Source organism: Taurulus bubalis, assembly GCF_910589615.1.
Source record: "Taurulus bubalis genome assembly, chromosome: 21".
Classification (NCBI taxonomy): Eukaryota; Metazoa; Chordata; class Actinopteri; order Perciformes; family Cottidae; genus Taurulus; species Taurulus bubalis.
The window spans coordinates 11,269,353-11,383,175 of record NC_136609.1 but is presented as its reverse complement, the minus strand read 5'-3'; the positions used below and the strand labels follow the sequence as shown (position 1 = coordinate 11,383,175).

The 113,823-nt window shown below is 42.6% G+C and overlaps 5 protein-coding genes across 5 annotated transcripts; 3 read left to right on the top strand and 2 right to left on the bottom strand.

Moving 5' to 3' along the window:
- Positions 1–4,580: 4,580 nt before the first annotated feature.
- Positions 4,581–35,689, bottom strand: fam184aa (family with sequence similarity 184 member Aa; the record flags this gene model as incomplete). The annotated part of the gene is made up of 24 exons (XM_079236492.1): positions 4,581–4,695; positions 5,979–6,103; positions 7,342–7,446; positions 7,720–7,837; positions 7,935–8,081; positions 8,671–8,855; positions 8,948–9,075; positions 9,932–10,085; positions 11,368–11,465; positions 11,627–11,741; positions 15,253–15,403; positions 15,659–15,780; positions 17,496–17,657; positions 18,625–18,747; positions 22,645–22,830; positions 22,924–23,105; positions 23,588–23,723; positions 24,137–24,298; positions 24,396–24,569; positions 24,965–25,171; positions 26,317–26,415; positions 26,672–26,806; positions 28,728–28,805; positions 35,519–35,689. The coding sequence occupies 24 exons, from the start codon at positions 35,687–35,689 to the stop codon at positions 4,581–4,583; spliced, it is 3,378 nt and encodes a 1,125-aa protein (XP_079092618.1).
- Positions 35,690–39,101: 3,412 nt separating this feature from the next.
- On the top strand, positions 39,102–61,966 carry LOC306753084 (voltage-gated delayed rectifier potassium channel KCNH8-like; the record flags this gene model as incomplete). Its single annotated transcript, XM_079236921.1, has 15 exons — positions 39,102–39,324; positions 46,915–47,148; positions 47,232–47,363; positions 47,672–47,817; positions 48,505–48,763; positions 49,579–49,736; positions 50,874–51,081; positions 51,891–52,268; positions 52,371–52,570; positions 53,366–53,615; positions 56,153–56,367; positions 59,716–59,990; positions 60,869–60,972; positions 61,141–61,193; positions 61,286–61,966. Exons 1-15 carry the CDS (start codon positions 39,249–39,251, stop codon positions 61,964–61,966), a joined length of 3,369 nt encoding a protein of 1,122 aa, XP_079093047.1. The 5' UTR covers positions 39,102–39,248.
- A 416-nt stretch (positions 61,967–62,382) lies between these two features.
- Positions 62,383–63,256, bottom strand: crygs1 (crystallin, gamma S1; the record flags this gene model as incomplete). Its single annotated transcript, XM_079236887.1, has 3 exons — positions 62,383–62,655; positions 62,903–63,145; positions 63,248–63,256. 3 exons carry the CDS (start codon positions 63,254–63,256, stop codon positions 62,383–62,385), a joined length of 525 nt encoding a protein of 174 aa, XP_079093013.1.
- An 8,285-nt stretch (positions 63,257–71,541) lies between these two features.
- On the top strand, positions 71,542–86,190 carry LOC306752804 (DNA-binding protein SATB2-like). Its single transcript, XM_079236610.1, has 11 exons — positions 71,542–71,767; positions 73,584–73,769; positions 76,612–76,738; positions 77,355–77,478; positions 78,169–78,271; positions 79,551–79,601; positions 79,786–80,306; positions 80,400–80,612; positions 81,081–81,233; positions 82,545–82,736; positions 84,101–86,190. The coding sequence occupies exons 1-11, from the start codon at positions 71,578–71,580 to the stop codon at positions 84,722–84,724; spliced, it is 2,484 nt and encodes an 827-aa protein (XP_079092736.1). The 5' UTR covers positions 71,542–71,577; the 3' UTR covers positions 84,725–86,190.
- Positions 86,191–99,508: 13,318 nt separating this feature from the next.
- LOC306753055 (protein boule-like) lies at positions 99,509–104,165 on the top strand (the record flags this gene model as incomplete). The annotated part of the gene is made up of 11 exons (XM_079236886.1): positions 99,509–99,532; positions 100,746–100,919; positions 101,793–101,884; positions 101,986–102,040; positions 102,151–102,226; positions 102,517–102,665; positions 102,862–102,933; positions 103,049–103,084; positions 103,173–103,289; positions 103,862–103,942; positions 104,031–104,165. 11 exons carry the CDS (start codon positions 99,509–99,511, stop codon positions 104,163–104,165), a joined length of 1,011 nt encoding a protein of 336 aa, XP_079093012.1.
- Positions 104,166–113,823: the final 9,658 nt, after the last annotated feature.

Sequence of the window (113,823 nt, the reverse complement as noted above, 5' to 3'; positions counted from 1 at the left end):
AACAAAGAAATTGCATGTCAATCAAATTAAAGTGGTTCTGCTGCTGCAAGTGTGGAAACGTGATTTCTTCATTGAACATCGTGATTTATTAAATTTGGGAAATATGCATTTAGATGCAAATCTTTGCAAACATCATCCTGGATTCTGATTGGTTATTTCTATTCATACCTGTGCTGTTTTATTCATGATGTATTTATTTATTATTAGAATTTTATTTCATAATGTCACATCTATTTATTTTGGGGGACTTTTATACAAAAATGTGGCATTATGAAATAATTCAATGTCTATTTATGTTTACATTTATTTATTCATCACTTATTCACATTATGCATTTGTAATTATACATCCATGTATTTATTTAATCGGCATATGCATTTAGTTTAAAGGCATACTCAATTGTTTATTTATTATAGTACGGAATGCCAAATCTTGACATTATACATTTTGTGGTAAATATTTTTGTCTAAAATATAAAATACCAGGTTTAATCTTTGCAATTAGATTTCAAGTCAGAAAGTGGGCCCTTTGTATTTGAGACCACTCAACTAATGAAATGCATTTACATGATTAAACTCGCTCATAATATTATGAAAAAGCTTTATATATATTTTGTCTTACATTATTGCTCAACCTTGTCTTAAACTCTTTGACTTGATTTTTCACCAAATACAATAACTTCTACATTCTGGAACGCATATGTGAGACTCATTTGGTCATTATATATGAATAAAGGTTATCTCTCTGCAGTTAGAAATGCTAAGAAATCTTAATACCAGCATAATTTGCATAAATGAACGTGCATGAATTAATTTCTTTCTGCAAAAAACGCGGCATACAAGAAGAGAGGGAGTTCCTCACACGACACTAAAGGAGCACAAGAGAAGGCTTTGTCTCACAATCATAAGTTTACTGTTCCATAACATACAACAGAAATGATAGAAATATAAATAAATATTGTTGCTATAATTGTTATATATTTCACTTTAAAAATGGCAAGACAGACATCATAAAATGATAAGTCACATGGGTGACGTCAAATCACTTTCACATAAAAGAAAAACTAAACCGACAATTTGAAGAAGCTGCAGTTTCAGTGTTTCGTTGATGGTCAGCGATGCCAATGTTAAGAAAACAAAGGATATAAGTTTTCATCCTCCAGGTGTTGAGAAACAGTTCATCTTGAAAAGTTGCAATATTTCAAAAAGACCTTCGTGAACCTCAGGGTCAAAGGTCGTGTGATAGCAATGCCTGCAGGTCTGCTAACGACCACAAGAAATGACTTTAACTTTAAAACAGTCCAGTCAGGTTAACGGATAACAAATGCATCAAATCAACCACTGGGCTCTGAGAGAATACACACAGTACAAACCAAACAGCACAGACATGTGAATGGGAACAATTACAGACAAAAACACATCTTTTCTTTCTATTTCCTGACAGTGTTTATTCCTTCATAATACACAATCTCCCCACAAAGTCCATTGAGGAGCTGTACCCGAGCTTATCGACGTATCAGATGTAGATCATGTGATTAGAAAGCTCCAGAACAGCTGCTAAAAGGACCTTATAATCTACGACTACGACCATTTCTCTAGAATATCAGCAGCCGATGTGTCGATGAGTCCGTGGCGCTGTCCGTGGTGCTGGAGCTGCAGACGGATTTGTAATTGCCCTTCTGTCACATTTCTTTTTGGATCTATAGTATTCTCTTGATTATATAACATCACATCTCTGTAAGTGCATTTTTTTAGCACGTTAAATTACTGTAACGCTCTTTCACTGTCAGGACACAGACGTGGAAGAATGTGCTTCTTGGTTTAGCTTTCACGTATAAAGACAAGTATATGAAATTATCATCAGCAGGGAAATAAAACGAGTGGAAGTAAAAAGTGATGCGATTGTGAGAAAATGCATTGATAAGAAAGAACTGAGAAGAAAATAAAGACTTCTGAATCGTCTGATGCAGATGTCGAAGCGTAAATGTCCATATATTCGCATCGCTATTTGAATAAATATAATCTTCACAGTGTGCATGGAGGAATGAACCGACCGCGGTCGTCTGTGTGAATTACAGGTCAATATTTACATGTCAAACATTTAATATGCTGCATCAGCTATGATGACACTCAAATGAAAGCTTCAATGTCATCATGCTGCGTTCATGGCAGAAGGGGAGAGTTGGGTATTAGGATACTTTCCCATGTGCGTGATTTAATGTCTCAAACTGGTTTCAGGAAGTGTTACTTTGACCGTTCATTTGGAGAAATATGATGACATATTATCTTACACGCAGCCAGATGAGAAGATTGATATATAAACCGGTATTTCTCATGTGGCTCTGGGTAAGATATAAATATATATACACTCTTTTAGTATTTATTGTGAATGTATTAAATTCTTTGTGGTTGGATAGCATCTGATATCCTGCGTGATCCATGAACTCAAACAATGAAAGTACAAACACTTCCTGAACCATTACCACTTGACTGGTATGGAAGACGATCATTGGTTTGTGTAGTTGAACGCAGCCCGCTGGCGTCCGCCTGAGACGCTCCTTGAGAAGCACTAAACACAGCCTCTCAGGCTGGGGACGACCATGCAGTTTGGAAACTGTACATTGTTACTGGATGGAAAATTACGCAGCGCAAGAACGATGTAAACTTTCAAGTCAAGTAAAAATGAAATAAAAACGTAGATGTGAGGATTTCAAGTGAGTGACAGCAGCGTGATGACGGTGTTTCTGTTTTCACATGCTCTATGGCCTCCCCACAGGCAGAGGCACACAGAGAGACTCCTCGCTTGTGATGAGAATAAAGCGTTGGACTGAACTCTCAAAAGTCCTCGGTGTCGCTGGCAGGACTCTCCCTCCGTGTGCCTCGTGTCCACAAACAGGCCGTAGAAAAACAGTAGCTTGTTACATTATAAATACTGGAGTAATAAAAACGCCGCGGGGCGCTCGACCCGCTTCCCCTCGATGTTCCCCCTCCTGAGTCCGCTGAGGTGTCTGCGAACGCGAATCAAGCGCCCCTCGGCCCGTTCAGAGCCTTGAAGGTGACCTTCAAACATGACTGTATGTACACGGCCAACGCGCTGGGACAGCCAGCTAAAGTCAGTCTTCTTTTTGTTTTGTTTTGTTGCTGGCGTCGTTACTGTGGTGTACTGTAGTTCATCAGAAAACAACCAGGATCAACAGCTGGGTCTGTCCTTCCTCCTCACAGACATGTTTGAACACGCGTGTGTATTTACACATGGAGACACAGCATGAGCGACTGAAGGCGAGTATCAAGGCAGAAATCACTTCTTCCTCCTGGCTAAACTTTCAAAGCACTTCCAGTTACAGCTTGTAAGACACATGTTGATGTAATAAAAGAAATAAAAAGAAGGAAACGCATCTTATGTGGAGCTGAAAACATTTCCTCCCAATATACAGTTGCTTGTGTCACTCTTTACTCTCTGCACACTGTCTTCGTATGAGCTTAAGAAGCCGGAGAGGAGAGGGGGAATTATTTCATGGAGGTCTGAGAATGTTTCTGAAAGTCTTAAAGGATAATTCGGATCAGCTACACTTTTCTAAAACATGTTTACAACAAAGTAAAAGCTGAGATCTGACAGTTCAGCCAACGCACCGCTTTATTTGGAGGTGTGTATCTTTGTATTTTCCACTGCTCTCACAGAAATATTAATAATAATGGTAATAATTGTACTTTTATTTAACTATTAACTTTATTTTCTCTTCCAGTCTGATCAGCTGCTTGTGTTTATTCCGTTTAGAAATGTCCCCATGTTCCCATATTTCAACAAGTACTTGTTATTCTCAAAGAAAAATACTGTCACACCCAGGTAGCAACATATCATAATTATCCTTCAACACTGACATATTACTACTGTCTCTTGTCAAGATTAATAATACAGCCTTCGTCTTTAATGTGTGTCTTTAAAGGTTTCAGAATTAAGTTTATATCAGTGAATAACAGTGTAATCAGTCCTGATAAATATACGGCTAATATTTCCTCTCAATTTTGGGGAAAAATTACATATATTTTTCTTCCACCTCCTTATTATGCGATATAATCCCTGTTAAACTTCAGAGTGAAATTCAAACGCGTCTCTTAAAGAGCTGCAAGTGAACCTCTTCATACCTCCACACTTCTACTCAACATTTAGTGTTTAACTTTTTGGGTCTGAGGTTATCAAAATGACAAATTCACGGGCGAAGAAGTCCTTTAAACGTTTAAGATCAAATGAAAACCCCTCGCCGCTTCAGAGCTCATACAAATGTCACGTTTTGCACAAAAGCATGTGGTATAAAAGCGTTTGTACATCCTGCTACCATGCACACGTTCACGGTGAGGCACCGACAAGCTGCACCGCTCGCCATGCTCACCGTGTATGGAAGCCCTAAGGTTGCACTCACACTGGAGTGATTGATGGAGCGCTGTGATTAGCAGTGGACGTTTGATATTAATGTCGCCCCGAAATGACGTTCAAAACCGACAGAGTGCTCGCTGCCCAACTTTAGCTCTCTGTCCCATTACCTCCTTCTTTTTGACAGATTGTTGTTGTTGTTTTTTTGCCGGTCAGAAAGTGAAGTACTGGGCGTACAGCTCTTCTTCTTTCACCACGAGGTCTTTGCTTTTTCCCGCCTCCACGACTCTCAGGTCTGATGGCGTCGTGGCGTTGGCCTCAGGAAGGCTGAGGGAGGAGAAACGTGTTGAAATGAGGACGACGACGAGACGGAGAGAAACTGAACATACATATTTTTTTGGTGTGTGTGCAAGCTTACAAGCATGGGCAGCTTGTTAGGCAGCATCAGAAAACAGAAGAGTGAGAACAATGTGTGTAGAGGATTGTGGGCAGAACCAGCGCATAATAGATCCTGTGAGTGCTTGTAATAAATATAATAGAAAACAAGTGAAGGCTGGTGTGATGTCCACAATACTTAGAGAGTTCTTCCTCCACATGCAAGGACACTTTGACACACGCAGGAGCAACGAGTGCACTTTCATCCGTCCAGTTTCTAAACCCGGATTACTTTCGGCTCTGCTTCTGAGATTGAAACAGACAAAAAAAAAAAACAGAAAGGATGAAGACTTATGGAAAGTTATAGAACGCCTTTTCCTCCTCTCAATTCAAAACAACACTATTGCTGTATTGCTGTTTTTCTCCTCTTTGAAATCGCTTTTGAAATCATCGAAAAACGTTTTTTTTATGCTTTATATTCAATGCAGCCAACCTTTAAAGCCTCCTTTATCTCCTGTGTGTCCACTGCCTTTGTATGGCAGAACCAAAGCGTTATCTGAAATGGTTTCACATTTGCACGTCTAAGTTTCTGCAGTGCTTTAAAATCCCTCATTCTTTCTCTGCATCAGAGCTGGAAGTGGAGACTGATTTGTACGTACAAAGTTTCAGGGTTGGCTCCTCTTTCTATGAGAGTATATTTCAAAGAAGATTCTGTCTGCGAAGTGTGTGTGTGATAGCTCAATGATACAAAAAGGGAAAATGTGATTATACGGCATAATGGATCAAAAAGAGATTATATCTTCGTTACATGTCTCTGTTGACCCTGAGCTGCAGCGTTCTGTGAAATAAAGAGATTCCTATGAAACCCTATGCACATGTTGGTAAAATACAGTCTGCACCAAACTGTGGTGGCATGCCTCTGGTGAGGAAAAGATGATAAAAGAAAGTGTCTAATTTAACTGTTAACGCTATGTCTGCAGCTAGTTTGAATGCAGGTTTGTATAGGTTTTCACTAAAGAGCAGAAGGAGGTCATACACATTTGTTTTTGGTCTTCTAAGAGAGCCCTCCTTCAGGTTTGGGTTAAAGGGGTGAGGATAGAGGGAGGGTGACTGAGGAGTGAGGGCAGGTATACAGACGGTGGAGGCAGCAAACATCTGGTAATTCCCTCCCTCACTCCCGGTGAAGTGAAGGTGAACGGAGGGCAGCAGTGGCAGCAAGACAGATTAGTTCTCACCTCCTAAAGCTTTGCAGGCCCTGATGCTGCACCAGGGCTTCCTGAGGATGAGGAGCATGAGGAAGAGCAAGGCTTGTCATGGGATGATGTGGAGGATGAGGAGAAGAAGGAAGAGGAGGAGGATGCTGAGGAGAAAGAGGAAGAGGGCTGAACAGCTGAAGGGCTTTCCTGAGTCTGGGGAGGGACCTGTGGAGGGAGGATGGAGGAAGGCTGGGTCTACCTCCTCCACCTCCCGTCCCTCCTCTTCCTCTCCCTCATGACTCATGGGCTGACGAATCAGAGAGCTGACTGGATAGGAAAGCGGTGATCTGATTGGCTGAGGCTGTTGTCAACCACAGATACACCTAGAGAGGCGGGGTTTGGGGAAGGTGATGCAAATGTGATCCAATGAGGAGCCGGACAGAGTCGCTGACGTTAGCTGAAATTCTGGTAAAGAATCCAGGGCCGGCTTCCACACTTTGACCTTTAACCCTTGGCCTTGACGTAAGCTAGTTAGCTGGTCATGCTAACGACTGCAGCTTGGATGCAGATAAACTCCGCTTTGCCCGGTTCTTACACTTTTGGAAAGGCTAAAAAAGAGAAACCGCCATCCAAAGTATCGCTGTCGCTACAGCCCCGTGCACACCGCCTCAACATGGAGACAAACCCAAAGCTGGACACACCTGTAAGCTAGTTACAGCAACCTGTGTACAGTACATGTGTGTGTTCCCTAACAGGAACAAACTCGCTGAGAGCAACAACAGCATGAGGAAGAGGAAAGGAAAGAAGGAGAGGACTGATGTTGGTATGAGGCTGACATCAAGCATCCTTGTTTCTGAATGACTCCCGGGACAAAACAGAAGGTACGACACCCGTGTGCACAGAGATCCGTCTTTAAGGTGAACTTGAAGTGGAATGGGGAGATGTTTTGCTTTGGTGACTCATAGCGCTAACAAAATAGGATACATTTAAGAATAAGATAATGAAAAAAAAAAATCAAATCAAGCACAAGGATGCTTTCTACTTATAGTGTGTAGCAGACCCTTGTTGGAGCTGATTAAGGTGCAATAACAAAACAGTCTTTGTCCCTCACTGCATGGCTTTGCTGCGGATCAATTTCAATATGAGGCAGACAAATGTACAATGTAGATAAATGATCATGACAGCGACCTTTATTACCTTGAATAATGATCAATGATGTTATTTGTCAACTGTGTACAGAAGGTGGATAACTGCCAAGCCTTTTGGCTTTTAGACCCTTTGTGGATTTACTTTTTTAATTTATGTTATATTGTGATTGATCTCCAAATGCGTGTGTGAGCTAGCACGTTGCAGACCAGCATTGACATGGAGAATGTCTGTGTCCCAGTGTGGGATCGCTCACCTTGATAAGAGGGTTGATCACGCCAACGTTGGCGCTGGAATTGAAGACCTTGTTGAACCCCGTCTCTCTGTTGACCAACTCCAGCTGGTAGAACTTCTTGTCGTCCTGTGAAAAAGACGTCATTTTAAGGCGTTACTCCACCCATCGAGTATCAAACTCAGCCGGACGGACCTTTGAAGGTCGGCCTCTTGTTTGCACGATCCTGTCGCAATGGATCTAAAAATGAAATCCATGATAGCGAGAGCATTTGTTATTTCTGCAGCAGAAAGCTGAGGCTTCTGTCTTCCGTGATGACATCATTATATATAGATTTTAAGGACATGACAAAACAAATACAGGTGCACGTTCACAGTTCAGGAATCCGCCCGGTCCACTCACCACCAGCTTCTTCACCAGAGCTTCTCTTTCGGTGACCATCTCTCTGAGCTCTGTGATAACGTGCAGGTCTTCTGGGCGGCTTTCTCTGTTTCTGAGCTTCTCCTCCGTCCCCTGCAGCCTGAAATGCACAGACGTGACGTAGAAAAGCCGGCAGACGGCGTCAGCACAAGGAGAAACCAGCAGACACACAACAGACTCAATTGTCTGTGACTCACAGTATTTGTAGCGCATTGATCTTGTCTTTGAGGACCTCCTGGGCCTTGTTGAAGTCCGCCAGCATGATTTGTGTTTCTCTGTGGTGGACCATACTCATCTCCCCCAGATCCCTCTCATGTCTCTTGGAGAGGTCTTGCTCGTGGGCCCTGCAGCAGAAAAAGTAAAAAAAAAAAAAAAAGCAGAAAACTCATGAATAAACCACAACGTGTCATGAGGTCATGCACACACACTCATAGTACGGGCATCGTGTTGGCCACCTCTGTCCTGGAGGGTCCTAGAGAATCAGAATAATAACATCAGGCCTAATGGGTCCATGACCTTTAAGGTGCATCATGTTTTCGTAGAGGAGCATAAAAACATCAGTCAACTAATCGATCAGTTTGGTCTCTTTCATCAATTTGTCATTATTTTTAAAGATTTAAAGTCGAGTTTCTGTGAAAATATGATCTCCATCATACAGCAGCGATGCTCCTAGTAATCACTCGTGTGCGTATTTTCCTCACAAACTTGATCTCTTGGTACAGAACGTTCTATGAAATTACAGAGGAAGACGACAAGATGTGCAGCTGCAAGCTGAAGAGCAGAGCTGGGACAGGAAACGCAAACAAAGTAGTAAAGCTGCAGTCGGTAACTTTAGTAAAAATAAACTTTTTGCCTCATTTGCTCAAACGTGTATAAGACAGATGTCAGGTGCTCCTGATGACATCACACCCATTATAACGGGCCGCTCTGTACCTTATCTGATGGTTAGCTTCACTGCGAACCCGCAGCACCTCCTTGCCCTTTATCTCCAGCTCTCTGGTCAGAGTGTCGATGGTCTCGTTCAGAGAGTGGATCTCATGGTCCAGGTCGGTGATGCGGTTGCTACGGGAACACAGCTCCGCTTGCAGGTCGGAGATACGAACAAGGAGCTCCTGCTCCTGGAAGAAATGCATGAAACGCAGTGAGTCAGAAGGTGTTCACCAGCTCATGTGCAGGAATAAAAAGAAGAAAAGAAGGAAGCAAGACATACCTGCTGGTGGCTGTGCTCCATCGCCTTCTGGAGGTCTCGTTTGGCGGACGTGTTGTCCTTGTGGTGGTGCTGCTTCAGGTGCTCTACGGAGGCAGCATGGAGGTGGTTCAGTTCTGCACGAAGAGATGCTGCCGGACAGAGAGTGGAAACATCAACCATCATGGGAGGGAACTGTGACATCATTGAAAGAAGAATTATGATAAAAAAACAAATGACTGCGAGTACAAATGAATCATCGTTGTTCCTTGGGAATCCTTTTCCACCAATAGGGGATCTTTTCATCATCTGAGTTTAAACTTCTTCATTTCGAGGGATTTAATCTCAAATCGTTTTAAAATCAAAAGCAATTATTTTCTATTGCATTCTGTCTCTTTATATCCGATATTTAATAATAATAATAATAATAATAATAATAATAATAATAATAATAATAATACTTCAATCTAATATAGAGCTTCTCTAAATACCCAAAGATGCTTTACATGGGCAGAGACAAAAAAAAGACAAAAAAGGAAGACAAAGGAGCAAAAGAATAAAAAAATAATACTAAATGTAAACATTAAGTTCAGTTCTACTACCTGTTTACAGATCACAGACAAAATAATCTGTCGCTTCTTGGATAATGAGTGGAAATAGATCAAACTTGACTTTATCTCCCTCAGAAAGACTTTGTTCTGCAGAACAATGTCGTCATCCTGATGCCAATTATTCTTCTCCAATGCAATCTGCTGATTTAATCCCATTATAGCTTCTCAATGAGCCTTTTCCAAACAGAGGTTTGCATCACCTCCGGGTTCAAGGCTGGTTGTGCTTCCTTCCAGTCCTCTAAAGATCCCAACAAGCATCAGCGCAGCAGGTAGAGACATAAGCACCCCGGGTAGGAGCATCTTCTCCGAAGGCAGAAAAGTTATAGCTGTAGTTGAAAAACCACGCTGTGTGCCTGTTTAAACTACAGCAATTACATTTAAGTGTATCATCACTTACCCAGCTTTGCTTTCCCCTCGTCCTCCAGCTCAAATCTCAGCGTCTGCAGCTCCTGGTCCGACTGCTGCCTCAGGATGTCGAAGGTCCTCCTGTGGGCCTCCTTCAGAGCGTGGACCTCCTCCCTCTGCTCCTGCTTCAGGCGCTCCTCCAGGGCCTGCATTTGTAATTAGAATATTTGAGGAAGTTGGCTGAAGGAGATAATTGCATTTGTGAAGCCGTGTTGTCGGAGAATTAAACCGAGAAGACAAACAATGAGCAGGAATTAACGCCGTCGCTGTGTCCCAATTCTGTACGAGTTCTCATCCGGTCACTCAGTGAAAATGAATGAATGACAATTAATTACAGTCAAAACTAATCAGAATTAATCTGCTTCTATTTTGAGCGTGCTGTTGCACACTATATATATATATATATATATATATATATATATATATATAAAGGAAACATTTTGGTTTTTGGTTCAGCTCCACCGAGGTGCTAATGAAACCAACAATTGAGTATCAAATCATTGGAACAATTTTCTTGCAGAAAAATGGCGATGAAGAATTGTAATCATGAAAAACATTTGTTTGGCGGAGAATGATCATAACTTATGTAACTATATGCTAAACAAATTATAGAAGCATCCTTAATGTACCAGACAAACAGTGATATAATGTAAGGGAAAGGTCAACTAGGACTTCCAGTTTCAGATTTCTAAAAAGGCTGTACAAGTGTATTTTCCCCCCAGAAAAGCATTAATAATGATTTTCTATTGAAACAGCAAAGAAATATCCAAAAAGCTGCCTTATTTAGTTTAGCGGTCATGAAATCCCACTCACACACACACAGCCTCATTTCCATAAAGCGGCATTATGTGATCCATGACATCATTAACATTAAATGGTACACATCACCTCGTGCTTTAATCATTTTGTTCAATGAGGCAGGAAGAAAAATCATCAAACCTGCCGTGTAATTATATCTGCGCTTCAACCGTAAAGTCAACAATAAGCTACTACCACGACGGCTCCTTTTCAATGTCATTTCACGAGGAAATGGGGTAAATTTAAGGAGATGAAGCTAATGAATAAAAGAATTATTAGAAAATCCCCGTAGTCTATTTGTGTCTAGTGTTGGTAGTTTTGCAGAAAATCCCTCAGACTCACAAGTAAAACTTCTACACATGAAGAAATAATTAGTGTGCTGCAGACTGAGTTGGAAAACTATTGCACTTTCCAAACTGTATAACTTGTGTTTATGCCAGAAACACTATTTTAAGGTCATCACAGCTGCACATTTTTGTACTGAAAAGCACATTTTCACAGGTGAACAGCATCATGTACATTCATATATCAGTGCATTTTTACATTTGCTTCATGTGTGTGTGTGGAATGTCATCTATGCAGAGGTACATGAGCGCCTTAAGATTCATGTGTTCATTTGTGGACCCATACCCTTATCTGGTGCTGCCTGGCCTCCTCCATGGTGCTCAGGGCACAGCAGTGCGCCTCCTGCAGCCGGTGCTCTCGCCTCTGATGTTCTCGCTGCATCTCTGCGAACACACACACACACATGAACACACACATGAACACACACACACGCTGTTCAACGAGACGGATGACAGGAGACACGCGTTTCATGAAAAGCTCCTGGAATGCACCTTCATGGTCAGATTGCATGTTTTGCTGCCCGCTTGTAGCCGCAGTAGCTTACCTTTCAGCTGTTGGCTCAGCAGCTCCCTCTCCTGGTTGAACTGAGACTGCAGCTGCTGCAGGGCTGACTGGGACTGGGACAACTGCAGCTCCAGAGACTGTTTCAACAGAGAGATCTGGACAGAGAAGAGAAGCAGATGATGTTCATACTGAAGGGAAAAACATCTGAGTATGTAACGAGATGGAGAGACGGATAGATAAAATAAGCAAATATGGACAATGTGCTCGCACTCTCAACATAAAAACTGTCATTTTGTTTCAGTGCAAAGGCACATTCAATTTCTTCTTTAGAGCAAATATGCACCACATTTAATTAGGTCAACATTAAAAACATATTTTTGTTTCCTCCTGCGTCTTTCATCCTTCAATCCTCATGAAAATATGTTTTTCCCGACAGTTTGCTTTGACTTCTTCAGGACACCGGTGGGGGTATCGGCTCTTGGATATGAGCCAAACGACGAGAGCTGCAGCTGGAGATTTGCGCCGACAGCTCCACAGACGACGAGCGACAGCTCACAGAACCGAGTCACGTAAACGGCGCCGAGCGTGAGCCCCATCACGTCACAAAGGCGGTTTTGTTTTGGGGAGATGTTGAGACTATTAGGGCCCAGGCTGACGGCTCCGGTCCTCCACACGCCACTCTTCCTCAAGCTGCCGCAGCTAAATCCCCACAGGGTTTAGTGCTGTAGGAGTACCACATTAGGGCCGCAAGGTAAGATGGATTTAAAATGAGAGGATGAGGAGCAGCTCTGAGATGAAGCGCGTGGGGTTCAACACCGGATATGGATTTAAAAAGACGGAGGGATGACCTGTGCAGAGTGTCCTCCCTTCCTTATTTTTACATTTAGAGAAGAATAAAAAGACATGTAAGATGACGAAGGTGGAAAAACAACCTGCACACACACTCTCTCTCTCTCTCTCACACACACACACCTCTCACACACACACACACACACACACACACACACACACACACACACACACACACACACACACACACACACACACACACAGCCGGGGGCTCAAACCATTTAATGAAAATATCAAAATGAAAAAGAAGTCATTATAGATAAGGGTGGCCTGTCCACCCACACACACAAAACAACACTTTACTACGTTAATATATCCATTAAATATTTCCTCCTCCACTTAAACTGAAGGTGTGGACGCCATGTTATGTCAATCAAATGCTCGAGGCTAGAGATGGAAGAGGGAACGACCTGAGAGTCCTAATCTTCAATGGGTCACACAAGATTTTAGATGAGATATTCCTTCAAGAAGACATCAAAATGCATCTACAAATTCATCTGAAACCGTTGAGAAGTCATCCATCATACGAGAGGCTTTGTGTTGTCACTTTGACAGCTGTTAGCTTCTTCCTGTGTGAAGTGGCGTGTGACGGTCTGAGCCCCCAGAGCTGCTGGAAGTAGGTCGTTACAGTGCAGATCGGCCCAGTTGTACCTGTGCGTCTGCACAGTCTCATCTATATGAATATATGTGTTGTGTAGAGGTGCAAAATGTGTGTGTGCATGATGTGTATGCTTTGAAAAGAGCATTATTATGCCTTGGCCTGCAGCTGAGGATTATTTGTGCTATTGCTTTTTTGATTACGGGATTATTGTTTGATCCACAAAATGTCTGAAAACTGTGAAAAATGCTGAATGCTTGTTTTGTCCAACGACATTTAATCTACAGTTAGGCAAAAGGAAAAATCCATCGCTGAATGGAAAAATGGTTAAAGTTAGGTTTATTGTTTTATAATTGTTACGTATTACTTATATATTTACTTAAATACTGTCTTTGGATCATATTCTGTATGCGTATTTACTCATTTGAAAACAGAGGCAGGACGTTTCCTTTTACATTTTCGACTGATTTTATCATTGCACCCTTCAGTTATGTATTTCATGTGTAAAAGGTTTGTGTTGCGTAACGAATCGCTTCGAGCTTTTATGGACAAACCTATGCTCTGTGTGGGAAGCACACTCCCTCTGCAAATTAAATATGAGAAGAACAGCTGATTGCAGGTGAAGTAAAGCGGCTCGGCTCTCATAAACTGCATCTGACCCACGGCGTCACAGCGGGGCTCTGAACATACGTACACATGTTTTCACAGCTAACGTGTTCTTTTCCTTCAAAATAAAAACGATGTGTGTATTTTATGACGCTAGCATTAGCATACACACTCATGTACACACACCTCAGAGGGATGTGCCTTTGTGTAGCCAAAATAAAATAAAAAAGCACAATTCACCAAAAGCCCTTTGATGAGACGAAACACACACACACACACACACACACACACACACACACACACACACACACACAGACACACACTCAAACACAAAGCGTGTGTAAGCTCCTTAGGTATTTGGTCTATGACATTGTTTGATGTTTATTTTCAGCCACTCTGCATGATCACTTTAAAATGCAGCGTTTTGTAATGTGATTCACATTTACACAGAAGATAAGAGTCAGATATCCTCACTATATTATATTTTATATATATTATGGGCCGACCTTCTCCCTGCTCAGTATTCAAAATGTTATTATCATAGCTGGAGCGGAAATAACCTTCTGAATTTTCTCTGCTTTATGTGATAGTGAATCTAGGATTTGGGGGTTTTGAACTTTTGGCACTGGAGAGAATTATTTATGGGCTAAATTATTATCATTTAATTAAGAAAATAACCCAGACTCACACGGGGCTTTGCCTCCAAACCAAGGATGCATCCACATTTAAGTATCTCCTCATGATACGTTTGAATCAGACGGACAAGTCGGAGCGTTTCTTCCTTCCTCCTCTTCGCCGCGAGCTTCTTCGGTCACGTATCGGGGCGTCGAGGGCGTCTGAAGAGTCGCCAAGCGAGGATCCTGCTTGTCACAAAAAGTTTATCTGAGGCCACCGGCGTCTTGGCAAAAAAAAATCAGGACGAGCCTCTTTCTGGTTTCAGTTGTGACTCAGCTGAGCTCTGAATTACCCAGAGGCAGGATGCTCAGCACGGACGGGTCCACGAGGATCAGCAGACAAGAGCTTTAAAACCAGCCGCACATGAATCTCTGTTGCTACAGAGCTTTCATTCTGAAATGAGCAGCCTCCGCTAATTTCCACTTCCACTCCCATTAGAGAGCAACTGTAGCTGTGAGAACTTGACTTTTCATCATCTGTGTGTGTAAAGTGTCTATGCATGTGTATGTACAGCTTACATATACGTATGAGGAGAGATATGGGCCTTGGGGGGGAAACTAATTAAAAAACAGAAGCTGGTTGTTGTGTGTGAACAGAGAAACTGGACAAAAATAGCTCAGAAGAGAAGTGAAATCCTTTGTGGGAATGATGTGACTCGTAAAGCGGGTGAAGGGGTTTGTTTACGGCGCCAGGCGGAGGATGCAGATCCCGACGGGCCCTTTTTCTGCTCCGGTCAATCAAAGTGATCCCCAAAGCGGGTCGGGGGGTTAAAGGTCAGGGTTCTTGTGTCGAGAATAGATGGTTGGATTGATTTATATGGACCGCTTGGTGTCTTCTGTGCTCAATAAAATAGAGAAATCCTAAAGTGAACGTTAAATGGAGACCACTACTACCAAAAAGTATCTGCAAGCATGTACCTTATGTTTATGTGTTTTTACCTGTTCCAGCAGGTCTTCCACCTTCCTCTGCCATCCCTCTCTTGCCGCCATGATCTCCAGTTCTTTCTGCTGTGAGATCTGAGTCTGCGCCGCCTGCTTGTCTGACTCGTACTCCTCCGTCAGCTCCTCCTTCAGCAGACGCACCTCCTCCCTGCAGAGAAGCGATGACATTTATTTTATTCATGCTCATTCTGCCTCGTTTTCTCCAGCTGAAGGATATCTGTAAGCTTCCGATTGTGTTGATTTCCACGATCCCTGACGCTAATAACAAGTGTGATCGTGAGGCTGAGTGGGCGAGACACGACAGAGATGAATGAGAGAACAAATGGGGCGAGCAGAACCAGAGGAAGTGAGACTGACAGGCCGACAGAGAGGGAAACACATATGAGTTAGTTTTGTTTTTCACCGCAGTGCATCTCTCCATTTCTGGTCCAAGTCGTCCGCCATCTTGTCCGTCTTCTGTTTCTCTTCTGTTCTGATGGACATCACTCTGGCGTCATGCTGCTGCCTCTGGGTCTCGATCTCCTCCTGCAGACACAAACAGGTGCACACATTTTGTTCTAATGCTCTTTTTGCGTTGTTACCCAGCATGCCCCTCTTCCTTTGAGGGACTTCTCGAAGATAATAGTAGAAAATAACCTGCGCTACAAACGGCAAGGTTTTTTAATCTTCAGGCAAGTTTATTACCTTCTAACTTTTCTTCAGATCATAAATTGTGCTTTTTTAACATAGTTCATCCCTATGTTATCTCAAAATATCCCACATACGGTTGTTTGTGATCAGGACTTAAATGTGTCTCTGAATAAACTTTCATAATTTATTTTTCAAGTCAAAGGCTGAAAATAAATGAGTTTATTCTTTTATAATGTTTGTACTTAAATAATTATAACCCCATGTCCAATGAAGAGTTTCCCACTCGGTGAACATGAACAACAACAATGTGAAGCTCCTGAAAATAAGCAAATCTTCTCATTGTTATCTCTGACCCGATGCAGCATTTCAACAGCTGAGCGTTGCATGACTCATAATGCCCACCTCCACATCTATTTATAATGCCACCGCTCCAGGGCATTTAAAATGTGCTGGTTCCCAGGCAGAAACCAACTTCACCAGGTCAGCCGTTTCCACTGCGGGGTTTATCTGCTGAAGACCCAAAAGCTCGTCTGTTCAGCTTCGGGGGTAAAGTGTTTATAACCCAGAAATCATCTTCAATGAGCCTAAATGTGTTCTCTGTGATATACACGTTTCTAATTTGCACTAATGAAGACACAATGTTTCCATGTGGAAAGTCATTTATTAGTTTTGACCATTTCCATTACGATGAATTGACAAAAGTGTCGCTGACAACTTTCTGGGTTCTTTTTTTCTGTCGTTTTTTATTAAAATACTAAGCGAGCCCATGTTTCTGGCTCAACAATAGCTGGTCTGCATCAGCGTGACGCATCTGGCTCAGTCTCCTGCAACGAGACACCAGATACAATCCTGTGCTCTTCTTACCGCCCAAATCCTCTCCTTTTATAGAACCATGCGAGCTCCGGCTGTAATTATCGCTCCTCCTTCAGCCCCTCCGTCCTCCTCTGTCTCTTTTATTCCCCTCTCTCTGTCGCTCACTGGGCATTTTGTATTCACTGATTTCATGTGTGAATTTCCACCAGCTGTGGCCTTTTTTTGTGCCAAATATTTTAACTTCATCTTTGTGCACGTTGGTGTTGTTGACTTTGTTACGTTCAACTGCCAACATCATCCTTAATTATTAATAATAATAATAATATGAATAAACAACGACCGGCTCTCTCTAACACTCGCACACATAATCTTCCCGTCTCTCGTCTCTCTTTTCAAACACAGGACCGCTCAACTCAAAATAGCCTCATCATCATTATCTCACAGCTGGCCTTCAGTGCTGCACTCACGTCTCAGTTAAATCCCATTTCCTGGGTGTAAAATGATCTTCCTCTCTCCCATCTCTCCATCCGTCCTTTTTCTTTCTTTCTCACTCCCTCTTTGTTTCATTCAAACCTCGGAGCATCGAGTGACACTTTGCCTGCAAAACCGTCAGCAAACGCCAAGCACTTTTGTTTTGGCTGATCAGCTGACATCACTGTCACAATGTGACTGACTTAAGATTGATTTCCTCGGGGTAAAAGGACATTCATATTGCCCCTATAATCAATGACGAATGATGTAGTTATTTCTAGGCGTGCATGGAGCTGTATTCCTGTGTTCCCCTGTGTTTCCCTCACCTGGAGGTCAGTCAGCAGGTTGCTGGTCTCTCGGACGCGACCTCTAGTGGCGTCCAGTTCGACCTTGAGCTTCTCCTGCGTTTCCCTCAGGCAGCTGATCTGTGTCTGAGCTGAGCCCATGTTCTGCTCGCCTTCCCTCACCAGCTCCTGGAGGTGGGACACCTGACGAGACCAGCAGAGAGGTTATCGCCATCAGAAGACTGGTTTTAGGACTTAGAGTTGACTTAATACAGGGTTCATACACGTTCTGATCATGCATTTCATGACTTTTCCATGACTTTTAACCAAATGTCCATGACAAACGTTTAGTGAAGTCTGGGTGTAAACAGTAAAAAGTGAGTAAATGTAGTATTTAAACTAACAATGAGAATACAAAGCATACAGTAAACCTTAAATGACACAAATGAATGAGACAATAGTTTGATTAAAAGAATAAACATTGATATAGATGCCTGTATGTATGCCTGCTTATATTTTGAGCGTCTTTCTTTTAAAAGCATATTAATTATTTCAAACTCAGCGTAAATGAACGACATGAACACATGAATATAACACATTTACATGACTTTTACTAAACCTTTGTGGATTTTATTTTGGGTTATTTTCCAGGCCTGGAAATAACCATTTTAAAAGTCCATGACTTTTCCAGGTTTTCCATGAGCGTATGAACCCTGATAAAGGGGTATCAGCCTAAGAGAGAGATGTTAACCTACAGAATGTGAGTTTCTGGCCTGCCGCTGCCTCCAGTAGCTCATTAGTTTGTGTTATCGTGTGACTTAGATACATTCAAACTAAAACTTAGTTTTTACTTTGGATTCAAACAAAAAAATATGTTTTTCAACTTTCTTACCTCAACTTAACTTACAGAGGAAGTCGTATGTGTACAGATGGTGAAGCCCTCTGAGGCAAATTTGTAATTCTGGGCTAAAAAAAATTAATTTAATTTAATTGAATTGAAATCACCAAAGTCCCACAATAGCAACCAAACGGACCGATGGAGGCAGTGACAGAGTCTTGAGTCTCTTTCTCCAAACTCCATCTACTGGAGTCAAACCCTGACTATGGAGCAGTTCCTCACACGGCCCCACTTTCTAACATCTGAAGGACATATTCCTTCACTGCTCCGCACCTCCTGACTGGACATGTTGAGCTTAGCCGAGAGCTCCTCCTTCAAGTTGTCGAGTTGCTGCTGCAGGCGATCCCGCTGCTCCTCCAGTGACATGCGCTTGATCTCAAACTCCTGACTCATTTTCTGGAGAGGAGAAGGAAGAGAAAGACAAAAATAAAGAGGATGAGAAGAAGAGGAAACGCTATCTTCAAATCTCACAGACAAAAACACTTTAAAACACTTTAAAAGATGCATTATTAGTGCTTATGTTTACGATGAAGGCCTCGCCGCTCTTCCTCTTCATCCCTCTCAAAGTCTAATCTCTAAAAGAGGACGGGAGTTAAGAAGCCACTGTAAATCCCATTGGGTCCGTAATATGGAGTTGTTGAGTGTGAAGCATGGCGGCTGAATGAAGACACGTGAGTTTTCATTTGAAACTTAAAAGGCCTCTCATCCAACCGGCTTCTATAATCCTTCAAACCACAGCACCAAATCCTCGCCGGGCCTCTGAGTGCCTCTTATGAAATGCTCTTTTTTCTTCTCCTTCTTGGTTTGCCTTTGCTATTAATTCATCATTCAGTGCATATGTTTTATTTTGAGTGTATTGTAGTTCTTTAGACATTATACTGTGCTGCTGGATAAACAGCACCTTAATATCCCCAGAGACAGATTGCTGGTGAAGTTGAGTTCAAGCGCTAATAATTTTACAGGGATTTCAAATGTTTCCCTAACATCTGCTGAAGTAATGTTATTCAGTGAATGCACAACTCATCTAAACTCTGATTATCATGCAACCGCAGATCAATGCCAGCAGATGGGCTAAATATCACGATGTATACAGAGTGTGACTTATTATGGATTTACTTTTTTACAGAACGTTTTGCAATCAATATCACACAGACTTAACATAATTACATTATTTTTCTTTCTTTTCTTTCTTTCTTTTGTTGTCTATCTTATGCATATTTCAATTTATGTTTGTAATTTTGTAACATTTTAAATATTATATAGATGGAGTCTTCAAATAAGCACAGTTGGCTTTTTGTCTCTTTCTGCACTGTGATATTAATTTTCTGCTATGATTTTTTCTTATTGTTTGAATTGTGCAAAATAAATAAAATTATATAAAATGCATATATTTAATTAATATTGCCAGCTTCTTCTAAATAAGCATTGGTGCATTGTGTAAATTACAATCATGGGTGAAACATGCACGCTGTAACGTGGGGAATCGACCCAAGCTCTACTGTCCTTCCCTTCCGATGTGAAGGAACTATAAAGCTCCGTCCGGCTCATCTCATCCACGCGGGAGCCAGCCAGTGATCCACGTCCTCTTTCTCTCACCCAATTACAGCCGGAGGTATCGAGTCGCTTTCAGCCTCCACGAGGTTCAAGGTGCAGTTTAATCATCCATGAAAACATGGAGAATAAATACTCAGGACAAACACAGATAGAAACTAGGTTAAACTATGCTCTGTAATTAAAACAAGGATTTGAATGATATTAAAAAAAAAGTGCCGCCATGTTCCTTGTGAGGAAATAGAGGGAATATTGTTTTGATGTTTTTTAACTGAAGCTGCACCAATAAGTTGATTAATCAGCAGCAATTCTGATGATCGATTAATTGTTTTAAGAGCAGATATTTGGTGGCTCCAGCTTTTACTTCTGCACATTATAGTAAATTGAATATATTTGTGTTTTAGACCTTCGATGGCGTTGCCTCCAGTTCTAGGAATTCTGATGTTTTATACATGACACAATTAAAATCTGATTAAACGATCATGAAAGTAATTGTTCATAGCAGCCACATATCGGCTCTTTTGCTCTACTCAATACTACTTGGACTACAAACTGAAACTAGAAGCAAAATCTCACCCAACGACCAGCGGAGGCCAGACAACAGTTTACTGTGTCGTAGTTACCTCCATCAGATGATTTAATTAATTCATTAACGTCCACAGAAGAACGATCAGCAGCCTGGAGATTAGAGATATGACTGCAGAGCCTCGATTCTGCTGCCGTCTCAAATTGCTTTAAGTAGATTGTGGTGAATTATGAATTAATACAGAACAAGCAATTTGGAGAATTAGTCATTTTATTGCCTCGGCTCGGAAACTCGTTAATAAACCTGCTGACAGACATAAAAGTAAAAAAAAGAAAAGATGAAGATAAAAACCGTTGTTATAAAAATGACATTCTTTGTCTTCTCTTTCCATCTCAGTGTCTCCCTCTTCCTCTTCCTGCATCCTCCCTCATTTTTCTTTATATAAAAACAGTCAGACATTAATCTAAAGATGACGAGGCGTAGTTACATAATATTGCCCCTCTCTCCTCCCGTTCTCTCCATCGCTCCTTAATTTCAGGGAATCTATAACAACCCACACACTCACACACCACTCTTGTGGGCTTGGAGGCAGAATTTAATGTCAATGAAAATCAACCAATTAGCAGTAAGCTTCAAACAGCATTGGACGTATGAGCTCAAGAAGAAGGAAAAAAGAGAAAGAAATGTTATGAAAGAGGAGCGATATAGGAAGAGACAGGGGGAGAACATTGAGCTACACATTATTTTAAACTGTGTAATCATATGAGAGGCGGAAAATAAGCTGTAATGTTGAAGGAATAGTCTTTTTGAGACACAATGCTCCGCATCGTGATGCCTTCATGCCTCTGAGCCAATTCACTTCCACTGGCCGTCAACACGCTCCAGTATGAATGGGATTCTTAATGGTCGCTGAATGCAGGTGGAGCCATGCGAGCGTGAATACATCGGGTGTAATGTGCTGTAAGGGCTGCAAGCAGGAGAAAAACGAGCGCCCCTCCTCTACAAATTCTGCTGACCAATCAGAAAACGAGAAACACAATCTGTCGTCAGACGACCTCGTGGACCCACGTGGGGTTTATTCATTATCATTATGAACTCTGTGTGTAAAACCACACATTTCCCACCGCTAATCACTGTGTTTGGTCCATGTCGATGTGTCAACACAGAGGAGCTGCACCAGAGATCTTTTCAGGTCTCGCGTCCGGCAAACACGTCTCTCAGTCTGCAGATTTAGTCTGCAGCAACCGAACCAGAGTGACAGCACAGCAGAGTTAAAAAGCCTCTGAGGAAGCAATCAGCTGATCACAATAACGGCCAGAATGCTCACAGAGAGCTCGGTGTATTGAATTAAGCCGCACTCAGCCTGGATTAACATTACAGTGGCATATTCTGCTCCTCTGTATTACACATGACAGGATGTGGACATATTGTAGGACGAGCCAGAGGCTTCCATCACATCAGCACATGAAACACATTCCTGCTTAAAGCATGTTGCTGGTAACGTAATGCGGTTTCGGTGAATGAATCAGGGTGAATTAATTAAAACAGTGTAATTTGATCTGTGTTTGTTAGCAAGAAGGTCATTTGTATGGAGAGCAGACAGCAGAGGGAAAAAGACATGACAGGATGGAAACACGCGGGGAGAGAGCGATGCTGTTTTCACGTCTTAGTCGTAATGTCAACCTAATTAAATGTGCGCAGTCAGTTGAGCGAGCTGCTCATTTCTCAGGGATACATATTCCTTAATGGACTGAGACCAATTGCACTGAGGAGGAAACGTAATTGCTGATGGTGCTGCACCGACGAGAGAGATGCAAAACTCTGAGAGCGACGCTCAAGAGCTGGATGTAATTACTGTTTTCATATAAAAACTGTGGCCTTTTCAGGGTTTTTCCGATATATAAGCTTAACCAAGACGTCTGCTTTCATACGAAGGGTAAACAAACTATAAATAGTCAAGACAAACAAGCTCTGAAACCTTTCCTTGGTCTGTTTTTCCACATATCTTAAAATGTGTCAAACCTGACAGCAGTTCTGACAGCAGTGTGTAAATATCAGCCGTGTGGTTACGAAGACAAAACATTTCATTCTTTAGGAATAAATAACTTTCACCACTGTCCCTGTACCAGTGTGTAGATACTGTATATGAATGTGATTGAAATCTAATTATTGGGTGCAATAATGAACCATAAGCTCAAAGAAAAGGGATTCCTAACCGCCATGAGGAGTCTCTTCTCGTCCTCCTTCTCCTGCTGGGCCTCCTCCCTCATGGACTGGTGCTTCCCCTCCAGCTCCTCCAGCGCTCTGACCTGCGCCTCCTTGAAGCGGTGCATCTCCTCCTCGTAGTGCGCTCTCAGCCTGCAGAGCTCCTTCTCGTAGCCCTGGTGCTCCTCACGCAGAGACTGAGGAGCAAAGGCGGATGAAACACGTTGAAGTTAATAATGACCGGATTTCCTCCCCAGACTGGACTGGGATTAAGGGAAAGATAACATCACCTGTTCTAGTTTCAGCACTTGCTGTTTGTGCTGTTCGTTGGAGGCCTGGCTCTGGTTGAGCAGAGCCTCCCTCTCCTCGTCCAGCCGGCTGAGCTTGTCCTTCAGCCGGCTCTGCTCCTGGTCCAGGTTCCTGATGGTCGCCTCATGGGACATCTGGGTTGCCTGCAAGGAGCCGATCTGACCTGGGAACAGTCGAATCAAAGTGTGTCAAAGAGGCAATCAGAACCGTCTCCATCACAGGCAGGTGTGGTGCGTTTTTGACTGAAATCAATTTGACAAAAAAATGAGCGCAGATGTTCCCGAAAAGAGAAAGTAGTCACAACAGTGGTCTCTCTTTGAATGGATTATAAAAACTTTAATCCCGAGCTTTATTGTTGTTTTTGAAGGGACTCCAAATCTGATCATTTACGGCAATTCATCATTTAGTGGTGAATTTAAGTTGGTAGTTATTCCTTTCTTGGAGCTTCTCTTTGGAGGACATCTGCAAACTGTGTGCATTTCGGTAACTTAAAAAATTTTGGACACCTTCTCTAGAGAGCTAAATGGAAAAGGAGCGACAACCACATGCTTAGATAAACAAAGCAGGAGAGTCAGAAGAGGATCTTCTCTGCTAAAGTATCTGTAAAGCATCTGTGCGCGCGGTAAAGTTAGAGGAGCCTCTTACTGCCTTTATGGAGGATTTCAGTCGCCTGCTGTTGAACTCGCTCCCTGCTGCCGTCCAGCTCATACTCGGTGTCCTTCAGCTGCATCACCCAGATCTCTCCGTCCTGGATGGCCTCTTCCAGCTGCTTGTGCAGGTTCTGCAGCGCACACAGAAACACGCAGATGTTCGCACAATCGCGCCGCGGCAATGCAACGTGCAGGAGTTTAAAACCCACTCGTATTATCTCCCCCACTGCAGCCTGGAGTCACATAAAGCTTCCCAGCTATTCAGACTCTGCAGATTTGCCTGCAGGACCATCAGCACACACCACATTAGATTTCACTTCACACGGAGAGATTCTTGAAAACCGTCTTCGCCCAGAGGCTTTCACTTTGGTCTTTGTTTCCTGCAACTGTTTTCATCCAATTTAGCCCACTTTCCATCCCGCATTTAACCACACACAAAAAATACTTTATTATCTGTGCTTTTTTTTTTAGGAATACTCTAAATACAATGAGCGGCAAACGCCTTGCAAGGGCCAATCCAGTGAGTGCATCAACACACACACACCTTGATGGTTCCCTCGGCGTTGGCCAGCGACGTCTGCAGCCTGTTGGTCTTGTCTCGGTTCTCTCGGGCCTCCTCGTACGCTTTCTGGAGCTCACTCCTCAGCTTGGACAGCGAGCGCTGCAGCGCTGCTTCCTGAGCCTGGAACTCCTTACGAAGCTCAACCTTCACATGAGCAGAGAATGACATCCATCATCACCAATCGTCGATAGCGGGGCATTAACTGTCGATGAGACTCGGATCCATCGGGTGGAGACAATACCTCGGTCCTCTTCCAGGCCAGCAGGTTCTCCGTGGTGAGCTGGTGGGTTCTCCTCATGGCCTCCAGCTCCCTCTCGTAGTACTCCTGAGCCTTGCCCAGCTTGGCCTCGTACTCCTCCACCAGACGGACCTTGTCCTTCGTTATCTCCTCCACCCTCTCCATCAATGCCTCCACCTACACGGAGACGGGTTCATTAGACGACATGTCTTTGTGTTGTGACTCAGAGCTGCCACCGTACGTTCAGGAAGCTTTGGGATGAAACCACACAAGATACTGAGAACATTTAACCTCATGACTGTTCTGTTAAAAGATCAATATTTATTTAATCTGTCATATTGGATATTTAACAGTTGAGAGGAAAGGAAAAATGGGATTAAAACAAGGGAATGACATGCGACATCGACCTTATATTTATCAACAAAACAACCCTTTTTGTATTTATTTTAAAGCCAAAAACACTTAATAAGCCTCAAAAACAGCAATTACTCCATCAAGTAACTTTCTGTACGAACTCTCCACAAAAGAGAGCCTAGCCTGCTTCCGTCCTTCCTCTCTCACTCTCAGCCCACCTCTTGTCTATGGAGCTCGGCCAGTTTCTCCTGGTCTTCGGTGGAGGTGGCGCTCTGGTTCTGCTGGTTGTTGAGGAGCTCCTCCACCTCCTGGCGGTAGGTGGACCTCAGCTCCTCCAGCGCTCGCCGTTTATCCGCCTCAAACTGGGCCTGAGTTTGGCTGAACGCCCGCAGCTTCTCCTCAAAATCCCGACGCATCTCCTCCACCTATTGAAACCACCAAACATAAACTATTCCGTTTGAATCGCTCGTGTTGTTGTTGCCAACTCCGGCTCAACCTGTGCCAAGCTAAGTGCTCGCAGCATCTCTTGAAAATCCCTCTGTAATAATTGGAATAGTGCAGAATATTTAATTCCATTACCTTGTGCTGTCAGTGAACTTATTTGTAATTTCCCTCGGGGCCAAAAACAAATGCTTGCAGCTTCTCCAACGTGTGGAAACGACGGTTACAAAGAAACTGTTGCATCGAAAAGATCTGACGGACATGAGGTGGGAAAAATATACAAAAATGTAACATGGGATGTGATGTCATGTGATGTGATGGCAGCAGAGGTTTGGTAAAGAGGAGTGGGGACAAGTGTGAAGGTTAACTAATCCCAACATAATGAACTGATGATGAGCTCATTCAGCCACCAGCTCATCTCAGCACACTTCAGGAGTTCATGCCCACGGCCGTCAGACTCTACAAGAGCAGGCGTAGATGATGTACGATGCATGACATGAGATATGTAATCATATGGATTTACCCGACATCTTTTGACATTCTACATGGTTTTATTGTAACTTTGTAGAATTCCCGCTGAATGCTAATTGGATATATTTTACATCCAAAAGATGCTGATGCTTAACAGAGGAGATGCAACGCCCACAAGGTCAAACTTTTTTAATATTATGTCAAAATATCTATAAACTTTTGATTCTTTCAAATTAAAAAAAGTGTTAAATAATGGCAGACAGCACAGATATGGTGTGTATTAGTCATAAAGAAGATGGAAATAAGTGGCATGCTTGCACATTCGTGCTTCGTCTCACTTTAAGGAGCTATATGTGAGATATTGAACATTAATACAACAGCAAAGAACAGTTTGCCAAGACATTGTGGGAAAATGGCGTCCTGAGCAGAGAATGAAGCCGATTGTTCGCGTTGTCCTAAGCATGCAATTGAAACCATCAACCTTTTGCTGCCTAAAGTATATTTTACTGGATCTCTCAGGTAAGGCCGGAGTTAGCAGCACAGCTAGAAAGATAATAATGACTTTTTGTGGATTTAAAGTTACTCGGCAGATTGAAGACAAAGCTTCTTACCACGATGACTGTTACTAAACAGTGTGTGTGTGTGTGTAAAGCCTTACCTCTCTGCTCATAGAAACCACTCTCTGCGTGTGCTGGGCCTCAGTGCAGAGCTGTGAATCCTCCATTCTCTGTCTGTACATCTCAAACTCTGCTAAAGCCTGACAGTCACAAAACAGCTGCGTTACATTACTTTGACATTAAACGACAACGACTGCGATGCATCACGCGGCTGTGATTTCATGCAACCGCCGCGGCAGTCAATCAAGATTAATGCAGATTTAATTAAACTGTGCCATGACGTGAAGATAATGACATAAGACGTAAATTGTCTCTATAATTTATGCATCTGTGAAGCTGGACCAACAGAAACAAACTCAACACAACCGAACGTGTTGCCCGGCAGCAGTCAATGACCTGTCTCTTCATGTGTTCGTGGAGTTCGACAGATTCTTCCAGACTGGCCAGCCGCCGCCTCAGGTCCACCTCGTCCACCATCTTGCTCTTGTACTGCATGATCTTGTCTCTGGTTTCGATCACAATGTGTTGGACCTGAGTAGCAGCAGGAGGGGAGGAAAGAAAAGCTGTTAACCTCTTAGCATTCCTGTAAAATTTGCAAGCTATACTTGAACTATGTGGAGTAAATGCATGGTCTTGGTCTCTTTTGAAAGGTAACACTCTGAAGCTTTTTCCCCTCAATAGTCAGAATCACTTTAAGTGCTGCTGACACTGAGTTATATGAGTTTGAACACACTAAAGTATAAGGTTTTTATTTCCGCCTGAACATTTCTTTGTAAATAGATGCCTGTAGATGACTATAAATGGGACTTATGGGCTGGAAAACACAATGGGACCATAGCCTGAAGCCTTTTCTAGTCTAAGTAAAAAGAAGATAACAATATCACAGAAAATGAATATTTTACACATGTTTTTTGAATGAAATGTCTCGGCGTTTTTCCATTTTGAGACTGAAAATATTCATGATATATATACTATATATATACATATTAAAAAGGCTTATCTTGAAAGCTGCAGAAATAAGTTAAATAGAAGAATTCACAAACATTGAAATGTCTCGTTCCATTGCACCGTGCGGAGGAGTTTAAAATCCCACATACGAAGTGAAGTGGGTGGAAAACAGAAGTAGAAATAAATAAAACTAAGAGGCAGCACAACAACTGCTGTCTCCAAATGTTTTCTTGGCAGGGGAGAAAAGACCCACTTTGAAAATGTAACACTTGAAAGCAACACAAATTAAAGACCATGGGGCTCCAAAGCAAAACGAATGAAACACACATTTAAAACACTTTCATATTGTCTTTTTCTGGAGATCAGGGTTTTTGATCTCCAGCCACTATTTCTGTGAAACCAGTCCAGAAAATAAACTGAGCATTTAATCAAGAGCACAACTGTTGTTGTTTTTTGCAGCTGGAGGTAGTTAAATAAGATTATATTCAAGGTAAAAAGCAGCAATGTGACATAATAATCAATCTTTGGTTATGTGCATCACTCAAATTATAGACTGCAGATGGAGCAGATACATCAAATTAAAGCTGAATGAATGATCGGAGCGAAAGATGATGAATACAGATGCCTCTGAAGAGAGCATCAAAATGATATGAATCATATCACGTTTCCAGTCATTCAACCAATCTGAACACATAAGGGAGATTTTGGAGCAACGTGTAAAACACCAACCCCGCTAGTCGATGACCTAGAGCTGAAAATGAGCAAAGAAAAGGAGAAAAACGGAAGATTTGGTTGCAAAAAGGAAATGAAGTCTGATTAAATTAAATATGTTTGGCTCCGGATAGAATGATCTCGACCAGAAACAGGTACTGAGTCATCATTCTGTGACATTTTTTATTCAAATCGCAATATATACAGCAGGAAAAAGAACATTTCGTGCAGCCCTCACACACTGTGTTGTTTTTTCCTTTCATTTGGCAGCCATCTGCACACGCAGCATCAAAGTGAGTTAATCAGCCGAAAGCGCCGGGCTTCAAACCTGTAAACTGTTGAAGATAACAGATGCTGGAAGGACATGAATCAATCTTTACTCTATCTTAATTAAAAAAGACACTATATTCTCTCCGCGCAATTAAGATGCACACAGTCGTAAAATGAAGGTGACACAGAAACGCCTGAATAAATAATGTTTTTGTGCGACTTTGGAGGAGTCTATGTGGGATTATCTTCCCTCAAAATATGACGCGAGGGCGCCGTGCAGTGCAGCATTGATCCGCTCCCTGCAGACAGATTAAATATGGTCAGTGTTGACTCCAACATTGCAGTGTGACAGGATGCCTCCTGCTCCTCTCCTCCCACTGCAGCATCACCAAAACACAGAGCATGTCTCTTCACCTAAATTCTTCCAATGAAACGAACGCCATTTAAACACATATTTATACTCTATGTCTCTTATTTGCTGGAGTGGTGCGAGTGTGTATGTAATGAAAGGTGTTTTTCATACCTCGTCCTCGTGGGCTTCTTTCAGAGACTCAATTTCTTCCTCGTGTTCGTCGTTCTTGGTGTTGAGAGCATAAATTACCTGGAGACAGAAAGGGAATTAGACGTCAGAATGAGGCCGTGATATAAAGCTTTTGTTAACCGTTTAATATCAGATCAATAGTCACAGCCAAGAGAAAAAGCTCAGCTTGGCATTCAGAGTGCAACAAGATCTATACCAATGCCATCAGGAAGGGAGAGAAATAGGTTTTGCACACTGATTAAATTGTGTTTTCCACAGCAGTTGCTGTAAAATACACGCAAAGTGTTTTGTGTCTCAACGTTCCTATAGAAAGCCAAGAAAAGCTAGGTGCTTTTTGTTTGTTTTCCCACACAAAACAAGCCAGAACAAAGAGGATGGAGCTCCGATAACAAAGTTGGTGCAGAGGAGATAAGCGTGCAGATCTTTCCATCTTCAAGATGAACCAGAGCCTCATGTGGCTCTGGGATACGGTCACCAGAACGTCTGCTAGCTGCTGCGCTCAAACACGCCTAAGTGAATAACATCTTGTCAGTCACGCTCAATCTCCCTCCCCACCGATAGATAAGTAGGTAATGTGTGCTGCAGGTAAATTATATGCAGGAGCTTTAAAAAAAAAAAAAGCTTAAGCTTCAGCAAATTGAAGCCCCCTGTGAGCAGCGAATATTCAGTCATGGTCAGCGGAATTACAGCCCTGCAGAACTAGAAGCTCCACATTTTGTTCCACTTAAAGAATGAGGTGAGAAGCTACACGCGTGTGTAATGGACACATACATGGTCATTATCCTCCATAAGGTATCATGACACTGCATGTAAGTAGTACTTTCTTATGTTTAAAAAACACTTAATAATACCAGCTGGGTATTCTTTCTATTTTATTGAAAGCTCCAGGAAAACCATCTGCACCTCAACCCCTGATATCAATTATGTAGCAAATTACACTTATTAATAGTGACAATGTTTCAGGTGACATGGCTTCATGTGACACCCTACACCATGGTGAACTTCCTTCAGGGAGTTTTATATGTGTTACCACATTGTGAAGTGCTTTATAAATACTGGAAAATATCTTTATCCATATTGGGGGAAAACCTGAAGTGACAGGCCTGAGGTGCAGTGCATTATGGGAGGGCAATCTCACAAAACTAAAGCAAACTAAAAGGTCCCAGTGTGCTTCAAACATGCAGGTTTGTCTCAAGTGTTCAGGCGTGTCTCCTCACTCGGTCGAGACAGAATGAGAAGATTAAACTCTGCCTCGACACACCTGGCCAAGTGGGAGGGGAATTCCCCGCCAGCCCTCCATAACCAGGACCCTGCTCCTCCTCCTCCTCCTCCTCCTCCTCCTTCTCCTCCTCCTCATCCTCATCCTCCTCCTCTTCCCCCCTCCGTCTACAACCTGCTCCCCAAACACAAATCCAAGCCTGCACCACATTCAAATCCCACAACAAATGTTTTATACAATTGTTATGATAATTTTTTACGATGCAAAGTGTCTCTGATTCCATTCAAAGTGCTCTATAAATAACATGTATTATGATTGTTATTATCATGGAATCAAACGCCTGCAGCCTGTCATTTCAAGACACGGTCAGGAAAGAGCGTCCACATAATTGATTTCGCCTCATGTTGATGTTATTTGCCTCCTGACGGTCTCTCGGGATGTTTGTATTTACCTCCACGCCGTGAAGAATTCAGAGAAAGTAGATGTTGGCCTCCTTGTTCTCCAGCGTGAGCCTTCTGATTCCCAGCAGTAAGTCAGCCGCGGAAACGTTCCCTCAATTATACATGATTATTTTAATGACGCTGCTGTGCCTGCTGCTTTCATCTCCCCGTTGCTTTCATCTCTCCTCCTTTTTGTTCTGTATCTTCCTCCCTCTCTCTCTCCCAGGAATAAGGATACTTCACATTACTATCTGTGTCTGCAGTCAAATACTACAGAGTGCTTCCATAAATAAATGCCAATTATTTTTGTTCTCAGTGTCTTTAAGTGATTCTGTTGCAAAAGAAATTCAGCAAATTACCAGGGATGGAACATAAATGTGGTGATTGAAAAATGTATCCTTGAACAGATACATTACATACACATGATTTTATAGAAGAATCAATATGAACATAATCCTTGGTTGCAGTCCAAGCTGCGGTGCCTTTAGCCAATGCTGGTGTGCCATATCTCAGCTGGAGACTGTGGTGGAAAGGAGCCAGAAAGAAGACAGAGAATCTATTTTTCTCTGAGTAAAAATCTCTCTTTGTGGGAATATCAAGGCATGTGCATGGAAATGATGTTATGGTTAAGGTTTAGTAGCTCATGCTTGTTGGTGCATCTCTACATTTCTTCATACTGAAGCATTAAAGTCCATTAAAGCCGTCAGTTCCAAACATACAGTATAGATGGAGCATGTTTCAATACAACTTCTTAGTTTCAACAACTGAGTGAAAAACTTTCTTGCATGAAATTTGGTAAACACAGAATAAGACTGCTAACTGATTGATTATATTGCATATTTATTATGCAATCGATGAACTAGAAAGCCCTCCAGCTCAGCTGAGTCTGATTTTAATGGGGAGTTTTAATGTCCTGTGGTTTTTCAGAAGCTTCTCCACTCCAACATTCCAACACGTGCAATTCTGTGGATTTCTCTTGACATTGAAACTCAAATATGTAACTTCATGCACATTGTTGTTACATTGCAAAAAGTTTCCAGCAAAAGATGGAGCACCTGATTCCAATGTGCACAAACTGCAAATGTGTTTCTTCCACTGCGCCGGACTGGATGGGTTTTAACTGATGTAATTGAAATCTGTCGGCCAGACTGGTGAGACCTGACAAGCTGTAACAAGCTGAGCAACATCCATACAGCGGAGAGGCAGCAGCCATCATTAATGTGGCAGTTCTCATGCAGTACTCGCCCACATCAATGGAAGATTTCTATCAATCATGTAAGCGAGCACGCGAGAGAAGCAGAGCACGCACACGTCCATCCTGGATATCACAACTCTGACAATAAAGGAAGATGAAGAGAGCGACAGCAAGCAGCTTCTCTCTGTAACCGAGGCTCCAATCAAAGCAGCTGCACTTACAGCCAGTGATTCAAGACGTGTATTGTGAATCCCCTTTGTGCGCCACAGTGCTGACCTCTCTCTCGGCTTGAGGAATACAGTGGGAGCTTCCTCCGAATCGTTTGATTTCCCCCGAGCTGCTTCTTCTCCTGAAGGAGCTTCACCGGGAGCAGAACACATGCAGAGCTTTCATGCAGCTATACGACCAATGCGCTTTCCTTTTAAAATATGCTCCTATTGGATAGTCATGCGTCAAAGTCTTTAAAATAATTGTTCTTTTACCTAGAGTATAAAATTTAAAAAAAAGATAACATGTATTGACTTTCTTCCTGTCAGAATAAAGGAGATGTAAACCATTACAGCGCACTATAATCTCATTCTAATGTGTCATTAGAGTCGATGCAGCATTGATCAACAGGTGTGATCAATCAAACTGCACTGTGTCTGACAGATGACCGGCCAGCAGCCGGGTTTCATCAAGACAGCAGAGTGAGTGAGGAGTGATGAAGACAACGGAGGTTTTCACTGTTTATTGAACTTCAGAATAAAGATCATTGACGTCTGCAGGAGAACAACTGCAGCATTCGGCTCCGACCAAACCCTGTTGCTCCGCTCTCCTCGTTTCCGGAGGATTACCGTCATATTCGGTAATTAAAGGATTAATGGAAGTCTTGATCTCAGAGGTGCTGTAGTCTTAACGGGATCCCCAGGCGTTTGAGCTTTTAGTCCACTGTCTCCCTTCATCAGACACTCCATGAAGTGGCAACGCGGTCTCTGTTACCAATTAGCTGAAGCGCTCGGCGCATTTACTTTGTCCACCCGCTCGTGGCGTGAAGGCACTTCGCATCTGTTTCCTTCTTTCGCTGTCGTGCTGCTCCGATGCTCCAAGGACCCTCAGCCCTGACTTACCCTCCTCCTCCTCCTCCTCTTCCTCCTCCTCCTCCTCCTCCCCCAGAGCATCACCACATCACAACCTCATTCGCAAACACAGCAGGCGAGAAAACAAGGGCACGCTGAGTCTCTCTGATAGACGAGAGAGTTTTCTGTGATATGCATGACTCAGACACGGGGAAGTAAACATCTTCTGATCCAATAAGCTCTGTAGAAACAGGATACGACAACTGAGATTCTCAAAAACCTTCTCCCTATCGACTGCTTTTGATTAAATCATCTTCCTGCTCTTTATCATCAACGATGAAGCCAAACGATAAGAGCATCTATGAAACGAGACGAATGCTTTGATGGCTTAACAGTCATCTGGGTTCACGTGTGAACTTGGGGAACCCTCGAGGGACCGCTGCGACCTCCCAGCATGCAGTTAGAGCTTGCAGACGCACAACTTGTTATTAGCTGCCAATCAAAGTGACCTGGAACACGTTGGATGACTTTGGAGTTCAGCACTTCCTGCAAAGTTAGTTAAAGCTATTCAAGACGTCGATTGGGGGCTCTGACACCAGGAGTTTTGATATTACTTTTAAGCATTGATGTGGCTCCGTGCCAACTCTTCAACATGATGTAACGGTATGAAAGACAAAATCCCGGATGTGTTGTTGAAATCTTTGCAGCATGCAATCAAAGTCTCAGTCAGAACTGTGACGATAACGGTCTGATTCTGTGTTCTCCTTATCGGAAATAGGCCTTGAGTTTAATTCATCTCCATCACAAGGTGAGGTGGGCTGCTTCCTTTAAAAAAGTCAAACACAAGGGAGATAGATGCTCATGGGTTCTACAACTATGTCCTACTTTCTCTACCTGCAGTAGCTCAAAGCACTGCTGCATGATGGGAGGAAACAACTCAGCGCCTGCAGTCACACACACTTTAACATATAGTTAAAGCCATCAGCAACACTGAGAGGGAAGAGATCAAGGATGCAGTTTATGCACGAATTACCAGGCACTAAGTAGAACAACACATGAAACACATGAGCAGCAATGCAGAGACATCAGAGGACCAGTGAGCCTGCAGACACACACACACACACACACACACACACACACACACACACACACACACACACACACACCTGCCATCACACCTTCAATTTTCTAAAAAGCAAACACACATCTGGAAACACCGCACGGAGAAGTGCTCGTTATTTTGAAACATTCTCTCGACCAGGGATTTCTTGGACTTCTTCAGCGGCTGCAGCCGATCATACAAATGATTATTCGCCTTATCGATTGATCTGCAATTATTTAGACAGTAAAGTATCCAGTTTGCAACTAAGTAACAGAGAAGCGGCTCACATTAGGGAAGCTTGTACCAAAGAAAACCCATTTATTGATTGTATCACAACATTATTATGACAACACCACTTATTCTAATCGTATTACGTAGCAATATAATGCAATATTAATGCAGAAACTTTAGCAGGAAAATAGCTGCTCTGTCTCTGAGTTCGGCGCCATGTTTTCATTGAATTACCTCAATGAACTGAGCTGCATGCAGGAGACAGACAGCTAGAGTAGATTCCCAGTCGGTTACTTTTCGACAACAAAAACAAACGTGTGATCATGAGTTTGACTAGTTATCCCGTGTAGTGAAAGGTTGGTTGATAGCAGGCCCCACATGCCCTGGACAGGTTGTCAGGTCTCTCTCTGTCATCTTGGAGTTCACAAGCTGCATCTCTTTGGTTTGAGGAGCAGGAAATCAATGTAAACACAAGAGGGAACACGGCATCTAAACGCAGAGGAGTCCCAGTGAGCCCAGCGTGTCCAAACACATTCTCTGACTGTTAAATCTGCTGTTTGTGGCCAATCTCTCCACCACCACAAACAATTTTAATCAACTGCAGCCTCATAATCCTCCTTGATAGCTACAATTTTAATCTATTTGTATTGCTGTGTGCATTCACAGCTCATCCTGCTGTACACAGTGCCTAATTCTGTGCTGTGATGGGATCACCGTCCCTGTTATGTAAAATCTTTCTGTCCTCTACTCTCTGCCTTTGTCTCCCCCTACACAGCACGACCACAGAATCTGTTTTTATTGAGATTTTATCCACCAATAAGAGCCTGTCCATGCTGCGAGCTGTGTCTTTCTCCCACAGAGCGACACACGCAGCGCCCCGCGTTTCCTCCACTGGTTTCAGGTGGAGTACAAAGAAGCAGCTCTGCCAAACCTCTGCGTCCCTCCAAGATTACATAACTTCCCCGGCCCCTTGAGCAGCGATGGAGAGCGTGCATAGGTGAAACAGCGGCGAGGTGAAGGGTAAAATCAGGGTAAACTCTCAGCTGCATCACTGTAATAACCCTCATGAAATACAGTCTGGTCAGTTTTTGTTTTTTTTGCAGGCAGAGTAAAAGCAGAGTACAGAATACTACCAGCCTGCACGCCGTAGTAAGTAATCACAGGAAAACTCTCTCTGTGTGTGCATCGAATTCACTTCAACACTATGCATCAAAACAATGCCTAGAAACATCAAAAGCAAAACCTTGCATGAGTATTTAGTGACCTATGAACCCTGCAGGGTGCAGATCAGTGAAACATCCTTAAACCTGCTCCAAAATACAAAAAAACACATAAGCGTCACACCTCCTGACCTGCACCAAACATATCTAAATAATACAACATTAAAAAGCATGAATCACCACCACATTCCTCCTCATCAGCATGTTTACAATTGCCATCCCAGCACGAGCCTCCACACACAGTACTACTCCATCTGCATCCCAAGCTGCAGGACGCAAGCCCGCAGCGCGCATGCACCCTCACGGACCTTGGTCAGCTGCGCTATCTTCTTGCTCATCTTCAGATGCAGGTCTTGGCTGTAATCCAGCGTCAAGCTCCCGTCGTAAAACATGCTAGACGCTGGCGAGGGGGAGATGTTGTATTTGGTGGTGCTGCTCGCGGTGTTGTACGGAGGCTGCCAGCCTGCCCCGGTCGCCATTTTTCACGGTGGGGGCAATAAAACGCCAAACGCGATGCTTTTGAGTTTTTAAAATGAAACGGAGCAGCTATACGCGGTAGATCCTCCCATTGTCGGGCTGTTGTGGTTTAATCTCCCCTGTTTCCGCGACGGAGAAGGATGGAGAGCAGGGGGGACATGCGGGGCGCGAGACCGTCCCGTCGCACGCATCCGCCGCGGGAGCGAGCGATCGGGATGATGAGAGAGGCGGGGACGCGCGCCAGATGTTCAGCCAATGGACTGTAATGCAGCTTTCTGTGGCTTCTTCTTCTGTGGGGATATTTTTCAATAAAGAACACATAATACTGTAAAATATGGTCGTTTAATTAAATAGCATTTTTGGCTGTTGTATATGTTGATAAAAAAAATGACCTTTTCTTATTCCAGAATGTTCTATATTTTTTGTTATTATTGATTGAATACTTATTCCATTTTATTTGTAATTTTTTAAAATCTTTAATAGTCCGGAAATGTTTGAATTCAGCGAATACGATTATTATTCTTATTCTCTTTATTAAAAGGAAGAAGATAAAGTTTGAACCGGGAAAAAAGTTGAAATATTTGGTGAAAGTATACATAACTTCAAAAGACAATATGCAAAAAAAAGACTAGAGACTCGTCATTAAACAATTCACAACACTTTGCTCTCCATGTAGACTGCATTGCATTGCATCACTCTAGAGATGCTGAAGCTGCCACTAATCCTGCACTGACATCTGCTGGCGTTATGCATGGACTGCAAAATATGTTTTATCAATACTATTTGTGTGAACGATCGACTGCGCATGTGTTCATCTGTAATAGTAAACTAAACATCTCCCACAAATAAAACTACATACATTTTCAAATACATTTTCCAGACACTATTTGCAAATACAGGAACAAGCTTTAAAACAAATAAAAACAACATACATACATTACATTAATTCACAAATAAATTAAAAGCATTTTGAGCAGGTATTTGTGAAATTTGTTTTAAATGTGTGAATCGAAAAGGCATTTGCAGATCTCAATTCTACGCTTGAAGGTTTGTTTTGGAGGAGTTTTGTTTTGTAATTTGTTTTGCTCTCTTTGCAGGAGAGAAAACATTTCACACAAACCAGACCTATTCAACATGAAGCTCATCTATCAACTCATCTTGATGAGTCAATCCAGCCAGTCAGAGTCAGTCAAAGGATTATAATAAGTAACATTTTAGATGATTTCCCTTTCAATTACTTTAAACGTCTCTTCACTTGAGCTTCATGTCCTGTAGGTGGCACTATCCCCTTACTAATACTTCACATGTTTCTATTCCATTTCTCAGTGATCAAGACCAACTTAACATCGCATTGTGCTCATCATTTATCTGTTGAAAACTGTGGAGCTCATATGGGGTCTATGGCAGCTATTGCTATAAAAACTGTTGTGTCATCTTCATTTAATCATAACCAGTAACATATAGACTGATATTTACACATCTGAACACACAACTCACATTATACTCTTTTATTATAACACCAAAAGTATTCAAATAGCCATAGTGGTTGCAGAGATACACCTGTTTTAGTTTGGGTATGACATTTTCGAACAGAGGCCTAAACATAGGTGGGTTTCAAAAGGTTTAGCATCATCACCAACGTGCAATAATACATTTTTAGTACGGCCCCGATTTGATCGACGGCGTTCTGCTGCAATGGTTTCGTGAAGAGCTCACCATTTCCCAGGCATTGCCGTTGGAAATGACAGGGATGGCTTCATTTAGCTTAGCTTCATCTGCAGACAGTAGCTGGTGCTTCCTACATTGAGCCTGCAGTGTTTCACTTTACACACGCTATAACTGCTTCAGTTTCTTACTTAATAACTGAGAAATAAGATAAACCGCCAGCTTTATCTGCAAAGTATATGGACCAAGAAGTATAAAGTTTCCCTTTGAATTGTAGTGAAGAAGAGGACCATTGGGAATGAACCCTGAGGCAGCCATAGTGAGAACATGTCTCCACCTTCAGGAGAAGTGTCTAAAGATTTGTGTTTGGAGACAGATTTAGTGTTTTCTAATCAATTGTTGTGCTTGAATGACTCCTGAAGGTCTGAAGCACAAGAGAGTTCTGCCTGTGTGAGTTTATAGTGTTAACATTTCACTATTTTCATATATTTTAATGCATTTAATTTATAAGAGTGAATTAACACGTCCAACTGCCAAGTGCACATGGAGATTTTAAAGGTTACAGAAGGCTAACACAGCTTGTGTTAAATGTATTGACAGTGGGAAACAGGAGCAGAGCCGCAAAACAGATTACCTGCAACAAACAGAACTGCAGGGACGCTTTGAGATTAGATAACATGAGATGCTTCATTGTCCCCATGGGGAAACTTATGGGCTCAGCATCACCGCATCATTTGTCTCCAGCAGCCTCCTGGCAGTCATTTACACTAAGATGTCTTTTTACGAATGGTTTTACTGGTTTTCTATTTACATGTGCAGGACATTAATATGTTCAGGAATAGTAAACAAATAGCTGTGAAATAGACATTATAAAGTATGCAGGATGCCACAGACAGGGGCAATTAAACAGCAAACAACTATTGATTGGTGGGGGTGCAACATCTTTATTTACGTCCATGCATGCATCAACGCACCCATCAATGCATCCATCAATGCATCCATCAATGCATCCATCAATGCACCCATCAATGCATCCATCAATGCATCCATCAATGCATCCATCAATGCATCCATCAATGCATCCGTCTGTCCATCCATAGGTATCAAGTCTTACTGTGGAAGGGCTGTTCTAAAAAAAACACATGTGAATTCCTCCTATGAAGAACACATTTCACATGTAGATGGCATGTGCAATATTCACATACATGCATGAATATGTGGTTTTGGAATAATTCACCCGTGGAATATGCTATGAATTAATCTCAATCTTGATCACAATAATTAGAGAAACGTTTTAATCTTGTGTCCAACCTGATAGAATGTTGGTTCTTGGGTGACACAGTGAGAGACATGTCAGACAGAGTGGAGATGTTAATTTGTAAGAAAAACAAACAAATAAAGACAATATTACACTTTAATTTAAAACAGGCATCCATCCCAACATCTATGCTGTGAGGTGAAGAGAGGCTGGTATATTTTCAAAAGATAAGAGAGAGAGGCTGGGTGCACATTGGAAATAGAAAAAAAAGGAAAGAGAGAGAGAGAGAAAGCGAGGACGAGCGAAAGAGAGAGGAGAGGGGAGGTAGAGAGGGGAATTGCTTTGCAGCACACCCGTGCGTAAATGTGACCATCCTCGCCGTGGTTCCTCCATCCCTCCATCCCTCCGTCCTCTCCCCTCCAGCCTCCAGCTCTCTCCTGGTCGCCGGGATCACCTGCGCGGTGGTCCGTGGTCAGCGTTGGACCGTGGAGTCCCGGGTGACTCGGCTCGGCGCCCTCCTCCAGGGGTTAGGAGGAGCGCCGGGGACCTCGTCCAGGTTCCTGCCGGGCTTTGTGACCCCCGCCGCCGAGAGCCAAGGCTCCGAGCGGCGAGAGAGACGCGGCTCGACCCGCTCTCGGATGCCGGTGATGAGGGGTCTGAACGCGCCACAGAACACCTTCTTGGATACCATCGCCACGCGTTTCGACGGGACCCGTGAGTACATCTGAGTTGTCGCTAATCCCGTCATGTCATCGTGCGCAATGGATCTCGCAAGCTGTTTATTTAATCTGATTTGTCTCACTCTGAAAATACAAAGTCCCCCAAAGACCTGCAAAGTGCTGAAAGAAGATTGAGGCCACTTGAAGACATAAGCATGCTGATACTGAATGAATTATGATGAATGAAAGCAGCCCAGACTAATGTTTAACACATTAATAATTCATGAAACGCCACCTTATCACCGAGTTTCAAGATGGATTCACCTTATAGTCTATGGTCCTTTAAGAGGATATAGAAATATGATACACTTTTTATTTGTGTGCACAGAAAGCATGGTGGAAGTCAACCGAGGCATTTCATTGATTTTATTTTCTTTTACATTGAATTCATTGTTTTTCTTTTCTTTTACATTGAATTTACGTTCAATATTTGAACCTGCCTCAATGCCAGTGAACCGAGCAAAGACTGCATTGTGTTAATCAATGTGACTCAGTGGATCAATACAATTCGAAGGCATTGATTTGAGCATCTGAGAACTGTCAATCAATCATTTGAAGATGTTAAATCAATTCAAATGATGACTATCTTACACTCTCAACGCCTTTCAAGAGACTGCTGTCTTTTCTATTTAAATCTGGCTCTATATGAATCAAAGATTTCAAACCATTACATCAGCGACCAAAGAAAACAGGCACCTGAAGGCACCTGAACTCCTTTAACTCTGGTGTTCATTTTCTTAAACAACCATTATATAATCCTGCATAATTGTCTGTGACAGGTGAATAGAATTGTATCCAACCTATTACTTACCAAATGTTCAGACACAATTCACGACAGAATCCTACATATCAGCCCAAACCCATAAATCACTGTCAATCAATATGCAGCTGCAGCTTTTACAGCTTACCACTGTTGCATAACACGGTCCTAAAAGACGCGAACTAACAGCACTCGACAGCAGCCAGAATCTGTGGATCATGAAGCTGATATACAAGGAATCAGAGCGGGATCTGTCTATTTTCTGAAACAGAGATGTAAGTCTTTTTTGTGGAGATTACAGAAGCGTTCCTGCTGTGGGAAAATCTGTCGTATACGAGGGGATTCATATTTGATGTGTCCTGCGTGTCCCCTGAAGGCAACGTTTCATGAGTTAACATTAATTCAATTAGAATGTGTCATTTGGTGTCAGCAGTGACGAGCTCTACTCTAATCGGAGTGCAACAGTGTGCAGGGCGGCTGCAGCAGAGTCATTATGAGGAGGGGCCACTGCGGACGGCCCCCAGCAGTTTACAGTTAAAGAAGGATCTTGATGACGTTATAGGGATGTTAGGGATGGCTGGTTGTCTATATCAATCAGAGGCTGAACCATCTATGCAGTGAAGGCATGGATGCCACTGAATGGACAAAATGGGCCCCAGGTGTCTGACCCCCCCCTGACCTTTGCCTCCAAAATGTCACTCAAAGAGACACAACCTATTCAGGGAGAGACTCAAAATGACCACAAATAAATTAAAAAACGACAACATAGAGACACAAAAAACCCTTACAAAAAGATGCAAAATGATGCAAAACAAATACAAAAGGTCAACACCAAAACAACAACGTGACACAATATGACCACAAAGACACACAAAACAACTACAAAAAGACACAAAACAACCACAAAAGCATGAAACAACTATAGAGTCTAGTGTATGACTCGTGTAGCTGGTGGGGCCTTTTACATGTCTGTGCCCAGGGGTCCATTGTTTCATAATAAAGGGTGAAGTCTGGCTCAATGTTGAGTTCTTCATTCATGATCACATTGTTGCTCCTAACCTCTGGCAGTGGTAAAAAAAGAACACAGTGGGGGGATTTTAATGAGGAGCTTCACCAAGCTAAATATCTCTCCAACTGTGCATAGCGGTCTGTGGGGCGGTGAAAGGCCAATAAAGCGGGTAGAGTGGGTGCAAAGGAAGCACATGCACAAGCACAGCAAGCAAAATTGACTAAGAAAGATGTGTGGTGCCATATTAATTCAAAGCAATAGCAAGGAAACAGGTTGAGAGAAGTCTGAAGCATCACTTGGAGTCTCACCTGGACCAAACCTTTGTTGTGTTTGTCACTCTGCACACTTAATGACAGAATACCCAACATGCCCATTGTGACTGATGGGGAATTCTCAAGTGCTAAAAGCCAGCTGAGCAGAATAGTGTTTTCAGGGCAGAAGCCGGGATCTTCCATCTCCGCCATACAACTTTAATGCCGCATGATAACCACGGGAACTCCAGGGAAATCTCTCTACATTTTACTTCTTACTAGCAGTAGAACGCCTCAGCCAGAGGCAGATTTTAACCCTGAGATATCTCAATACACTGCATACATATTTATAAAGGACAAAGGTCCCAAATTATAATGAATCACTTAGGGACGGCACTGTTAGTGGGTCAATGTTGTCCAGACTGAACTTCTGTTGGAAGGATTGCTATGAAACGTTGTACAGAGGATAAAGACAAGCTATGGCTGCCACTCAGGGTTATTTATCCTCAATAATTGATAGCCTTTTTAACAATTTATTGCAGGGCATGTAACATGTCATACAATAATGTCAGATACCATTACAAATGTTACGCCTTCACGCTCTAGTAAGGATTAGTTCACCGAAGTGAGCCAATGAGACAGAAGAGTGACTTCATTGGGACAGATTTTGGTGTTTTTGTTCTGGCACAAAGCTGTGGGCTGTAAAGATATGAAGATGATGCAGAAAGAAACACACCAGAGAAGCAGCTTCACAAACAACCCTGCTGGCAGAAATCATCTCACGTCAGTGTTCATCTCCTTATGATTTCCCAGATTTATTATGTTTTCAGTCTGCAGTTTTTCTGATGCTCTGATCGTGCATGCGTCAGGTGCGGTTGGATTAAAGGACAGGGCCTTGCTGTGTCCTTAAAAAGTGGCATAAAACAAACATGTGCTGCACATTCGTGTGTGTTTGGCTTTCACTGTGCACGGCGGTGAATGCATTGTGGCGGGCTGTCGCTTTCAGTGTTATCAGCAGCCGGGGTTTATCGGGGTTCCCTAAGCTGCTCAAGGGGCTGAGTCTGAGAGGTTTTGTAGTTTCAGCTCTCACGTTATTACACCTGGATCGGAGTGTGGATGTGACAGGCCCGCATCGAGCCTGGGGAATGTGCAGAAAATGAGTACAACAAAGGAAAATAAGAACACGGTTTAGAGCAGAAGGAGAAAGATGGAAACCAGATCATGTCTTCTGGAGGAAAATGCTCATGTAAGTGTGGGGCCGACCACTTTGTATGCGAAACACTGTATCCATGCACACAGTAGAAGCAGAGAGACCCACACACCCAGGTGCCAGGGTACGGGGCTGCATCCCTCTTCTTTTCATGATATTCAATGTGCATGATGTAACCCTGTGCTGCCTTCAAATGCACATTCTCGCTTTGTAGGAAATATCCACGAGCTTGAATATTATCAATAGAAACATGTACACTAAAACGGCGACAAGGAGTGAGGGTTATTTGTACATGGTTGTTGTAAATCTGAATATTATTGTCGACTGAAAAGGACAAACAGATGAGTCACTGGCTGTTGACTGGTCAAGGCAAAAGAAAGCAAGAGAAGCCCACTCCTACAGAGAAATCAGCAAACATGGAACACAATGTCAGGCAGAACAATGAAGTGAAACAAGCGAGTCATTTCCTGTTTGGACATGACAATGCCCCAGGGCACGCAGCCAGGTACACAAAGGAATGGAGCGAGACCGGAGGCTGGTGGCTGAGCGTGAGAAAACACCTGAAGCCAGGTTCTGAAATGTTTTGGAAAGCATTCACAGAAGAGTTACGGCAGCATCAGCATCAGCATCAGCATCAGCATCAGCATCAGCATCAACAGCCATTGTGTTGTCTAGTTAGTCACTGTACATGCTTATATCCACTGCACATGCATTTTTGCACTTTCTTGATTGTTTCATCTCCTAAATTAATATGCTCTACTTTTGTTGTATTTATTGAGTACCGGTATTTTACATTCCTGATATTTATGTGTCTTTTTTTGTGTCTTCTATGTAAGTTGCTGCTGTGACAAACTAATTTCTCCTTGGGGATAAGTGCAGTATACATCTATCTATCTATCTATCTATCTATCTATCTATCTATCTATCTATCTATCTATCTATCTATCTATCTATCTATCTATCTACCTACCTACCTACCTACCTACCTACCTACCTACCTACCTATCTATCTATCTATCTATCTATCTATCTATCTATCTATCTATCTATCTATCTATCTATCTATCTATCTATCTACCTATCTATCTATCTATCTATCTATCTATCTATCTATCTATCTATCTATCTATCTATCTATCTATCTATCTATCATATTCTAGCGCTCAACAATAAAATATGAGCTTCCTTTTTTTAAAGGATTCTTCCAAAAGCTTCAGTAGAGGGTCAGTAATACTATATGAAAGCTCTACCCTTGTTTTATGCAAAATGTGCTCGCTGCTCTTAAGTATTCATATATTTCTCTATTCCTCCAGTTAATCATATCAAATGTACGATTTTTTTTTGTTTTCGGGGAGAAGTGATTCATGCAATCATATTCTGTCTGCACTCTTCAAAATCTCCGGCTGCACCATTCCTATGATGAGGATGTTGGGCAGCCTCCCTCCCCGGCCGCCTCACAGGCAGCGCCGCTGCTGCTGTTGTCACTACAAATCCATCTGGCTGTCGATGAGTAACACGGCCTCACACTTGTTGCATCTCGAGACCCACAGTGCTGCGTTGGTCTCATGGTTGCACGCCGAGCAGCAAAAAAAACAAACATCAAATGTATTGACCTTCACTGTTGGGTGTATGACGCTGCAAAATAATCCTCAAAAAACCTTTCCATCCAGTAAACAGAACAAACAAAACACTTGTTCACTTTTTTTTGCAAAGAGTTAGGTGAGAAGGTTGATACTATTTTATTTGTGTCTGTTAAATATGAAGCTACAGCTGCAAGATGGCTTCCTTAGCTTAGCATGAAACCGGTCTAAAGCTCTATATCTTGTGTGTTTAACCCGCACGATAACCAAAGTGTATCAACAAGTCGGTCTGGCAGTGACTTCCTGGAGACGTAAAACACAAATTAAACATTTTTACTTTGTCTGATTATATTTGAAAAGAGCCAGGCTAGCTGTCTTCGTGCTAAGCTAAGCTAGCTGCCCCCTTGCATGTAACGTACAGACACGAGAGGGGTTTCAATATTGTCGTCTAATTCTCAGAAAGTATTTCCCAAAATTATTATAATTTATTTTTAATGCGACTGCAATTTGCGAGCTAGCTTCAAATTGTCTGTCAAGCTCCGCCCACTGAGGTTTACCTTGACCAATGAGATTACTTCTGCCTCAATTGTAATCTACATGTGTGCATCTACATGCGTGTGTGAATCTACATGTGTGAATGTGTATAATTCTGAAGACCCACCCAGCTGTATTGCGCAATGTATCACTTTATGTGGCGGGACATCATTTTATTAGTTGCATCATTTTGTACTTCTTGCCTGACTGGTGTTTCCATGAGGTTTGGCCAGAGCATTTACACTGGACGTGCTTTATTAATGCATGCATTATTATTAAAAATTATTCAATTCCATTGTCCCCAGTTCGTCAAGCAACCACTTCCTCTCAGTCGCAGTTGATTCCTGTCTCACTCAGCCGATCCCGCATTGAATCACTTGCTCGCCTGCTCTCTCGTCCTATATTGCTCCCATTCTTCAAAGTGAGCGCTCCAGTCTTCTAGATTCATTTATGCATGGACTTTAATGATCCCACTGGAATGAATACCTTGGCTGTGTTTGTCACCGATCATACCTAATTCAGTTTCATAATGAATTATTCAAGATTGTCCCCATAAATCCGGCTGTCAAACCTTTTGTCAGAGCTCACAAAGTGGCACTTACATGCATGCTTTAACTTCTGCTGTACAGAACATCGTCTCAGGAACCATTTGACATTATTTCATATCTGGGAAATAAAGTTGAAATTGATTTTGAAAGGCAAGATTCCAACATGCAGATACTTTCACGATCCAAATGTGACAAGAACATGGCAGCGCTACAGAAAAAGGAAGTGGAGTTTATTTGTGTTGCCCATAATGGCAGAAGATGGAAATATGCTAGATGGTTTAGAGGCAGAGAGGTGGGGAAGACGCATGGGATGAACAAAGAAAAGATGATGAGAAGGGAGCAATAGGGGGAGATGAAGAAGAAGAAAAGATGAAGTGAATATCATAAAGCAGCAAGCATGATAAATTCTCCCTGAGGTGAAGCTCTTCAAAGACCAGAATAACTCTGAAGCATTTCAGAGGGCAGAGACGAACATAAACTGAGAATGAACACCGTGGAGAAAAAAGAGAGCCGTGCATGAAATGTTAATTATGTTTTCTTTGAATTAAGATGATATCTTTGTGAAATTTTGGGGGATGACCCCATGAGTGACTAAAGGATGTAGCGTGCATGTGAAATGCAACAACACTGTTTGCCATCTGAAGGTTACAGATCACAACTAAAACATGATATTCCTGATGGCTTAATAATACTAATTATTATTGTGTTAGCATTTAACTACACCACCTATGAGGCTTTGAGGGAGCGTTTGTAAAAGTGTCATGAGAGAAAAGGCAACCAGCAGCACTGCAGCTCTGTATTCACATAACATGTGGATGTCATGATCTGCATTTATATACATTTATGGTATATATGTATATCAACTGCCTATTTTAGTGACAGCCACACATTTTTTTTGTAGTTTTATGATTCCCCCCCCCCCCCACTACTGCTTGTAAAGCGTATGATTTAATTTGTTTAATACTAATCATAATGTTAATAATAGGGTTATTACTGTTAGTACAATATTGGCGTTGTAATGTCTCGTTTGTTGTTAGTATTCAGTTGTCCTACTTTTGAGGTGGACATTGAAGCGCCGTACCGGAAGTAGTTTTACCTCAGTAACTAGCATGTTTATTAGCCTTCGATAAGTGTTTGTAACTTTGCAAAGTCGGCCTTTGTTCCACACTGAATTATGTCGATAAATATTGGAAGGTTTGGAATGACATTTTTGAATTTATTTTGTAGAAACGTTTCCTAATAAAACGCCACCAACAGGCCAAAGTACAGCTAACGAGCCGCCATGACTGGAGGCTCCTGTTAGTTTCTCTCAACTGAAGTTAGCAGCTGGCCAGTGAGAGACGTTGTTTACAGAGATTTGAGGGAGTAAATCATCTGAAACTCTAAAAGTGAGACTAAAATATGGTTTTAAAAAGGGACAGCACCTTATTATGTCTTTGTAAACCAACATTTGGAGATTTAATTTGTTGGCATGAACTGCATTTTGACATTAAAGCTGAGCACTGAGCAGCTGCTGTTAAAACATATTATTTGTTGCCTGATTTGACATTGATGAAAGTAAACAGTGTTGAAGTGATGGATACTTGTGGTCCTCAGACTGCTCGCCACTTTAATTCTTAACCATGCTTCATCCTTCTCTGCTTCCCTTTCCTCCCTCCTTTCCTTACTACCTTCCCATGTTTCCTCCAACCAGACAGTAACTTCGTCCTGGGGAACGCTCAGGTCCCGTCCCTCTATCCCATCGTCTACTGCTCCGATGGCTTCTGTGAACTGACTGGCTTCGCCCGCGGCGAGCTGATGCAGAAGAGCTGCATATGTCACTTCCTGTACGGCTGCGAGACCAGCGACCTCCTCACCTCGCAGATGCAGAAAGCTCTGGATGAACGCCGGGAGTTTAAGACCGAGATCATTCTGTACAAGAAGAGCGGTACGGCCGGAAGATGTAGTAAAGTGTAATCAGTGGCAGTCAAAGTTATCCTTTCGTCAAACCTGATCTCTTTTCTTCGACAGGCTTCAAGTTCTGGTGTCTGCTGGACATCGTGCCCATAAAGAACGAGAAGAGCGAGGTGGTTCTGTTCCTGGTGTCGCATAAGGACATCACGGAAAATAAGGACCAGGACCATGGCAATGGATCTGACACTGGTGAGAAAAAGCTTGGAGAGGAAAGTGAGGCATTTTCCAATTCCACTATAATTCACATGAAATGATCCAATAGAGGCTTTGCTGCCGGGGCACGAATATATCAGCAGACATGACGGGTGATATTGTGAAGGCGGTTCTGGAGCAGTCACCAAGTAAAAAACAGATTCTGCTTTTTCAGCAAAAACTGTGCATCAGTTTTATTTTCGAAATTAGTAATACATAATTCATACGTTGCAGTTCCTAGATCGGATTCGTTCAGTTGCATTTTTTTCCACCACGTCTTTCTCGTTTCGTGTCCTTGTTTTCAGACGAGGAAACCGGCCTGGAGGTCCACCAGATCAGCCGCCCTCCGGGTCTGAACATGGAGCGCCGCCGCAGTCGCGCCGTCCTCTACCAGCTGTCTGGGCACCTCCAGAAACAGGACAAGACCAAGAGCAAGCTGAAGATCAACAACGTGAGACTTACTTTCTCACATCGGGTCTCGTTGGGATTTTACCTCCCCTGTGGAGAGTATAGATTATTTGGCGACAGCAGATTAGTTTTACACACTTGCATTGCTGAAAGGGGCAATTTGCCTTTCCAGGCTTCATCTGCAACACAACTTGATTTGCATTCATTTCGAAGTCAATAAGACTAAAACGTGTAAATTCCAGGACTGGGATGAGACTAAATGTGCCTCAGCAGTGTGATCTTAATGACCCAGCATCTTGGAGGGAAGAAATTACCATAAAATCTCTCATTAGTCACTTACATTAATTGTGTGGCCGGTTGATCAGGTATCATAGTTAACAGGTTTCATCCTCTTGCATCAGCGACTGTTAGCTTAATGCTTATTTGCAACACCAGAGACATTTTTGTATTCTTTCGTTACTACACACATACACAAGTTGACTGACGTCAAATCATTTCAAAGTATGACCAATTAAATTAGATTTGCTTCTGAATTATGTGGAATTCAAACCATGCAACGTCTCAACTGAAGTCTTGAATAATATTACTCTCCCAACAGTAGCAGTGCTGCTAATGGTGATGAAATATTCATGCTGGCTGGTGGGGATATTCTCAAATCCATTATTGATCAATTTATATAAAAAAATATACCCTAATTCCTTCTGTGTGTCTTTCCACACGCCGCATCCAGAGTGTTCTTGGAGGAAACGTGAACCCGGTCCCGGAGTACAAGGTGGCGGACATCCAGAGGTCTCGGTTCATCCTCCTTCACTACGGTGCGTTCAAGGCCGGCTGGGATTGGCTGATCTTGTTGGCCACCTTCTACGTCGCCGTCACCGTTCCCTATAACGTCTGTTTCACCGCGGTGGAGATACGAGAGGACGGCGCCTCCGCTGCACGCAACCCTCCGAGTGTCAGCGACATCTTGGTGGAGATACTTTTCATCATCGGTAAAGCTGCTTTCCCGCTTTGGGACAAATACAGAGGAAGACACTATATTGATATAGCTGCACAGGCAATACTTGTTAGGTAAATAAAGTGGAAATTCATGGAATTTATCGACAATAAGAAAGAATATCACCAGACTCCATTTCTCAGCTTTCTTCTATCATCAGTTTAAGAGGAAACTCTTTTCTGGTTTGTATAATCCAATCAAGCAGCCCTTAAACCACCACTCCTTCTCTCTTAATTGGCCCACTTAGCTGCACCGCCGTCTGCATTGCTCCAACTCCTCCCGTATGCAAATGTCTCCTCCTTAACAATCTCCACTTCCTCTCCACTTTGCTTCAGCCTGCCCTCTCTGCTCTGACAACCAAGTCCTCTAATCCCGCCTGAGGAAGGCTTGTTAAAGGAACCTGGATCAGTGTTCCCTGTATATCTGTAGGTTAGCCTGACGTAAGCCGTACAGATTGGACTGTATTGACTGCAAAAAACCTCAGCTAGTGTCACAAATCATTGGGTTTGCACCAAAAATATTCTTGTTGAGGTTTGGAGACACTGTCAAATATGCAACAGTGGGCTGGGAGTATATCTGGGAATCAGGATGCATAACTTCAAATGAATTGCTTGATTTTAAGGGGAGACATTGAGATGAGAAGATGTATATCTCTCTCATGAAATCAAAACAGCAGCCTGCTTAGCTGAGCACGAAAACTGGAAACGGGGAAGAGCCTGAGTCTGCTTTGTAAGGAAAAAGAGGTTTAGAAAAAGAAAATGCACTAGAGGGACACATATAAGGTGTTAATGAGTTCGCCTTGTGTGCCAGATATCGTGCTGAACTTCCGCACCACCTTCGTGAGCACATCTGGCCAAGTCGTGTACGACGCCCGCTGCATCTGCATCCACTACGTCACATCCTGGCTGTTCGTGGACCTGATCGCCGCCTTGCCCTTTGACCTGCTCTACGCCTTCAACATCAGTGTGGTGGGTCACATTTGTGTCTTTACGAGTATTGGACTGATGCATATGAATCCTGCATGTGTGTGTGTGTGTGTGTGTGTGTGATGTATAGGCAGAGGCTCTATGGGCGCTGCCCGTGTTAAAAGACGTCATTCTCTTATCAATAGCACTCTCCTGCTGTTCGATTCTCGCTCAACATTGATTTAATAAGACGACGGCAGAGCCTGCAAATGTTCTGCTGCACAGATAAGAAACTAAGAGCCACAGTCAGCACACTTGTTTTTTTTATTTTTCACTTTTTCTTCCATCATTTTCTGAAATTGTGCTCTCAGTATTTGCTGCTTCGGCTTCAAGGGAAGCAGACTGAGAGTCTTAGCTCCAACAAGAAACTCATTATTAGGTAACCGGTAATTAAACTGATGAACGAGTATGCTGAGATACAAATTACAGATGGAAGCAAATAGATTAGCCGGGTGGTGTAGGTTTCAGTGCAGAGCTCAAGATTCAAGATCATTGAATCTGAAGGAACACAAGATTATTAGATTGTAATAAGAACTAGGAAAGTGTTCATTTTTTCTAACATTTCTTCACCCGTTGCTTGACAACAAGTCATGTGAAGAGCTTGCAGTTTTGTCTACGACTGAATTCAATTCCCTGAATGGATCCATATCCAGATATCGAGATAATGAAATCCAATGTGAGGAGGGTTGTAATTCACGGTGATGAAAGCAGAGCGGTTTCAACTAACAGACCACTTATTGGGCACTGACACAAGCAGGGAATTGCCAGTGCAGTAAACATAGAGGTGAGGGAGAAAATCAATAAACGGGTGATGTTTGATCAGGCAGTCCTTACCTCAGGCAGACCACGGGCAATCTTCCAGTCCAGGATGATGATGGCAGTGATTTCCTCTCAATGGATTCTGTGGTAAAAGCTGCAGATGGAAGTTTTCGGTGTTCTGAAGTATTTTTAATACCATTTGAGCTGCGAGGTTCAACTTGTACACATGTGGTGACACAGCTCACTGTCATGATGTCTGATTTAAATTCTCAGTGTGCAATGGGTGGTTTCCAATTGGCTCCAGATGGGAAACTTTGAAGATTTATAACACAACATTCATACCTTTAAACCCACGACTCCTCTCTCTCTCTTCTCGGCAGGAACTTCGGGGTTCACCTGCTGAAGACGGTGCGCCTCCTCCGCCTCCTGCGCCTCCTCCAGAAGCTGGACCGTTACTCCCAGTACAGCGCCGTGGTCCTCACGCTGCTCATGTCCACCTTCGCCCTGCTCGGCCATTGGATGGCGTGCGTCTGGTACTTCATCGGACGCAGCGAGATCGAGAGCAATAGCCCCGCCTCCTGGGATATAGGTGTGTGTCTGTTGCAACTTCACGGCAGAATATTTAAAGGTTGGAGAGATGGCGACCAAAACTGTATGATTTTAGCAGACATGGCTGAATGCACACAGTGTGTGTGTGTGTGTGTGTGTGTGTGTGTGTGTGTGTGTGTCCTTTCACTGAGGAAACACTTCTAATTATGGTGATCTGTCTACTCCTACTGTGCTCAGCGGTGCCAAACAACAAGAATACTCTGAGGTGCAATGTGGAATGAGACTGGAGGGGTAACAGTGGTGGTGGTGGGGGGAATATACGGGAAAAGACCTCCACTGATGTACAGGTGCACACGTGGTTCAATGATTCGCAGAGGTTGCAATGTTAATTACAGTTCACAGAGAAAAATGTTGTCCTATATATAAATTCATATTCCAGTCACTACTTCCTGTTTAGCCCGGCTCCCATGCTGGTCTTGTCGTGCCCTACTCTTTCTTCTGGCTAATTAAATGTCAAAACTTCACATGTATTGATTACATATGGTCTAGTTCATCAAGTTTAAAATAGCCAATACACACGCATGTGATATCCATCACAATGGGTGCTGCTGAGTCAAGTTTAAAAACCAAGAATATATCAAAACAATTGCAGAAAATAGTTGCAAAATCTAGAAACCGTTCATGTGGTAATGCAAATGAAAGCTGACATTTTCTGGCCTGTACCAGCACTGAAGTGATTACTCTGCCCTTCCAGCCTTGTTACCACTGCCAATGACGCCTTCTAGTCGAGGTAATCTAACGAGGGATCTCATTAAACTGACAAACTCTTACGGACCCTCTTCCCGCCAGGCTGGCTGCATGAACTGGCCAAACGCCTGGGAACGCCATACTTCCTGGCACCGCTGACCTCCCTGTTGGGAGTCTCTGATTCGACTCAAGGCGCCGTGGCGGCAGCGCTGACCAATTACAGCCAGTGGAACGGCTCCGGGTTGGAGCCGCTAAACGGGGCCGGTTTGCTGGGCTCGGGCCAGTGGAACGGCAGCAGGACCAGAGCGAGGACGGCCAGCGGCTCGGGGACGACGCTGAGCGGCGGCCCATCTGTCAGGAGCTCCTACGTGACCTCGCTGTACTTTGCCCTGAGCAGTCTGACCAGCGTGGGCTTCGGCAACGTTTCAGCCAACACGGACTCCGAGAAGATCTTCTCCATCTGCACCATGCTGATCGGAGGTGGGATGAGCACCAACGCACCTTAATCCGCTCATCTTGTAAACATATGACGGAACAATGGCGTTTCTTTATCGGTCGGTGCTTTTGTCTGTTTGTCTGCAGCATTAATGCACGCTGTGGTGTTTGGAAACGTGACCGCCATCATCCAAAGGATGTACTCCCGCCGCTCGCTCTACACCACCCGCACCAAGGACCTGAAGGACTTCATCCGGGTGCACCGGCTGCCCAAGGCCCTCGAGCAACGCATGATGGAGTGTTTCCAGACGACCTGGTCTGTCAACAACGGTATCGACGTCAGCGAGGTAGGAGGGACTGATCAAGATGATTGAGTTATTAAATGTCTTCCCCACGAGGGGATGTGAACAGATGATGTCACTCTACGAGGCAAACCTATTTCTGAAATTGTGCGACTGTTCCTTTAACTTTCTGAGATGGTTATATGACCTTTGTGGCTCTGATTGACCTTGTCAGTAACAATGAGATCAACTGGCTTGGCTTCTAAAATAGAAAGTCCAAATCAGGCGACGTGTCAGACGAAAGAAACGGCTCAAAGTCACTGAGAGGATTTTGGTTTTGTTTTGGGTTCTATGAAATGGGGGAATGGGGGCAGCTATCTTAATTTCATGGATTAATGACTTCATGGACTCTAAACTGGCTCTGGATGTGTTTTACCATGGCTTTAAATTGAGATAATCCCTTTTTAAAGAGATAGCATGATGGGGGACAGACACTAATACTTTAAGGTAATATCCAACAACTTTCCCTTTGCAAAGACTTTTACTTTGGGTCTCCGTTGCACATAACATGGGAATGCTCAATAAATACAATAGTATAGTGTTGCATTTTCTGTAATGAATGACATTTGAGTAACAAACGTCATCCAGAAATTGCCATGCATGTTTTAGTTAGTTGTGACTAAGTGAAGGTTTTATTTTGCCTGTTTCCTCCACCTTCCCACACAGTCACACTCAAATGATGACACACAAAGGGACGACTGATAGAGGGATTCATCAGTAGCGTGCAGTCATAGAAATAGTGCTTTGTGTATCTTTGTTTCACTGCAGAGGGGAAACGTGTCCTTCTCTTTCCCTTCACAGCTACTGAAGGACTTCCCGGATGAGCTGAGGGCCGACATCGCAATGCATCTGAACAATGAGCTGCTGCAGCTTCCGCTGTTTGAATCGGCCAGCAGGGGGTGTCTGCGCTCCCTCTCCCTCATCATCAAGACCTCCTTTTGCGCACCTGGCGAGTTCCTCATCCGGCAGGGTGACGCCCTCCAGGCGATCTACTTCGTATGCTCCGGCTCCATGGAAGTCCTGAAGGACAACACGGTGCTGGCCATTCTCGGTACATAGCAAATAATCACATTCTGTGTTAAAGTATAAATTAATTCATGGTTTATTGTTTTTTTTTATGAATTAGCTGTTTTAGTTAAAATAATATAACTATCGATCAAGCCATCAAAAACACATAATGGCTTTTTATGGCAAATAATTTTCCATTGTTGAGCATCTGAGCTGCAATATAGTGGCTGGCCTAGTAATGAAATACTCTTCCATGCCAGTAGGTAGTGCAATAATTACCTACCATAGACCGTAGATTTTTACCATAGATTTTTTGGTTGTTTTTGTGCCACAGGATTTTTCCTTGTAGAAAATGTGCCGCAGCTCAAAAAAGGTTTAAAAACTGAATTAATACATAATAATATACAATGCAATACACACCCCATATCACAAAGCCAACACCATTGAGGTTCAGCACCACGGACAGCACCCTGCTCCATCCATCCATCCATCCATCCATCCATCCATCCATCCATCCATCCTCCACACTAACTCCTCTGAGAGACCAGGATAAATACGTAGGAAAGCCCATCAATGGCCGCTGCTTGTGGGGGTTTTGGGCCAATCCTCCTGTTGGACCTGCAGCCTGAGTGAGTCATTTTTCTACCTGAATCATGAAGAGCTTCTCTGTCTTGGACTCCAAACCGTAGAAGCCCTCCTAGATTCCGGCAGTAAAGTGACTCAGACTCCGCCGTCTACGTCCAAGTGCTGCAAGAAGAAGAAGAAGAAGAAGAAGAAGAAGAAGAAGAAGAAGAAGAAGAAGAAGATGGCGTATAAACTAACAAGTATTCAAGTATCCTCGCTAAGTGGCATTGAAATTGTTATTATTTTTACTGGTTCATGGTTCATATTCGATGACAGATGGGTTGGGAGAATATAAAAAGCTATAGCCAATATTGTGCTTTGTAGTTCATTCACAGAATATGCTGGAGCAACAGCATGAAGGGCTTTTTAAGAACACTGTGCAGTCTGTTGGCAGCAGTATGAGCAGAAGAGGAGAAGGGGCTTTTACTCCTGAGGAAGTTATTAGACATCCAGCGTTAAATAATCACCCAGATAGGAACATGATGAAGGAGAGCAGCCTAGCGCTACAATAACCAACATAAACTGCCCCAGTGAGCAAACCCGTCACGCCCCATCAAGTGGGACACGTTGGGTAGAAGCCAGAGGAACAACAAGGAATCATTCACTGTTTTTTAAATGTATTTTTGCCACTTGGTGGAACAAACTTTAAACATAACATTGACAAATAAGTTGTCGTGGCTAATGCTACACACGTTTACACATCCAGCAGACATGGTGTCATGTTTCTGGGCTCCTGTTCCATATTTATCCAAATTCTAGTTGTGTGTTAGTCTCCACCAACTCCTGAGGGAAATGTCTGTTTCTTCAGCTGATAAATACTCTGTCCGCAGAGGGTTTACTACATATCATTATTATCTTTTTATATGACACATAATCATTTAATCTGTCTATATCAGAAACAATATTGAAGCTTTACGTCACCATTTTGTGTTATTTTGTTTTTTACTATTAATAATAACCTGGGACTGAGCAATTTAAACTATGCAAAATGACAATGGCAATCATCTAATAACACTCAAGTCACGTACAACATATTATGAATAGGTAATAATAATAAATAAAGAGAAAAACTGCATGCCATTTGCAATATTTGAGCTTTGAGAACCAGAAACCTGCCTCCAGAATAAGAGATCCTTGTCCTCCTTCCTCTCTGCAATGCATCGATGAAACAGAATACAGAAACACAAACAGACTCACAAACATCTCTGGAATCCGTTCAACTCCATACAAAACAGTGGGAGCAAATTGGCAACACCGTTTTTTCACATTAGTAACTGGTGTAAATAATGAAGTTCTGCTGCCGATAGAAGAAACTCATTAGCATGTTGCACACGCACACGCAGTATGTTGACACACACACACACACACTTCTCCAACACTCTCTTGAGCCTCGTTTCTTCCCTCATGTTTCTCCTTCTCACACACATTGTTTTGGCATTGCCACATTAGATTTACAGCTGTGGAGAAAGCAGTGAGGTAGAGAATGATACAACCCTTCTGTTGTGTTCACAACGCTTTATGACACACATATAAAATAGTCTCCCTATACACTCAACCGTTGAGCTCTTTAAATGTGTGCGGATGTTCGGTACTCTCTGGGTTCTCTTGATGTGCGCTTGTCCTTGTATTGGGACCCCTCATGCATTGTAGTTCCTCCTGTATTCTGCAACCAGTGGTGGAATAGGAATTAAGATTATTTACTAAAGTAAAAGTAGTCCTTCATTTGAAATCGTACAGAAGCATGAAACTGTTCGGACTGAGACGGTTATTTAACATTTCAATAAATAAATGGCCATGCTTAGTTTTTCGTGTTTCCAGTGCATGATCATGAAAATGCACTACGTACCGTACGACTATAGAACATGTTGTGGTTCGTTAAATGCATCCGTTGCAATGCATTATGGTCATATCAGCTCTCAGGTTACGTGACATCACGTGTGCATCTCTGCGTTCCAGGTCGGGGCGACCTGATTGGCTCCGACTGTCTGACCCAGGAGGAAGTGATTAAGACCAACGCCTGTGTGAAGGCCCTGACCTACTGTGACCTGCAGTACATCAGCCTCAAAGGCCTCCGCGAGGTGCTCTGTCTCTACCCCGACTACGCCCAGAAGTTCGTCACTGAGATCCAGCACGACCTGACCTACAACCTCCGGGAGGGACACAACACCGAGGTACGAGAACGGCGCCGGCTTCTCTGATCTCTCCAAGCATGTGTGACACGAAGCTGCAGTACCTCTGCAGTGAACATCTTAGTTGTGAAGGTTAAATGCAAGTTAGGGACAAATAAACACATGTAAGGTGTCAGAAAAGGGTTGCGGTGTCAATGCATCCGTCCATTTCCCGCCACTTATCTGGGTCTGGGAGGAAGTGGCAGCCGGCTCCTCCTGGGGGATACGAAGATGTTCCCAGATGTGAGTCCCTCCAGCATGTTCTCAAGGATCTCCTCTCAGTGGAGCGTGCTCTGAACGTCCCTCAGCGCATGCCTCTTCATGCCTGGTAATGCAAACCGCTCCCTCTGGCCGTCATCAGGTAGCACACAAAATACCAAGAAGAAGCAACAAAAACGAAAATAGTGGAGAGAACGTTTCTGTTTTTTATTATTATTTGTAGATGTATTATTATCACTATTCTTATTTATATTACCACATTGCTAAGCATACAATCATCTCATCTAAATCTTCTTCTAAACGCCTTTCAGAAAACTCTGGGTGAATCATTCTGTTTTTTTAGATTACACTCAGCTGTGACCTCCTCCACCCATTTTACGCAATGCCAGAGTGATGCACTTGAAGGGGATTAGCCATCTGGACTGGGAATGAGGAAGAAGAGACGGAGTCTGCTTGAGATTCAGCCAACAGATAGAGACTAAACTAAACAAGGATGATTCAGATGCCAGGGATTTACAGATGGATCTCAGCTGTAGTGCACACATGAATGAATAACCAGCGTAGACTGGAAATTACTCGGTCACATTTTCACTGTGAGTAATCTTGCTAATTAGAGCAGAGGTCCAAGAGAAATACCAGGGGACGAGACAGTATAGCACTACATACATGAAATATATTTACATGAAATGGACTGTATACAAGGGAAAAGATGAGTAATGTTTTCAGCTGACCCCCTGTTAATTTACTTTATTTATTGTGTCCTCTTTTTGTCATTTTGCTGTTTTTGCCAATTTCATATCTAGTCTTGAAACATGTTGATTTCTGCTTGATGGTGAAGAAAAGTCCACCCTGAAAGGCTATAAAAACACTTAGTTATAGTCCATTTAAATGTAATAATAAACAGCGTATCTATCAAAATGAGTGAAGAAAAATTAGCAGATGCAGGTAAATAAAAGGATGCAGTTAATTTATGCAAAAATAAGTGACGTTTGCAGCTATTATTTGAGCCTGACTGTCAAGCCTCACTTGGCTTTTTTATGTTTCCATCCAATTTTCAAGCAGCTAAAGCAAAGGTTAAATGCCACAACAACATTATGTAAATTGGTTGTGCTTAGAAGTAGAAAAACGCTTCCTGAGCAGAGAGTAGCGTGAATATAAAGCGCATAAATCTGCCAACAAAGAAAGCTGCAAACAGTGCTGTTTATTGTCATCTAACTAAAATAGAAAATAGTGGTTATTTTACTACATTAGAAGTGGCCGAGTAATATACAACAATACAACAATAATACGGCTCATTTCCTTGGGATCATGTTGGGAATATGAACAAAGACTTACTCAATAATTACTTTCCTCTCTCCTCTCTCTTACTGCTTCTCTTCTCTTCTCTCCTTTTCCCATCATTTGTCTTCCCTCTTCTCCAACTGTTTATCTTATTATTGATCCTGTTTTGGACCCTCTGGCATTCATGAATTTATCCTCCCCGTCTGCTGCGCTCCTGAATATTCAGTCCTCCAAGGTAGTTTGAAGATCCATCTACTCTTTGCAAAGTTACAAAAGAAATCGATGTAAACAATGGGGGGAAATGGTTGTTGAGGAACCATGTTTTATTTCAGCTGCATAGCTGCTCCATGTGTGTTGTATTCTGTACAACTGACAGGAATGGTTGACATTTTGGGTATATTTATAGGTTCACTCTCATGTCTGTTTGTTATGTGTATCGCTGGAGCCAGGAGACGTTATTCAGCCACATTTAACAAAAGGAAACACACACACACACACACACACACATGTATATGCGCGCACAGCGACATCAGTTGTTTATCCTCCACCGGCGTGGGACTAAAAATAGAGCTGTCAGAGAAGAGGGGGAGGGGCAGGTCATCCCCTGACTGGATAAAAATAGAACAACAACCAGATGGAGGCGAGACCAGAAAACATCAGGATGAAGAAGCTGCAGGGAGAAGGAAGAGGAAGGAAGGAAGAGGAAGGAAGGAAGAGGAAGGAGCTCAGAGCGACATTTGCATTCACGTGCCGACACACACACACACACACACACACACACACACACACACACACACACACTCTGCAGAGATTCACACATGCAGCTCTCACACAGCAACATACCAGAACACAGCACATCTGTCCTTGCTGATTCAGAATGATACACACACACAAACACACACACACACACACACACACACACACACACACATGTAACTTACATGCTGACCTATTTCCCATCTCAGTGTGCAGTGAACATATTTCCACATCTCTCACATGCAACTCTTTCTTTACGCCTGCAAAGACACGCGCATAATTGGCTGATGATGTTATAGTGGCACGCTGCAAATCAAGGGTGCCACGTGCAGCAGCTCACACACACACACACACACACACACACACACATGCTGAAATTCAAAACATTCGCTTCTCCGCTCGGTACCCTTCAGGCAAACCACTGCTAAAATTAAACCTCTGCGATCTAAAAATACCAGCCGGGCACGTGAGCTAAAGACAAGATGGGGGAGACAACAAACGGAGGGGAGAGAAGGGGAAGGGTGGTGGCAACAGGGTGGAAGGGGAGGAGGAGGAGGAGGGGAGGAAGGGGAAGAGGAGGAGGGGGGGAGGAGGAGGGGGAGGACAGGGTGAATGGGATTTGTTTGCCAGTTTTTTAATCAGCTTTAAATTACAGAGAATATGCAGTGAATATAATGCCAATAACCTTCCACCAGCCACCACAATCTGACTGCAGGGATTCTACTATGAAAGGACCATCTGTTAAGGTATCACTTGTTAGGAGTCATAAAGATCCACAAAGGTTCATCTTTCAGCAGAGATTATAGAAATCCTTTGCAGGAGCTGAATGGCGTTGGCGCCCGCTTGCTTTTGAATGAGGGCGCTCCTTCGCAGCGCTGCTGACGGACTGAATGGCCACCAGCAGCATTGCAGCTATTGTGAATGACAACTGCTCACACTGAGGGAGGCTTTCAGTGGCTCAGCAGCTCCCCCTTGTGGTCGCAGCGTAACCGCAACATTCCTGACAAAACTGCACACATACAAGCAGGTGTAAGTTTGTATGCATAATAAAAAAAGTGTACATTTTCAGGTGTTCTGCTGTTTTTCACTCCTCAGGCGGACTGCGAGAGCAACGGAGGGATCGTGAAGAAGCTTCCATCCATCAAGGAGGTGGAGGAGGGCTCGGGGTCCGAGGGCGAGCACTCCCCTCTCCCCAAGATGCCTCCGCTGGGCCGGCTGGGCCGAGGCCTGCGCTCCCCCCTGCGCTCCCCCCTCCGCTCGCCGCTGCTGCCGCCGAGAGCCTTCAGAGCGCCGAGCAATCACATCCGGCCCAGCAGCCTGCAGATCCCCGCGGTGAGCTTCAGCTGCCTGCAGCCGGACCTCAGCCCTCGGTGAGGAGCCGCTCATTGATTTACCGACTGGGGGTAAAGGGGTTAACTCGTTCGAACCGCTGCGGGAGTTTGACTTGCACTCTTTATGACTTATGGCGTTATTCATCAACACAAACATACACTGAGTCCCTGGAGAGCTGGCACCAGACGCTGCTGCAGATTTACGAGGGAGCACAAATCTGCCCATGCGAAGCCGACATTACAGTATTGCATTAATTCATTATCTTTTTAAAGGAAATACATATTTAACTTTTGAACTCCAAAACCCATCTCCGGGTTTCAAAGGCATGTTTTATTTAAACAATGTGTAAAACTACAGCATTTATCACAGCCAGAAGCTGTAGAAAAACAACATTATTGTCAAGTTGTCATCTTCCCGTTGGTCCTTGAACACATCATTTATGACAAACGCTTCTGACAGAAAAAGCAACCAAATGTAACCTTAAAATGTCATTTTTGGCGTTGTTAGTGTGTTGTATCTCTCATTGCAGCGATGATTGTGTGTTTCCATAGAGGAACAGGATTTATATATTGCAGTATAAAACGAGGCCACAGAAATAAAAAATGTGACGGGTCCTGGAGATGAGGAAGAAAAAGGTCTTTGTATGATTAGGTTATTAATAGCTTTGCAGCCTGTCTGACAGTTGAATACCACAGAAGAAGAAGCTTCATATGAAATACTGCCCTTGGATTTGGTGAATGCATGAGTTATGTTTTTGTCGCTTTGGAGACTAAACCATGTCCAGTTTGTGTTTATGAATAATGTAAGGCCACGAGGGACGTGTGGTATCTTTACTGTGTGTTCTGTGGCTTCCTATTTGATTGTCCTTCCCGTCCAGTGTGAAACACATCGACTCACTCTTCCTGTCCGTCCTCAGGTTTGTAGATGGGACCGAGACAGAAAACCAAAGAGGTTCAGCCCAGAAGTTTGATTTTTCTCCCAGTGCAACTCACAGTTTCCTCCCCAGCCCGGATTCAGCAGGTTAACACACACACACACACACACACACACACACACACACACTGGACGGTCTGCAGAGCTGCAAAGACAATTTTTCTTTAATGAATCACTATTTATTCTGAATCATAAATCAGCTGTTGAAGTCCTGTCTTGCATGAATTTTAAATGTATTTCTGTATCTGTCCACAGGCGCCCATGAAGAGGATGACACTATGCAGACTATCGCCAAGCTAAAACACGAGGTAATGCTCCTCATATTACAGAGAAAAACTGCAATATATATATATATGTGTTTGAGTTCCCTGACTCGTCCCTCTGACTCTCGTCCCTCCAGATGAGCGTCCTCTCCCGTCAGGTGACCGCCGTCAGTCAGGAGCTGCAGGAAATGACGAGTCTCCTCAAGCCCCTCTTCCACAACCCCTCCATGCTGCTGATACCCAGCGCCGTGACCCCGCCTGCCAGCGTGTCGTCACACAGCTGCTCCCCGGCCCCTCCCCTTCCTACCCACCATGCACCTGTGGACTGTTCGGACGATCGATCCTCGCAGCGGCCCGGACTGTCCTCTCCTCGGCCGAGCGCGACCAAGGAGTTACGAGGAGAGTTTGACCCACTCCAGTCTCCACCCTCCACCATCAGCTCCCATCATGCCCCAGTCTCTCACCGCTCAGCTCCCCCGTCACTCAACAGCTCTCCTCACGAGCACACAGTGGTGCCACATGCCTCCTCCTCCTCCTCTTCCTCCATCCCCTCTCTTTCTTCATCAAGCAACCCGTCATCCATCACTCCCCTTTTGGTAGACTTATCAGGACCCGATAGCGAGCACCCTCAATCCCGTCTCCACTTCCTGTCCCAGCCTGAGTTCACATCCCGGTCGTATCCCCTCTCCCAGCCCTTCCTCCAGCCCTCCAGCATGACCTCAAACCCCCGAGAACCCCTCCTGAACCTGCAGGAGGCGGAGTGGGTCGAGCACACCGCCCAGCTCAGCTTCATCAATGAAGCACAGCCCTCGGTGTGAAGAAGAAGAAGAAGAAGAAGAAGAAGAAGAAGAAGAAGAAGAAGAAGATCCGGACAGACAGGACCGACCAGCATGCCGCACAACTTACTGCATGACAAACATTTGTCCAAAGGTTGGCATGTGAGTTCAAAATGTAAATACAGCGATTTTAAACTATTATAAGCGATGATGATGATGAGCACCAGCTGTATGCAGATCTGATAATAAAATAGTTTGTTTTACAGTTTCATTTGGATTTGATTGACAGGCTAATAAACTCCTTTTGTAGTTAATTATACAAACAAACTGTAAACAGCAAGTTTAGCTCACTAATTGGTTCGACTCGTACTGACACTCGGACTCAATGACGACACTGCAGTTTACATTTCACTCAGTTTTATTGGAGCCATCTCTCCGGCGAGCAGCCAACGACGGAGCTACTCGGTTAGCCTCCTGAACGACTGCACAGAGGGGCAGACGGCGCCCCAGTCCACCGGCTTGCGGTACTCGCCTTTCTCCAGCAGGTACTGGCGGCCCTTGTAGTTGGGGTGCTCGTAGAAGACCCACCAGCCTCCCAGCACCCTGCAGGAGTGCACCTCCCTCCAGCGGAAGGTCTCCAGCACGGAGGGGCAGTCCTCGGTCGCTTCAAACACCCGACCCGCAAAGTCCCCTTTGACGTAGAGCTGGATCTTGTAGGGATCTCCACCGGCCTGGAGGAGGACGGAGAGAAGGAAACGGAGAGAGAGAGAGGTTGGAGGGATGTGGTGCAAATATGGATGGGAGGAGAACCGGTTGACTGAGAGATGGATGCAGAGAGGGTGTGTGGTGGATGACACAGTGGAGAAGTGCAGTGACAGGGTAGGTTTGAACTAGTATCTCTAGAAATGAGCATCAGAATCGTTACTTTGTCGCATCATAATTCAGCATCTTCAAAACGTAGGTGACTCGGAGGCTTACGAAGTGAATCATCTTGCAGGAGCAGACTCTGTCGTTGAGGCCGATCCAGCTCTGGAAGTCGGGGTACTCTCCTCTGGTCAGGACGTACTGGTAGCCCGTGTAGTTCGGCCTCTCGTAGATCACCCAGGACCCGCTCTCCACTCGGGCCGAGTTACAGCGACTCAGGTAGGAGTGGAAGTCGGTGCAGTCGCTGCCGCACTCGTACCGGCGGCCCTGGTAGCTCTTCTCCTCATAGAAGATGATCTGTAATGGGAAATATTACATCATTGGTGCATAGTGATCGTATTTGTAATATATTGCACATACACGTCCCACCAAACAATTACCCCACTAGCTTCTACTCACCCTGCCCATCCTGGGACCAGCTGTGCTCCACCTCAGTGCTATAAATATGTAAATGTAGTGTGAAATATGTGTGTGTGCGTTAAGCAGTGTAAATGCTGCGTGAGAGAGTGTGTGCCCGTGTGTGTCCTCGTCCTCTTTTATAGCTGCAGAGCCCTCTATGATCGAGACAACTGCTATGTCATGAGAATGAGATCCAAAATTTGAGTCAGTGGTTCCTTTGCTGGTCATGTTTTCCAGAAAGAGGCTGTGGGATTACGCTGCATAAAGGTTATACACTGTAAACACACACAGTGATGTGCACAAACACACTCAGTGTGGGTCTCTATTCGATGATTATATAAATGTTAAACTGTTAAACAAAAAGATATATGCATCTCAAACTGCAGTTCATCAAACGGCCTCTAGATGTCGGTGTTGTCTCACGTTTTCTTTTCCCATTGATCTCCTCACTTTAACCTGAACCCAGCCAGGTTCTGCAATGCAACTCTATTGGAAACATGTGGAAACTTAAATCAACTTGTATCAACTTTATTAAATGACACACAACATCAATATGTGGGAGATTTACAGCTTGTCGGGAAAAAAGTGTGAGAAAAATAATAACAAGATTATTCCAGTTATAAAAACCCTGCTGGTAAATTTATATTTCTTGCTTTTAAAACTTTGTCTGGCTTTTCCAACATTTTCAAGACACTTAACCTATGAATTGCGGACAGGATCTACCTTTTATACAATAACATAAAAGTAATTAAGGAATAACGATGATTATGTAACTGTCTGTACTTTAAAGTGTAGGTCATTACTTACCTGCCACCACAAGGGGGCAGCATTTCATCAGTGAAAAGACAACAAGCTCTCCTCTTCCAGGTTTACTGTTTGCTGCAGCTAAAGGAATACAACTGAATATTTTTGGGTTTTGGACTGTTGGTCGTTCAAAACAAGACATTTGATGACTTCACACTGGGATCTATTGTCACTGTTACATTGAGGATTAATTGTTGTATCTTTAAATTAACCAGCAGGCATAGATGGTGAAAATATTACAGTAGTTGCAGCTTTATTAAGTCATTTATTAAATAAATGAAAAAAACATGTTATCGACTTTTATGCTATTAAAATGACACATATAGCAAAAGGAAATCTAACATTTCATCCTAAAAAATTAGTCAATTCAATATAAACTGAAAACAGAGTCCTGGTTCTGTATAAAATAATAATTTCCTCTGCTTATAAACAGCTTTTAGTCACCAGTGTCTGCCGTAGTGAACAGGTAATAAGAGCTGCTGGAGCCTTGTGAAAGCACTCTTTAATTGCATTCCATCACACACACACACACACACACACACACACACACACACACACACACACACACACACACACACACACACACACACACACACACACACACACAACACACACAATTCCTGCTCATGGTGAGCGACTTGTGGTGAGCTGTCACAGATACTTAGGATGATGTAGGACAGACAAGTGTTGGCAGTTTGCACACACACACACACACACACACACACACACACACACACACACACACACACACACACACATGCAAACCACAGAGGAGGAGCGACAGGAAGGCAGACAGGCGGAGTAGTAATGATAGGTGACTATTCTTCCATCCAGAGTAAATGAAGGAAAGCGGACCAGCCCGGCTATTACACACTAACACACACCAGTGATGGATGGACGGAATATCTGCAAACACTTTCATCCGTTTTATTTAAAAGTGAAGCGCTTGTCTGCAGCGTTACAGTCTCTCTGTGGCGTTTTGATTTTTAGTCCCAACTTGAGGACAAAAGTGAGCTTTTGATCATTTGTCTCACATTTGAGTTCAGTCCGAGAGTTTTGATGTAAAAGCCAGAACTTTTAAGATTTAAATCAGAATTAGGAGAGTAAATTACTCATTTATGAGATGAAATTCTTAGTTGTAATAAAAATATAGAGGCTCTTGGATATTCTAAGACACGAAGAATTAAACTGATCAACTTCGCGGGCCAGTATTTTATATTTCTTTAATTCCATGTACCAAATAGTTTAGTCAAATACAGTTCCAACAATCACAACAATAACAGATACAACAAGTTGCAGTTCATTCCCTTCAAGTGGAGCTTGAGTTTGACCTTTCCTCCAGGGTTAAGCACCGCCGTCCGCTGGAGATTGGACTTGTTTTAAAGCGGTTTATCCTCAAAGAGACACGGACAGAGAGTTGAAGCCAAAGTTAAAAACTGAAACACTTCCCAGATCATATTTGTGTCCCTTTCAGTCCTGTAGTGAGTTTCTCTCCGTCGGTAGAGGGCAGACCTCCATCTCCTCCATCTCCTCCATCTCCTCCATCTCCTCCATCTCCTCCATCTCCACCTTCTCCTCCATCTCCACCTTCACACCCGTTCAGATCCTTTATAACTCTTTTTAAATTCTCCGTGAGTCTCTTCAGTGCCTCTGAACGCTGACGCTGTTTCCACGATGAACTCCTGACACATCTTTCCCCCTCCCTCCTCCTGCTCTCTGCTATCACGACATCTGGGAAATTAATTATCTTTTTCTAAATCGGTGATCACATTATTCATTTCTGGAGTAAAGGCAGCTCTCGTTTTCTTTTTTTAATCCACATGCTTCACAACTTCTGCTCTTTGCTTTGTTATTGCTTTAATGTTACAGATTCGCATCTGAAGAGTAATAAATGTAACATTTTATTTCCTCTCATGTCTCTTTGGGTTTCCCTCCCAAACCCCATCTCCTCCCTCCTTCCTCCCTCCTCCCTCCTCCCTCCTCCCTCCACATGTGTCACTTTACTGCTCTTTGCTCCGCCGGCAGCAGCAGTGTGTCCTCATCACTCCTTGTCTCCATATCTCCTCGCTCGTTCTAGCGGAGGGCTGTTTTTGACACAAAGGGGAAGCGTTGGAGAATTCCCACCCTCTCAGGCTGGATTCCCTCGTTCTCACCAACGGATGGAGTTTATTCCCCAGCAGGCACGGGGACTTCTTGAAAAGTGAGTGGGAACTTCTTCACCTGGCAGCTGATTGAATACAATAGTTAATAATGAAGTAATGGATCTTATACGGCCGTTTAGAATAATACATCACACAGTTTATGGCAATGTTAGAGTGAGTTGATGTAAGAAATGCATATATATATATTTAAATGTCATTCTTTAATACTATATTTGCAAGTAACAGTTCATCTATCTTTTTGACTTAAACTATTTGGTTTTATTACGGTTAAGTAAGTGGAACCTTAAGTTTAACAGAATTTAACGTTGACCATAAAAAAACATAATTTATCATAATATTTATTCATTCACTCACTTTTTATGAGATATGATGAATGAAATGAGTTGGTTGATGATGAAGTACATAAGTAATAGCTTTATTAAATCGTTGGTACACAGTAAAGCAATGCTGTATTTTTCTGTTAAAGGTTTCAACTGATTTATTTTTTTATTTGATCAAATTTGAAATAAATATTTGAACTTGAATTCTTTACTAAATGTAGTTCCTCTAATGTGGAAGTGACTTTCTCGTCCTCTCACAGTCCTGATGTTGTAGCTCTTACAGTGTCTTTGCTTTACAAAGAATATTATTCCTTTATCTGCTTTGGAAATAACTTGACAGCCACTTTGGAGCGTTTAACATGTTTTCCTGACTTGAGTTTAACAATCTGTCACATCACACAACACTAGGGTTCACCAACAGTTAGAAATTAACCAAATTGTATTTTATAATCAGCTTTTATATTTTACAATGAACATTTTATGCTGCAAGGAAAATGGAAAATGTGTGAAAACTGGTTTCATAGAGAAATAACTAAATATATAAATAAGATGATAAGATAAATATAAAAAGTGATAAAAGGGTAATGTACGATCATATTGTTTGGAGCTTTATGTTTACAATCAATATAATTGAATTCATATTGATAATACTTATATAATCAAATTTACCTTTATAAAGGCATTCACCAGCTATTAAAAACATAAAGACTTTGCTAATTATATTTCTAATAGACTGGGTAAGGTTTGAAAGCCAAACTCAATTAATGAAAATGAATATTAAGTCTCATAACTTTCAGTGCGCTACGTAGCGGCTCGTGTAGCACACCTGAACTACACACCTGAACTACACACCTGAACTACACACCTGAACTACACACCTGAACTACACACCTGAACTACACACCTGAACTACACACCTGAACTACACACCTGAACTACACACCTGAACTACACGGAGCCATAATGAGTGAATCCTATTAGCTGCAGCTGCGTCGTCAGGTAAGAAAGCGTGAATGTTGCGTTTGGGGAAGTGAAGACAGTTACAGATCTTAAAATGAAGATTTAACAACAATAAAGTAAATACAATGTCCTGGAGATTTAGTCGGTCTTCTCAATTAGTGTGTATTTGCAAATAATGAGTAATAAATAATGGACTCATTTTATTTGAGTGGTATTTGAATGGAGGCAACATCCCTGTTGAGACACGTTGTGAATTTAATAATGAAATATAGAATTATGAAAATTTCAGCAGCTAAATCTGACTTTTTGATAGTCTAATATGATAAAGTATTATGATAGAGGGTTGTGCTTTTCTGAGTCAAGTTAATTAAAGCTGGAATACTGGATAATGAACAAAATCAGGATAATGACAATAAATATTATTCCCACTGTCTCATATGTGCGTGACCTAAATGTTCTTCTTTTACTGCATACAGGCAGTAAAAAAAATCATATTTGTTCGATAGTTTTCTTAAATAAGGTACAAGGTGAATTAATATTAATATTACACTGACCAAAACCTAAATTAAACCAAAATATTTGAACACTGAATAACATCAGGAATTATAGTTTGGATGATTTTCTTTTGTCATTTGACCCAAATATGCATTTGTGGTGTTTGTAAATACCGTGTTGTTTCTCGTGATGGACCAGGTTCATGGCCATGAGGATGCATTGATATTTAATGTGCTGGACTTAGTGTCTCCCGCCTGGTGACTCCACTGTAGGAGCGGTTGCCTCCTCGTCTGGTATTAAATATGCTTGCCTTGCACCGTTGTGCATTTGCAAAGTACATCCTCAGTCTTACGTCTATACGTGTGCTGGTAGCTGTGGACTGTGAGCAGCTTTAAAGGCCTCGTGGAGTTTCCCAGTAAACAAACAAAAAGCCCTGTTTCCATCCACTGTGTGTTTTGTTTATCCTTGAGATCTAACAAACGCGACGAATGATTTCCCCTCCTTATAAAACATTTGCTGTTTTGCACGTGAGACGAAACCAAACCGGGACCCAGAGCTTTCGCGATGTCCTTGGATCTCGAGGGCCGCTTGGCGCTTTAAAACTCCTCGAGGGCCCTTGGATCCCTCGCAGGGTCACTTGAGCCTTTGCCACAAACGTGTAGGCGTCACCAGACCCCAAAGAGATCTAGTGAACTAAACTAGAGTCACATCTACCTCAGGGACCCTGTGGACTCTCTGCAGGGCTCCTGGGTGTCCTCAGACTCCACGTGAGCATCCCGACAGCTTCATTTAATTACAGTGAACATCTAAAATGAGATCTCTTAAAGACACTCAAGAGATCCCGTAAATTAGACCCTGCCCAAATGAATCTGCTACAGTGTTTTGCAGCCAGCGGAGGTTTTTCCTGTGTGTTTCGACGTGATTTGTCAGTTGGGGGCTACTGAGTGTGACGGTACATTTGGCCTCCATGTGTGCTATAAAGCCTGTGGTCTCTTGAAGTGGTTTCATGTGTGTGAACGAGTGAGTGGAAGACACTTTTCAAGCGTAACAAGGTCTTACCCCTATTATCTTTTACTGCATTAATGATATAAAAGTATATTAGCCTGGTAAAGTACTATTTTCTGTTTGTCATAATGAAGAAAAACAACAGAATGAGGAATAAGAACCAGTCAATTGATTAGAAAATAATATTAAATGCATTTAATTCAAGTTGAAGACCAGCGACACACACAGTGTTACTTGTCATGTAAGGACGACAAGTATTAGAGACGTTACCTTTTTAAAAAGTGGCATCACAGATATGATGCTCGGTTAAAATAAATATAAAACTGTCATGGTCATAAAAAGTTATAGATTTTGTACTGAAATTTAAGCTTTAACATCAGAATGAGAGACTAAAGGTTTACTGAACTAAACTTTACTAAAACAGCATCTGTGAATATTTTACAGTCAGTAATAAATGAAAATATAGAAATATAACTATAGTTATTGTATTTCTTTTCACATATATGTGGCTACAAGGGGCTTGGTGGCTTCACACACCTTTCAAACACCACAGCCATGTTTTCTGTTTCCTCCACACGTCATGTCTCCTTCTTAATGACTTCAACTGCTTAGAAGAGAAAATATAAAGCAGAGAGGGAGACTGATAATTCCCCAAATATTCCAAACATGTGTTTATTAAAAGCAGACGCACAAACACAAACTGCAGGAGAGAGAAAGACGCTTATGTTTCATGCAATTTAAAATGTCTCCACTCTCACCTTTCATTCCTGTTCCAGTCGCTCTTGATGTGATAAAGTGTGTGAGTGTCCTGCACCTTTAAATGAAATACACAGAGTTTAATCGGCATTGTGTCCTTGTTTGGTGTGTGTTGATTTGAGAAAATGACTGAGACGGATGTAAAGCACTTAGTTATTCTCCTCCCTGGAGAGAAAATGAGTCTCACCAGAGGAAAACAGATTTTGTTTGAGGGGGAGGTTTCTGACGTTATTTTGGTTTTGGTGGCCTGGAAAATGCTCAGCAATCATGAAACCCGTTTTATTATAAAGGATTAATGGGTAAATTAGCAAAGGCAGTGTGGGAGGGACGGCTGCATTCAGAGGGACAGATCAGCAGCAACAGCGACATGGTGGTCTCTTAGTGATAAAACTGCTTTATAATCATACAGTGCAGACAAACATAAATACTTTATTGTTGTCCAGTGTTGGTATTGGCCTTCGATCGCTGCTTTGTTCTCCTCGTAGTTATACGCCGTCTATCTGGTCGCCGGTGTGTTTAAGAAGTTGGTGGAAGGATGTGTGTGTTTGTGCTAAGCGAGACTAAACACGCCCCAATCCACTGCAAATGAGACGCACACAGAGGAAATTGATTGAGGCGGTTGACTGGAAAGTTATACAAAACACATATAAAGTAGTTGATTTGAACATCAGTGAAATGCATTTTTTAAATCATTTAAAAAAGTAAGAGACACACGTTTCTCCGGTCGTCGTCAAGCTCCAAACTCCATCGTACTGTTTTTTTTTTGCAGCTAATAATTGTGCATGTGTGTTTTATTCTAATCATGTGTCACTTTACGGTCGTAAAGGATGGGAACGCTGTGTGTGACATGTAATGTTGGGACCCGCCAAGTGATCTCATGTGATAATATCATCTCTTAGAGGACTAGTTTGACAGCTTGGGAAACATACCCATGTAGTTCAATCTCGTATAACACGGCCTTGCTGAACACTCGATTCTGATTGGTCAGTTACGGCGTTCTTTTGCTTTATAGCGGGCCGTTGCTTTACATAGCAGACCGTTGATATGGAAGCGAGAGTTTTTTTTTATTGATTTCTTTGCTAAGTAGCCGTGTAATAAGCGTGATAATGTGCAGCCAGGCGGTTGTTATTATGAAATGAAACCCTTCAGGGTGATTCAAGATCCTAATCCCTTAAATGTCTGGCTGCTAAGTATGAAGGAGACAGTTAGCTTAGCTTAGCATAAACACTTGAAACAGGGAGGAAAAGCTAGCTAGGCTTCAAAGGAAACTAAATAACTGAGCACAGTAACGATACAACACTTTATAGTTATTGTTCACACAACCTTTATCATAAAAAAAGACTTGGAGAAATGTTTGTTAACGAGTGTAATTGTTCTAAATGCTTTCCTTGGTTGTATTATTCTTCCTCCAGTATATACAGAGCATTGTCGTGTCTGTCATTATAACGTGTGTCGTTTACTCCAATGTGTCCAAACAGAGAATAATATACTTGTCTGTATTTAGTCTGCGTGACCTGTGATTGGTCCCAGATGCCTGTGACTCTTGTTGTGGTCGCCCCGGCTTCTCTCTTTGGGAATAACAAATAAATGTGTGGGCCGAACAAAGCGACCAGTTGTTGATGAGGCCGTCTGTAATGCTCCTCGCTGTCAACACTGGCAGAGTGTGACAGATGATACACTTGATGTGTTATATACAGTGTGAAGGTGCATTTGAAGTTGTTACGGTTTGATCAGTTCAGAGTCTTCTGCTGGGACCCTAACCCACATACTGTGTTTCCTCCCAGCTTCCCACTCGGTGCTGGGTGCTCCTCCGGGAGCTTTCAGGGGGATGGAGCAGCGAGGTGCCGGCGGCGGGACGGAGAGCCCCAGCCTTCGGGACAGCGCCAGCCCAGAGGAGGGAGCGGAGAGCCCCGCCTCCAGCGGCCCCCCGGCCTGCAAGTCCAGCCGCCTGGAGGTCAACGGCAGCCCGGCAGCGCCGCGGATCAGACTGAACGGCACACAGCTGAGGCCGCTGGGAGGTTAGGCAGCGTGCACCCTTCTCGTAAAAAGTCCAGTGCAAAAAGTGCACACACAGTTCATGGATAAAACCAGCGCAAAAAGACAAAACATGACTTCACATAGTAAAGTATAAACATCAGCAAAATAAGTTCCACCTTAACCACACAGGATTCAACATGAATTTAAAGTAATATCGCCCTGTTCCTTAATAACATTCACACAACTACACAATAACACCAAGCAATCTACCAGAGATGCAGCAGGATAGGTCCCAAGTAGATTAAGTCTCTCCACACTGACTCAAAGCGTGTATTCTGTTCCAGAGTCCCTTTAGAAAAGCTCTAATTTGACTGCAGCAGGCGTCGTTTACTCATGTCGGTCATAGAGAGGCATCAGTATTGAGACTTGTCGGACTGCTTTGTAGGATTTGAGGTCCTTCCTTCAAACGCACAGATACCTCCATCACTTTATGTGCAAACACCCGCGATGCCTTTGAGGACTGATTGTGTAAAGAACGTGTTCAGTTCTAAAATGTGTGTGTGTCAGCTGAGCTGCTGCACAGAGCGCCAAAGTAAAGTCTACCGAGGACGTGAGGAGGATGTCTACTGTCCGTGGGCGGGTCGGCTCTATTCATTGGTACTGCAGAGCTGCATGTACACTCTAAAATACCTAACACAGAAAACACTCACGCACAAATGCCCATTATTCTCTCATGCAGTTGAGAGCATCATCATGCATCATCACACAAACATTGTAGCAGTACACACACACACACACACACACACACACACACACACTCGGCTGGGTTGCCTCGCTCCACCCTTCCCCTGAGTGGTTGTCTTATTGGCCGATAGCGTGCCTGACGCCGCTGCGGTTTGACTCCGGCTGATCTGTCGCCGCCTCGTCAGGAGGAGGATTGATTGCTCGTTAATTATCCGCCCCTGTGGGACGCAGCAGTGGACTGCATGGGTGTGAATGGGACCAGGACTCGGCCCAATAACGAGTCACCGCTGGGAGTCATGGCATCGGCGATGGAGATATCCCGTCCAGCGGTTCTGGAAACGAGTCTTTTACGTCGTGGGTTTTAATGTGCGGTGAAAACAAACGCAGTTGTACAATCTTACACTGACTGACATTCACACTGGCTGCTGCCCAGTTTAGTCTTCCACCGAGACCACCGAGCGTCACCGAGCAGACAGAAACTTGTCGCTGTCAGCTTTGGTTTCTGCAGGAATCCCTTTCTCACAACACTGAGACTCCGATGACAAACGGGAAGCTGAAAAATGCTCCAGAAACTTTACTCGCTGCCCGATTTGGGTGCATTTGACGTCCATGAATGTAGAGAAAATCAGTTGTTCTGTGAGCCTTAACAGTAGCAGAATGACAAGACTTATCTTCCAAACTAATTTAAAGGATTTAAATCTGGAGCCTTCCACTCACAAGTCTGGTATCTATGGAGACCCTCACTGTGGCCAGATAGAAAGACAAAGGATGGGACCACTGTGCTTTTTTCTGCGCTTCATATGATATTGATTTTTGGATTTAAAATTTGCAGATCCTCCTTGAAATGTAATTTTCTGAAGAAGCTTTCGGCTCCAACTTCGACATTCTGAACAAACCAACTTTTAGACAGATGCTGCTGCTCATCATAAACAGCTGCAAGTGCATTTATCTGTAGGCTATCCTGTTTTGTTTTTGTTTTTATTGGTTACCATTTCCACATTTTGAGGGCGCTTTATTTAGTTGCAGATGCAGTTTGCACCCAAAAAAGTCTTGAATGGCGACACAAAACGCACAAGAAGCTCGGTTTGACCCGTCTCTCCGTCCGTCTGCCAGGCTTGATGATCCCGGTCTACTGCGTGGTGGAGCACGTCGACATGGGCGTGGCTGGGGACTGCGGGTTGCACGGCGACCGCCACGCGGAGTTTGTGTTGGTTCATAAGGATGTCCTCTTCACGCAGCTGGTGGAGACGGCACTGGTCGCTCTGGGATACTCGCACAGCTCAGCTGTACAGGCAAGTGGTAAGTAGAGTCTGTGTGTGTGTGTGTGTGTGTGTGTGTGTGTTCAGATCAATGCATTCATATGTCACACACAACAATTCCACTCAGATGTCACATACAAGCATTTCTAGTCACATCTGCTCTTCAGATTTTAACCTTTGCAAGTAAGTGATTGTGACTGATCTGATCTTTCGTCTGGAAATGATGCATCTTTTATTCTGTCTTTCCAGTTATTCTTTCCTCCACATTGGGAAGTTTACTACTGCAGATACTAGCTACTAGCAAAACTCATGTTGACATGCACTCTATTCTCAGTTAGTATGATAAATGATAGATGACGTCCTGGGACAATACATATCAGTCAAACTGCAACCCAGTCTGACAATTTAAATACAACAATGTTTTTGACCATGTTGGTCCAATTATTTATTAACTGATGACTTTAGTTTTGATGTCTTCAGCTGCAATTCCTCTTAATGGACTTGAGTTGAAGAAAACTGTGAAAAGTAAAAGGAATACTTCTCAGCATTTGTCTATAAATGCATGATTAATAACTTCAATCAGAGTCAGATTATCTAAACTTCTAACCTATGTTGGTTGCATTTTGTGGCGCTGATTGTTTTCCCCTCCGGTGGGCGTGGCTTTCAGAGAGTTAGGCATATTTGCTTGATTGACAGCCAGGGAGGTTTCCCTTTTAGCAACCGTTGTATTTACGTGGTTCAGTCATGTTACATCCCTGTTTTGCTGCAGTTCATGGTTATTGACAGCGACAAATTCCTAAAAACTCCTCTGTACTCTCAGTTGTTGACAAAGAGTCATCAGCTCTGCCTCTTTTAATCACGTCTGGGAAACGCAGGAATCTAAAGTTTTCCATTATTACATGTTAACTGGAAACATCTCATGTTTCAGTCTTTCTTTGGTAATTGATGAGAAATTAATTATTTCCAGCAGCAGTTTAATAGAGTATGACTGGTTTCCAGATGGGTGGGGTTTCGCCACATGGGTGCAATGAGTACAGACATGTTTAGACGATCGCAGTAAAGGTATTTGCCAAGAAGGTATTTTAAAGAAAGATGTGTCTTCTGATGTGACGTGAGTCACTTCACCCTCCTGGCAGCGTGGAGGTTAAACCAAACACTATCTGTGTCACAGACCGGCACCAAAACCTGTTCTCATCACTCTGAGATCAAAACAAGAAGGCAGACAACATCCAGTCAACCATGAAACAACAACCTCCACACACACACACACACACACACACACACACACACACACACACACACATGAGCATGGCAGTTGGACATTCCTGGTGTGTCCCGTAAACACAGGGCGCTCTAACCGAGTGGCCGACGCCCTGCGACCCCCCTCGCCTCTCCCAAATGGCGAGGTTTTGTTCGGAGAAATAAACCCTTTTCTTTTCAAATAAATAATTTTTGGCTGGAGTCATGCATTTTTTCCCCCAGTGTGGTCACAACCAAAATTATACAGAGTCTCTTCTATTTTCTTCTGCCATTGAATTGCATCTTGCATAACTTTGGCTGGATGAGTATTTTTAAACTCTTAACTGGCACAGGGTTTTTTTCTTTAATTAACTCGCACATTATGGCTAATTAAAAAGAAGCTATTTCTTATTTAGGGTATATGGTTACTGCTCTGAATTTAACATGGGCTTGGATGAATTGCTGTGCAAAAAAGAATCAAACTAAATTTAACCTCAGGCCATGTTTTGGGACGCATTCACTGATATTACTCACTTAGAAATAAACATTTGCCATATTTAAGGGCTTACAAACCACTAGAGGTTCCCAGAAACGACACAAACTTTATTTTAAGAAACACTGAGGACAATGTCTCTCAACAAAATGATTTTTTACATGCCAAAAATGCACTGCTTGCATGTGAAGTTAATCAATAGTCATTATATATCTGACTATTTGGCAAACTCTTAATTATTGTCAGCAGATACTGATGTAACTGAGGAGATAAAGTCAGGTGATGATGTCGGCATCTCCGGTGCATCGTTTGGGCTGCAGAGATGAGTGTGGGTTGGCGGGTAAAATGAGAATTGAAGAAGCACGGTTTAATCTTAAAATATTCATTTGCACTGTCAACATAACTTTTTACTTCTGTCATTTGACACTTTGGGCCAGGAGGTAGTTTAACATGATAAAGCAGGTCTGTAACCCACTCAGCAACCTGGTGATGACACGCTGAAGTCTTCAAAATCATTACTAAAGCAAAGTCAGCTGCAGGACACACAATAACTGCCAGATATGAGAATATAATACCGTGCAGTCAGACAGGAGATCAGTGACCTCACAGTGTTTATGCAGTCCATCAACATCTCGTTCTTTAATGCCGAGCTGATTTTACATTTCTCCTCTGATTAATCAACTGTGGAGTCCCAAGAGAACAGCCTTTGTTCTTTTGCCCCTATCACCACCATCCTCATGCAACACACACACACACACACACACGCACACACACACTCGTTGGAGGCTGGCAGGCCAAGGCCAGGCAGGGTCTGTGTTTGATTTAGCAGATCCTAACGCGATTAGGCCTGTTTAGATTTGCGCTTCCAGTCACGGTTGTTGGAAGGCTTGGGGAATGTTCAACCCAGGATGATGCTCCAAGACCGGGAGGGTCGTCTGTTTAACTCCCCAACACACACACACACACACACACACACACACACACACACAGACAGACACACAGTCACACACACACACACACACAACACAAGCAGGTTAGGTCTACATGAATTAGAGAACATGAAAACTAGACTTCTGACGTTTAAATCTTGTACACAGAAGATGAACACATTAATATAGTTATATGTTTATGTGTGTTTTGTGTTCTCCAGGCATCATTAAGGTGGGCCAGTGGAAGCCGATGCCCATCCACTACCTAACAGACGCTCCAGAGGCCACAGTGGCCGACATGCTGCTGGACGTCTACCACATGGTGACACTGAGGATCCTGCTGCACAGGTTATTAGCTTTAATTGATACGGGATTATAAACACAATTTACTTTTTGGAGTCAAGTTGCTGCTTTGGACCGATCTTTTTAACATTTCCTTACTAAGAAAAATCACCCTGAATGGTCAAGTATCCTTTATATTTTGTCAGCGTTTCTATACAAGGACAATAAGTGCAACTCACAGCTTTTGTGCATGAACATTGGTTTTGCTATTTTTGCATTCCCACATTTGTTCGTGACTTTTCAGAAATGAACTACGTGGTCCTCTGTTTTCACTTTACTTATTGGAAACCTGATGGTTTCTTTTTAACACAAAGCCCCCAACTAGTTTTGTCCAGCTGTGGTAACAAACAGGTTAGTTTAAGGTTTAAGCAGTGTTGCTGTGTCGTACTTGATGCATTTTTTACCAGCAGGAAAGGATGAATAATATATCTTTAGACGAGAGATAAAGACAGAAGCTCAGAGCGGGAACCAAAGAGTTAATCACCTTTAACTAACCCTTAACTGGGGAAACCGCTCACTGCTTCTTTGAATTAAAGCCGATTGTTGGTTGATTTGACCGATGTGACAGCCTCTGCTTTGAGCGGATGAATATGTATAATAACAAAGCGCCTCACGTGTGCAGCTTTGCGCGGCTGGAGGAGCTGCCGTCAGAGCAGTGGAGCCACGCCACCGTGAGGAACGCCCTCAAGGAGCTGCTCAGAGAAACCAACCAGAGCGCGCTGGCCAAGGAGTGCCCCCTCTCCCAGGTATGTTCTGAGCTGTACGTCTGTATTCAAGCTTCAGACGACACATCACCTCTTTTTCATTCCATATAAATGTCAATCTGGGTTTGATTCTGTTTGTCGCACACAGATAGCCGAGATGCTGCTGAGTATTTTCTCTAAACACATGCGGTTTCATCCTCAGTTCACCACACACTTAGAGCACTGTGTAATCTCTCTCTAACACACACACACACACACACACACACACAGTACTGATACCGTCCCATGGGAAAGGATGCAAACACGCACACCTCAATTATCCTCCTCACACACACCCTGCAGTCATTAGACTTGAGAGTGTGTCATTTTCTACTCGTGATTTATACACAGGACTTAGTCATGATGTAATTAGTGATTAGGGGAAGTGGGTGGGTGGTGTGTGTGTCTGCAGCCTGACTCATGTGAGTTTTAATCCTCAGTGTTTCCCATGTTGAGCTCCGACTGCTCGTGTAGACTCGCGTGCATCTCCTGCTCTGTAGAAGTGACCACAGTGCATGCTGGGAAAGGGAGAGTGGACTGAGAGTTTTAATAAATCCGCAGTGAGTTGGTCAGCTGCTGAGATTTCTCATAATCTCATCCAAAGAGCAATAATGAATAATAAAATGGCTCCAAGTGTTGCATCTTTGGATTTTCAGCTGCGACGTCATGTTTATTTCTGTCTTTCTTTATCAGAGTATGATCTCAGCGATAGTCAACAGTTCCTACTACATCAACGTCTCCACCTCCAAGTGCCAGGAGTTTGGACGCTGGTACAAGAGGTACAAACGCATCAAAGGTAACCCGAAAGGTCCATTCTCATCAATCAAAGTCTTAGATTGATCTTTCTGGCATGAAGTGAAAAGCATGATGCATTGGTGACAGCAGCTGAATAGAAAACTGTTCATGGGTGAAAAACGTGAAACATAAACACACATTTTTCACAGTAATCTGGTTCTTTGTGTGGATGTCCGTCACAGGTGTGGCTCCACTTTGGTGTGTCTTCGGTGGAAGCTTTGTGTTGCTCAGTGAGCTGATGCACTTTATTGTCACGTTTTCCTTGTTAAATTCTCCCGCATTGTTAAAAACTTCTACAGTTGCAGTGCAACTCTTTAGTGCACCTCAACCATCAACTCTTCAGCTGTTTATACTTTATTGGCCTCCCGTTGCTGTGAGAAGTGGAGACTGTCAGAGCTCTTTGTGAAACTGACACTCGCTTTGTATCACAACTCCACTCCATACGACTCACCTGCCTGGCGGCCTTTTGTTTTTGTGATTTGGTTGCTTTAAATGCGATGCTTTTTCTGGAAGTTTTTCCCATTCTTCTGTCCACCCCCTGTGTGTGTGCGTCAGCCTGCATGTGTCTAATCAGCTGCATGAGACGTCTGTCACTGACAGCTCTCAGTAGGAACCAACTGTCACACATGGTTTGCATTAATGTCACCCTTAATACACATGACAAAACTAAATGCTCTTAACTCCTAATGGAAAACAGCAGCAACCCCCCAACACACACGCCACCAAAACCCAGGAACAAGAGCTCGTCTTACACTCCTGCTACACACACGCTCTGGGAAGGTAGAAATCTGAAGGCCTGCCAAACCTCACTCCAACTTTTATTCCCCTAATAACCTAAAATGGGACTCTCAACCAAACCCAGCAGACGCGTAATAGGAAGCAGATTTATGTGGAGACGAGCAGAGAGGCCGTTAGAGAGCAGGAAAGTTCAATGCAGTGATGAAGAGGACACACTTATTTGATCGTATCTGGAAATAGTGGAGACAGTAAGTGAAAATAGGACTTTGTGGTAATAAAATCATGCTCTGGATAATACTTTGTTTTATGTACACATAAAGGAGCTCCAGATTTCCCCTGTTCTTCACAATAAGCCTCTGGATACACTTACTTAGACTTAAACTTACACACTTTAGACCCAAAGAGATGATGTGAAAGAGGTTGTTAATTAAACGTTGCCGGAATAACATAAAGAAAAAGAACAGATTGATGGTTTCACTTATTTATTTATTTACTTTATTTATGTATTATCTAAATATACTAACTCCTTTGATCCTCCACAGGTGAATACATCGAGAAGATGTGGTCAGCTCAGGACAAGTCAGATATTAAAGGTACGTTCATCTTTTATTGATGACTTTGTTGTGACATAATGTACCTTGTGAGGTCTTCAGTGACCAAATGAAAGGTCTGGAGATTAGACTGCAGATGGATTAAAAGGTTAAAGTCCCAATCTGTCATCTGAAATATATTAACACAAACCTGTGTGTGTGTGTGTGTGTGTGTGTGGTGACACAGTGGAGAAGGATTTGGACCTGAGCCTCCTCAGCCATCGACCTCCCTCTCTCTTACCCTCCCCCACCCAATTGGGCTCCCTGGGCGTCCCCGGAGCTCTGTCCATCAAAAGTGTCCTCGGAGACGCCCCGCCTCAATATCTGCAGAACCCCGGCAGCCAGCAGCACCCGGGTGCCCCCCTGCGGCCCCAGGGTGCCCCTCTCCTCGGCCACGGCGGGCTCCTGTCCCCCCAGCTCTCCCCTCAGCTCGTCCGCCAGCAGCTCGCCATGGCTCACCTCATCAACCAGCAGCTCGCCGTCAGCCGGCTGCTCGCGCACCAGCACCCACAGGGCGTCAACCAGCAGTTCCTCCACCACCCGCCCATCTCGCGCACCTGCAAGGGCCCCGGGGCCGCCACTGAGCCCGGCCTCACCTGCTCGGGGGCCGACGTCTCCTTCAGCATTTACCAGCAAGTCAGGAACGAGCTGAAGAGGGCCAGCATCTCTCAGGCGGTGTTTGCCCGCGTGGCTTTTAACCGCACACAGGTAAACTGAGATAAACCGTCTTGCTGTTCCCAGAGATGATGCAGTTAGGTTAACGCTCACGCTGTGTGTGTGTGTGTGTGTGTGTGGCTGCAGGGGCTGCTGTCAGAGATCCTTCGTAAGGAGGAGGATCCTCGCTCGGCCTCACAGTCGCTGCTGGTCAACCTGAAGGCCATGCAGAGCTTCCTCAACCTGCCGGAGGGCGAGCGAGACCGCATCTACCAGGAGGAGAGGGAGCGGAGCGCGAACTCCAACCACAACCTCCCCACCAACCTCATCTCCAGCAGCAACACACTCAGACACCCACAGGTACATGCAGGCACGGGGCTAGCCTGCAAGGCATTAATACCTGCACAAATGAATATGTATAAAAAAGAACATCGCAGTTAACGTAACATCAAACATCTACTTATTGAACACAAAAACTATGAGACATCTTTTAATTGTTACCTGTGCCCTTTATCTTGCGCTCATGATGAAGTCAGAGCTGTGCAGTACGTTATGGATAAGTTTGATGGGTGTTTTTAAGTCATGTATCATTAATGTAAATATGAAATATACACGGTTTGGAACACCAGTAACCAGTGATATTTTTGGGGACTTTTTTTACTGTTATGTTTGCAATAATGCTGCAGATCATATCACCACTACAGCAGTTACACACCAAACGTCTACTGAAGATAAATCTGAATAAAATTGTGAACAGTTGTGAACTTTTCTTGGACAGATTTGTGATTCTGGGCTATACAAAATAAACTGAAACTCATCTCTGTGCAGACAAAGTGCAGCATGTCTGCTGCAGAGCTGCCGATGAAGTTGGACCCGTTGGTGAACATCTCTTCGGGCATCTATGACGAGATCCAGCAGGAGATGAAGAGGGCGAAGGTCTCCCAGGCTCTGTTCGCCAAGGTGGCTGCCAATAAAAGTCAGGTCAGTACCAATGAAACAGCATTCTTTGGTGCTTAAAGGTGGCTTCCTTGATTTTGTCGTCGCACCCTAAATATTTGAATGGGCTGCAAACGACTGGAGCCTAAACCTGCATTCAGAGAGGATTGTTTTTTAACTGTGCAGTGTCCCGTTGATAACGTTCTTCAGAATGAGTGAACACACATGAGCCTCCTGTAAGACATCCGCGTGCACATGTACACAGCGGCGGGCTGAGTTGATGATGTTTGAAGGAGTTGATGAGGGTGTAACATGCAGGTGTGTGAGTGTGTGTGTGGGCGTAGCGGGGGATCTGATTACCCGCTGTGGCCGACCATCGCGTCTCCATCCTCAGATAAACAATGCGGGTGATGGAGGGGGAGATCAAAGCACAGTCTGTAGGGGGAGAGAGGGAGGAAGTCTAAAGGCCTTTACTTTTTCTTGCGACTGATTTATTACCAACAGACAGAAATAGTTTGAGCGCTAGTGTGTAGAGACACTGAGATGCTAAGAAGTCTGAAATGATAAAGCAGTAAATGGACTGAAATTGATGGAGGGATGAGACGGGCAACTCAGTGGAGAAGGAGGAGCAGAAGGATGCAAGACGGAGGAAAAGATAGACAAGATGACGGAGGGATGATCACATTATTACCATTAATTTCCAGGCTGAAGGCTGTGCATAAACAACAGCTGGTGGCAGATCCTGGGTCAGCCTAGCAGAGATAATCTAATCTTCACACACACATACACACTTGCAGACTCTCACTGCTCCCCTCCGACTTTTCCCTTCTGCTTTCTTTATGTCTCCTCTCAGGGAACCACTTCTTTTCTATCACAAGAAGTAGTTCATTTATTTAAGAATTTGACTATAAAATACTAAGAAAAAAGACAACTTTTGGGACTCAGTTAGTTTAGAACTATCATGAAAAAGAAGTGGGACTATATCCACAAAGCCAATAAATGTGCTGAATCAGATATGTGAGCATTCAGCCCAACTACAACACGTTGCTGATTTTTTTTTGAAGAACATAATGTCAGTAAACGGCGACTTAAGCCCAGCAGGGATGGAAACCGCAGTCACAGTCGGCTCCAAACATACAAAGAATAAACAAACAATCACATGCATCAAGTGGAGCCGAAGCTTTTCAAATGCTGCTTACGGGACAAAAAAAACAAACAAAATCTGCCACAAAAAAGCTTCTTTTTTTTCATCGTCATCTATCCAGAATAGCTCATCAGAAACGGAGGGCTTTCACTAAAAAGTGCAGTCGTTAAATCATCGTACACTGAGTGATTAAACACCTGAATCTCCTGCAGGGCTGGCTGTGTGAGCTGCTCAGGTGGAAAGAGAGCCCGAGCCCAGAGAACCGCACCCTGTGGGAGAACCTGTGCACCATCAGGAGGTTCCTGGCGTTAACGCCGGCCGATAGGGATCAGGTCTACGAAGAGGAGTCGAGGCAGCAGCACAGCGACAGGCTCCACACCGTCCTGCACATGCCAGAACAGCAGGTACAAACACGCAAAGCCGGTCGCCCGGGTTAGGAGCTCTGCTGGTTTTAGTCCCACTGGTATGTCAGATGTCGCTACACGTCGTTACGTTTAGTTCCTATTTATTTTAAATGCAATCAGGGAACTCATCTGCGGCGACTGTGAAGAGAAAAAAGAGAAAAATCTGTGTGAAAATCTGATAAAAGACAAAATACACAACCACTCTCAACCACAGACACACATCTAAATGTTTTACGAGTGAGAAAATGTTTCGGAGAGTTTCCTCTGTCACCTGCTCCTCTCAGCAGCCCTCCTCTCCGTCATATTTGCGTCCCATAAGTATTTGAAAATAGAAGTGGTAAATGAGCGGCCCACACATTTCCTCCATCCCACCCTCTCCCCGAAACCAGAATGCCCTCCAGTCTGGCCCTAACCTCAATATTATTCAGAACATTCCCTGTAATTATTGGAGCAGAGAAAAAGGAATTGCCATTATCTTTATTTAGGTCCTTTAATTTCGATGGACCACAGATTTATGGCGCTGGATTCCTGTGTTTGGGTGTGCTGGTCACCCCACCCTGCTAATACGCTCTAGCAGCGTGGTTGTTTGTGTGTCTGTTGGCGGCTGAAGGAGGCGAGTTGATGACACTTCCGCTTGCACTACATTTCCCTCAATGTCTCTACAGTGAAGGAGGAGCTGAGTGGTTCACGTAATTACTTACCAAGGTTTATGTTGTAATTACACATCATGAGGCTGTGATGCTTGACATCCGCCGGGTGTCTTGAACCCTGAAAGTGTCTTCATGTGCCTGTTGCATTTATTATTATGATTATTATCATTTATTATATTATTATCCCTTTGCCTTTTTTATATGGTCGCAAAACAGCTTGTCCTCTACATTAATACCTCATTGTAATATTACAAAATGACTGGTTGCATTAGGAAGGTGTTGCTCTGAAACTGTTTGACAGTTTAAAATTATCTTGCAAAATAGTGACACTTTCAACATTTGTCTGCTGCTTTTCCTACTTTTTAAATAGTGCAACAAGTACAAAAAGGTTTTAAACTCAGGTGATTATTCAGTGTGTTATGCGGAGAGACGGGAAGCATCAGTCTATCTGAACGGTGGTACTTCACACAGTCTCATCTCCACGTTGATCTCCTCTGTTTCATCATCCCAACCTATTCCAGCCTGTGACAGAGGCAATGATGTCTGACAACTCAAGGTCCACTTACTAGCTTTTTCTGGACCGTGAGTTAATATTTTGTCGTTGTTTTTTTGGCAATCAGGGTCAAGAATGAGCTTCCACGCTAATTGCTAATCTTTAAAAAGTCTTTGCACGTCTTTGCACGTAAAATGTAAAATACATTCTTTTCTCGACAGGCGCTCCACAGAACGCCGCTGCCGCCTCTGACCACTCCATCTCCAATCCGTGAAGACCCGCAGCCCATCCAGCTGCTGGTCCTGCATGGCTCAGAAGACGGGATGAGCCCCGGGATGAGCCCCGGCCTCGGAGGCGGAGGACCAAAGAAGGCGCGCTCACGGACGCGTATTTCCCTCGAGGCTCTGGGAACCCTGCAGAGCTTCATCGGCGACGTGGGGCTCTACCCCGACCAGGAGGCCATCCACACCCTGTCGGCCCAGCTGGACCTACCCAAGCACACCATCGTCAAGTTCTTCCAGAACCAGCGCTACAACGTCAAGCACCACAACCAGGTCAGGGAGCCCGTCCCCGGGGAGGACGACCGGGAGAGCTCGAGTCCCGGCGAGGAGGGCGTGTGCACGGCGGAGAGTCGAGGGGAGGAGGGCCTCTCCGCGTCGGAGGAGTCCAGCGAGGACGGGAGAGGATCAGTGGAGGCGTTCAGAACAGAGGGAGAAGAAGGAGATGTGGAGATGGAGATGGAGAAGGAGGAAGGGGATGATGGGAAAGCCTCGGGGCCGGCGACATCCTCCCTGTCCCCCTACAGCAGCCTGGACAGCCCCCGCTCTGCAGAGCAGCAGAGATAACAGCAGAGACACGAGAGGAAAACATTCGATGGAAGCAAAGGACTTCAAACTGTGAAGCCGTGAATAAACACACACTTTCATCTCCCTTACCAGAGCTGATGATCAGAGCTCGTTAATATCTGAAGGAACTGTGGACAAATATTTATGTTTGACTGAAAAAGGCCGAAGTTTCTAAAAGTGCTTTTGATTTGATGAACGAATTCCTTGAGTTGAGTTCCACGTCTTTAAAGTGCCGCGACACCAAAATCTCCCGAAACTACCTCTGCAGCACAATCCACTTCTTTACAGCTCTGTCAAAGTATTACAAAGTAATCATCGTCTAAATGTGTGCAACATGGAAGCTGTGCATTTATCCATAAAGGATTCAGACCGATAAAGTGGATTATGCTGCAGGAGAGGTGTGAGAAGTTTAAAATCTTCAGGGGGTTTATGTTTTTTTATGTACAATGTCTTTATTTTATTTTCAGTGGTTAATGTTCAGTTTGTCAGAGTTTTCCTCAAGCTGGCACTGGAGTCCACATGTGATTGAATTTCAATTCAGTTTATTTTGTATAGCCCAAAATCACAAATTACAAATTTGGATCCCTCTCCCCGGATGGACAGTTAGATGTCATGTGTACAGAATTAACCCCGTAACAGAGTTACAGCTCATTACATGATTTGGACAAGTGTATGGCCAAAAATACTGTAAGCGGGGTGTAATGTGACTGCTTTGGGCTTTTGGGCTTTTTGTTGTTGTTGTTGTGCTTCATGTAGGAGAAAGTCAACTTTGAGGAGCGTTTGACTTCATGGATGCCATAAAAGGAACAAAGCTGGATTTGCAGGTTGCCCACACATGAGATGCCAACCTTACAAACTCGGCCCAACAAAGCTTTTCAGTAAAGTCCTCCCAGATATTCAAAATAACTGCAAATAAATAAATAATAACGTAGTACCTCATGAGACGGGCAATAGAGACATGCAGGTCAATGACACGAGAACCTCCAGCCAAACTAAATGCATGAACATGCTTCATCAACTGATCTCTATTTTAAACTCCAGCCCTCTCTGACAGTAAATCACTACCCTCCCATCCATATTTATTACTGACTTATATTTACTCAAATCTGAGTTTTATTGTTGTGATTGTAGTTTTGCTATCATTTGATTTGACTTCAAAAGTCCTTGTAAATGTGAGAAGAAATGAGGAAGTGAGAACTCAGTGTTACACCGTTTAAAAGTATTGATTCTTTTTTTTTTACAGACTGGAAGAGAAATAAAGCCTTTTTTTTTAGAGGTTTATGTACATTGTGATGTAAATGTCGACACCTGCCAAACTGAATCTTCATCATGTGTGGGATGAACACGTCACTGCTCAGTGTCATGTGTAACACAGAGGACGCATTTCAGTTTGACAATGGTCTCCTGGTGTTGAACCGTTGTTCTTTGATTCTGTTGTGGGCAGGAAGTGAAAGATCTGATAAAAAAAAAACGTTTCCAAAGTATTCTGTGTGTGGAAAGTTTGCCTTTTGAAAAGCAGTCATGCTAGATACTGATTAAAGATGCTCCGATGTAAAAGAGAAACGAGGTTATCGCGTAAGAGCGTGCGAGAAAGCCGCCGTTCCTCCCGATCCTCGGCCCTCGCATACCTCAACTCTCACCACACGCTTTATAAAAAGAGCAGCAAGCACACACTGCACAGTCCTCAACCCAACCACAGACGTATGAATGTAAAAACAGCAGCTGTAAAATGCAAAGTGTACAATGCAATTAGAAGAAGGGGTGCAGTCCGGTCTTTATAAATCTCCTATTCAACACATATATTGTAACTGCACGAGACTAAGACCCAAATGAAGAAGTGGAGATGATGAGTGGACGGTCCTCAGGGGTCAAAGCCGGCTCGGCTCTCAGCTGTCGCTCGTGGGAGAAAGGTGAAGCTTGACCCGCACGGATTCCACAATCTGTCGTCCATCATCTGGTGACGGAGGACGAGTGCAACCTCCGCTTCTCACCGCTGGGTCTTTAGTTTCTGGGTCACACCATCAGAGCCTTGCCTTTTCTTATCAGGCATCATTTAGTCTCCCTGATATACTCCTGATGCACATATCTAGCGTGTCTGTTTAATACTCTATACCTCACATATCATCCTCTACATATGATCTGCAGCTTTCCTCCTCGTTACAAACTGATTCATTCACGAGTCGCATAGTGAACTCTGTACTTTACTTGCCAGGACACCTGATAACAGTTTGACACAGTTCAGCAGCTGCTAGCAAATGTCTGCGTCTCCATCTGTCGACCTCGAGTCCATTAAGTGTTTGTCTTCACGTGAATACACAGTGAATAATAATTCACAGGCCGGATGAAAGGACGACGAGCTCCCAGTGGTCCTCCTCGTTGAGCCTCCCATGCAGCTCAATGGGATGAGCCCGTCACCTCAGATTCCCTCAAATTCAAGGACCCAACAGAGCAAAGTGTTATTACTGTTGCGCTGAATATATAAATTCAAGCACTTTTCAATGACATGTTTATTTACAAAAACATTCAATGCACCGATTTTCTCAAATACACAAACGTTCAAGGATGTCAATCCTGCCTGATTGACTGACTGCTCCCACTATAAGCTTCTTGAATGAACAATGTTATTATTGCTGATGGAAGTGATGGCCAACAATATACAGATAAGAACTGAACAGCCCTTCTATTGAGAGTCCCTGTGAGTTGCATGATAAACTGTGAGTGTGGGCTAGATTAGAAAACACTGGCTGCAGGTGTTGACCTGACGTGCATCAGATGCTGCAGGTATAGTAACGCTTTCCATACTTGAGTTTGAGAGCTAATTTCATGGATTTTGCTCCCATTAACAAAAGCGGAGAATAAACAACTTTTTTTTTTCACATCACATTAGAGGATTTTCAGACCAACTGGAGTGGAAACCAGGATGGGAAGCAGTTGGCTTTGTTCCGGAAAGTCGTAGAAAAGCAACTGAATTTAACATGAGGATGCTGCTGGCAGCCTCTTCATGTTCAGAAGACGAGTGTACATGAGGTGTGTGTCTTTAGAAGCTAGTTTAGTCGAAGGAAATCACAGCTAACGCATCACATGTCCTTGTTTAGTGTGTTCATCGTAGTTAACTCACATAATATTACAACTGCATCAGTGAGTGTTGGTACGGTCCACTGGACTTCTGCTAACACAGCTGGCTATTAGAGGCGTATGGCAGGCTGATACAGGGCCATTAGAAGTGTGTGTGTGTGTGTGTGTGTGTGTGTGTGTGTGTGTTGTGGGATAGGGACGCAGGTGCTCGGTGCGCTGATATTACCCAGGATGCTCAGGGTGGGGGGCGTAGGGGTTGTAAGGGGGGAGAGGAAGCTCTCTGTGGAGCTTGCAAACACACCTGTGATCCCTTGCCCACACACACACACACACACACACACACACACACACACTCACACACACACACACACACACTGTGCCCCCAGCCCCTGCGCTGCAGCACTCTAATACACACTCTGATAAACAGGCTAATACTCGCAGCGGCATCGCTTTACACACCATTGAACACAACACACGGTAATCAGTGAAGCCATCGCGTGGCTGTGTGTGTGTGTGTGTGCGTGTGTGTGTGTGTGTGTGTGTGTGTGTGCGTGTGCGTGTGCGTGTGCGTGTGTGTGTGCAACATAAAAAGCAAACCTAAGCATTTTAGTATTATGTTTTTTTTTACATTCTTGGTTTTATTTTTGTACTTTTGCCCAACATTTAGTCCCCAGCTTTAATGCTGATATCTGGTGACTCTTCATCAGCCAAGTACAAAGGAAAACCACAGGAGCCATCGGACGTGTTTTTAACACTTTAATAACCTGCTTTTTAAACCACTGATTCAGAAGGGACAACAAAGGGGGATTTTAAAGTTTTTACCTCAAGTTAAAGTCTGTTTTAAGCATTTTAGTGTGACTTCCTGGTTCAACACTGACCCGCCATACTGGTTCTTTAATGCAATGCAAGATGTTCTCCTTTATTTTTACTTCTACAGACTATGAAGTGGTTTAGGCTTTTTAAAAACCCTGTGAAGCAAAGCAACTATACATCCCCAATCCACGAAGCCATGAAATAAAAGTAGTAACTGAGTAGAAGGTAACTGGTTTGAAAAAAAAACAACCTTTGAAAACTAGATATTTAGATTGTATTAAAAATATGAATGAAACACACTCAACACGTAACACACACACACACACACACACACACACACACACACACACACACACACACACACACACACTCACACAGATGGTGAAAACACTCCTAAAACACCCAAAGATGAAACGAGTCAGAAAACAACCACATCACATCTCCTCAAAAAACAAACATTTCATTATGGCGGCGCTGGTGCATTAGTGGCCGACCAGCAGGTTTTGATGGGCGCCTCTGAATCGCGTTGCATTGAGCCAGTAACATTTTTACGCCACCCAAAAAAAGACATTTCAAAGCAGAACCCTTCAAGAGAAAAATGAAAAACAATTAAAGACTAATAAGGCTTCTAACAGTCTGGTATCTGATCATTTAGTGTTTCATTTATTTCAAGCAGTAAAAAGCTATATTGGTTGTTAATGTATATTTAAAAATAAATATCCAGCAAGCAAATTGAAAGCTAAATTAGAGTGTTCAGTCTCTGTTTTGAAAGAATGGGGAAATCATTGTTTGGTCTCTCATTGATGTCTCTAATGTGGGTTGTTTCTCTGCAAATGATGAATGTTTTATTAAGCCTCATCATCATTTCATCCTTAACTTCTGGAATCGTCCGGTGGAGTCCCACAGGGCAGTGTGTCGGGCCCCTTATTGAAACCCTGAGAGGAGCCTTATTTCAGCTGCTTGTGATCGTAGACGATAGGATTCCTTCATTCAGTACCGACGCATTCTGCTTGCCAACTAGAAAGTAGACAATCAGGTAAAAAGGGAGTCATCTCTTTCTTCACCGGCAACGAAACAATCTGTTATCTTGTCATGAAACTAAAGCGATGAACGAAGAGCAGCGTCGTACCTCTTCATGCCTCCCTGAGCTTTGAACACAGCTCCGGCCGACTGACGAGCTTAACATGAGCGTCAATGAGCTATTAGTTCTGTGATTACATAAGGCAGCCGTGGCTTGATTCACGCTCTGTAAATAATTGTGTCATTGCACAGTGAGTTCGCTCCACCACCCTGGATTTCACAGCATATCCACCACTAGTGAAATCCAACGCTTATAGAAGAAGTCCAGTTCGGTAGCAACTTTTCACATTTTTAAACCCCTAGCGTATGCAGTGCGCTCTATAAGAAATAAAATAGCTGCTTAATTAAGTCATAAACTGAAGCAATGTCAAACATGTGTCTCCTTTGCCACCAACAGCTAAAACGTTTTGCATTCAACAAAGCTGCTCGCTTACTTACAAGCTAGAAGCACGCTATGCTCTATATAGGTTTGATTATAGTGTGTGAGAAAAGAGTTATGTTGTTAAGTGTGGCAAAGCAGGGTTTAGGATTTGGGATGCAAAAACTTTCCCTAAAAATAGAATATTATTATTTGATAAAGAAGAGAAAAGAAAAGGGATCACTTGGACCGTGTGCAGTCAAACCTAATACCCGGCATCCATGACATAGAAGGTGGACAAGTGACCAGGGGTGAACTCTGTAACTCTTTAGGCAGGCCTGTAACCTCAGTGGAAGCCAGTGGAGCCGTCGAGGAAGCACAGCTGGCCGGGTGGCTGTGGGCTCTCGACACCAGCTGCAGACTCTTGTGCAGAAAGAGCCACCAGGTGTCGGGGATTTCACGCTCCTTCCCTCCTCCACTGGTTCCCACTGCAGCCTGCTGAACCGTTACCGGGTTGGATTAACACCGGCTGTTCCTCCACGGTGCCGCCACGGGCCCACCGCGCCGGCCTTCCCGCTGCTGGTTCCCCCGTCTCCCTCGCACGAGACGGAACAAAGTATATGTTGGGATTTGTTTTCAAGTTTACTTTGAGTCACATCTTGTTGAAACCGTGTAAACTGTCTGGCCCTCATGCCTGGCTGAGAGTTCATTAGTGGTAGCTTTTGCTACCTGTGGGTAAAGCCAGGCTAGCTGTTTCCCCATGGGTCCAGTCTTTATGCTAAGCTAAGCTAACTGTCCCGTCTTTAGCTTCATATATAGCGTAATGACAAAAGAGTGATATCATCGAACTGTTGGCGAGAACTCCAGTAAGCACGTTTATCAAAATGTCAAACCGTCTTTAGGTAGTTGTGTGTGTGCCTCTCCTAAAATACTTTGTTTTGTTGATGTTCCTTACTCTCTCCTTCCCTCCTCCTTCTTTCAATATTTCCTTCATCCTTCCTTCCTCTCCTCTGTCTATCTGATATCTAACCATGAGTGTTTGAAGCTTAACCGAGATGTAAACACAGAGAGAGGAGGTCTTCAGAGTAGTAATCACACATGCACACAAATCAATACAATACGCACATGCACGCACACAAAGAAACACACAACGCCACACACACACACCGACGAGTGTGTTCATGTACACAAATACATACACACACAAACCTTGAGACGGGGCAGCATATACTTGCAGCCTGCTAACAATTACAACAATTAGTGGTTCGGCATTGCCAGCCTGTTTATAATGTGATCGAATACAAATGTCATAACAGAGAAGTTTTGAGACAAACAAGCTGCATTATGAACATGATGCCTGAGAGTCAGGTCTGCACTTAACTACAGCAACGAGACAGTTGGTGCAGCGGATATAAGTCTGCACATGAACCGAATCTTCTGCAAGTCAGCGAGCCCCAAATTCCTTTGTCTGCTTTGTTACGACTCACTTTTGAAATATTGATGTGCGTCGTGGCTGCACAGATTGGTTTGCAAGTTTGATATTCAGAGCTTGAATCTGAAGAGCCGACAAGTCACAAAACTGATCTGTGGAGAGTTGACCCTGCATCTAATATGCTGCACCGTATAAGGCAGGGTTTTTTTTTAGCAGAAGCATGTATGTGTCAAATAATATGATCGGCAAATGTTCAGAGGTCAAGTAAAACATTCAGATTCAGCCGCGAAGAATAAGCACAGCGAGTTTCATAGAGACTTAACCTTGGAGAAGGAAAGGAAAGGTCAAACGAGTGCGTGGCGCTGTCTGGTGTGGCGGCGGCTTCATGTCACGTTCAGGTGGGTTGGAGGTTCGGCATCGGGGCGCAGCAGGAGAGCATTAGCGGCTGCTGCTGGATCGAGCAGCTCTAACTGGATTTACTCCGGGAGGAGAACTCGCAAGTGACTAAAATAAGGTTAGTGGGCATGTGTGTGTGCGTGTGTGTGTGTGTGTGTGTACGTGTGTCATGACGCACCATCATCCACAGATCAAAACTGGCCTTGCTCGTGCATTATTCTGTCAGAAACACACACACACACACACACACACACACACACACACACACACACACACATATGTAACTTTATTTCTGAAGACCAAACACAATGGGCCTTTTCACAGGAGACATTTTGACATGTCGCAGCAGGGAAAGCACAGGTGTAAATAATACAATGAATGAGTCCCATTAAGCTGCTGGCTCACTGTCACACTGTCATGTCTGACTGGGACACTTGAATAGAACAAAACCGGCGTTAATGTTATTAGCGACACCCTTGCTTTTCCTCCTGTGACAAGTCAACATGTCTGCTGTGAAAGAAGGCACTCTTTTATTCGACTTCTTATTCTCACGTCTTCTCTGTGGCCATTATTTCTACAGCAGGGTCTGGCCGAGGACTTCAGCTGATAAATGTCAAGTAATCTGCACAAAACAATGTTAAATATTTAATTCAAAATGCACCAAATTATTAATTCAAGTGTTAATATTTAATACGCATTTAAATTTGCATAGAATGGCTATTTTATTTTATTTAGCAATCCATGGGGCACTGATGTGTTCCATAGCTTATTTTTGTAAAGTATTAAGAGCAAATGCATTGCATGTGACTTGGATTAAATGAGGTGTTTTTCATCAATAAACTACAATACATTTGTTCCTGCCGCAGGTGGATTTTATTCTGGTTTAGTGAAGCAACGTCTTGAAGTTTGAGAGGAAGTCCCTCTCCCGTGCCCCGCCGTTATTTCTCCATGTTGGGTTAAAGGGGCCTCCCCATCTCCGGAGGCACGGATAGCATTGAAGTGGCTCGCCTCAATTATCTGCACTGTATTTGTGTGTGTTTGTCTGGGAGGGTACTTTTCAATCTTGGATAACCAGCGGCAAAAACTGAGCAGAAACCGTCCTCCATTTTGGACGATCTTGGTCTCTATTGTCTGAACAGAATCCACAGGCACCAATCCCCTTTGTGTATGTTAACATTACAGATAAGAGGAAAAATATGTGTCACGCACTGGAGCAGATCCTGCTTTTTAAAAGAAGACAAGCGGATAAAGAAGAGGAAGATCCTGAATGAACCACCGTGGCGTTACAGTGGATCGACGGCGTGTCTCTCTCTGTCTGTCCTCTTCGATCTCCCCAGTCGTCTGTCTTCCTGGCAGGCAGCAGTCTATCCTACGCTGGGACTGAAGCCTCCTCGGCAGACAGCGGCCCTAATTTCATTAATTATAAACCAATATGCTGCTGGCAGGCCCTCTGGAGAGGACTTTACCCAGCGCTGGCATCTGTTCAGAGCAAACACAGCGAGGGATGAAGGGATGGAGGGAGGAGAAAACAAGGACATCTCTGACTCCCGCCATGGGTGAAGCGTGGTGCTGTGCAGGGGAACGGAGATGAACGAGGCGGTTGGTGGGTTTTAAAGTTCATGTTTCCAACAAGGATGCTGATGGAGAGAGTAGGATGGAGTGGGAGCCACTATAGCAAGTTTGAAAAGATAATATTTAATACGAGGCTGATACGAAACATAGTCATGAAATGTATTTTTGCATCAGAAACGTCGACACTCAACATAACGTGTGGTTGGAAACTTACAATGTCAACAGTTTATTTTTGGCTGAAATCTTAGACGCATTAAGTCAAATGATAGATTTCCATTTCTGGAAGTTAACCAGCCCCGACATGAGACCTCCGTAAACTCACGAGGCACTACGTTTTATTTAGGACTTCCATTGTCTTCAGAAAAACTCGCCACTCATTGACCCAAAATTACACTCAGGGCCTTGGACCAATTTGTTGTTTTGTGGTTTGCTCCGCTGCAGGAATTATGGGTCTTGATATTTTTGTTGTTTCACCTTCTAACTCTCTAAAGCGCTGCAACATCCTCTGCTAAAAGTTATTGTGGCGATGTGACGGCACATCTATGTCTCCATATCCATCAACATATTATGTTTTTTTTTTAAATCTAATACCAACAAAAGAATGAGAAACCTAAAAAAGGAATGAAACAAAGAAACAGAATACGTATAAACAGGCGGTTAATTCATCCACACCAGAACTGCACACACTTGCACCCAAACACACACACAAGCATGCAATCAAAGTGCAAAAGCATGTTACCAAAGTGGAAGCTGTTTACTCCCTCATCATTCATAAATTATACACATAAACACACACATCCAAACACACAAGATCACTGGGAAAAGTGCTATGGTTTTATTTTATTTCTAAGTTCCAACACCAGGACAAAAACTGATTAATGAGTCTTAAAGTTGAGAGTTAGCATTAAGCAGCAATAGTGGGATTTAAATTAAAAAAGAAAAATGCATTAATTCTGTACATTAGCAGGCAAATGGAAATGAGTTGTGTGAATGATGTGAACTTGTGATAAAACACTATAACTTGCTGTGTGTTTGTTCTATGCAATCTGTTTACTGACACTGATTCATTTTAAGCAATTACACTTACGCATTTAAAGGTTTTCAACATGGCTAACGGCGCTAACAGCGCTAACAGTGCAAACTGCAGCAGCTCTGATTACAACACACACTTCACTCTCTGCTCAGTTCGCTGCTAAACCGATGCTCTGAATGCCGTACAAAGAACCTTTAATACTGTACCTGAAGGCAACACATGCATTTAAAAAAGCAGCCCAAACCGGCGATGGGAAAAGGTGAGCTACTTCCTGTATCACAGAGCAGCTATAATGTGATTTTCAGCTCTAATTAGAGTTAAGTCACTTAGTGTGTTGTAATGACGTTATGCTCACAGAGCAGCAGACGCCGTCCATCAGCCAAATGAAATATTAAACTGACCTACCGCTGGATTATGGGTGCGTGTCTGTGTGTGTGTGGATTCATATTTGTAGTTGTGTCAGGAGACCTCCAGAGCACACTGTGCCTCCATCCTCTGCCACATACAGTAAACACACAAGGAGACACACACACGTACACACATTTCTGACCTACATTCAGGATACACAAACAACAGGGTGTCAGGAGGGGCAGGGCCACACATGAGTGTGTGTTGGGGGTGAAAGTCTGCAGGTGCACTGGGCCGTGAATCTAATGCAAAATTAGTGTTATCTGGCTGCCAAATAATTCATGATCCCGCATCCGAAATGATAGCAGAATGACTCGACTTGTCATCCCCTCGGTCTGTGTCACTCTCCCCCGTGAACCATGTTTTATTCACAATGTCACATGGAGCATAAACTAGTAAATACGTACAGCTACAATTGGCAATTCTCTGCTTGGATCCCAGAGGACTTTTAGGCCGGATTCAACAGTAGATGAAAGGAAAGAAGTGGCCTTGACTTATATATAACTTTTTCTGCAATTTTACACAACTAAATACTTCATATAATGCCACACCGCTGAAAAGAAGCATCACCAGTCAGGCTCCCAGGTGACATCATTTTGTATTAAGCGTCACAGCTTTGACTCCGAGTCACAGAACCTGCCTTCATTGGTGGTAATCACAATGTTTTTACCTGCGACAAAAATGAATTAAGGGAGGTGTAGAAGAAACAGCGAGGAGACTTGGCTTCCCTTTTAGTTCCCTGGCCGGAGCCCAGTTGAGTGTGTTTACTTTATTGTAGGTCAGTGTGTGCACACACCCACTAACTATAGCCAGGGCCCCAGCATATAAAACCCTAAATAATAGGTCTACATTTAGAGAAATCATCGGGTGTCGCTGTGGAATGCAACACCATTGTGGTGAAGCGTTTTTACAAAAGAGCAAACAACCACTGGAGAAAGTCAGAGAGTCGTTTTAGTATCAGCTGTTTGACTAAATGTTGTTTTAGAAGCCGTATAATTTTATTAGTACCACTTGTGCTTTTCCTTCTCTGACGAGTCAAAATGTCTGCTGTGAAAACGGCTTCTTATATGGACTCTCACACCTGAAGGGTTTTTACCTGATTCCAGAGACACATGGAGACATGAAGGCGTCATATCTCAGCCATGCTGCACCGCCATCTATCAGGTGCTGAGAACACAGCAGATTGAAAAACAAACAAATAAAAGCATCAAAAATCACAAAGCAGCGATAATAAAGAGTCCGGCAGATGATACTCCAGCGAGGGCATCAGGGGAGTAGATCAAATATTCCCTTTGTCACAGATCTGACAAAAAAAGCTAGCTTTAATGTTAAGGAAAGTTCTTTACCACACGTTTAAACACATGTGTACATGCTGGTTGAGATTCTCACTCTTTCTCTTTCTCAACAGGGCAATATTTTGGGATCTTGTGATGGCAGTTCACTTTCCTGAAGGCTCCCTCTGCTGTAAAACCAGTTTAAATGTATTTTCCCAGTACAGCGTGGCATGAATACCGCTGGGAACATTGGATATGAAGCCAGGATGCTACGCAGGCGACATGCGAGCTTTGCTTTGTCATGATAAACAAAAGTTGACAAGAAACACAGTCGATAGAAAAGCCTTCCTCTCTGATGACCTAAACACACACTCACACACACACACACACACGTGATTGCATATACACATATTCACACTCAAAGCCACATGTCTAAGTTAATCATATTTGCCAGTAAAGTCCTATGATTGCAGCATAAACAAAATGGAGCACAAAGAGGGAGGTCTGAGCCTCGTAGTCACCTGAGTATTCGCAGACATGAAGGTGTGTGTGAGCGTGTGTGTGTGTGTGTGTGTGTGTGTGTGTACCCTCTAATGAGAGACAACGGCCGACATCGCTGTGCTCTGCCAGACTACAAAGTGATTCCATCGCAGTTCATACGAGCTCTTTTGTTGAACCATCACATCTTACCCAGCAAACCCACTGCCATTTAGAATAACAGACGAATAAATGGACGAGGGGGGAAGAAAACAGTCGACTGAAACCGCAGTGGAACTCAGTAATGGTCAGCCAGGCCCACCACGCCTCAGCAAATGTTTGTCCTAACCTGTTATTTCTGGCATTGTACTGTCTCAAAGAGATCATTTTATTCTCCGAGAGGAATGCAGCGGCTATAAATAGTCTGCAGATGAAGGAGGGGAAATCAGAGATTTGTAGAGTAATTACAGAGCCAGAGTCGAACCCTTCTGTTATGGCTCGTTTTTCATCAACCTCTGTCTCCACGACTGTCTGACTGACTGACCGACTGAGATAAAATGGCTGTTTTCTCGATGGGAAATGCACGCATGACCTGATATTTGACCTCTATTTCTGCTTTTTTTTTCTTCTCAAGATTCAAAAGGGAAAGTTTTGGGAAATAACCTTCTTTTTTTTTCTTTGGCCAAAAGCAGAGTTGAATGAGAAGACACAACCGTGCTCACAAGAGAAACCACGCGTGTGACGTGTCGCTTGTGATGGTTGTGATGGCCTGCCGGTGGAGCAGACAACACGTGTCACGTTATCCTGACGCTTCAGGTGTCAGCGAGCGACGGGAAACTAAATGTTGCATCGAAACATAAAGTAAAGCTCAGGAGTTTGTGTCAACGGGAAGAAAATAGAAACGTCCCATAAGCCCGTCTGTGGTCAAGTAAATTACATTTTTAAACACACTAATAAAAGGCTTTTAACACATACACTCTTTGCTAAACAATTTGACCGTGGCACAGCAGAACCTTGCATGTGTGGTCACACAAGAAAGACTTTTAATGAGAACAAGAACACAATATTACAGGAAATCATGCTAGAAACTCGTCAATGCAGAGAGCAGATCTAAAACAGCCAATAAATAAAACTCCCACACTCGGCTCTTTTGTTTGCGGCACAAACTCAAACAGCCAGTCGAGTTGTCCTGACAGCACTTGTGTCTCTTTGTGGAGTATAAAAGGACTTTTAGTTGGTAAATTGCTGTAATTATCAAACATGCCCTTCTCATTTTGCACAGTTGGCAAATTCATCCAACAATTAAAAAAAGCTGGAGATGAATGACACGTAATGGCGTGGCCCACATTACTCAGATGAGGACAACAAGGAGGTTGTAGTGATGGGAAATGTGCAACAAACAAAGCTTTGTGAGCTTTTTGAAGAGAGATAGGGGATTTGAAACGATGTTTGCAAGTGTATCAGCATTATAGAAAATCTGAGAAGATTCTAAATCCTGTTTCCCCCTGTTCTGTGTTATTTATTCATTACTAGTGGCTTTTCTCTCAGTTGGAGACACTTTATAGGCTTTGTTGCTTTGTTGTGGTCTGAGGGAGAGGTGGAGGGCATAAGATGCAAATGACAGTGTTTCACAGCACTTTGTCGCCAATCATAGAGAATTTATAGCTCCATGACGCTTGTACGCAACATATAAAGTGACTTCTTGAGGGTCAAGAGTGAAGCTGTGTTGTGGTTCTGACTGTTCTGCGTGGATATGTGATTTTTCTGAGGATTTTCCTGCCTGTGAAATCGCTCCAGCCATCTATTTATGTATTTATTCAAATCCCTATTCATTAATCATCAACCCACAGCAAGCAGCATTCATGAGCTTTCCTGAAGTTGGGAATGAAGGGCTCACAATGACACACATTTTAAGTAATTGTAAATTGTACCCAACGGACCCAAGTTAGTAAGTTAATTATTCCTTTAAAAACGGATAAAACACCAACGCATTGTCAAAAATTACAATACGTGCTGAGTTTGGTCAAAGGAAACTGCCTTTATTTGTAAACACACTCCCAGAGAGTAATACTTCCAAAATCCGTCTTTTCATTATCAGTTTTGAAAAGTGCATGAAGACATCTTTTATTCATAGAGAAATGTCGCCCTCGTGCGGACAGTAGGCGGTACTGCACCAATCTGGCTTGGTGGACAATTTACAAGAATAGAGTTTACGAGATAGTTTCAGAATTAAATTCGTTGCTCTTTATTGTATACCCATTCATTTAATATGTATTATACATTTGTGGAAATATTTACTACAATTGAAACTGAAAATAAACGTATTTTCTCCCCACTGAGGTGCCGATATGATAAAACCATGATGTATTTATTCTTTTGCAGAGAGTATCAGTCACCTCTTGGAAGATGTCCTCTCTGTTGTCTGACTAAATACACAGATGATCAATTCAACTAATTATGCGACTAATGTTGACAGTTCTATCCTCACAGTCCTCGCGCTGCGGCCCGACTGACCTGCAGTCTGTGGAAATATTGGATTTAAACATTGGTTGAACATTTTATTCTTCCGGGTAGAAAGAAAACACAATAAAACACATTTTAAGACGCAACCTGTTGCGAGATAACAGGTGAAAAACTCAACATTTTGACTTTTCACCGGACGCACCGCTCCACGTGACGCACAGGGAGGTCACACGTGAGGGGCGTGAGGCGCGCGAGAGCGACGCATTGACCAGGTCGCGTGGAGATCACTCACGAAGTAGATCCCCGCCAGTCAGCTGAACTACTATCGATATCTCACCGGGGCCATGTTTAAATCCTCATTATAAGCAGCACGCGTCTTTTAGCGGCAGAAGTTACCCGGATGATGGAAGCGAAGAGCCAGAACGAGGTGAGTGACGTCAGCACTTAACCGCTTCGACGTTAGCTAGCAAACCAAAGTTCATGGTAATTAAGTGACATTAGGTTATCGTACTTTATGAGCTGTTTTCGCTCAGTTTAGTGAAAATGAAAGCAGCGAAAAGTGGGAATTGCATCGGAGTTAGCTCAGTTATTAGCTGTGGATTGACACGTTGTGAGGCCTTTTGTGTGTAAAATAGTTTGGGGTCATAGCTATCATTGTTATGTTTAAGCTAGCTAACTGATAAAGTACAAGAAAGCTAGCTAACTGATAAAGTACGAGAAAGCTAGCTAACTGATAAAGTACAAGAAAGCTAGCTAACTGATAAAGTACAAGAAAGCTAGCTAACTGATAAAGTACAAGAAAGCTAGCCAATGGAGAAAAATATACATTTATATTCATCTCAAGTGAAACAGTTGGGAGTAACGTCTCCACCTTCATGAAACTGCTAATTACACCTTCATGAAACTGTTAATTACACCTTCATGAAACTGTTAATTACACCTTCATGAAACTGTTAATTACACCTTCATGAAACTGTTAATTACACATTCAGGAAACTGTTAATTACACCTTCATGAAACTGTTAATTACACATTCATGAAACTGCTAATTACACATTCATGAAACTGCTAATTACACATTCAGGAAACTGTTCAAAGTCAGCTTTAATGTAAATTCTTCCACATGTGCAGAGATACAGAAGATTTGAAAATACGTTTCTCTCCTGTCCAACATAAAGTGAATACAGATAATAATAATAATAATAATAAAGGGCAAATAGGTAAAAAAAAAAGAAAAAAAAAAAAAGAGCATGTTAATTACACCTCCATGAAACTGTTAATTCATATCAGATTCATTTCTGTGAATACTTGGTGGTGCGTGACGTTACAGGCTGCAGGTGCATCCACTAGCCTGACTTAAAAGACTCAAGTATCCACTGTTTATTGTTTTTATTTGTTGGACTTCAATGAGTGGTTAAGAAGTTGGCATTAAGGGTTGTCTGGTAGCAATGGGGGATTTTCTTTTGATCTGGTTGAAAGTATAAACAGAGCATCCTTCTATCCACACCATATCAATTATAAAACTCTTCTTTAGTACATCAAATGGAGTTAAGTACTCCTTAAGTCCTAAGTCCTAGTTCTCAGGCTCCTTTCTGGTGGGAAAGAACTAAAGTCGTTGCTTCTTTTCCTTACATTTGAAGGTCACGTCCAGCTGCCCGTCCCAGAACAGCAGCAGCTCCTCCAGCCCAGAAGTGTTGCCTCCAGAGAACCACGATCACGGCCCGACTCACCACACCCCCCGCCCCGGCACTGGTTTCCACCGGCCCGGCACTGTTATCCCCAATAGGATTTTTGTTGGGGGAATTGACTACAAGGTGAGAGCAGTAAATGCTCACTGGCAGAGAAACTGAAGTGTGTGTCTTATTGCAGAAGGGTAATAAGATAATACACAAGATAATACACATTATTGAGGTGATAATACACATCGAGGTGATGATACACATTATCGAGGTGATAATACACATCGAGGTGATAATACACATTGAGGTGATAATACACATTATTGAGGTGATAATACACATTGAGGTGATAATACACATTATCGAGGTGATAATACACATCGTGCACAGGAGGCTACTGGTACTCAGTAATTCCAGATTTATCCAGATATAACTTTTGGACCATAGTTGAGTCCCAATGTTTACATTTTAGTGACAAAACAAAATATCTACCACTGTGCTGTGTCATTCCCCATCTCTCTCTCTCTCTCTCTCTCTCTCTTATATCCTACCAGCTCTCTACTGGCTTATAAAGGCATAAAATGCCTACAATAAAACATGGTTGACGATCCAATATGAATTGTTATTTTTCCTCGAAATTCATCATTCAAAGTAACACAAGTGGTTCAGGAACCACCTGTTTTGTTGTGGCTTCTAACATAATTTCTCTCTTCTCCTAATTTGACCATCCACTGTACATTTTGTCTGAAGTGTAGCTAAAGAAATAGAACTTGTATAACTATCGTTGTAACAGATTTCAGTCAGGAATGTCGACATGGACTCCAACCAACTTGCATGCAGATGTTTAACAGATGTCCCCTGGCGGTTGTTAGTGCACCCGATTATTACCGGCTGCTGCATGATCAGAAATTATTCATCCTGGAAATAAACCAAACCAGTTCCCACTGTATCTTCCTTTGCAGTGATGTAGCAGTAAACGTGTGTGTGTGTGTGTGTGTTTTATTAAAGGTTAGTGAGAGCGACCTGCAACACGTCTTCTCTCAGCATGGAGCAGTAAAAGATGTGAAGATTGTGATTGATCGCTCAGGAATGTCAAAGGGGTGAGTTTGTTGGTGACTTTCCATCCTTTGTTTTTGAGCATTAATCATGGATACATAATGTCAGCTGATTAATACAGTTTTGATTCTGTTTCTTTGAACAGATATGCCTTTGTGACATTTGAGACCCAAGATGATGCAATGAAAATCCTTCATGATGTAAGATTAAAGTATCTTACAACTAAACCTAAAGCACATATATAATGTAGTTTATCTGCCGAAATCTATTGTCTAAAGCATTGTCTTTTCCCTGCACTGCTATATGAAAGGTTAAGGGAGTCTGTTATAAAGACAAGAAGCTCTGCATTGGTCAGGCTGTCCGCAGGCAGCAGGCTTTAGTGCAAAGTAAGTCAACTCTTTTAATTCCCTTGTTATCACACAGTGGCACGGCCAAGCTTCAGTGTATTACCTTCCACTCAGCAGATCAGTTGCAGATACAATTTCACTCGCTATTTATGATTAAAAGTGATTTTGACACAATAAAAAAAGATTAAAAAAGATACCCAATTACTTAGATAAAACATACAAGTAATGGAAACTGGCTTCTCTCCAATTACTGGGCCACAAGGTGACTCAATAGTAAGCGATGGTTTTGAAATGCCTCTAGGTTTACTGGCGGTGTCCTTCTGTTACAGCTAAGAGCACCCTCGTGACCTTCCCTGACTCCGCCATGCCTCGGCCGATGTCCTGTGAGACCACATCCGCTGGCCTTCCCTACATCTACCACAACGGAGTGGCCTACTTCCAATGCCCCAACATGAGCCCGGCTCCCCACCACTGGCCTGTGAGTCACACCCACCTTCCACTGGACTTCAAGAGCACTTTTAAAACCAAGTCATTCAGAATAAAGTCAAAGTAAATGTGCTTCACTAGCTTAGCTTAGCTTACATTCACTACATGTTAAGGACAGTTGGTGAAACATGAAGGTTTAATACACTACAGATGAATGTATGATTTTTTTGGTGTTTATTTCCCAGCAGCCTGCCCCTCCAGTGATGCTCCCTCAGCCCCATCAGCCTGTCTACCAGCAACCAGCCTATCACCACCACCAGGTCCACGCAGCCCTTTAGTGATCCACTGGTTCCTCACCATGTCACCGTTTAAACGAGAACAGCCGGGATTTCAACTTTATTTAACTGTCTTTCTTTCCTCCTCGTCCTCTCCCAGTGTGCCCCAAACCAGTATCAGTGGAACGTCGTCCAGGTAGGCGAAATGAAGGCGTTCCTCTTTTTCTTTTAGTTCAGGAAAATTTGTCCAATTGTTCACCTGTTGTGAATGTTTTGTTGTCCAGTCGCCGATGCCCCCCAGTCCGGTCGTGTACGCCCCGCAGCCAGAATATGTGTATCAGCCGGCTGATGGAGGCCCTGTCCAGCCTCCTCTGCCCGTCATGGAGGACGTCCCGCCAGAGGTACACTTCCACCGGCACATCGCTTCCCTGTGAATTTGCTCTTTTTGGAAACTAGAAGGCGTGTTGAATGTACGTTTGTTTGGTGGAGCGAACAAATATTAACAGGGTTCTTACGCTCATGGAAAACCTGGAAAAGTCCTTGAAAAAAATAAAATCCAAAAAGTCTTGTAAAAGTCATGTAAATGTGTTATATTCATGTGTTCATGACGTTTATTTACGCTGAGTTTGAAATAATGAATATGCTTTTAAAAGAAAGACTCAGAATATAAGCAGGCATACATACAGGCCTCTATATAAATGTTTATTCTTTGAATCAGACTATTGTCTCATTCATTTGTGTCATTTAAGGTTCACTGTATGCTTTGTATTCTCATTGTTAGTTTAAATACTACATTTACTCACTTTTTACTGTTTACACCCAGATTTCACTAAATGTTTGTCATGGACATTTGGTTTAAAGTCATGGAAAAATAATTAAATCCATTGGTTACAATTTGCGTGAACCCTGTATTAAGTTCACAAGTGTTCAGTAAACTTGTTCTGCTCACTTTGGTGTGTTCTCATTGTTTTAGCAGTTGCTGCAGGTTTACCCGTTTTATCCTCCGAGGACTGATGGGATGACACCCTTTGTTCTGCAACACGACCCGAGAAAGGTAAAACAACTGAAATAGTTTTCAGTGTGTTTGCGTGTCCTCCATTGCTACAAACCTTCACCGAGTCTGTGTGTCACCGTCTCAACAGAATCTGATGTTTCCACACGCGCAGGCCCACCTGAAGCCAAAGTACCGCCGGTTCATGCACCACAAGGACTTCCACTACCTGCCGGAAGCCGCAGAGCCACCAGACATGCTTCACTCTCACCACCCTCTCATGTAGGCTTGACTGCTCGTCAAGGGACGCATCCCTCTTAGTCTGGTCGCTCTTCCTGCTCTGATATATTATATATGGATACGATCAACTATCGAACCTGTGCCTTACAACATAATGCAGTATGTTTCATGACATGAGATTTTGTCTGTTGCTCTTGATCCCACCAACTGCATCAACCTTGTAGACTTTAATACAGTGTAGTGGCTCACATTTATACTGTATATAACAGTATTTATAGTCATTTCTCTCATATTAACACAAAATTAGCAATGATACATGAGTTTTTCAGTAAATCATTTACTGTAGTATTTTCAATAAGAACACAAAAACTAACCAATATGTCTTTAAATCTGATTGTTCAGATTTGCAGGTTTCTTATTATTGGAGCTCAACAAATGTCTTCAGCTCTTCAGATGTAGTGATCTGCGTAGTCAGGAGCGGCCACCACATTTAACGTATTCTTTTTATAAACTCAATTTAATTTGAAGCCTAAAACATTTACAAAATCGAACATGAAACAATTACACTTTAAAACCTGATTATTTCTTTTTATGAAACTAATTAAAAATCTGTGAAGAGTACGTTTAAGCTCAGATTGACCGTCCTAAACATTTTACTTGAACATAACTTTTCTTGTTTTTGTAATGTTTGACCTTTTTCATGGCGTGGTGACGTTGCAGTAGCAGGACTGTGAGCTACACAGACACCATGATGTCTGCCTCTCTTTGCCTCCCGTACAGAGAAGCACATCCTGCGTGGATCAGTGATCACAGTTATTTAGATGAAGAAAGCAACATGTTGATTATATATCAGTATAGTTGTTAGTTGAGTAGTATTGATTGCTCTAAAAAAGCTGCTGCGTCTTATCTCGATGTCGGGACCTTTCAGGATCCTCTGATCCACACAAACTTTATTTTCAACCATTTTTCAGGATGATGATGTGAGGAACTTTGTCTGAAGTATTATAGCCGGACTAAGGCTTTTTTCAGTTTGAAAGCAGCTCTAATTGATTTATTAATAATAATTGAGAACCAGGAGAAGGCAGCTTTATTATTGAAACAGTATTGAAGAAACAACAACATGACAAGTTAGTATTTTCTATATAAAGATTGTTAGTTGCATGTTTTTTGACGGCATAACGGATCTATGAATGTGTAACGGTAACTTAGCAATTTTATATATCAGGAATCATAATTTTATATTTGGAAATATAATATAGATTAGAATCCATCATTTAAGTTACATCATCACATTTCCTTGAGCTTGCGCAATAGTTTTTTCATGAAGAAACTAGTAATATAATTATCTATTCAGCAACTTCTTGGACACATAATTGGTCAATTCTCTCAAAGCTTGTGTGTTCCTTGTCGTTTTTCAGTGTAAATTAGTTCGTCGGTTACTTTTCTCGTGTTATAAAAGTTCTTATAGTTTAGCTGTTTCCAAATATTTAACACATCTGCCCTGTAATTAAATATCAATTATATTACATTTGAAATATTTCTTTTTATATATATATATATATATATAATTATATATATATATATTCCCCAAGATGTTTTATTGCAAATCTACTCATTCTTTTAAATTCCCCTGTCATTTGTTTATTTTGACGTATTTGTGCTTCAGGTGAAATGTAGTCGTTGATTTTTCAGTGTGCTTTTCATGATATTGTTTATTGTTTTATTGTATTACCAAGTCCATATATTTTGTCTTGGGATCAACCTCAGGTTTGTTTTTGAAAGCAGATAAAAGTGAAATGTATAAGCAAAGAATAACCCAATCTCAAATATTTTTGTGATTTGTTTACATATTCTTCAGGAGCAATGTGCTTATTTAACTCTGTAATACTAAATATCGCATGACAACCAATCACTTGTTTTGCTTTAACGACATCTGTGTGTGTGTGTGTGTGTGTGTGTGTGTGTGTGTGTGTGTGTGTGTGTGTGTGTGTGTGTGTGTGTGTGTGTGTGTTTCCAGTTCTTGAATAGAAATAAATGTTTCTTTGTGTAGTGGCTAAGTTTTTCATTAATATGCAAAAAATTGTGATTGGTTGATTTAGTTAGTGAATGGAAACCAGTGGTTACCTGGAGGAAATGAAAACAATCTTAAACTACATGTATTGAACAACGGTTGTAAGTGATTTGAAGTAAATGGGCTAAAATGTTCCAAACCGGTGATCTGAAATGTACAATATCTAATTTGGTAATTAGACTTTTTTTTAAAGGAATACTCGAGAGAAGAAGAAAAAAAGATCAAAATCAAACCAGCAGAGGTGTGATGAATGTTATGGGTCATGCGACAGAAATGCTGAATACTACATTTCCCACAATGCAACCGCTCCGGAGCAAACGCCTCAAGTGAAATACTGACCGCAGGATTATTACGTCACCATGTTCTGCCAAGGTTTACCATCTTGTGATGCAAACTGAATTCATGTGGAAGACAAACTAAACATGACTTTATGTATTTATGCAGGATGAAGCACAACAACTGTATTGCAATACACCAGTCAACACCAAGCCTGAGCACATTTATCAATAGATGATGCACATGTGCTTTATAAACGTCTTTTAATACTGCAATTCATGATTAATTCAGGTAGTTACTAGTCGTTAGTTAAGTATGTTCTGTGACCTCAGCTAGCATACTGGCAAACTATCAATAATGTGTACGTATGAACTATGAAACATACTCACCACTCGTGCCACTGACGGGCATCGCCCCATCACCATCATATTAATGCTCTTTATAACTTTTGTTCAGCTTTAAGGCACTGCTGGCCTTTCAATATCACTTATTTATGCGTTGTAAAACATAGATAGTCCTCACTTTATATGAGGTCAGTGAACATATTTAATACTTAAATAACAACTATTAACTACCTGAATTAATAATGAATTGCAGTATTAAAACACGTTTATAAAGCACATGTGCATCATCTATAAGTCCTTAATAATTGGTTTGCAATATGTATATTACTTCATTGGTTTGCAATATATATTACTTAATTTACAAATGGGGAATCCATCATTTATAAAGTATGAAAACCCAATCATGACACGCATAATAGTCAAGCTTATTAATCAAAAATGAAACATTTATAACTGTTTACGAATTGCATACTAATGAGTTAATAATAAGTGTTGGAACGATGCTTTATGAATGATGAATGAAGTGTTTACTCATGCTTTACTACTGCTAAATAGTGTGTAGTTATTATATTTATCTTTCCAATCCATATTCAAAAATATGTTAATATGTTTTTAATATCCTTAATTCTAAATTAATAAATTGTGTTGATGCTACAAACTACACAAAAAGCATAGTAAGTTGACTATCGTAGTGTGCTGTATTAATAGCTTAGTATTGAATGCTCGCATTTATAATTAATATTGTTTTTACATTTCATAATGCATGTTCCTACTGACGGCAAAAAGCTGAAACTCCGTGACCGCTTAAATGTGTGCTTACGTCACACAAAAAGTAAGACATTTGAATGAATCCAATTTGCATACACACAACAATTATGACAATTGTATGAAGTTGTAGTTATTACTACAAGTTATAGGTCATATAAGTAGTGAACATGACTACTTGAACTGGTATAGTTCCAAAGGCAGTTGAATACATTCTGAACAGGCTAGCTTAGTACAGTAGTGGGCTGGTTGTATTAAAACTGATTCAAAGTCGTAGCACTGTTAAAAGAAACAGAACACAATTACATACAGCAACAGATTATCAGGTTATCCTCAAATATTTGCACAAGATGGCACTATGACTACACTACCAGCTAACTTTGTGTAAATGTCAGAACACTAGCTAAGTTATAGCTCGATAGTCAGTATACATATCAGAACACCAGCTAACTTACAGGCATGGTCTGTGTTAATATCAGAACACCAGCTAGCATATAGCTATGGTCTGTGTTAATATCAGAACACCAGCTATCTTATAGCTATGGTCTGTGTTAATATCAGAACACCAGCTAGCATATAGCTATGGTCTGTGTTAATATCAGAACACCAGCTATCTTATAGCTATGGTCTGTGTTAATATCAGAACACCAGCTAGCATATAGCTATGGTCTGTGTTAATATCAGAACACCAGCTATCTTATAGCTATGGTCTGTGTTAATATCAGAACACCAGCTAGCATATAGCTATGGTCTGTGTTAATATCAGAACACCAGCTAGCATATAGCTATGGTCTGTGTTAATATCAGAACACCAGCTATCTTACAGCCATGGCCTGTTTGAATATCAAAACACCAGCTAACTTATAGCCATGGTTTGTTTTAATATCAGAAAACCAGCTAACTTACAGTCTTGGTTTGTATTAAACGTGACTTCGAGATGGATTTTTGTTTAAATAGCAGAACTGCGGCTAACAAGCCTGCTTTTACATGGCCTCAGTTTGTATGACTATCAAAACAGCTGCTGACTTAGAGCCTTGGTTTGTATAAATATCAGAACAACAGCTAACTATATTCTCAGTTTGTATAAGTATCAGAACACTGGCTAACATACAGCTCTATAGTTTATATGATATCAGAACACCAGCTAACTTACAGCCATGGCCTGTGTTTATATCAGAACACCAGCTAACTTATAGCCATGGTTTGTTTTAACATCAGAAAACCAGCTAATTTACAGTCTTGGTTTGTATTAAACGTCAGAAGACTGGCTAATTTAGAGATGGATTTTAGTATAAATATCAGAACTACGGTTCACTATATTCTCAGTTTGTATAAGTATCAGAACACTGGCTAACATACAGCTCTATAGTTTGTATGATATCAGAACACCGGCTAACTTACAGCCCTATGGTTTTTGTTATTAATGTCAGACCACTGCTTACTTATAGTCTCAGTTTTTATGAATATCAGAATATCGGCTTACTCGTCGCTACTATTTGTATGAATATCATAACCAGCAAACCTATAGTCTCAGTTTAAGTACTGGGGAACTTTTGTATATCTTTCTGGGTTCTGTATACTATGGCTGTCCTCTTTCAGGCCCTTTTTTCCCTCAGAAGTCTCAACTTTAAACTCTTGGAGCTCCTTACATATACGTAATTATCTATCAATTATAATAAAATAAAAAACAAATCTAGTCAATAAGCATGTTCATGGTTTGTTGATAGTTTATACTAATAGTTATTCATTAAGAATACTTTAGGTCTACAACAATGATCATCAGTTTCTCCGCAGATCTGTACCTCTTGTTCCCCGTGTTAAAGTAGTCGTATGAACCCCAAATGAGTTATATTAATTGTGTTATTTTATATCATTCTTTATCACTTTTATAACATATTTTGATCATAAGTAGGAATATCCAGCATGATCTAAGCAAGATTTCCCAAAAATGTCTTTTGGAGCGGTTGCCGACTTGTACAAACTGTATGGTTCAGGCCGTTACCAACATCCCACGTACTAATACGACACCTTTTGGGAAAGATTAGGACCTAAAGAATCACAATAAAACAAAGCTTAGGGGTGTTGCGACAGATTTTCAATCAAAACACTTCTTTTTTTTGGGAAAACATTGCTGTATGACGTGTTTAGAAATGTGGGCGGTACACGAAAGGCACAGAAAGCAGTTACGTGAGACAGAGAGAAGAAGAAAAAAAAACGTGTTGTGACTTTACAGGTACTAATAGGGGGTTTATAATTATTATTATTATTGCTTTGTTAGACTCCCACAAGCCTTCCGGTCACGTGGATGTGTTTGTTAGTGAAATCTGACTTTGTAAGGGGTACTTATCACAAGTTTAGTGAAACGTTACGGTCGCTGCAGCAAGTTCACGGAGTTCTTACACTTAACACGTTACTTTAATTTACAGTAACTTTTTTTAAGTTCATAAATGTTGTGGTTGTGGAGATAATTAAGTTTAAGTTTTATAAAAAGAGACTTTTTTTTCGAAACAGGCTTAAAAGGTTAAGAATAAAACAGTTTTGAAAGGAAGTTCATTGATTAAATGGGTTCAGTCATGGTTTTTATAAAAACTTAATTGATAGCATAAAAGTCTGATTACATTAAAGTGCTCAAACTGTAATAATATCTATGAAATATGAAGTTTATTGGATATACACACTTATACACTTTCACACACTTTGTCAGGAAACGGTCCCTACTGTGCAACGACACACACCGCAATACCCCATATGACCACTAGGTCACACACAAAGTGAAAATCAATTCCGTGGGGACCATTTTTTTTTCTTCAAAATAAAAGTACCAGGCATATCAGCAGGCTGTTTCCTATTGATTGCAATACTCGTGCCCGTGAGGACCGGTTTGCAAGAGTTTTGCTGTATGTCTAAGTAATGTACTGCTGGTGAGGAATGTACTTTTGGACAAGTAGTGTACTGGTGGTGAGTAATCTACTGTTGGACAAGTAATGGACTGATGAACGAGTTAAATGCTGTGTCTTGCTAGTAGCTGTCTTCGCTCTGAGTTTACATGAAATGCAAAAGAGGAAAACAAGTACTCTCCCAGAGGACTTAGTATATATAGAAAATACAATGACATCATAAACATCTTCAAACCCAGAGAGGGAGGAGTTATACCTTTTTAAAGGATTAACTCCACCCTCTTCTGGTTGAGTCACATGACTCAAATCAGATAACTCTCCTTGAGAACAGAATGTGGATTGGTTGCTTAGTTACAGAAAATGTAATGTATACTCGTGTGATCTGAGTCATGTACAATAGTATTGTATTAATAATACTCTCAATAATAATAAAAGGTCTGGCTTGATACTTAAACATGACACAGAATAAAGCAGGTGTTCTGCTCTTGCTTCTAGAAGTTAGCTTAGCAGATAGCTAACAGATGATCCATGAAATAAAGACACAGGAATCCAGAGTAGAGTTTAGGGTTTTTAGTGAGAATTTTTCCATATTTTGTATGAAAATGACCTTACAAACTGCCCATATACATGAATGTTAAGGTATGATTTAGCATGAAGCCATCAGGCCAGAAAAGACATGACTCACTTGACTAGATAGCGTTTAAGCTAATTTTAACAGTGATGTCAATGGAGAAATGCTAATCGCGATTAGCATATATTGCTCCAACACAGAGGTTATACTAAAACGACAAACACACAGAGATTATATCGTATAATATATTTACATGATTTAGCATAAAGGCCAGAAAAGACATGACTCAGTTGACTAGTTAGCGTCTAAGCTAATTTTAACAGTGATGTCAATGGAGAAATGCTAATCGCGATTAGCATATATTGCTCCAACACAGAGGTTATACTAAAACGACAAACACATAGAGATTATATTGCAGAATATATTTACATGTTACATACAGAAATACTTAGAGACCTAATTAGACCTCCAAAGGCTACCAAACAGTACAAGTGAACAGTAGCTGTAGTATATCCTTACTACTACGGCAAGAGAGGAGGTCAAATCTATGAATGAAGATGCAATTACTTTCGTCTCTAATGCAATACATGCAAATGTGGGCAGAACAGCAGGGGATCACGGTTTGTGGATAAACATATATATTTTTCTCCTGGCTCAACAGGTTTATTAACTGCTGTTAAAAATCTTGATATGTGTTTGAGCTGTTACGACCACCTCGGGTCTCCAGGACCTCAAACGCAACATAATGGTTCGACAGAACAACGCTTAAGATATCAACAAGAGAATCCGAGTGAATCCGAGTTACCTTCCTTCTCTAAACAGATGATGATGAGTGACACAAAGAGCTGGTGAAACACTCAGAAATGCACAAGGGTTTGAATTATGGGACAATGAAGTTGCTAAGGCACTTAAAAAGGGCAGGTATACCGACTACATCCATCAATGACGAGACACAAGACTGTTCCAATTGCACACACACACACACACACACACACACACACACACACACACACACACACACACGGCTGCTTTAGTGTAAACGGTGAGCTGCACTGTGTCCAGGATGAAACTCTGTGGAATGCGCTCGGGCTCCTGAACGGACTCTCTGCTGTGAAACCTAGTCAGCCGGCATGTTAACCATGCTAATGCTAAGTTGGGCCATGTGGATCTGGTGGTGGTCTCTGCTTCTGCTATGTCTCCTCTCAGTCTGGTAAACACTGCAGGACAAGTGACTTCTCTGCTGATGATACTAAAGCTAAACCTCGCAGACACATGAATATGAACTGTAGTTGCTCCTTTTGATGAAAGTGAGTCACGAGAAACGTAAGCGTAAAGTGTGCTGATATTGTGAAGGAGGGGCCGATTGCAGATACCTTTGGTGATGCCACTCCCTGAGCTGGCATAGCGGCGTGGAGCGATTGACCCGAACCCACTGCCATTAATGTTAGACTTCTTCTTCTTCTTCATCGTCCTCTGTTATCTCCTCTTCACTTCCCTGGGTGTAACTCCTTGTCTTTAGTCTGAGGTTTGTCTCCTCTACGCGATACTTCAGCTGTCTTTGGTTTTGTCTTTCTTGCTTTATTTTAGGATAGAGCTTTGGATCAATCTAGCAATACTGCAGTATGATGTATAAAATATATAAAACGTAACAACATCAATTAAGCTTCTTTACGATTACCAATAGAACTTGATAGAAATTTCGGGATTCATTTGCTGTTTCTAACTATGGTTTGTTTGGTTTTGTCTAGAATGACATTCGATTATGATATTGACAACGTAACTGTCCTCATCAGCCTCAAATATATTGCTGTAATGTCAAATATGTAACAACGTTTATACCATTGATTTTGTACTAATTGTTAGATTAAGTTTGTTTTATTTTTTTCTTCTGACTTGTGAAATTCTGCAAGAGAAACTAAACACTGCTGTGGTGAGTGAGCGCGCTAAAATAAGCCCAAGTGTCCAGTAATGCAGTCTGAGCTCTTCATCAAATCCCCTGTGATGTTGTGTGTCCTTCTACCTGCTGGTTAGCACTGAGACCTTCGTGGTTGTTTTCTTGGCCCGTGTTTCATCACAAATATAAAATGAGGCCTTCATGCATGTGTTGTTGTGTAGAGCAGGGGTTCTTAACCTTTTTGACCTCGGGGCCCAACTTTTCAAGTACAAAGTGCCCCTTCAAATATTAACACTGTATTGATTTATGAACTAATTGATCTCACTGTTGGTTTGATTTGTATTCAATAACTAAATATTCCTACAGTTCAACAAGCAAAAACTTTGTCAAATAAATGACATGATGCAATGTGATCATCACAAAGACATTTATTGATCATGTCAGAGCTACCAACTCTCACGGTTTCGCCGTGTGACACACGCTTCTGCATGTTTTCACACGCACTCACGCCACACAACCAATTTCTCACGGCATTTTTTTTTCTTCTGATTTTGGGCTGAGGCGCGTTCGTTCCTTTTCAAACTCCCCGACGATAGATGGCGCTAAGGATAATGGATAATAATGCACCTGGGCCGGCAGAGTTAGTTTAGGTTCTGTTACTTAACTTATTGTTTTGTTATGCACCTTCAAATGACCAAACCACCAGAATGCAGGGTACAACATGGGTACAACGCCAAATTAATTCCAATTTCCTGATATTTGAGCCACCAACGTGTGTGGCTGCGTGCGCAGCAAAATTATGGTCACCCCCGACAAAATCTCACTCCAAGGTTTTTTGAAAAGTTGGCAGCTCTGATATTATTCCAAAAGCCTCACAAACTAAGTA

Excerpts from the sequence above, each read along its gene's own strand:
- LOC306752804 (XM_079236610.1), top strand. The coding sequence starts at position 71,578 with ATGGAGCAGCGAGGTGCCGGCGGCGGGACGGAGAGCCCCAGCCTTCGG. Across the intron at positions 79,602-79,785 it reads GGACAAGTCAGATATTAAAG|TGGAGAAGGATTTGGACCTG; the intron begins GTACGTTCATCT and ends GTGGTGACACAG. Across the intron at positions 82,737-84,100 it reads TGCACATGCCAGAACAGCAG|GCGCTCCACAGAACGCCGCT; the intron begins GTACAAACACGC and ends TTTTCTCGACAG.